The 119,515-nt window shown below is 35.9% G+C and overlaps 4 protein-coding genes across 4 annotated transcripts; 3 read left to right on the top strand and 1 right to left on the bottom strand.

Moving 5' to 3' along the window:
- The first annotated feature begins 18,691 nt into the window (after positions 1-18,691).
- Positions 18,692-65,496, top strand: LOC131935904 (uncharacterized). The gene is made up of 13 exons (XM_059292647.1): positions 18,692-19,020; positions 23,065-25,514; positions 33,071-36,757; positions 36,800-39,737; positions 40,151-40,373; positions 47,341-47,562; positions 48,109-48,304; positions 61,245-61,367; positions 61,633-61,835; positions 61,950-62,115; positions 62,930-63,058; positions 63,337-63,567; positions 63,925-65,496. The coding sequence occupies exons 2-13, from the start codon at positions 23,270-23,272 to the stop codon at positions 64,191-64,193; spliced, it is 10,632 nt and encodes a 3,543-aa protein (XP_059148630.1). The 5' UTR covers positions 18,692-19,020; positions 23,065-23,269; the 3' UTR covers positions 64,194-65,496.
- Positions 65,497-65,566: 70 nt separating this feature from the next.
- On the bottom strand, positions 65,567-70,424 carry LOC131936007 (V-type proton ATPase subunit e-like). The gene is made up of 4 exons (XM_059292798.1): positions 70,248-70,424; positions 67,259-67,306; positions 66,965-67,060; positions 65,567-66,759 (listed from the first exon to the last, which is right to left on the bottom strand). The coding sequence occupies exons 1-3, from the start codon at positions 70,355-70,357 to the stop codon at positions 66,970-66,972; spliced, it is 249 nt and encodes an 82-aa protein (XP_059148781.1). The 5' UTR covers positions 70,358-70,424; the 3' UTR covers positions 65,567-66,759; positions 66,965-66,969.
- A 275-nt stretch (positions 70,425-70,699) lies between these two features.
- On the top strand, positions 70,700-85,919 carry LOC131935987 (pyridine nucleotide-disulfide oxidoreductase domain-containing protein 2). Its single transcript, XM_059292768.1, has 16 exons — positions 70,700-70,905; positions 74,471-74,490; positions 74,866-74,959; positions 75,216-75,289; positions 75,529-75,684; positions 75,853-76,003; positions 76,127-76,188; positions 80,238-80,335; positions 80,662-80,803; positions 80,954-81,085; positions 81,367-81,439; positions 81,832-81,988; positions 84,006-84,157; positions 84,732-84,838; positions 85,380-85,500; positions 85,682-85,919. Exons 1-16 carry the CDS (start codon positions 70,800-70,802, stop codon positions 85,750-85,752), a joined length of 1,716 nt encoding a protein of 571 aa, XP_059148751.1. The 5' UTR covers positions 70,700-70,799; the 3' UTR covers positions 85,753-85,919.
- Positions 85,920-90,238: 4,319 nt separating this feature from the next.
- LOC131935939 (uncharacterized) lies at positions 90,239-109,127 on the top strand. The gene is made up of 17 exons (XM_059292693.1): positions 90,239-90,245; positions 90,861-90,914; positions 92,987-93,067; positions 94,060-94,134; positions 95,751-95,963; positions 96,216-96,259; positions 96,499-96,550; positions 99,441-99,459; positions 99,628-99,662; positions 100,538-100,556; positions 100,912-101,081; positions 102,352-102,376; positions 103,044-103,243; positions 105,021-105,098; positions 105,744-105,821; positions 106,060-106,203; positions 106,474-109,127. The coding sequence occupies exons 3-17, from the start codon at positions 92,990-92,992 to the stop codon at positions 106,576-106,578; spliced, it is 1,335 nt and encodes a 444-aa protein (XP_059148676.1). The 5' UTR covers positions 90,239-90,245; positions 90,861-90,914; positions 92,987-92,989; the 3' UTR covers positions 106,579-109,127.
- Positions 109,128-119,515: the final 10,388 nt, after the last annotated feature.

The raw sequence follows: 119,515 nt of genomic DNA, 5'->3' as shown, positions 1-119,515 counted from the left end.
TTTATAGTAATTTAAATAGTAGTCTTTAATTTATTTTCTACTTTTTAGTGCATTATTACATAAAAGCTTGTTATTAAAACGTTTTTTATGAATTTTTTTCTAATCTAATCAAGAACAAAATAATGTTTCTTAACAAATCGCTGAGTTACTGACCACCCATAATAGTAAAATAATCTAATATTTGCTTTAAGATAATGTATTCAATACAGCCATACAGCTAATGGTTTTCATATAAAAGTAGATAAAAATAATAACTTAGAAAATAACAGTGTAAAAAGATTAGATTATCATTGGGATACAATTAAAAAATTTCACACTCTGCGTATCGGAAGATGGTATTCTACTGTCATATTTTGCTGCTTTTTAATTTCGGTTTATTTTAAAATACTTTTGAGAACACATTAATAAGTTGTGTCCCTTGGTTGTTTTTAATGTTAAAATGGGAAGTAACACACTTTAATAGTTAAAGTAAAAATGTTCTAAATTGCTCAATGTCTAGACTTATTTTAAAATTTTTAAAGACATTGAAATTAGTATTATTAAATTAAAATTAGATCAAATAACAATTATATTTTAAGTTAAGTTCTTATGGCATTAGTCTGCGTTCCGGTGAAGCGACTACCAGTTTGGAAACTGATACTGTATAACGTCATGTGTCTAGATTGTAGGATGTCTATACTATGGTGTCATGTGTCTAGATTGTAGGGTGTCTACACTATGGTGTCATGTGTCTAGATTGTAGTGTGTCTACACTATGGTGTCATGTGTCTAGATTGTAGGGTGTCTACACTATGGTGTCATGTGTCTAGATTGTAGGGTGTCTACACTATGGTGTCATGTGTCTAGATTGTAGGGTGTCTACACTATGGTGTCAGGTGTCAATATTTGGGGTGTCTACACTATGGTGTCATGTGTCTAGATTGTAGGGTGTCTACACTATGGTGTCATGTGTCTAGATTGTAGGGTGTCTACACTATGGTGTCATGTGTCTAGATTGTAGGGTGTCTACACAATGGTGTCAAGTGTCTTGATTGTAGGGTGTCTACACTAGGGTGTCATGTGTCTAGATTGTAGGGTGCCTACACTATGGTGTCATGTGTCTAGATTGTATGGTGTCTACACTATGGTGTCATGTGTCTAGATTGTTGGGTGTCTACACTATGGTGTCATGTGTCTAGATTGTAGGGTGTCTACACTATGGTGTCATGTGTCTAGATTGTAGGGTGTCTACACTATGGTGTCATGTGTTAATGTGGGGTGTCTACACTATGGTGTCATGTGTCAATATTGTGGGGTGTCTACACTATGGTGTCATGTGTCAATATTGTGGGGTGTCTACACTATGGTGTCATGTGTCAATATTGTGGAGTGTCTACACTATGGTGTCATGTGTCAATATTGTGGGGTGTCTACACTATGGTGTCATGTGTCAATATTGTGGGGTGTCTACACTATGGTGTCATGTGTCAATATTGTGGGGTGTCTACACTATGGTGTCATGTGTCTAGATTGTAGCGTGTCCACACTATGGTGTCAAGTGTCTAGATTGTAATGTGTCTACACTATGGTGTCATGTGTCTAGATTGTAGTGTGTCTACACTATGGTGTCATGTGTCTAGATTGTAGGGTGTCTACACTATGGTGTCATGTGTCTAGATTGTAGTGTGTCTACACTATGGTGTCAAGTGTCTAGATTGTAGGGTGTCTACACTATGGTGTCAAGTGTCTAGATTGTAGGGTGTCTACACTATGGTGTCAAGTGTCTCGATTGTAGAGTGTCTACACTATTATGTCATGTGTCTACGTTTGGTGATGTCTTATTATGTAGTGGTATGTGTCTCAGTGTGTCTACAAATGACCTAATTGACGTGTGAGATACAGCAACCTAGTCACATATTTCTGCAATTTGGTGATGCAACTGACACCAACCTGTCCCATCACCAACACACAACAGTGCACAAATGCAACATTACACACAGAACAATTCCCTAACTAGCAATCGATCTTCCCTTAGAAGGCATGAGCTAGTACTAGAAACACGACCTGCTTATTTCTAGCTTATCCGCACCACAACTCACTAGAACAGTTGTGAGTCAATAACAATTGAGTGGGTATTCAAAAGGTGATATAGTGGCTAAAAGTGACCATATATATATATATAAATAAATAAATAAATATATATATATATATATATATATATATATATATATATATCAGTGGCGTAGAGAGGTCAGGTGTCACCCGGTGCGGCACTTAATGGTGTCACCCCCCAGAGGCGTAGCGACCCTTCCCGGGGACAAACTTTCAAGTTTTCGATTTGCACCACCCCCCCCCCCCCACCTCAAGCTTTCGATTTGCACCCCCCCCCCCCTCAAGTTTTTCTCTATATATTTTGCTATTTTTTGCCTTCGTGTCACCCCCCTAAATGGTGTCACCCGGTGCGGTCCGCACCCCCCGCCCCCCCCCCCCCCTCGCTACGCCCCTGATATATATATATATATATATATATATATATATATATATATATATATATATATATATATATATCCTGCTGTAAAGTTCAGTACTTAAGAAGTCGTAGTTCGCATTGTGAATGTAGATTTCTCCTAGTAAGCAGCACCCTATTTTGTGGTGCACATAATTAAAATTAGGACAGCTATAAATTTCAACACTTGGAAAAACAAACCGAGAATTTTTTTTTCTCATTCCAGATTTATATTTAGTTTCCCCCATTATCCTCCCTGCTTAGTTTAGTCAACCGTTAATTAATTAATTACCTCACTGAGCCCAGGAACTATTTCTCTGTCATTCTATATGGTGTGCAGTAATTTTATATTTAAATTTCTTTAACTAAGTTAATGTTGATAGCCTGGGTGATATAGTACTAACCCAAAAACTTTAAACGCCTATCATATGTCCTTACCATATCCATTTCCAGCCCAGTTTCGCCTCTTTTAAAGACTTCTGTATTAAAGACTTCTGTATTAAAGACTTATGTATTAAAGACTTCTGTATTAAAGACTTCTGTATTAAAGACGTCTGTATTAAAGACCTATGTATTAAAGACTTCTGTATTGCAATTGATGTGTATCTAGTCAGCAGTATAAGGTTTCAAGGCTAGAGTTGAATAAGTATTTTGTCAGTACATTGCTGTGTTGTCAACATTCGGCATGGGTTTCACAGAGAGGGGCACATATTGTAAATTTCTAGATGTTCAGTGCGTGTTATGTTAGGGGAACACGGTATGATGAGAATTGTGGGATTTAATCTTGCTAAGAATATATGGTTAGATATTGCTAGGATTGTATGGTTAGATATTGCTAGATTGTGTGGTTAGATCTTGCTAGGTTTGTGTGGTTAGATATTGCTAGATTGTGTGGTTAGATCTTGCTAGAATTGTGTGGTTAGATATTGTTAGATTGTGTGGTTTGATCTTGCTAGGATTGTGTGGTTAGATATTGCTAGGATTGTGTGGTTAAATATTGCAAGATTGTTTGGTTAGATCTTGCTAGATTGTGTGGTTAGATATTGTTAGATTGTGTGGTTAGATCTTACTAGGATTGTGTGGTTAGATATTGCTAGGATTGTGTAATTAAATATTGTTCGATTGTGTGGTTAGATCTTGCTAGATTGTGTGGTTAGATATTGCTAGGATTGTGTGGTTAGATCTTACTAGGATTGTGTGGTTAGATCTTGCTAGATTGTGTGGTTAGATATTGCTAGATTGTGTGGTTAGATATTGCTAGGATTGTGTGGTTAGGTATTGCTAGGATTGTGTGGTTAGATATTGTTAGGATTGTGTGGTTAGATCTTGCTAGGATTGTGTGGTTAAATATTGTTAGATTGTGTGGTTAGATATTGCTAGGATTGTGTGGTTAGGTATTGCTAGGATTGTGTGGTTAGATCTTACTAGGATTGTGTGGTTATATATTGCTAGATTGTGTGGTTAGATCTTGCTAGGTTTGTGTGGTTAGATATTGCTAGATTGTGTGGTTAGATCTTGCTAGAATTGTGTGGTTAGATATTGTTAGATTGTGTGGTTTGATCTTGCTAGGATTGTGTGGTTAGATATTGCTAGGATTGTATGGTTAGATATTGCTAGATTGTGTGGTTAGATCTTGCTAGGTTTGTGTGGTTAGATATTGCTAGATTTTGTGGTTAGATCTTGCTAGAATTGTGTGGTTAGATATTGTTAGATTGTGTGGTTTGATCTTGCTAGGATTGTGTGGTTAGATATTGCTAGGATTGTGTGGTTAAATATTGCAAGATTGTTTGGTTAGATCTTGCTAGATTGTGTGGTTAGATATTGTTAGATTGTGTGGTTAGATCTTACTAGGATTGTGTGGTTAGATATTGCTAGGATTGTGTAATTAAATATTGTTCGATTGTGTGGTTAGATCTTGCTAGATTGTGTGGTTAGATATTGCTAGGATTGTGTGGTTAGATCTTACTAGGATTGTGTGGTTAGATATTGCTAGATTGTGTGGTTAGATATTGCTAGATTGTGTGGTTAGATATTGCTAGGATTGTGTGGTTAGGTATTGCTAGGATTGTGTGGTTAGATCTTACTAGGATCGTGTGGTTAGATATTGCTAGATTGTGTGGTTAGATATTGCTAGATTGTGTGGTTAGATATTGCTAGGATTGTGTGGTTAGGTATTGCTAGGATTGTGTGGTTAGATATTGTTAGGATTGTGTGGTTAAATATTGTTAGATTGTGTGGTTAGATATTGCTAGGATTGTGTGGTTAGGTATTGCTAGGATTGTGTGGTTAGATCTTACTAGGATCGTGTGGTTAGATATTGCTAGATTGTGTGGTTAGATATTGCTAGATTGTGTGGTTAGATATTGTTAGATTGTGTGGTTAGATATTGCTAGGATTGTGTGGTTGCATCTTGTTAGGATTGTGTGGTTAGATATTGCTAGATTGTATGGTAAGATATTGCTAGGATTGTGTGGTTAGATATTGCTAGATTGTATGGTTAGATATTGCTAGGATTGTGTGGTTAGATATTGCTAGGATTGTATGGTTAGATATTGCTAGATTGTGTGGATAGATCTTGCTAGGTTTGTGTGGTTAGATATTACTAGGATTGTGTGGTTAAATATTGCTAGATTGTGTGGTTAGATATTGCTAGGATTGTGTGGTTAGATATTGCTAGATTGTGTGGTTGCATCTTGTTAGGATTGTGTGGTTAGATATTGTTAGATTTTGTGGTTAGATATTGCTAGGATTGTGTGGTTAGATCTTGCTAGATTGTGTGGTTAGATATTGTTAGATTGTGTGGTTAGATATTGTTAGATTGTGTGGTTAGATATTGCTAGATTGTGTGGTTGCATCTTGTTAGGATTGTGTGGTTAGATATTGTTAGATTTTGTGGTTTGATATTGCTAGGATTGTGTGGTTAGATCTTGCTAGATTGTGTGGTTAGTGTGACCTACTTAGGTCGAGTCATTTTTATTTTGACATTGTATAATTCCTTATATGGAATGATGGTGTAACACCTGGGGTTTTTCCACTGACTTATTAAGGTGTTTGAGACATAGAAATTTTCCATTAAAATCTGATTGAATGATTCTGATCAGATGATTATCCCAACCAATGGCGACATGAGTTGAGGATAACCTCCCCTGTCACAGAAGTCTTTAATTGCACTGCACACTCGCAACACGAGGCAGTTTATCTTGACCTGGCAGTCTACGAGGCAGTTTTACCTTGATCAGGCAGCCGTCCATATTGTCCGGCTATAGACTCTGACCATTTGAACGTGAGAGTACTTAAGACCTGTGTGTGCCTTGCTTTCTTGAGTTGATTTAGTCTTCTAGTTTAATATTACTTGTCGCTAAGTAATTCTAGAAACTACAGCAGTGTTGTGTGGCCTGTGGCTGTTCTTTAGACAGTGTAGAAATCTGTGATAGTGTTTTTTCCTACATTGTGTAAGTTGGGTTTTTGATATTTTATACATTAAATATTTTATCTAGTTCATCTTTGTGTTCTGCCACAACTGTGTTCGCTGATTAAGAGGTCGTATGTAGATTGGATGAGTGTTAATTACAATAGTATCACTAGCTTCCCTAGACATTAAATTCGAGCCCTAGTGGTCGTTGTGTTAAGTGTTCATCCACTTAGGCCGTAAGGCATTTGCATATGACCCCGAAAAAAGAATCCGGGGACGTTCTCCTTCTATTTGGCTGATAGATAGGTTAACGTTACAAAGTGGGGGCCCGTCCGGGATTTAATCTGTCGTTCCAGTTGTTGGTTATATCAGTTGAATACTAAGGTTAGTTGGATTTAGTTGTTTTTATATCCAGTAGCGCAGTGTTCTTACAACGCGCGCTCAGGCTAGAGTATCTAGGTCAAATAAGCAGACGTGTCACGTCCTACATTTAGAGGTCAAGTACACGGCCCAACGCTGTGTATTAATTCAAAGGATCTAGGCTTGTTGTGATTTGAAAGTTAGTGTTATGGAGTCTTTTTTGGCTAATCCTACTGTTGAAGATGTAGAAAAGTTGAGTAGAAAAGTTTTGGTTAGTGTTGTTAAGGAATTGAAATTGGATTATTCTGTTACGCAGAAGTCAGAGGTGTTGAGAGATAAAATTGTTGTTCATTTCATTAATGAAGGAGTATTTGATGAAAGTTTGTTGGCTGGTGTGTTGCTCCGCGAGGAGAAAACTCTAGAGAAGGTAGAATTAGAAGCTAGAATTGCTTTAGAGAAGGAGAAAGTTACTCTAGAGAAGGAGAAAGTTGCTTTAGAGAAACAGGAGTTAGAGGCTAAAATTGCTTTAGATAAGAGGAGGTTGGAATTAGAGTTTGGTCAAGTTAGTGATGTCACTTCTCTGGTAGATCCAAAAAAGTTGTCGGTAGGACAAGTGATTGCCAAATTTGGGAAATTAGTTCCTAAATTTGATGAAACAGATTTGGTCGTTTTCTTTAACTCGTTTGAGAGTTTAGCGAAGATATGTGAATGGCCCGAAACTTCCATTACTGCTTTATTGAGCTCTGTCCTTACTGGGAAAGCTGCAAAACCATACCAGGCACTCTCTCACGACGTTCAAAATAACTATAGTTTGGTCAAGACTGCCATTTTAAAGGCCTACGCACTGACGCCCGAGGCCTATCGGACAAAATTCCGAACACTCCGCAAGTTACCCACACAATCATATGTGGAATTTCTCTTTGAAAAGGAGAAAATATTCTCAAGGTGGCTACACTCTGAGGAAGTTTCTGAGTTTGAGAAACTCAGGTCACTTATCCTAAGGGAAGAATTCCTATCGTCCCTGCCTGAAGAGATACGACTACACATTCTGGATAACAAGATAACTGACATCCAGAAGGCTGCTGAGTCGGCTGACACATATATGTTGGTGCATAAGAAACCACCAGTGTCAGGAAACCGCCTCAACCCCGTGCTTCCCCTTTTTGGCAGCAATCCTCCTGTTGGCCAACATGTGAAGGCATTACAGTCCAGAGAGAAACCAAGATCAACTCTCAATCGTCGAGCAGTATGCCAGTTCTGCAAAAGGCCTGGTCATCTTGTCAAGGACTGTTACAAACGTCTTCAGAATAACAGAGAGGTGGTGCGTACTTCTGCGCACTATGCTCTATCCCCTCAAGCAGCCAGTTCAACTATGAACTCTAGAATTCAAAAGGACTCTAACCCTAAGTGTCCGCAAGAAGGTAGTCAAGTCTCCACACATTATGTGCAGTCACATTTTGACTGTTCTCGCCACCATCCAGTTTCTTCCGAGTCTACCGATCTCGAGAGATCGAGAAAAGTTGACTTTTCATCTTTTATTGCCGAAGCCATCATTAGCAAACCAGGTGATCCGTTGTCTCAGAAGAATATCACCGTTCTAAGAGACACAGGAGCGTCACAATCACTCCTTTTGAAAAGTTCAATGGGCATTTCACCAGAGACGAACACCGGAAGGATTTCCATTATCCAGGGAGTGGGGACAAAATCTACTGTCGTCCCTCTACACAAGTTTGCCCTGAAACATCATCTCGTCGAAGGTGAAGTCATTTTAGGTGTGATAGATAGTATTCCAGTCCCAGGAGTACACCTACTTCTAGGGAATGACCTTGCGGGAAGCAAAGTATACCCCTGTACGGTTTCAGACCCTTTCTCAACAGTTCCAGATAATGATAATGAACTGTATCCTGCATGTGCGGTGACAAGAAGCCAGACCAAACAATTGGCTGACACAACGTCTGAACCACACCTACCATCATCGTCAAGAAATTCGACTCCCAAACTGGAGTCTATGCTTCCCGAGAACACAAGCTTGGGCTTACCCCTGAGAATATCTCAGGAAGACATCGTTAAAGCTCAACAAGTCGACGCGGAGCTCAAAGCAACGGTCGAAAAATCTCTATCATCTGACGATGGAGAATATTTCGCCGAGAACGGCCTCTTCTTTCGTCGCGCTATACCAGTGATTGCCTCACCGGCCGAACCATGGTTGGGTAAAAACCAGCTGTGGATCCCTCCACCTTATCGGCATGAAATACTTAAGCTGGCACATGACCATCCAATGTCAGCGCACCCAGGTGTCACTAAAACGACGGCGAAGATCAAAGAACTGTTCTTTTGGCCCAAAATGAGAAAAGATGTGTCGCGTTACTGCAGAAGTTGCACGAACTGTCAGTTGGCCGGAAAGCCAAACCAGACAATTCCTAAGGCCCCTTTGAGTCCGATTCCTGTATTAGAAGAACCTTTTTCTAAAATCGTCATGGACTGTGTAGGTCCCTTGCCTAAAACCAAGGCGGGCAACGAGTACCTACTTACCTTTATGTGTTCAAGTACCCGTTTTCCCGAGGCGTTTCCCTTACGGAACATTAAGGCAAAGACTGTAGTCAGAGCCATGACCCGGTTCTTCACTACCTTTGGATTACCTAGAATCGTGCAAACAGATCAAGGCAGCAACTTCACCAGTCACCATTTTCAGGAAGCGCTAGCCAAGCTAGGCGTTACCCACATCACCAGCTCAGCCTACCACCCTCAGTCTCAAGGCGTACTTGAGAGGTTCCACCAAACCCTCAAAACCATGCTAAGGACATTCGCTAACAGTAACACCCAATGGGATGAGTCTGTTCCTTGGATTATTTTCGCCGCGAGGGACTGTGTCCAGGACTCTTTAGGCTACTCGCCTTTTCAACTTGTGTTTGGACATTCTGTCCGTGGCCCCCTGAAGCTGATACACGAACGTTGGACAGGTACCAGTGATCATCCAGTGGAAAACTTCGACGATTTTCACGTTCGACTGAAAGCCGTGTGCGAAATGGCTCACAAGAACTTAAGAAAGGCCCAAGTTAGAATGAAAGAACTGTATGATAAGAGTTCTTGTAAACGAACATTCAATCCAGGCGACAAAGTTCTTGTGCTAGTACCTAATCTGAACAATGCGTTATCCTTGAGATATTGTGGACCCTTTACGGTACATTCAAAATTAAGTGATTTGAACTATGTTGTCAATACGCCCGACAGAAGAAAGAAACAGACAGTGTATCATGTCAACTCACTGAAAAAATATTATGATAATTGTAACAATTTTCAATCCACAGCTAAAATTACTTTACCTGTATGTTCAAATGTTTCTGATGATGTGATACATGATAAATTGAAACCCCCTTTTTAGATAATTTGAATGTCCACCTTATGCATTTGTCCACAGAGGAAAGCCAGAGATTGTCCCAGTTATTTGAGACATTTCCCTCTATTTTTGGGGATATCCCCAAAGAAGCGAAGGTTCCACCTCATGATGTAGTCGTAGGTGACGCAAAACCCATTAAACAACACCCCTATAGAGTTAACCCGGAAAAAGCTGCTTTGATAAAAGATGAAATTGATTATATGCTCAAGAATGATATCATTGAGCCCAGTTTCAGCAACTGGAGTTCCCCATGTCTCCTAGTCCCGAAAGACGGTGGATCTTTCAGGTTTGTGACCGACTTTAGGAAGGTGAATGCGCTCACCAAAGCTGATTCCTATCCATTACCTCGGATAGAAAACGTTATTGATAAAGTTGGTCAGGCTAAGATAATTTCCAAAATTGATTTACTTTCAGGATACTGGCAAATCCCCTTATCTGACCGTGCAAAAGAAATATCTGCTTTTGTAACCCCTAATGGTTTTTATAGATACAAACGTATGCCCTTTGGTATGCGAAATGCTGGTCAAACTTTCCAGAGAGTCATTAACTCTGTCATTGCTGACATAGACCAATGTGAGGCATACATAGATGATATAGTTGTATTTTCTAATACTTTTGAAGAACATATTGTTCAATTGACTCACCTTTTTAGAAAATTGTCTGAAGTTAATTTTACTGTAAACTTACATAAAAGTGATTTCTGTAAAGCTTCAATTACCTATTTGGGTTATCAAGTGGGAACGAACCAAGTTCGGCCCATTGAAGCTAAAGTAGATGCTATTGTAAGGTTACCACCACCCAAAAATTGTAAAGAGATCAAAAAGTTCCTTGGGATGGCTGGTTACTATAGGCGGTTCTGTCAAAACTTTTCAGCTATTGCTGAACCTCTTACTGCATTATTGAAAAAGGGTGTTGAATTAGAATGGTCCAATAAATGTCAAGAAGCTTTTTTAACCATTAAGTCATTTTTATCAAATGCTCCTGTTATGGCTGCACCTAATTTTAGCAAGCCCTTTAAACTTGCCATTGATGCTAGCAACTTAGCCATTGGCTCAGTCCTATTTCAAGAAGACAACATGGGAATTGACCATCCCATTGCCTTTTTTTCCAGGAAGTTAAATGAGAACCAAAAGAATTATTCTACTATTGAAAAAGAAGCTTTAGCTTTGGTTTTATCATTACAACATTTTGAAGTCTATGTCTCTTCTTCAACCAATCCAGTCAGTGTTTTCTGACCATGATCCCCTGAAATTTACCTCTAAGTTAGGACAGACAAATCAAAGAATATTGAGATGGTGCTTATATTTCCAAAATTTTAATCTGGAAATTTCACACATTAAGGGTAGTGATAATGTTGTGGCTGATTGTTTGTCAAGGATGTAAAATCTTGTTACACACATTGATCATGTGACATGCTTTGTGGTTCATTAGGACCATAAACAGGTTTTGTTTGAGTGTCACTCATATGAAAATGAGTGGTGTGAGTTTTGAATTTTTTTCAAAATTCCAATCCTGTTGAATATTTTGTTTATTTTCAGGTGAACCTTAATTAAAGGTGGTTTTTGATTATATGTAATCTTTTATAATAATATGTCTCATATGACTCAATTGATTTGTAGCTAGTCATTGAAATAAAGGTCTTACCCTGGCGGGTTTACCACTTTTAATATTCTCATGGAAATATTGTAATACCCTTTTCTGAGGGATTTTGATGTATAATTACTTTTTGAAGGGTTACTCCCCTTTCACCAATTGTAAAAGTTGGAGTTACTTCCCTTTTATGTTCAGGGATATTTTCATCTGGTATTATGATTTTGATTGCCTACATTTGTAAAACATTTTTGTTATTTCATTGCCAGATTGGTCCCTTATGTATGTTTTTGTGGAACCTATCTGTCACTTCCAAAAAGGGAGGGGATGTGACCTACTTAGGTCGAGTCATTTTTATTTTGACATTGTATAATTCCTTATATGGAATGATGGTGTAACACCTGGGGTTTTTCCACTGACTTATTAAGGTGTTTGAGACATAGAAATTTTCCATTAAAATCTGATTGAATGATTCTGATCAGATGATTATCCCAACCAATGGCGACATGAGTTGAGGATAACCTCCCCTGTCACAGAAGTCTTTAATTGCACTGCACACTCGCAACACGAGGCAGTTTATCTTGACCTGGCAGTCTACGAGGCAGTTTTACCTTGATCAGGCAGCCGTCCATATTGTCCGGCTATAGACTCTGACCATTTGAACGTGAGAGTACTTAAGACCTGTGTGTGCCTTGCTTTCTTGAGTTGATTTAGTCTTCTAGTTTAATATTACTTGTCGCTAAGTAATTCTAGAAACTACAGCAGTGTTGTGTGGCCTGTGGCTGTTCTTTAGACAGTGTAGAAATCTGTGATAGTGTTTTTTCCTACATTGTGTAAGTTGGGTTTTTGATATTTTATACATTAAATATTTTATCTAGTTCATCTTTGTGTTCTGCCACAACTGTGTTCGCTGATTAAAAGGTCGTATGTAGATTGGATGAGTGTTAATTACAATAGTATCACTAGCTTCCCTAGACATTAAATTCGAGCCCTAGTGGTCGTTGTGTTAAGTGTTCATCCACTTAGGCCGTAAGGCATTTGCATATGACCCCGAAAAAAGAATCCGGGGACGTTCTCCTTCTATTTGGCTGATAGATAGGTTAACGTTACATTAGATATTGTTAGATTGTGTGGTTAGATATTGTTAGATTGTGTGGTTAGATATTGCTAGGATTGTGTGGTTAGATCTTGCTAGATTGTGTGGTTAGATATTGTTAGGTTGTGTGGTTAGATATTGTTAGATTGTGTGGTTAGATATTGCTAGATTGTGTGGTTGCATCTTGTTAGGATTGTGTGGTTAGATATTGTTAGATTGTGTGGTTAGATATTGTTAGATTGTGTGGTTAGATATTGTTAGATTGTGTGGTTAGATATTGTTAGATTGTGTGGTTAGATATTGCTAGATTGTGTGGTTAGATATTGCTAGATTGTGTGGTTAGATATAGCTAGATTGTGTGGTTAGATATTGCTAGATTGTGTGGTTAGATATTGCTAGATTGTTTTGTTAGATATTGTTAGATTGTGTGGTTAGATATTGTTAGATTGTGTGGTTAGATATTGTTAGATTGTGTGGTTGCATCTTGTTAGGATTGTGTGGTTAGATATTGTTAGATTTTGTGGTTAGATATTGTTAGATTGTGTGGTTAGATATTGTTAGATTGTGTGGTTAGATATTGCTAGGATTGTGTGGTTAGATCTTGCTAGATTGTGTGGTTAGATATTGTTAGATTGTGTGGTTAGATATTGTTAGATTGTGTGGTTAGATATTGCTAGATTGTGTGGTTGCATCTTGTTAGGATTGTGTGGTTAGATATTGTTAGATTGTGTGGTTAGATATTGTTAGATTGTGTGGTTAGATATTGCTAGATTGTGTGGTTAGATATTGCTAGATTGTGTGGTTAGATATAGCTAGATTGTGTGGTTAGATATTGCTAGATTGTGTGGTTAGATATTGCTAGATTGTTTTGTTAGATATTGTTAGATTGTGTGGTTAGATATTGTTAGATTGTGTGGTTAGATATTGTTAGATTGTGTGGTTAGATATTGTTAGATTGTGTGGTTATATTATGCTAGGATTGTGTGGATAGAACCAGGAAATCGTCTAATCGCTTTGTTTTCAACCCACCTGTCTAACATCAACATTGTACTCTAACCTTTACAAACACACAAACTCTAGCTATGAGCTGACAGTGCCATCACTGCTTCTTCACGGTGCTGTCACTACATGGTGTCCTTTGTACCACTCTCACCATACCAATGCGGACGTCATAAAAACCAACTTTGACGTCAGACGTACGTCACCAGGAGTCAAATAAACTAATGCTGTACTTTGAATGTCCAGACTGCTCAATTGTGTGTTGGTGGGGGGTGGGGGGTGTGATTCAGGGAAGATGGATCACTGCTCAATTGTGTGTTTGGGGGGGGGTGATGGAGGGAAGATGGACCACCCTCGTCTGTAGTGAGGCACGCGCGGCAGTAGCCACGATCGTTCGACCGTACAGGTTAATCCGACTCGTACAACGTCACTACTTCTTAAAATCTTGAAATATCTTTACACAATCAAGCATGTATGAGTTATGGTACAAACGCTCTACAGCCCACAGCTGTGACGTAGTACATAACAATAGACATTATCAAGCCTTACCTGTCACGAACGTAACAAAGCTCAGTAATGGATTATCGTTTTTTTTTTCTTCCGCCAGAACAAGTAGGTCAACAAATGATTTCAAATTATTAAACAACCTCAATAGAGTTTAATATGTTTAAGACAAAAACAATCGGTGTACTGTTAAATATATAACCAATGAGCTAAACACCTAGCCCCCCCCCCCCCCGCCCCCCTAAGGTGAGCAGGTATTAAATCTGAAACCACTCATCTGACAGGAGTTGATTGTAATTGAAAAAAAAAATTGCTTACTCCGTTTTTAGAACATAAAATAACGAATGTGTATGTCAGCTCAAATGAATTAATTGGTCCGACAATTGAAAATCGACACAAGCGTGATAAAAATGTACCATACGGCTTCGCAAATATAAGTATATAAGGTATTTTATGATACCATTCGAGAATAGTATTAGTTTGTAGGGCCTTGTGTCACCATTAGATAAAAGAAAACAAAGAAAACATCAAGCCACCTACCGTGGCATAGCGTGGCCTAGCGCTAGAGCGTTAGACTGCTATATGCTAACCCGACAGCCTCGAATTCGAATCGGGTGAAAGCCAGTAGAACGTCGCTGAGTCGACCCAGCTCTAATGGATACCTAACAAATGTTATGGAATGTAAATGCGGCTGGTCATAGTGCTGACCAAACTATCCCTTCATATGCTGAAGTCACACAGACAGGTTAACACTACATCACCTGCACCAAGGACTGTCAATTTTTTTTAAAAATGGGAACTTTTCTTTACCTAACATAGAGCAAACTGTAACCACATACAACATCTACAACTACTAGCAACAGAAAGCACTGGCCGGATTGTTAAAACAAGTTAATTAAAAAGTCTAGTGACAATTTAAGCGCAATTTCCTTATTTTTGTACCCTATTAATTTATTTATAATTTATATGAGAGTGATAGGGAGTTACAATTACTAGGTTTTGTTTCGCTAGGCCTAATCATTTTTTCACATTTTTTTAAAACAATAGAGTTATATGACTAAAAACCATTGCGCGCCTACTGAATGTGATGGCGCAGCCATTGAACGTGATGGCGCAGCTATTGAACGTGATGACGCGTGTGGTGTGGTTGGATAAACATGCCTACTAATTCGGTCCAAATTGCTATACAGTACTGTAGTGTATTATGTATAATGTAAGTTTAAATATTTTTTTTGTGACCGAACGAAAGAATATTTTTGAAAACTTTCTTCGGCAATATTGTTCTAAATTATGGCAGGAATCGATTGGTAAATTTTTCAAGTCGCTAAGTGGTCTGGTTGCCGAGATATGGGCCAAAAACTGCATTTTTTCGAGGTTTTTTGGCTTTTCCGTGAAATCCAGGAAGGAATTCCGGAATTTTTTTGGCCCACTATCATCCTCGTAACTTGCTTAACAAATTTGCTTTGGAACTAGTCCTCGATATTGCTTCGTTGAGGAGGAGATACGACTTAAAGCTGCGAACACACATCCATCCATTCATACATCCAGAAATGACGGGTTAATAAACGCAATTCCTCAGAATGGAAATTGCGCTAAAAACACAACACTCTTCTATCCTTTCTTTGTGTCTCTAACTGAAATGAAAGCAGTTACTAGAGGACGAACATACTGGCTTGTGATGTCTTAAACTTTCAATGTTATTTGTTACAGTGTATCCGGCTAGGTTACAAGTATTCTGTTGCACACTTTTAGATAAACAGTCGATTATATTAGACCCCACCCCACTGGTGAGCTATATAAGGTAAAGGACCCCACCCCACTTGTGAACAATATAACGTAGCATATCTCACCCCACTTGTGAACAATATAACGTAGCATATCCCACCCCACTTTTGAAGAATATAACGTAATGTACCCCACCCCACTTGTGAAGAATATAACGTAACGACCCCACCCCACTTGTGAACAATATAACGTAGCATATCCCACCCCACTTGTGAACAATATAACGTAACGTACCCCACCCTCTGTTGAACAGTATAACGTAACGTAACCCACCCCTCTGGTGAATAATATAACTTAATAGACCTTACCCGGTGTAAACAATATAACATAATTGAGCTCACCTCTCAATACACTATTTAATATAACGGAATCAACATCTCTGGTTAACTACGGAATATGTTAAACCACACCCCTATGATGAATAATACAACTTAAAGGATCCCATTTCACCGTAAACAATATAACATAACGGACCCCACCCCTCTGGTGAATAATATAACTTAATAGACCTTAGCCGGTGTAAACAATATAACATAACGGACCCCGCCCCTACGGTTTGTACATGCTGGTATTTCTGTCAATAGTTGCATCATGCTTGTCCCCTTATCCCTCCACCCTACCGCTCCCCCCATCACCCACTCACATGCCCATTCACTCTACCATTGTATCACTATAGTTGCATCATGCTCCCCCCCCCCCACACACACTTAGCCCCCCCCCCCCCATAAGTGTCAAACACGTTACCTCTTCAACGACAAATGCCAGTGAATACAATATATCAGTCTACAAAGAATAGTGTCAAATGTTTCTTGCACTGTAAGCGGGCATAGTGAGGAATAACATCACGATGTTGAGGTGGGGTTGGGGGGGGGGGGTGTTCTGTGCTTATGTCACGGTTGCCAGTTTTGTAAGTTATATATATATATATATATATATATATATATATATATATATATATATATATATATATATATATATATATATATATCCTTAAGAATTGCGGGCAAAATGTGTTGTAAACAAAATGAATTTGGGGTATTATATTACCGACATACTGCTAAGTAGCCATCTTAACTCCGCCCAGAGTACCTCCTCTCCTCTCCCCCTCCCTCCTCCCCCTCTTTAACGTAGTTTCAAAGCTCCCTCACTTATATTTTGTACTGGATGTTTACACAGAAGACTGAAATTAAACTAGGTAATGGCCCCTTTCGAACCTAACGGTCCATGTGGCAGGTGATGTAGAGTACAGCTGTTTGTGTGACCTCAGCATATTAAGGGTTGAGTGGTCAGCCATTCTTTCCCTTAACGTGAGTTAGGTATCCATTAGACTTGGGTGAACTCATAGACTTGAACCCGGATTCGAACTCGAGACTTTCCGATCAGCAGTCGTATGCTCTACCATTTGACCAACGCAGAAAAATTTGAAGATTTTTATTTAAACACCTAATAGGAAATAATGTTTATAAGCACAAGGTTAAACTTCATTTTCCCTGACCCCGACTTGTCGTATACGTTTTTGGGTTATAAATCAACAGATATTGTTTACGTTTGTGCCCTCGTTTTAAATTAGCTGACGTCATAGCCAAAACTTACAATGTATTTTTTATCTAACATACAGGCTACACACATACCTCCACATATTGGCACAAACTTTGAAATTATCTCTACTTCAAATAACAAAATTATGCAATTTAACCATACACAGCCTAACTTCCAATTCATCTGTAACATAAATACCTCCCCAAACATCACACACGTCAGTACCTCCTTAAAACACCACTGCATCTGTACCTCCACATGTAAACTAGACTATCTAGACCAGCTGTAACCGTAGACCCTTTACCATCTGTAACTAGACCATCTATACCTCCCCATATCAACTAGACCATCTATACCTTCCCATATCAACTAGACCATCTATACCTCCCCATATAAAGTAAACCATCTGAACCTCCCCATATCAACTAGACCATCTGTAACTCCCCATATCAACTAGACCAACTATAACCGTAGACCCTCTACCAACTGTACCTACCCATATCAACTAGACCAACTGTACCTCCCCATATAAACTAGACCAACTGTACCTCCCCATATCAACTAGACCAACTGTACCTCCCCATATCAACTAGACCAAATGTACCTCCTTATATCAACTAGACCAACTGTACCTCCCCATATCAACTAGACCAACTGTACCTCCCCATATCAACTAGACCATCTGTACCTCCCCATATCAACTAGACCAACTGTAACCGTAGACCCCTCTACCATATCAACTAGACCAACTGTACCTCCCCATATAAAATAGACCAACTGTACCTCCCCTATCAACTAGACCAACTGTACCTCCCCTATCAACTAGACCAACTGTACCTCCCCATATCAACTAGACCATCTGTACCTCCCCATATCAACTAGACCAACTGTACCTCCCCATATCAACTAGACCAACTGTAACCGTAGACCCTCAACCAACTGTACCTCCCAATATAAAATAGACCAACTGTACCTCCCCATATCAACTAGACCAACTGTACCTCCCCATATCAACTACACCAACTGTACCTCCCCATATCAACTAGACTAAATGTACCTCCCCATATCAACTAGACCAACTGTACCTCTACCATATCAACTAGACCAACTGTACCTCCCCATATAAACTAGACCAAATGTACCTCCCCATATCAACTAGACCAACTGTACCTTTACCATATCAACTAGACCAACTGTACCTCCCCATATCAACTAGACCAACTGTACCTCCCCATATCAACTAGACCAACTGTACCTCCCCATATCAACTAGACCAACTGTACCTCCCCATATCAACTAGACCAACTGTACCTCCCCATATCAACTAGACCAACTGTAACCGTAGACCCTCTCCCACAGAAGGCGAGCCTGAGGTTGCGGGCCACTTGAATCCTGTGGTCAGATGCGGGGAGAGAGGGGCACAGATTACGTTTCGCGCATGTCCCAAAATGTGGGGCGGGGCGTTTAGGGGGAGGGGAGGGGGGACTGCGCCTGCTCCACTATTTCGTTAATTTCGCCTGAGTTCAAGCATGAAACGTATAAGAGTGTCGGCGCGATGCGTATCCGTCTGTTTCATCCAATGGATTTCTTCTTACCTTTCGACCGTATCACAACTAACTCATAAACACGCGAGCTATAGTTCTACTACCTCATTTGTTTTCAACACCACAATGGGTTTATTTTAATTCGGATATATAAAAATCACACTTTTTTATATTTTTTTCTTTAAAAAAAACTTCAAATAAACAGTGATTACATTTTCTTTTCACTGGGACTTTTCGATGGATTTGTTGCATGTTTTTAATTCAAGAGAATCTCGCTGTTTACAGAGATAAGGGGGATAACCGAGCAAGGTAATGTTTGTTTTGTATTTCGAGATGAATGAAGTGTGGTAAGAATGAAGTTAAATGTACACAGTAGTTATTCTACCCGGTAATATCTTGTACAAGGACTGAACGTTCGTAGGTTTGCTGGTATGTGGGTAGTCGCACAGAGACTTGCTGTCCTGGGTTAGCGAAGCGTAGAAAAAGCACAATGAATACCAACAAACTCAACGTTAACCAGAGCGTGGCTGGGTCGCTCTTTAAACTCGTGGAATTAATCTGCTAGGTACAAATTTCCTGTATCATAGGCGTGCTTACATTTTTATGCGAAGACTTGGTATCCCATGGGCCATTTATCGTTACAATAAATCTTTCCCTACCTATACTTGTATAGCTGTAGACGTGGGAATGCGATGCGCCATCAGGGTCTATTACTTAACATCATACGATATGCGGGGTTTAGTTTAGTGGGGGTGGGGGTGGCTAAATCAAGTCACGCTTTTAAGTCGCTTCCCCCTCCCCACGACAATATTAGAAAACAACTGTTACCCCTCCCGAAAAATATGACATCACGTTTTACAACTCACTTCCAGACTTTATTCTCAGGGCGAAGGCTAACTTTTCCGGGGGGGGGGGGGGGAGGGGGGAGGTTTATTGGTAAAACTATATTTTCTATATAGACCTGCTTCGAAAGATGGGGGTAGGTCAGTTCCCCCACCGCATGAAGAGATGCCTGCAAGAAACTCTGCTCACTCCCCCCTCCCCCAACCCTAACGGAAAGTAGCACGTTTTATTAAGTGTTGTTCTCTATCAAATAGAACCACTTCCAACACCCATTCCATGTTGAATAAAATAAAAAAAACAAATTTTAACCTACTTTATACATTATACCTGAACACAATCTGTTTGAGAATCGACGCTAATGACTTCAATACTGAGAGTAGGTAAAGAAACACTCAGTTCAAATCATGACACTACTTTAGTTTTGTGTGTGTGGGGTGGGGGTGGTATATTTATTGCAGTCTGTAACAGGTGGCCGGGGAAGTGGTTCATGAACTGAACATTTGAAACCCGAATCAAATTCGGCAGTCTAGGAGCTAAATTTTGAGAAGCGAAGTTTGAAACGGAATTACGGAATAACAAAAATGTTTAACTGGAATCATCAAAAACAGACCCCACCCCCTCCCCTTTACTCCAATAAATAAACGTTAATGAGAAATGATCAGTTGTTTTTATGCAAATGTCAAGTTGGATGTTATAGATTTTGGAGCATGTCGTGAGGTAGAACGGTAGAGATTTCAGTTGTATCATATAGGACGTCATTGAGTCAACCCAGCTCTAATGAGTACCTTACTGGAATACAGAAATAAAGGCGGCTGGATTCTAATTCCTCTTACTATCCGTATATTCAGAAGTCACACAACAAAGTTGCGAACTCTACTTCATCTGCCCTATTGACTATACATTTTTCTTTTTTACTTTAAAGCATGTCACCGTTACACCCCTTCCCTCCCCACACCCCCACTAAACAATCATTAATTACAAATCATTAACTGTGGTACGTGAAGCTACAAAACAGCCGCGTTGACTAGTTTCACTGGTAAAGGACCTGGGAACTTTCAGCACTTAGCGGTGGAACAACGAACTCTTTCACTGAACTACGTTGACAGTCAGTGTTGACAGGGTCGCTCATTAGCGATAGCCAGTTACAGTTAGTAGTGTGTCGTGACAGGCCGGTGACACAGTGTGACACATTACGAAACTGTCAAAGTTCTTTTTATACTTGTTTCATCTTTTTTGATAACTGTTAATGTGTAATGACAACATTTTCCAACTCTACAACAATATTTTCTAGCTTTTTTAACAATATTTTCTTTACAGACAAATAACCAAACTGAATCTTTTTTCTATTCTATATTTTTATTGAATTGCTCTAAACTCTATTGACTAAGTACACATGCTATCATTCGGCTGTATTTCATAAGTAGTCCACACTATTCCCACTTCTATTCAGCACTATTTCAACATCTAGTCAGTACTATTCCCAAATCTAGTCAGCACTATTCCTACAATTAGTCAGAACTATTCCCACAACTAGTCAGCACTATTCCCACAACTAGTCAGCACTATTCCATCAACTAGTCAGCACTATTCCCACAACTAGTCAGCACTATTCCCACAACTAGTCAGCACTATTCCCTCAACTAGTCAGCACTATTCCCGCAACTAGTCAGCACTATTCCCACACCTAGTCAGCACTATTCCCACACCTAATCAGCACTATTTTCACAACTAGTCAGCATTATTCCCACATATTATCAGCACTATTCCCACATCTAGTCATCTAGTTAACACTATTCCCACAACTAGTCAGCACTATTCCCACAACTAGTCAATACTATTCCCTCAACTAGTCAGTACTATTCCCACATCTAGTCTTTACTATTCCCGCAACTAGTCAGCACCATTCCCACAACTAGTCAGCACTATTCCCACAACTAGTCAGCATTATTTCCACAACTCGTCAGCATTATTCCAACATCTTGTCAACAACGGACCACCAAAGAAAAAACACATCCTTTACTGCCGGCCCGCTGAAAACTTCAGCTGTTAATTGCCCTGTGTATGTGCTTGTTAAACCATAGAGCTGTTAATTATACACCGTATGCGTCTCTTGACATATGTTGTCTTATGTTTATTACCCCACGTGACCTTCATTAGCGTACATTGTAACGGCCAGAAAACATGACGTGAAGGCCCGCTGACCAGGTAAACCCGTGCACTCGTACAAATCACCCACTCGCTAGCCAGCATAGGCCGCTGGTAGCCTCGATACGACTTGTCGCCTGCTCGAGCTTGCTGGCAGGAATTTGAGATCCGCCGTGGCGACATTTACCATCCGGGAGATGAATACGTCCACGGCGAGTCACGTGGTTTTCACGTGAGAGTAGAAGTAGCTAGAGGTAGGAGACGGTTGAAAACGAGAAAAAAATATAATGAATATTTTTAAAAAATGTTAAAAATAAAATTTTATTAATTTCCGCCCCCTCGGAAAGTTTGAGTGTGCCCAATCGGAAATTTTAAGTGACCCCCCCCCCCCATCCGATGAAAAATTTCTGAGAAAAGTGGTAATTGAAGTATGTCTTGTCACAGCTAAAGCGAGGCTTTCTTTCAATGTCACCCCCCCCCCCCCTGGAAGAAATTGAATATTTATATAGAACATATATAATTTTATCAGTGTCCGCCTCCAACTCCCCCCCCCCCCCCCATGGGAAATTAAGTCCGCCCACCTCCCGACAGTTTCAACTGCCCCCCCCCCCCCTCACCGAGGAAGAAGTCTGAAAGAAACACTGCACCCCTAACAAACAAACAAGTATATTCATTCTTTTTATTTTTTAATTTAGAAATCAACTACAATAAAATTTAAATTGCGTTTATCTCAATCTCCGAATTTTTTTTTTACAGACGACAAAGTTAAATAGAAAACGTAATTAAGAATGACAATATTGTTACACGGGAAAAAAAAATAATTTTCCAATCATTTTTTGCTTGGTGAACGTACGTAGCGTACCTTGAGGCCTTGGGATATAAAATAAAGTCAAACAATAAATTAACGCCCCTGGCATTTCAATTGTATACGCTTTATCTACATCATAAAATATGCACTAAAATATAGCGAAAACAGTGCTTTTATTTAACGTGTGTTTGGGAATATTTCTTTCAGTTTAGCTAGGTTAAAAAATGCGTCTTCTGTTTGTTTAGCGAGGCAGAGATAGAGGTCACGAATACTGAGCCGTTGTAGTAAACTTTGAACTGGAGCACTAAAATAGAAATAACTCGACTCCATATTGTGTTGAAGAAGTCCTCAGTCACTGACTCGAATGGTGTGTTGTATAATTTTATTACAAGATCTGTGTCCCGAGTGTTTTATTTACTGTTTTATAGTCGCCTATACACACAACGTTTAGATTATTTTACTCGTGTGTTTACACATAAAACACTCAAACAATAATCCTTTAAGTTTTTTTTTAACTTGGCTTGCTATATATTTGTTTTTTTTTTCTTCATTTTCAGACATGAAAAACTAAACTTACTTTTCGTCATTGTTAACAATTCAAGTAGAGTTTCATGAATAAAATTATGAAATCTGTGCTTGAAGGTCAAGGCTACGATGTCCTCAACCCATAAGCATGAGTGTAGTCAAGTGAAGAACAACATGTGACGTAGAGACCTGAGACATTCAACTTACAACTGACGTCATAATATCCAAGAAATTAAAATGTCCGGATTTTACGATTTAGAAAGTCGAAGGTCGAAAGAATTCGCGCACTACAATCCAAGCAAAGGAACGTTTCGACGGCTGCAGTCGCGGGATCGAATCCAAGTTGACCGAGAGAACAATGCCGGTCTTCCATCAGACAAAGACACCACGACAGAGGGGGGTGTGGAGTTCTACAACGAGTCTGCTGTTGATGTGGAGTTTCCCGATACTCCAAAAATAAACAACGCCAAGTCATTGACCTTAAACACAAGTCCGTCACCAACAGTCGTGACGCCACCTGCGGTCAAGTCAGGCACCACACCGCGGGATTCCGGACAAGTTTTATCCGCTTCCGTTTCTCTGGACAGTTCGTCAAGCAGCAACCAAGTCACCCCCAACAAAAGATCCCACAAAAAATCAAAGTCCCTGGATATCAAGACGAAATCCGAATCAACAGAGAAAAGACACAGCGGACTTTTCGGACTACTTTCCAAAACATGGAGAAAGCGAGACAACGGAGAGGATGGTAAAGACGATAGCAAGAAGAAGAAGAAGAAGAAATCTTCAGAAAGCAGCGGTCATTACTCGGACAGCTCAAACAGTAGCTCGTCCGATGATCACGACCGTAAACATCGTCACAAGAAGACGAACAAAAACAACATCAGTCAAGAGATGTTTGAGATTCAACTACCCTCCAGCAACTCAAAGTCGTCGCTTGCTGACGTCACTAACCAAACGGTGACGTCATTGTCCGATAGTTTTGACACAGCCGTTGTTGGCGAGACGGTGGACACGATGAAAAATGGCGGGGGGAAATCTGGACCTCGCTTAGACCAGGAGCTGAACGTCGACGTGTCGGTGACGCTAAAACCTAATGGCGTTTTGGTAGAGACGTGCCGTGACGTCGCAGAACTGGACGACGGACGTAAGGCAACGGGCGATGACGTCATGGGGTTGGGTGTTGACCAAAAGATAAACGGACATTTTGATGACGCTACTGGGCTTAACACTGGGATAAAAACAAAAGAAAATGGATTTGAATATGATGTCACAGATGATGGTCAGAAAATGAATGGAATGGTGGATGACGGCATTGAGTTCGATGCTGGTCACACGGCCTATGATAGCGATAGCAGCGACAGCGATGATAGCGACATTGTTGTCGAGGTTGGGAAACACAGCAAAATGGATATTGAACACAAGATGGACATTGAACACGGCAAGGTGGAAATCGAACACAGCAAGGTGGACATTGAACACAAGATGGACATTGAACACGGCAAGATGGACATTGAACACGGCAAGATGGATATAGAACACAGCAAGATGGACATTGACCACAAGATGGACATTGAACACAAGATGGACATTGAACACAAGATGGACATTGAAAACAAGATGGACATTGAACACAAGATGGACATTGAACACAAGATGGACATTGACGAGAACATGAACTTACAAGCCGGAATTTCACCACATTTATATACAGAGGTGGGAATCTCTCCAAACATCGACACAGATAAGGTGGCAGTATCTTCCAATAAAGAGGTGGGAATCTCTCCCCAAACTGACGTGGGAATCTTTCCACATACAGGAAAAGTGGGAATCACTACACATACAGAAGTGGGAATCTCTCCCAACATTGACACAGAGAAGGTGGTAATACCTCTCCATACAGAAAAAGTTGGAATCTCTCCCAACATCGATACCGAGAAGGTGGTAATATCTCCCCTTACAGAAAAAGTGGGAATCACAACCCACTTCGATACAAACATGGTGGAAATCTCTCCCCATGTAGAAAAGGTGGAAATCTCTCTCCACACAGAAAATGTGAGAGTAATTCCCCACATGGACACGGAGAAGGTTGAAATATCTCTCCACGAAGCGAAAGTAGTAATCTCTCCCCACACAGACAAAGTGGGAAAATCCCCCCACATGGACCCAGAGGAGACGGAAGTCCATCAGCACAGTGCCCACAGACGTGAATCTACCTCAAGCTCCTCAAGCTCCTCAAGCTCTGGGTCATCGTGCCCTGAAGAGGAGCTCCACCCCGACCAATGCCACTCGGTGAAATCTGAGGGTCCAGTTGCCACTAGTCCAGGTCACGATGACCCGAGCCAGCAGAGCGTGACGTACTTTGGTCCAGTGGTCCTCGGCAAGAAGTCTCCCAAGGGAGGCGAATACGTGGACATCATCATCCCACCTAACAGATATCCTGAGTTATCCGCCCCTGCTGGTTACGTGGAGCAAGACAGAATTGGTGAGTTATCGTTTCTTACCCCTTGTCGCATTATCGTTTGTTTTCTAAAACATCGAAATTTCATGTTTTGAAATTTTAACAGAGTTATTAGGTATAAACTAAGTAAAATACCCTCTTAGAAATTAGGCAATTTTGGGCAGAAAAAGTAAAGTTTACTTTTTTTTATACCTAAGACCTATAATGGCATTACGGATTCAGCACTATGCCTCGCGGCCTTTACTAAAGATTTTTCCGACTGTTTCAGAACATCTAGTACATTTACAACATGTGGGGTATTGTCCCTTTACCAAGACTTATAAAACTAAACGCATCCTTCATACTAGTTTTTTCAATCTCTTGTAGTTAACCAGGATTGTAGACAAAATTTAAAGTCGTTATAAAAAATATATAATAAAAAAAACGGCAATTAAAAAAACATTTGAAGTAAGTGAAATAAAATCAAACTATAATTGTGTTTAGGTTAAAGAAATTTAGGAGATTACCTACACGCTGGATGTTGAACTGCTCAGATCCATCCAACTTGAGTTTTCAATCTTCGGTCCTGACAACCTTTATCTCTCTCATAACATTCGCGGCCGTAAAATATGTCCAGATTACCGATCGCTGCAGACATTATTTATTCGCGGCACGAAATTCTGCGCCTGAGGTTCCCTAAATTTGTTCACTGGGTCCCGAATCCGGTTCAATGGGTCCCTAAGTTGATTAACTATGTCCCTAAGTTGGTTGCCTGGGTCCCTAACTTGCTTCCTTTGGTCCCAAAACTGGGTCCATTGATCCCTAAGTTGCTTCTCTGGGTCCCGAATTTGGTTCCCTTGGTTCCTAAGTTGGTTCCCTTTCCCAAAACTGGTTCATTTGATCCCTAAGTTGGTTCTTTGGGTACCTAATTTGGTTTCTTTGATCCCCAAATTGGTTCCCTGTGTCCCTAAGTTGGTTCCATGGATCCCCAAGTTGGTTCCTTAGGTCCCTAAGTTGGTTTCCTGTGTCCTTCAGTTGCTTACTATGCCCTTAAGTTGGTTCCCTTAGTGATAAAACTGGATCCCCAAGTTGGTTTCCCTAGTTTGGTTCCCTGGGTCACAAATTTGGTTCCCTTGATCCCTACGTTTGTTCCCGGGGTCGCTAATGTCGTTCCCTGGGTCCTTACGTGTGTTCCTAAATTGGTTCCCTGTGTCCTGAGGCTGGTTCCCACACTTTCCTGCCCTCCCGGCTCACCCCACCTCCACGTACGGCCTATTGTTACGCCGCTAGCGCGCGATCGTTGGATCTACATGACAACCTGTTGTGACCTTTGACCTGAACTTTTTCAATGTTCGGTGCGTCATGGAGCGTGACAATCAACGGTTTAGTGCGTCTGGTTCCGCCATTTTAACACACTTATGTTAGATCAATTTAAAAAAAAAATTTCTCTAAAAAATTTGCCATAGGTAAAAATGCTCTAGGTTGTATTCCCAAACTCCTTACAGACATGCTTAGCTTAGGATAGACTTAGGATAGACCTGTTGAGTGTTGGTGTAGGGCCGTGTGAGTGTGTTAATCCACCTTAAGATAGGACTTTAACAAAGAGATCATAGAAACGCTTAGTGATAAGTCTTCAAGTGCTTTTAGGCTTTCATAGGCTAATGACCCGGTAGGGGGTCTAAATCATGTTCCATCTCTTCAAGATTTTATTGTTAGAAGTTTTTATGATTTGATGAATATTGTAGAGAAATTATTCTGTCGCGGTTAATTTCGAATACGTCCTGTTAAAGCTGTACATTTTTCTGTAGCTTTGTTAGTGTCAGGGTCACGTCACTAGGTCGGGTGACACCCAGTGCAGTAACCAGGTGTGTCACACACACCCCCTCCCCCAACCGTTCTAGATGGGCTTTTAAAAAAACTATATAATGTATTGTTGAGTTAGCTTAAAAAGGCGATAACTTTCACATGGAATTTAGAAATGTATAGTTATTAATATGGTCTCCTCGAATGGTGATATTCATTGTGATCCGAACACCACTCCCCCATTTTATGATGCTTAAGTCAAGGTACCCCCCCTACATTTTCACACACACACACACACAAACACGCATCCTTAGCAGCACCTCTCCCATGACAGATTTCGCCGATTATATATATATATATATATATATATATATATATATATATATATATATATATATATATATATATATATATATATATTGTATAAAAGGTCTGGTGCTACAAAACAGTTGGTATCTATATAACTAATGATGGAACAATTATTCGGTATCAACATCTAGTTGTATAACAATTTGTTATTTTGTTTTGACACATCTGTCCAGCCAATGTTGACACAACCGGTCCATCAGACTAGACCAAACATTGACAACTTAGACCACAAGAGCAAACAGTTTGACGTCAGCTCGCTAATAAACAGAGGGCGTTTTGACAGGATTCACATCGTTAGGTCACCAAAACTGATAACACTGTCCTAAAATATTTTACTAAATGTACCAAGTGACATTTTAAATTCATAATGGGAGTTGCGGACTTATAAGGCGGATTATAGTTGAAGATGTGTGGATAGAAGCCCTTGAATATTCTTTCTATTTATAAAGAAAAAAATTAATTTGAAGTAATAATGATTAGAGCGTAGGTTCTAATTGTAGGTAATTTTAATGAGGTGGCATATGTAGACTAAAATGATATGCGTAATCAAACAATTGTTATTCGGTCATGGTTGCTAAGGCGACATCCAAGTTCTAAGATAGTAATATCAGCATGTCTTTGATGAATAAAGAAGAAACATAACTTCTATCCATTGATTATTGAACGGAAATCAGTCTCAAACATTAATAAGGTGTAGGCCTGCTAATTATAATAGTTTTACTTATTATTTTTATAAGTCTTTTACAACGAGTTCAGATAGAGAACTAGACATATACTACAGGCCTAAATAGCTGCCTGTAACTTAGACAAATAAATAAACGGCCCTCGCCTACATCATGCTGTTACATTACCCCACATCAACATGCACATCACACAACAACTGTCCTCACATTCACTCCATCACTGTACATTCCACCAACATGTTTCTATCACTTAAGTCACAACACGAAATGTTATTTAGTAGTGATAATTACTTTCTCCATCCCAAACACTTAATTTTTCCCTTCACCCCTCCCCTCCCTACACCGTAACCCCGCAGCTAATGCACATACCCTGCCACCGTGCAACTCTAGCTTACCTATCATTAATTAACTGTTAAAAAAACAACACTGACAACAACCTTGAGCCACACAATCGTGACGACATTCCATTCTTTTCTCTCCCCTTTTACACACTGCTCTCCCTTGCTTGTCTCGCATTGTTACTCTCTCAAGTAAGAGATAAATAACTGCCGTGTTGTGATTTCAAATAGGTCTATTTACCAAATAAACCTGCGAATCTATTTCAGATTATTATTATATTAAAGTCGCACTTTTTGAAACGACTTAGGATAGATCTAGAGATCTATATAATAAACGTGGCAAAGTTCTTTTCTTCCCGTGAACGTGACAAATGGTCAGCGTTTTTGTCTGCTACCATTCTCTGCAGCAAACGCATTGCTTTTCTGTTGAAATTCGAGGCGCCTCTTACGTTTGTCACATGAGACATTCCGTTTATTAAAAAAAAAAGAATTCCCGATTCTAAATTTCTGCAACTCTTCTTCATTCCTGCTTACAATTTCATACAATTTCAATGACGTCACATAGTTCCACCCCCACCCCTTTACCATTTTCCTAATGCAAAAGACAATTAGCATAAATTTTTATTTGTTTCTAATTTTAAAATCTACGAAACGACACATAAAGCCTGCATATTTTCACCATTGTCAAAAGTCAGAACTCACCACCGTAATATCCACCACTCCACCTCTCCTCCCTAATATCCAACACCCCCCCCCCCCCCACACACACACTCACACACGCACCAAACCTGGCATTCATGAGCGATCCCTAAGGCAATTAATGTTTACTACAAATGGAGGTCATTCTGAAATAATTGAATTTACGTGTTTTGAGAAATGTTCAACTCCTTTCTTTGCTTGTCCACGCAACCTTGTAATATCTCCCCACCCCGCCCACTCTCCACCCCCGCCACCCCAAGTACATATCCCGCGGGAGTCTAGTCGGGAATATACGATAGATTACTAGGTTAGTTTCTGTACATTCGCCCATATGTCCATAAACGAATGAGGTCGACCCCAAGACTTGACCTTTACGTGACGTAGAAAGTATGCGGCCGTCTCTAACCATACACTGTATGCTATGTTGGTTTACCATACACTGTATGCTATGTTGGTTTACCATACACTGTATGCTATGTTGGTTTACCATACACTGTATGCTATGTTGGTTTACCATACACTGTATGCTATGTTGGTTTACCATACACTGTATGCTATGTTGGTTTACCATACACTGTATGCTATGTTGGTTTACCATACACTGTATGCTATGTTGGTTTACCATACACAGTATGCTATGTTGGTTTATGCGCCGAATTCTTTCTTGTGGAATCCGATATTTATAACACAGAACATTCTCTAGATTATTCAGTTTGAAGCCTGAAGTATTTCTTGTAGAATGCGGTGTTTATAGTACTGAACATTCTCTATATTACTTTATTTAAAGCCTGGAGTTTTTCTTGTAGAATCGTATGAGTTTGAACACCATCATGTAGAATCCTAACATCCAAGTCTGATATTTTTCTCTTTGCCTATATGGCCCTTATGGTTGGGTTTTTTTTTTTTTGCGTTTTCTCGTAAATAGTCTTGTTTTGGCATTATCGCGGCTCCTCATTCAGTCTTTTTGTGGTATTACTGTCATGTCAACTATATTGTACTTTGCTCCTGTTGAAATATGTTGTATTTGCTCTTTTTTTTTTTTTTTTTGAAGTCTTCTCCTATAGTTTGTGCCTGTGTGATATACGGTGTTTTTGTTTTTTTGTTTTTTTGTTTTTGTCTTTTTGTGTTTTTTTTTTTTTTTTAAAATCCGTGTTGTAGTGTAAGACAACATAGTTACATGAATGTGTAGCGAAGCGTGAAATACGTCAGCCACCCAAATAACTGAGATATTTTAAGTAACCCTCCCTGTAATACATTCACCGTTTGTGTCACGAGTCTTGCTAGTGTCCCACGACTATCTCACACAGATGTATATAATTCACACCTGACTTTAATTCAACCCTCCCACCCCCCACTGTTCCCAATTGTCAACACACCTTAACAAAATCTATTCAAATATCCCATCTCGGGTTACTAGATCTACCCCTTGTCGTCGTAATACTAGCATCACGTTTACTTAAAAAAAGAAAATCCGCGGAATAATATATAATTGAAAATACACTGAATTTTAATTTATTATAAGTCTTTACGCAACATAAAAGCAAATTCGAATGGGTTAAGTTCAAATGGTGGTACGGGGGTGGCTAAAATTATGGTGTTCAGTTCTCCAAGTTACCATTTCAACGCTAGACTGAACCACTTTCCTTGTTGATTCGCTGACCTGTGACGGCGAATCAATGCTAGCAGTTCAAAATAAGAATGCGAGGATAATTGCTGCTCATGCGCCTAGCCGTAAGGGGAGATAAAGCTAGGAAAGGTAACTCGTGGGTAATGGCGGTAGAGAGGGCTAAGGGCAAGGACATTTCTAGCCCAAAGTGAATAATTAAAATTGATAAGAGACGACGTGATAGGAATAAGACAAACATTAAGTGCGTGTTGGGGATTGTGAGAAATGGGGAAATATAGGGATTGGCTTGGCTGAAATCGTTAACTGGGGATTGGCCTGGATGAAATCCTTTATAGGAGATGAGCCTGGGTAAAATCCTGTATAGGGGGTTGGTCTGGAAGAAATCCTTTGAAGGGATTGGCTTGGTTGAAATCCTTAATAGTGGACTGCCTGGATGAAATCGTGTAGGCGACTATCGAATGAAATAATGAATAGGGAATTGACAGAAATCATGAACAGGGAAATGAAAGATATCTTGTAAAGTGTAAAAGTGAAATCCGAAACAAGGAATTTTCAGAAATCTTGTAAAAAGAAGAAAGTTAAATCCTTATCAGGGAGTTGACTTATACCGTATATGATGTGGAATAAAACCAAATACAGTTTTAAAAATACGTGCCTATTTTTTGTTTAATATACCTATAGTGCTTCAAGTTTAATTGATGTTTTAATTAGTTTTTCTTTACATTAAAACTCTGGTCTACTATACAACTCTCACAACGCTCATTAATTTAATCTGCCTACTAAATAAAGCCAACGGGCCACAACCCTCATGTAAATTGTGTACTAAACACAGCTAGGACCTATAACTCTACGAGCGTGGTTCTATTTCTACTCACGCCCGGCTGTTCCTTAACGTCTCATTAGCATGTGAGTACTGGCCAAAACACGCGCACAACCTGGCCTAGTGGTGAGCACTCAGACGACTCATATTTCTCTCTTAATTATCTCTTGTTTTTGTTGTCATGAGCTGATCGCTGAGGACGTGAGCGTTTAACACATGACCATCATGCCACGCCTACACATGAAACATAGCCACGCCCCTTGAACCATATTAGTAACACACTTGCTACAGTACGCGTTTTTTGTTGTTGTTTTTTCCTTTTTTTTAAAACAAGCTTTTACTTAATTCACAGCGTCTATTTGTATTTTGTGGGTTTGTCGCAAATCTTGTAACTCAATTTTGACCCCTTTTAAATGCAGCGATTTCGTTCAAACTTTCTAGATAAGTTCTTATTTAACGACAATGCAAGGATATCCGGTGTTTTTTTAAGAATAATTATACATTAGGTTATTCATTAAAGATTACTAGATCTATATACAATTATAATAGGGGAGATAACAAGACTAAATACTAGCAATACTCGCTTGATCAGAGGGCCGTTGAGTCAATTGTTTTCTCATTTTGCAAACCTTATGGTCGAACAGGAAAAAAACAAGGGCAGATAACTGAATCTATGTGATCACAGGCTACTGGTCGGTGTTTAAAAAAACAAGTTTTAGTGGCAGCCTAATTAGTGTCAACTTAATTTTCAACCAATGTCTAAAAAGTGGAATATAAAACATATAAAAACAACTGTTATAACAAGCTTTTAAATGGACTAAAAATAAGAAAGTAAAACCCATTAACAAAAGCGTTGATCTCTTAAATATGTAAGGGATCTTAGGAGCAACTAAATGTTATATTAAGAAAGCAAATTAGTTGTATTCTTAATTTCAGTGTATTTAAAGATTGTTAATATAATGGTTTTTTAATTGGTTTTATCAAAATTGCTAACAACGCATGTCACGAGATGTAAAAATTGAAAGAGATTTGTCACATTATTTTCATTACATTTTATTTTCTCACTTGAATCAACCCCGTGTTATCGTGTAACTTTGTTTGAATTAAAAATCCATGTTTAGTTTTACAGAAAATAAAACAAACATTTCTTTATTACTTGTTGCATTATAAAATGATAGCTATACGTATGTAATACCATCATTAGCAAGTCAATAATCAGTTCAATAATTAACACTTGCCATATGTTTCCCCCCTAATGGCAGATGTAAGCGCAGCTGGAATGTTCGAGACTAACTGGCCATCAGGACGTAGTGACGTCACTGAGCCCCCATCGACTACACACCAGACCTGCGTAGGCCGTGACCAGTCCCCAGATGTACCGATAGAGCAATTAGTCCCACCGGCTCTAATTACCGAGTGCAGGGATGTGCAAGGAGCAGGCCCACAGCGCGCGTCTGTGAAATCCGAAGACGCGGACACAACAGATAACACACTACAACTTTCACCAGATAGGAAAACAATAGACGTGCAGCGAGTGAACGACACGGACACACGTCAAGACTCGGTGCCAGAGAAATCATGGTGTGATATTCCTGAGCTGACAACTCGTGTTGAAATCGTCACCGAGGAAACAACTTTTCCAGTGGATAGCCGCAAGTATGAGTCAGCACGTACAGGAAGCGATGAAGTAGATGCATCATATAATAATACACTTGAGATCGAATGTGGGAAGATAACTCTCGACGCTAAAACACCATGGGAGACCACTTCCCCGAGTGATGGGACATCCGTGGACCAGCCTAATCCAAACATCTATATCAGGTCAGACGGGAAACGCGTGGAATACCTGGACCCCAAAACATTTTTGAACCGCTCAAATGGATCAGGAAAAAAATCCAAGGAGCTATTCCATGCCGTGACAGTATCCAATTTATCCACAGAGTACAAGGTCACAGAAACCAGAAGGTACGAGGTCATTGAAAGTTCTTACCGTGTGACGTTTGTTACGGAACCAGAACCGGAAGCGGAATCAATTGATATTATCAAAATCCCGAACCTCACCGTGCACGAGCATAACATCACGTGTCAGCACCCCATCGGTGAGGAAGTTTTGACAACCCAGCAGTTAAAACAAAAGGTTGAGAAACATGTGCCTCATACTGTAGAAAGTCAACCGGAACAAGTTCTGCAACACGCTGTGCAACTTGTTCCTATCCAGCACGATCGCCACGAACAAGCACAAGCAGTGCCTACAGAAACGGAACCCCAAAAAGAAAGTCAACACATTGAGAAACTTGTTCCAGTCAAACAGGTGCATCAGAAAGAAGATTTGCAAAACACTGTGCAACCTGTTCCAGCTAAAGAGGAACATTACGAAGAAGTTCTGCAACAGACACGATTTGTTCCCACTAAACAGGAGTATATCGATAAAACACAGCAACAAAGTGAGCAACTTGTTTTAAAAGAAAAGGAACACCCAGACGAAACTCAGCAACAAATCCTGCAACTTGTTCCATCTAAACAGGAACATCAAAAAGACGCTCGTTACACTGAGCAACAAGTCCCAACTAAGATGGATCACCAACCGCAAGAAACCAAAGAAACAACGATCCAGTGCGTCACAGTACAGCCAGACCAGACTTGTGTAGTTGTGGAATGTTCCAGCCCAGTCAGCTCGCCCAAACTTTTGTTCAAACAGATCCAGGCTCTCGACCTACCCGAGTCTAGTGTGGACAGGAAATCTAAGGGGGAGAAATCAAAACGTAAACTTTCCAGCAGCTCTTCTTCATCTAGCGATGACGAGCATGATGCAAGACACAAGAAGGTTCATGAACTACCTCAGTCAAAGGTCGACATCAAGTATGGGAAAAGCGAGACTAGAGTCTCACGTAGTTCTTCATCTTCGAGTGATGCAGGAGACGATGACAGATATAAAGAGTTACCTGAATTACCTGCACCAAAGATTGAAATTACTAAAAGTGGCAAAAAAAGCAAAGACAGATTCTCTCGTAGTTCCTCATCTTCTAGTGAATCTGAGCGCGAGTCTTTAGAAAAAGAGGCTGATGAGTTACCTGAATCAAAACCTGCTATCGATGAGGTGCTAGTGAAAGACGTAGGTAAAATGTCACGTAGCTCATCGTCTTCGAGCGATGCTGACCAACATGCTGACCATGATGCTGACCATGATGCTGATGCCAGTCATCACGAAGTACCCCAAGTAATGGTTGACCTCAGTGCTGTACACAAGGAAACCAAACTCTCACGTAGCTCATCGTCCTCAAGCGACACTGACCATTCAGCTGACCATTCAGCTGACCATTCTGCTGACCATGATGCCAGGCATCACGAGCTACAGCTAGGCATTGACGTCAGCAGTGAGCACGAGAAACCTAACCTTTCACGTAGCTCCTCATCTTCTAGTGAATCTGGCCATCACACTGGCCAGTACGTCATCAACGAGATACAAGAGAATGAGATGGATAAAATGTCAAGCAATTCATCGTCTGATACCGATCATGATGCTGACAATAATGCCAATTATCCCGAGGTACCTAAACTCACGTTTGACCTTAGTACTAAACAGGAGAAAACCAAACTGTCAAGTAAATCTTCGTCTTCAAGTGATACCGTCCACGGCCCCGGCCTAAACGAGACACCAGTTTTACCAGAGATAAGATTTGACCCCAGTGGAGATCAAGACCAGCATAAGGCGAGAGTGTCACGAAGCTCTTCTTCCTCCAGCGATTCCTCTGAACACGATTCTCATCATCAGGATCAAGAAGCCCCTGTTGAAATTGTAGAATACGCCAACACAATAGGACATTTAGATAACAAAGTTAACCATAAGGATATCACCAGTACTAAAGCTTCAGACAACCAGTTGCCTTATACAAACACAAGTGCAGAGAGAGAAGAGAAATACGTGTTTGTGGAGAAAGATGCTATCACAGTGGGTAAGACAAATCTAGAAAAACCAACAGAACAAAGTGTTTTTATCGATACACATGCAAGTCTAACATGTCCTGTTATTGGTAATGTAGCATCTGACGTCAAAACGTTACCAGACGACGTATTCACAAACGAGACAGATGGTGTTTATGTAAACATTGCTAGCGTAACACCGTTGAATGGACTTGAAGAGCAGTGTGAATATGACACACCTAGATTTGAACCAATCAAAGTCAATAACGAAACCGACACACAACACGATGATTGGAGCGAGGAGACTATCAATGCAGTCTGTGGTGTACAGGTCAAACCAGACGGGTCATCACTCTCTGATAAACTCTCAAATCACGTGGGCAACAAGCATGAACCAGACATGAATCTCTACGAAAACGTATCTTTTCAAAACAGCGAACCCAAAAAGAGAAGTTCTAAAAAACGTCATTCATCTTCATCATCTTCTTCTTCGTCGTCTTCGGATGATGAGAGTAAAACCAAGGACATTATTAAACCAAAAGAGACACTTGATGACAGTAAACCAGAAGATATCAAACTAAAGCCTACACTAGCAGTTCTAGTCGAGCAGACATTGCCACAGAAGAATGAAATAATTTCTCCAACTGAAATTCCCTTTGTAAACAAAGACGTTCAGATCCAGGTACAGAATGTACATGAGATTCCTTCTAAAACTTTACAGATCACAGCTAAAGAACCAGAAGGGCCTACACTTGCGGGCATTGATGATGGTAAAGTCGAGATAAGGATGTCTGGGAAAAAGGAAGATGGTGTGGATATTAAAGCTCAGGCTTCACCCGAATCCCCACCAGAACAATCACCGTCCAAAAGAAAAAGCAAGTTGTTTAGTTGGCCGTTTAAAAAGAAAAAGAAGCAAACTGAGCCAAAGCAAGATGAAAAAGCGACAAATGTAAAAGTTGAAACACCTTCTGTGAAGGTTGAAATACCTTCTGTTAAAGCTGATACTCCATCTGTTAAGGTTGATAAGCCTTCGCTGAAAGTTGAAGCACCATCTCTTAAAGTTGATACACCATCACTGAAAGTTGATACACCATCACTGAAAGTTGATACACCATCACTGAAAGCTGATACGCCCTCTCTGAATGTCGATACGCCATCTCTGAAAGTTGATACACCATCTTTGAAAGTTGATACACCATCTGTTAACTTTGACAAGCCATCTGGTAAAGTTGATACACCATCACTTAAAGTTGATACACCATCACTGAAAGTTGATACACCATTACTGAAAGTTGATACACCATCACTGAAAGTTGATACACCATCACTGAAAGTTGATACACCATCACTGAAAGTTGATACACCATCTCTGAAAGTTGATACACCATCACTGAAAGTTGATACACCATCACTGAAAGTTGATACACCATCACTGAAAGTTGATACACCATCCTTGAAAGTTGATAAGCCCTCTCTGAAGGTTGATACACCATCAGTTAAAGCTGATATGCCACCTGTTAACGTTAAAAACCCATCTGTTACAGTTGATGCACCAACTCTGAAAGCTGAAACCCCATCTGTTAGCGTTGATATACCATCACTAAAAGTTGATACCCCATCTGTTAAAGTTGATGTCAAACAGGACAAATCTCCTAAACGGACTGAAAGACCTCCGCCTAGAACATCAACTCCAGTTGGTAAATCAGACCCCGAAGAACATAAAACAGTTGCTAAATCAGTGTCCAACTCCTCGACAGACTCTTCTTCCAACACAGAACCCGGACCCAGCCAAACAGGAGCCTCAGAAAAGAAGGATTTAACCCTGAAAAGAGATTCGATAAAATCATCTTCTTCTTCATCTTCGGGTAAATCAACACCTCAAGCGGTTAAAGAAGAATCGTTCAGTTTCGATGTAAAGACACAAAAAGAATCACTGAGTGATTTATGGGACAAGCTTTGTCCAGATCTTAAAGATAAATCAGAAAATGATACAACTTTGACCAATGTTTCGACGATATCTTCAGCGTCATCTAAAGACAGAAAATCAAGCAAGTCTAGTTCTTCATCAAGTCAATCAGAATCAAAAGATAAATCCAAGAAGAAAACCAGCAAACAATCAAATAATGAACCCGCGGAAGTTAAAGGGGATAAACATCATGTAGTTCTACCAGACGTAAAACATGACGTAAAACCAGACAAAAAGAAAAAAGGAATCAATTTTAAATTCTGGAATCGAGAAGGTCCCAAAAATTCGATACCCGTAAACGGCGAGTTATCTATGGATGTTCCTGTCAAATCAGTGACTGTAGAACCAGCTGCAGATATTCCGAATATACAGAACACAGATCGTTCCATAAAGCCGAAAGAAATAGAGATGACCACGGGTGACATGAACGCTGTTATTTTCGCTGCTTCAGCCCCAAGTGATTGGTCTCTTAATTTCGAAACTGAACCCAGAGGAAAGGACGGCAGCGACAACATTTCCACAAGCTCGTCTTCAGATGACGATGTGAAGAAAGCACTCGAGACAATCAAGCTAAAGGATATCGACATGAATGTGGGCAAATCTTCTTCATCTTCGAGCTCTGGTAGATCTACGCCTTTAGAAATGCAAGAAGAATCTTTAATTGGACCAGATAATTCAGTGCCTGAAGAATCACTCAGTGAAATGTGGAACAGACTTTGTCCGGATCCTCGAGAAAAATCAGATTCTGGTTTTTATTTTCAAACAGACACGAGCTTGACCTTTGATTCAGATATTTCCTCGCACCCTCTGAAGAAGAGATCGTGGAGTCACTCGAGCTCCTCTTCAAGCCAATCAGACGGGGAGAAAGAGAAGCCATCCGTGGAGATTGGCCTAGTAGCACCAAACGATGAACATGTTTTCTCACTACCAGAAATTAAAACAGATTTTGAAGTTTCACGTCGCGATAGCAAGTCAGACAAATCCTCAGAAAGTGGAGACCATGAAAGCCCTTCAGTCAAGGTAGAGAAGGTCGAGGTCATTCATGTTACAGCTGATGCTGAGAAAAAACTAGAAATCGTAGAACCTAAAACTACAGACAACAGCAAGGATGCTAAAGACACCACTGCGGATTTGGGAAAGAAAAAGAAAGAGAAGAAAAGTGAGAAAGAAAAAGGAAACAAAAAACGAGGATCTTTTTTGAAGTTTTTCAGTCGTGATGACTCAAAACACACCAAAGCAGCGAGTACAGAAACAAGCAAAGGGCAAGAAATTGCCCAAGATTCGTCACAAGCCCAAAAAGACGGTAACGAAAAAGTCGCACCAAAGAAACCCGACAGTCACAAGAAAAAATCTCCCACCAGTAAATCCAAGCCAAAGAGAAAACTCAGCAAAAAGGGCGAGAAAGATTCTTCCTCTTCTAGCTCTTCCTCTGACGAGGAGAGCAAAGATAAACCTGGCAAAGAAACTGCCAAAGACTCCCACGCTGATGCTTCTGTACAAAGACAAGACTCGCAGGCTAAGGAGAAATTATCGCTTAAGATCGAGATAGATCAACAGAAGCAACAGACTGAGTCAGGCGACGCCATCCTAGTCAAATCACCAACATCCCCTAAGTCACAAAAAACAGGGAAATTCCCCAAATTTCTCCCTTTGCTCCGTTCACCTTCAAAGAAAGAAAACGACCTTCTAGAGAAGGAACTGGCCAATAACCAGTGTCGCTTTGACGGCCAGTACCATCGGGAAGACGACATCTCACAAGATGTTCCCGAGCCTAAGCAGGCAGCAATATCTGTCCCTAAACAAGACAGGCAAGACGTTCAAGCTCCTGACGACGGCGACAGCAAACATGGATCTCTTGAGATCCCTGACGCTAACGTCGACCTGGACGATAAAGAACAGGCTGCACGTGCGGCTTCCTCTTCTGAAACAGGAGTAGAGAAAGATGTTGACAGCAGAAGAGAGAGTGTCGTGTACAAACAACTTCGACATTTTGTCGTGGTGGCTGTTGATTTTGGAACAACACACAGTGGATACGCCTTCAGGTACTTTTACTTTACTGGAATAATTGACTATAATGTTAATTTGCTCGTGTCTAGGACACATGGATATGATGAAGTAGAGTTCATCTGTTTCAATGACATCTGTCTGTATACGGGGGGGGGGGGGGGGGTTAGTAAGGTCAGAACAATGCCCAGATGCCTTAGTTTCCATAATGTGAGTCAGGTACTCATCAGAGCTAGGTGTACGTAGGAACAACCTACAGACGTACGAACTCGAGACTATGAGGTTAGCAGTTGTTAGCTTGTCCATCTCACCATGCTGTCCACACTGAAATAACTGGGTTATTTTTTCCTGTACATTTCACGGCAAAAAATATTTCATTTATTCAGCAGTGGAAACACATTTTCCCCTTGTTTTTAACTACAGTTCTTTGTTATTTTTTCCAACTTTCCAGTTTCGTCCGTGACCCCAGCAGCGTGTACATGATGAGGAGGTGGGCAGGGGAGGAGCCAGGTGTGGTCAATCAAAAGACACTGACCTCCCTGCTGCTGACCCCCAAAGGCGAGTTCCACAGTTTCGGCTACAGCGCTCGCAGCAATTACCTCAACTTGGTGCCAGTCGAGGCCAAGCATTGGATGTACTTCAGCACTTTCAAGATGGAGCTGCACCACAACTCGGTAAGTCATGATGTTGTCTTCGATGCTGTTGTCGTGGTACGTCATTGATGTTGTTGTTTTGGTATATGAACCTAAATCATTGATGCAGTTGTCTTGGTACTGTACCACACGTCATTGATGTTGTCGTGGATTGTGTACCCTACGTCATTGATGTTATTATTTTGGTATATGTACCCTACGTCATTGGTGCTATTGTTTTGGTAAGTCCATAAAACGTTATTGAGGTAAGCGATCGGGCTATACTGCAGTGTGCACCATACGTTATAAATCTTTACTGCGTTGCTTATATCTTTCCATTTTTCCTCTCTAATTAGCCCCACTTTTGTGTGCATGTGTAATCAAGCATCAGTCCTGTTTCCCTTATAATTACTGTATCATTGTGTCGCAGTTTGCCTGATTCTATGTGTACTGTCTTGTGGCTACTTCTAATTTCGTCATAACAAATAACAGTCGTAGTAACCTTAGACTATGTTAATGTACTAATCAGCCACGCTAACCTTCTATATGCGTTGGTAAAAATACATTGAAATCTTAGTCCCCTTTAGACTGTGTTAGGGTAACTAAACTATAGCAGTCACGAGAGCATTCAGCGTTGTCTGAAGACTTTAATGCATTCAGCGTTGTCTGAAGACTTTAATGTATTTTTCTTGTCTCACTTGATCCCTGTCTATCAGTTCAGCGTAGAAAAAAAACCCAGACATAGTGACAAACCTGACATTCAGGGGGTTACACACCTTGCAATTAGAAAAACAAACATTCAAACATTGCATCACATGTTTTAGTAAGGCTAATCTTTTTTTCTGTTGTAAGGTGTCTCTACTACAATAATTCAGTGTTATAGTAAAATCGCAATATCCTATTACATAATTACAGTAACCTATCACTGAAAGGTTGTAATAATAAAACGGATGTGTTTCATACGTATTATAATATGAGGAAATACTTGTGTTTTCAAGGTCCCTTGTAGGCCTTGTAAATCTCGGCCTCTCTCACAAAAGTTTAAAATCTCCATATCAAGAGAGTGCTTTTTTCATCATACTTTATTTTTCCCATTTGTTAAAGTTGAATCTATTTAAGCTTTTATTACATGCATGTTTTTATCTCACCGTCACATAAACTATGCTTGGGTTCAATGTTAATGTCAACACTTACAGAATAAATGAGACTATCATTACAGCATTGAATTCTAATAGAAAAACAACTATAACATGAAGCCAAAAAAACAACTTTCAAGTAATTCCTTGAGGTTCACCATTTTTTGAAGCCAGACATAAGATTAAGCTATAGAATTTATATGATATTTTAAAAACCAGATTTTTTAATGTTTTTTTAAACAAATAAATAAAAGCTTCAAAATTTAAGAGAAAAAAAATAGAGTAACCTTTCAACTTGAAAAGAAAAGAAATCTACGACATTGTTAATCAAATAGGTAAAAGAAACGTAAATGGCATTTAAAGCTAAATCCTACAAGTCTGACCTACATTTTTGGCTAGACAGCAGTAAAAAAAAATCCATAAAGCCAGACGTACCCAGTAAAAAAAAATATATTCGTTGGATTAATTTTCAATTTTCTCGCTAGGTGATTGATCATATTTTATAGCACGTCTCGCTTTGGAAGATTTTTTTTATTATTGTTCCTTTTACATTTCCTATTTGTATTTTTGTAGACAAAGACTTTGAATATACTGCAATTTAAACATGACCTATATAACATCTGTATGAGAAATGCAAAAGGCGCAGACCGCGAACAATGCACAGCGTCGCAGGTGTACTTGCCGTGCAATGTTTGCTTTCATAAATGTCTCTTAAACTGTTGTCTTAGTTCAGGGGTCTCCAAACTACGGCCCGCGGGCCGGATGCGGCCCGCGAAGTCCTCTCATCCGGCCCGCGGAGATCTTTTTGTCTAAAGAAAAATCGTTTGTTTGTGATGGTTGAGGAACTTTGCCCAGAGAAATCAAAGGCATGCCTGGAAGAAACTGGCCCCCAAACTGAAATTTGATAGTTAATGTGGCCCTCGGTCTGAAAAGTTTGGAGACCCCTGTCTTAGTTGATTTTAAAACTCTTTGTTGAGAAAAGGTAAAATATAAGTACGGTTAGGCTATTTGGTTTCTTAAATATATACGACTGTCTGGATTGTTTTTAATCAGATTCATACATCTTATTGAAATCTATATTGGAATAGTTTTGTTTTTGTTTTGTTTTAATATACATAGAAATTGTAAAATTGAGAATAATGAAACGGCAGGGATTTTAAAAAATCATGGTTTAGTTGCACATTTTTGTTGGAGTTTTTCAACACTGAGTACAATTGTATGAATCAGGGTTAAATTTTGACAAATATTTGAATAACAGCAGACCGTGAAATTGGTAGCCCAACACATCTTTCCGGTTTCTGAACTTTGACATTAGTAGCCAAGAACATCCCTACTCGTGCTTTGATGTTGAAGAATAAATCATTTTGAATGTAAAGGTACGAAGCAGGTTGAAATACTCGTGGGAACATAGCCACCAGCCATGTCGAAGAATTGCCCACATGTAAAGACCTAAGCCCCGTGACGAGGGTACTTATAAAAGAAGTAAAGAACACGACATTCCATTGTAAAGTCCCATTGTGTTATTACTCACCATTGCTATTCGTGTTATCAGAAAGCACTTTAAAAAATAGAAAAATGTTCTTGCTAAGACAAACCAACCCCCTCCCACCCCCGTCCCCATTCACTAACTTTCTTTACCTTCATGACTATGATTTTATTTAGGTTATCTCCCCTACCCGCCAAAAAAAAAAATTAACCAGACGTTTTTTACTGACCATCTGAACTGATAAGGCCTCTACATCTTGTTAAACGCCTCAATAAATCGTCTACGGTGACTTTAGCCTGTAGCTGTACTGTTGACTTGTCCGTCTGAAATTGTTCAGCCTCACCTGAAGGGTGTTTTAATCACCGAAACATCGTCCCCTCACTCGACCCCGAGTGGTCCAGAGTGCTAGTCTAGTCTCCCCTTGACACGCCGTGGAAAGATTTCCATCAAAGATCATGCGATATTAGGTCAATTCTCGCGAGATTCATCAAAGATCATGCGATATTAAGTCAATTCTCGCGAGATCTGACAACAAATCAAATGTAGTGGGTAGCATTAAAAAAAATTGTGTAGTGTTCCTCTGTATGTTCCAAAACATATGTATATACATATTATACAATACCCTAAAATCTCCAACCCCGTCACGCCTTGAGTTTTTTTCCAAGATTTATAAAATTGGAACTAGTTTAATGATGTTATATAATTGTAAAAGTTGATGATATTGCTATGATAGGCCTACGTCTGCTAGTTTATTTAGTCAGCTGGACATCCGTCTGCTAATCTTACGTCTGCTTTTCTTACGTATGCTCGTTTTATGTCTACTAGAATTATCTGATAGACACGTCTGCTAAATTTACGTACGTCTCCTAAGCTTGTTTTACTTATGATAGGCTTACTCCTGATAGCATTACGTGAGCTTATTTTTCGTTTGATTGGTTTAAGATTACTAAGCCTACGTCTGCTAACTTAAGTCTGCGTGGCCTTGAATAAGAGACAATGAACGTGGATAAATTTTATATTTCTCGTAGCTCGCTCGTAGGGAGGTCGGATTTTTCTTACGACACCTGGATTCGTCTCACAGCTGGAGCTTAAGTCTGCTGTTCAAAAAAAAAATTGAGTTCTTTATCCAGATTTTTTTAAAGCACTAGAAAGTTAGGTTAATCTTAAAAATATTAAAACTCATATAAACGTAGCCGCCAAATCTGGGTCCTTGTCTGCATCGAAATCTGGATCTTATTCATAACTCGATTTACATTTCTTTTTACCATCAAATTAGTCTTTGTCTTCCTACAATCTTCATACTATCACTTTGTTTTGGTTTTTATTGCACTAACATGACACCACTAACTTAATATGTATATTAAAGTATTAGAAACATAGGGTCTATGTGCACATCCCTCATACTTATTTAAATTATATAAGATTAATATTCCAAGCTTGGTTTGATTAAAGATCACGTGACGACTACTTAGAAAACAAAACGAGGCGTATTTTAAGATAAAAGTTATGTAATCACTACTTAGAAAACAAATCGTATTTTAAGATAAACGTTCATTGCATTATGAACAAAACAAAAATAAATACTTCGGTAAATACGTTATGAATGTAATTTTTTTCTTCACATTATTTAGCTGGTATATCTCTGTCGTGTGAACGTGTCTTAGTGTGTAGGTTAAGACTGATAAAGATAGCAGCTCAAGTTTAGCCCCACCCTACAGCCTCAGTACTACAGTCTTAGTTCATCGTCATGTCGTTTGTCTTGAATTCTTCGCGTGGTTCAAATAACACAACAGTTATAGGTCAAAAACATGGGGATTGTCTCCCCCAACTTACTCAGATAGCCTCCCTTTACTTTTCGTTCGTACTCATATATCCCTGTTATACTCTTATACTACCTCCTCTCAGCCTCGTTAGATATTTCCCTCAGTCATCCCTATTTCTTTATTAAAGTTTTCTTTTCTCACTCCGATATCATCCCACCTCTCAAACCATCCTCTTTTATTTAGTTTTACTCCATTCTAGCCTCCCCTACTTTAGTCTCACCTCGGATATTCTCCCCTCATTAATACTCCACCTCTTCCCTCACACGTGTAGTCTCCCCTCAATCCCACCACGTCTACTCTTCACATTTACCCCCCCCCCCCCCCAACTAATGTAGTCTCCTGTGTTTGTCTCCTGTCTGTTAGTCTCCTGTTGTTTTTTATAGCCCGTCCCTTAGACGCTCTCCCCTAATTCATACGTCCTCCCCCCCCCTTCCACACACACACAAACACTTACATAGCCTCCCCTGGATATACTACTGTCAGATAGTCTCCCCTTATCCTTAACCCTTCCCCCCCCCCCTGTTTTTTTTACTTATCCTCCCCGGATAGTCTCCTGTCAGATAGTCTCCCTTCATCCTTAACTATCCCCCCCCCCTCCTTTTTTTTTACAAACCCCTCCCCCTTGCATGGCCTCTCCCCCGCCTGTCCCCTAAAGAATGTAGGAATGAGATTATTAGGGTCGGCATAACACGTTATCTTACCACAGGAACGACAACTCTAGACAATTTATGACACCATGCGAACACAATCCTTGCTTGTATTGTTTCGTTAGATGACCGTGTTTTTAGATCTGTATTTTAAATAGTCCATAAAAACAATGCGAATAAAAAGTAATATATAGTTAAGAAAATGTAACGATAAATTAAAAGGTGTGTCTAAATACCAAGCCAACTTCAAAGCTCGGTGTAAATTTATAAAGTGGGTGGTGGGTGTAGTGAAATGGAATGTGTGTCAGTATACCTAATGTAGTTTCACCTGGACTAATTAAAAAATGTACACTTAAAATGTTTTTTAAATGCTAGTATTTACCTGTAACAGCTGCTGTCCTTAACTAAGCAATTACTCAGTACGATTGTTATACATTACTGGTTATAGGGTTACATTAATGTGTTCACAATAGGCTATTCAAAAAAAAAAAAGAGGCTAACATAAACAGGCAAATATATAGACTAAATGTTGTCTCAAAAATATGCCCCAGAGCTATTAAAAAAACAAAAGATAAATGAATAAACTCGTGTTTAGTATATAATACTAAAACTGCACAGTTTATATTAGTACCTACTACCACCAAACATAATTGCTCTCCATATAAAAATGTATTTTAAAAATGTAGGCTTAAATAAATGGACTTGTTTTGTAGTAAACACTGAAATATTATTGTAACCTATTTCTGGGTTTTCTGGATATTTCAAAACTATACCAATATATATCTGACTGCATGAACAACACTCATATATATATATATATATATATATATATATATATATATATATATATATATATATATATATATATATATATGAAGTGCGTTCAGTGCTAATTGGCATGTGTTTATAGTTTATACAAATGAGATAACCAGCCCGTATCGAGACAACAGAGGTTGCTGAGGTCACAAGAGGTTACTTGAGGGTCTGGTTTGTGGAACCATTGTGAGTAGTCTGTAGTGGTCACGGGGAAGATAATGCCAGCGTCAAGACTGTTTTATGAACGTACCTGGATTTAATGGCGGACACCGGTTAATCTCACCAGATATCGCTGGACACTTTCTATTTCCGGATATTAATAGCTTTGTGTGCGTAGTTTGATGCTTTATCACTGACGTCTATTGTCTTGTTTTTTTCTGTACTTTGAGAAATATGTCTTGTTTTAATTCTTTTTAGTCTTTTAATATTTTTTTAGGGATTTATGATAACTATAGTCAGTTTTGCGTGTTTCAAAAATTGTGATGAAATGTCATCATTCTTTACTGTTTTGGCATACTGATGATTAATGTTCCCCATAAGCTGTGCAGTAGCGCGGCCGCGCAATAGTTTTGAATTTACCGCGCAGTCAATTTGTAAAATATAATATCATCATCATCTTTTCCCGTTTGTGCCCAAGACACATAGGCAGATGAAGTAGAGTTCATCCGTTTCAATGACCTCGGCATATGAAAAGATAGTGTGGTCATCACTAAACCCAGCCACCTTTGCTTCCCTAACGTGAGTTAGACACCTATCACAGCTGGGTGGACTAAAGGACGTTCTACTGATTTTAACCAGAATTCGATATTGAGACTTTCGGGTTAGAATTCTAGCTCTCTATCTCTAGGCCACACCGCCCCTAGGAAAATACGCACACAAAATACACGTTGCAGACTTTTTTCCTTGGAGCTAACGCTTCGCTGACCAGACTTTCCCTTTATAATCCGATGTTACTAAAACGGAATAACTCTATCAGCCCCATATATCGCGTGGTCCGAAAGATTAACTTAGCTTGTATTCTTATCTTAGTATCTTCCGTACACGCACCCAATAAACCACTATAAAATATGTTTAAACTGTTAACTATATTTTCCTTCTCAGGATTTGAACCGTGACACGAAGCTGGTGGCTGTGAATGGAGCCAGGTTCTCAGCGCTCAAGATTTTCTCTTTCGCTCTTGAGTTCTTCAAGAACCACGCCCTGCAGCAGCTGAGTGACCAGTCGGGGACGGAGCTGTTGAATGAGGACATCAGGTGGGTCATCACTGTCCCAGCCATATGGAAGGCTCCAGCCAAACAGTTTATGCGGCAAGCAGCCTACGAGGTACGTGGCACAAGGGGCCATTCGAATTTAATTAATAATTTTGTTCCATTTTTTTTAAATATATGAAGGTACTCAGTGAGGTGTACATTTTTTTACTAAGATTTTAAAATATTGTTTACGTACGTGTGTTATCTGTAAAAAGGCTTAGCCTTCTTGAGTAAATATGAAACTTAATATTTCTGTATGCACTTGAAAACGGTATGAATTCTAATTTATCAGAGAGGTCTGAACTCTTAAACTTCTGGTTTGGAATTGCTTGTTCAACAGCATACAATATAAAGAACAAATGTGATATATATATATATATATATATATATATATATATATATATATATATATATATATATATATATATATATATATATATATTCTTATTAAAATGTAACTCTACTTGCAGCCGGGATTCTAACGTTTAACTTTCAAGTTAGCACCAACACACTTGACCACCAGAACTAAATGATACATTATATGATAGCTGAGTGATATATAAGATACATTATACGCAATAAGAATGATATATACGATACATTCTACCCCATGTTTCAGGCGGGTATGGCCAGCCCTAACTTCCCCGAGCAGCTGCTCATCGCTCTAGAACCCGAGGCAGCCGCCATTTACTGCCGGAGACTGCGCATGCATCAGCTGGTGCCCGAGCATCCAATCAACAGGCCGCTCCAGTCGCCCACTCGTGAATCTATAGAAATCATCAACGCTGATCTGGCAGTCATTGAGCTCACCCTTGGTAAGTTGAATTTGTTAGGGTCTTTCACACAGAAACAGAGTTTCTTTCAGGCATCTCTTCGAAGTGTGTGGGGGTGGGGGGTGCTCCATCCCCCGAATGAAATAGAATAAATTTATAATTTATATACAAAATATATAGGCCCGGAAATTAACATCCGGCCCCCCCCCCAAAGTTTCAATTGCCCCCCCCCCCCTTTTCGGAGAAAATTGTCAGAAAGAAACACTGTACAGAAAATGATTTTATAGCCAGGCATGTGGTTGGTCAGGTATTAAAGCCAGAACATGGTAAGGTATTTAGGTCAGACTCTGTATTGCGGACTATTATGTTTTAAACTATTGAAATTATGTTAGAAATAACTGACTTAAAAACTGATTTTCCCCCCAAACTTTTCTCTTAAAACCCGTATTGATAATAAACACATTTTCAATCCATCTCACTTCAAGGGTAATAACACTGTGTTAAAAAGCACTCAACTGTCAAGCATATGTTTTATAATGAGAGAACACAGCGCCCTATTACGACAGTTTTCTCATAAAAAATGAAAACAATATGTTTGTCTGTTGACAAGTCAGGTACCTCTAACCTTTAACATCCTTACCTATATCTGCACGGTACCCATCTTTGGTCGAGCTGGCGATACACGTCTGATGCGCAGAGAAGTCAGCGCGCAGCGGGAGTAAACATCCTGTTGTCTCTGTTTACTTAGTCGTGAATTGTTATCTGATTGCTTAGTTACCCCCCCCCCCCATTTAGTGGATTTGTAGAGAGGTGAGGTGTAATGACAAATGTGACAAGCTTTCTTAATGCCTGTACTAATAGAAAATTATTTAGGTCCTTAAATCACACCCATGTAGATACGGTAGAGACCTCATGTTTTTAATGACCACAAGTCAGATAGTTATTTTATGGTTCCTATACAATACAGTGGCGTCACTAGGTTGAGTGTCACCCGATGCGATAACTCAAGGTGTGCGCACCCACCACCATCCCTTTTCCCATAAATTTACATTTTTGCTTTCGTGACACTCCGCCGACACCCCTCCCATTTTATTATTTGTAAAATTTGCTGTTTTCCTATTTGCTGTGAAAATCCAAATGGCGTCGCTTGGTGTGAACAGCCCCCCCCCCCCCCCCTCGGGTTTGTGACACTACTTGTTAATTTTTCGAAATACAGTAGTTACCCCTCTGCACGTAAAAACACAGTCTTCTAGTGGTCCATGGGGTCGCGTTACGTCCCCACACTTTAATAACACAAAAAATCTACTTAATTTTCAAAACAAATATATAATAGTAGTATATTAGGTCCCTTTTGGGTATCATGGGTGAGCAGGAGCAGGAGCAGGAGCAGGAACAAAGGTTATATAGGAAAATACTCCCTGCCTGGGTGAGCCGCAGGAACAATGACATATAGCAAAATACTCACCCACCAGGGTGAATGGGTGAGCCGCAGGGACAACGAGATATAGTAAAATACTCCCTGGGGGAGCAGGAGGTACACCGACATATAGTAAAATACTCACCCACCTGGGTGAGGGTGGGTGAGCCGCAGGGACAATGACATATAGTAAAATACTCACCCACCTGGGTGAAGGTGGGTGAGGGTGGGTGAGCCGCAGGGACAATGAGATATAGTAAAATACTCACCCACCCTAGGGTGGGTGATGCGGATGCGGAGTAGGTCAGTAGGTCACCACCGGTGACCTTGTGACGTAATCAGTGACCTAGTTACGTAATTTTAATGCGTTTTTTAATGAGTTTTAATGAGTTTGAATTTAATTAATTTGATTTTAATTAGTTTTTATTAACGAGTTACGTAATTGGATTTTAATTTTGTTAATTTTAAATTTTAATTTTGTAATTTTTATTAACTAGTTACGTAATTTGATTATTTGTTTGAGTTTTTAAATTTTTAATTAATTTTTTATTATCGAGTTACGTAATTTAATTACTTTGATTGTATTTTTATTTTGTTTAATTTGTTTGTTTACTTGTTGTTTAATTTAATTACTTTGTTTATATTGTGTAATTTTTATTAACGAGTTACGTAATTTGATTATTTGTTTACTTTTTAATTATTTTTATTTTGTTTATTTTTAATTTAATTTTATTTTATAATTAGTTAAATTATTATTAACTAGTTACGTAATTTGATTTTAATTACTTTGTTTAATTTATTTATTTGATATATTTCTTTTCTTTGTTGTTTAATTTGTTGGTTTGTTTATTTGCTTGTATATATGTTTTAAATAAAAGACTAACACTAGCGTGGACTTTGTATAGGGACCATTCAGCAACACAACGAACGTTACAAAAATAGAACATCCATTAAAGATAACGATCAGCCACATCTGTTACGTATCGACCCGCCCGCGAAGTTTTCTCACCGCTGCCCGTTTTAATGGGAATGTATTGATCGCAGCCGCTGGCCCATCACACCTAATTAAATTTTGTTATGCTTCACCGAGTTTCCCCGCTCGATTTGACGGGTCATGGTGATTTATGTGGGTTCGCGAAGCGATCCCACCGGGGGGTATGGTAATTAACGCAAAGCCAGCGTTAAGTGTGGGAACACCTGTTACCACGTTAATCGATTTTTCCCCCGGTTGGGTCCCGTGCTTTTCACTAACAGTTATACGGACAGTATCATAGGTTTTTTGTTTTCACCTAGGCAATGTTTTGTTGTTGGTTGGTGTAGAGTTTATACGAGGGTCGGTGAAGTTTTCAATGATGCAATATTATTTGTCTTTACAAGTTCGCTTTGTGCTTGTGTGTTTGTGTGTTTGAGTGTGAGTGTGTGTGTGAGTTCATACTCAGGTCGATGAAGTTTTCAACAAGACAGGTTTCAAATTCGGTCCATCCATGACTTAGAGTCGGTTGGTGGCTGGTTTATACTAGGGTCGGTGAAGTTTTCACCGAGGCAGATTTCAAAGTTGGATGTGGATGTTTTTATTTGTATATGGAAAGATTTAAAAGTTTGGATGGGAACATTGTCACTTTTGAGAGTAAATGTCAATGTGTTTAGGAAGGGGATATTCATTGGGGAGTGATGTCTACAAGTTATGTATCCCAGTCTGTTAGAGTGGTTTCTAGGGGGTTGTGACATTAATTGAATAAACACTTGTCTGTAAGATTGTCCTATATCCTTTGTCTGTCCAAGGAATAGTGTGGGTAGTGGTACGATCTGATTATCTATCGGTTGGTATTGAGCTTAGGGATGGGAGAAGGGGGAAGGGGTTGCTGACAAGGGGAAGGGCGAATTGTGATAATGGTTGGGGCACCGATCAGAGCGGTAAAGGGATATTTCCAACTCGGATCCAGTATTTTAAATGGTTCATTTTGATTCCAGTCATACATCTTATACAGGATACCGAGTTACCTAACTTTCAGGGACAAGTAACAAATCAATAATTCACATCAAAAATTTAAAAAAGACCGTTTATATAATAAGTTTTTTATTGAATAAAAACAACCCCATCAGCATACAGTCAAGGTTCTGTCTTATTTACATATTTACATTAAAGTCTCATTAAAGGCACGATTGGTAAACTAAAAGGTCTTATATGTCTAGGGGAGATGTTGTCACATTGTCTGCGTCTACTTGTCTTTTAATGTAAAAGTAAGAAAGTGAGTTTCTGTGTTGGGTGTAAGTATATATCCCCGTGTTGTATGCTCTGAACCCTGTGTTTGTCCCACCACTTGGTTCCTTTGTTGTGAGGACCTGCATGAAAGATTCTTTGCCTAGTGTGTTGTGATTTTTAGATAAGCCCTTGGTTGATGTTTTATTATACTCACCAAAACAGAGGTACGTCTTGCTACATAAAGATACCATCCCATCCCCTTCATATTCTAATTTAAACAACCCCGGTGTTCTCTTTTCATAAATTTTCCTAGCCCTACACTCTAGACAATGACTATCTGCCGTGCCTTTGCCGCTTATAAATTGTGGTCTATGTGAGTCGCATACTTCTGAGGGGAACCATTTGTCGTAAATGTCAAAAAACTCGTGTTCTAGTCCCGGTCTTACGGCTTTTAACAAGTCATCGGTACTTAAGGCTAAGTATAAACTGTCCGTGTCCATCTCACATAGCTGAAAGTCGGTTCTATCTAAATATTTGTCTATAAAGTCATAATAAAATTCTAACATTCTAAGTTTCGCGTACTGATAAACGAAAAAGCCTATCTGAAGAGGGAGATCCCAAACTATCTTCTTTTTTAACGTTTCTACTTCGTAAACATCGTCGGTAAGTTTTGTCATTTTTTTAAATCGCGGATTATTAATACAATCCCCTATATCCCTAGCCCTACAGTAGGTCATGTCCGCATGTCGTGTTTTATCCGTCAAAGTTTTACCGTATGCCGCGTTTCCTAACAATTTCATTGTTTCACTAGTTATCGCGTATTTGTCGTCTATGTCCCCCTTTCTTCGCGCGTCTGAAACTGTATCCCCAAATGTCTTAAAACAGGAAACCGGATTATATTCAACGACTTGATAAATTTTACTGACTACCAACCCATAATTTAAATACCACTTTAAAAGGGGGGTCGCTAATAAAATTTTCTCCCCTGTAAAGCTACCGATTAAAGTCCGTCTACCACTAGTTAATAAGTTGTTATCGATCGCGTATTGTCTCATAAAAGGTCCGATGTCATCGCGCGTAACGTCCGTATTTTTAAAAATAGGTGTCATCTCACTAAAATGTGGTCTTAAACTATCCGGTACTTTAATGTCGCATTCTATCAGTCCAAAACACGAGTCGTCTAAAACAGAATCGATGATCTGTTTTTCAGTCAGGGGCCATTTCTTACCATAGGTCGGTGTCGGTGTCTTTTGTGATTTGTCAATAGAGTTTAAATAGTCTTTAATAGTTGGGTTCATTTTTTTCTGGTTCCCCCACTCACATTCCCACATTTCTACGACTTTAACGTCAACAGTCTCGGTAAGGTACTTCGTAATTTCGTTTGTCTTTTTAAATAACTCAGTCAAGGGTCTGTTACTAATAGGATTTACTGTTCTGTCTTTAGTTAAAGGGCAGTCAGGATGTCCATGAAAGAGGCAGCCATGGAACTGATAAACGGTTCGAGTGTTCGCGTCCCACCCGTCTACTCTTATATGGCGGGATCCTAAGCTAACTTCACCCCCGTTAAACGCGGTTTTTAAAGTTACCCTTTGTGTTTTTGAAACCCACGATAACCACTGAAAAGCCTTTTCCCCGTAATGATTCGTTTTACGCGGTCTAAACCCCTCCTCACTATTTCTAATAATCGGAAATCCCGTCGGCATTTTTTGCATTAAAGACCATAAATAAAGCGCGTTCGCATCGTACCCCTTAATTGCCTGTACCACCTTTTTACTATTCCCCCTAATGAACGTTTCACCCTTTTCGTGATGTCTATGAAAAATAATGGAGGGGCCCCCTACGATATTATTTCGGATTGTTTTATGTAACTCTGATTCGCGCTCGGAACACAAAGAAAAAGAAACGTTTTCGGGAAGTGTTTTGAATAAGTATTTTAAGGTTACCCCCGGGACAGAAATCGCGTCTTTAAAAATATCAACCCCTAAATTTTTGTAAAAATTAGTTTGCTGCTCGAGCGCTTCGATAAACGGTTTTACATCGATATTGTTATACCAAATAAGATAATCTTTAAACGTTTGCATCCCCTTCTCTACCCAAATTTGGCTACACGTCGCGTACTCCTCGTCTGAAATGTTACAATTTTTTAATGATGAAAAAAAGGACGAATGCGGAGGTAAAGACGTTTCATCTAAGACGGCTAAATTTTTGACATATTCGTACGGAAAAAATCCCTTGGTCTCTTTAACATTATATGCGGCGAGGTATTTACTATAGCTAAACCCTGGTGCTAGATAATTAACTATATCTAAGAACTTTAATTTATTTGTTGATATACACATAAAATTATTATTTCTTTTAACTACATATTTAAACGGTGTTTGTTTATCCTCTACGTCGTCTTCGTCATCGTTACAACTAGCTCTATGTCCCTCCTCTAACCCCTCTTCTGTGTTTGAATAAGCTAAAAAGTACTGAATAAAATACGGCTTAACGAGATTTATATCATATTTTCCTGAATTAAACCCTATAACCGGCATTTGTCGCAAATACTCGTCTAATCTACCGCTAAGAAAGCTATCAAACCCTTTGTCGTTCGACTTATTATCACTACCCCTAGCTTTAGGTGGAAATAACTTCCTGATTTGCTTAAAAACAGGCTCGAACTGTTTTTTCAAAATGCCATAAGCTGCCTCGGCGATTATGTGGAGTCTGTCAATAACTCTAGTCACTAATTCTTGAGGGTCACCAGTCGAAATAAAACAGATGGGTTCGACGAACCCATCTACGTTTGAGGCGACAGAGCAAGACAAAGGCACGTGTTTGGCTACGCTTTTTGTAACTCTTCCTAACGTGGGTAACTCGGTATGGTCGAAATAGCATTCGAAATCGTAAGTTGCTCTGAAGGGATAAACAAAGTTACTATCTACAACTAACCCATAGGACGCTAAAAACTCCCAGATTGTTTGGTGTGTCTGATAAACCCCTCCCTTATACCTATCTACGGGTTTCCCCCCATTACACCCTTTCACGTGTCTGTTCAATTGTTTAACGGTGGGCCATAATTTGTTACACATAGAACACGCGAAAGAGTGACCCGCCCCACCTATATTATTAATGTACATAAACTGATTTTGAAAAAATAAAAGATACACAGTCTCCCTAAACCTATCACTACTTCTAAGTTTCGGAGAAAGGCTCTGGTTTTCATCAAATTCAAAAATCTCAATATTTACACTAAAACAGGACTCTAAGAGGGGAATTTCGACCAACCTAACCCCGCTAAAATTATCCAAGGTCCCGAGACCTTGGTGCGCTTGCCACTGTTTCGCGAGATTTAATGTTGGAATTCTAAGATTTTTTAAGGATGCTCCTAAATGTGTGGCTAAACATCTAAAAAAGGAGAAATTATCTGTGTAGGGTTTGGAATGGGAATCCTTTTGTAACATGTTAATGGCGTGATTATGTTTAATAAAGTCAGGAATGTCTGTAAAAAGGCATGTGTGTGAAGCTTTGTCTGTGGTCGTGTGTAAGTCTACTGCATCTCCCCTAAGGTCGTCTACAGTGGTGTGTGAATTAAGGTTACTGTCATTGCTAGTCTTTACGCGTTTGTTGTTTGCTATGTCGTCATACGTCGTATGTCGTTTTAAGGAGTTAGTGTTGGTCGCGGTACGAGCTGTTTGGGTCGCTGTTGGGAGTTGGACAGTATGTGTGTCGGTCACTAATGTGGGTTGGTGTGTTTGACTGTTGGTTACTGATGGGGTGTCGGTCGGTATAGTTTGGTTGTTGTGTGCTGTCTTATAGTGGGTTGTTAAATTGTCTCGGCGTGTAAATACTTTCCCGCATGTTGTGCAGGGATGTCTTCCTCGAGCATGTGCCGTCTCTTGGTGTCGTATGAAATGTTGATTACGGTTGAAGACCCGCTCGCAGATCTCGCATGTGAAACGGGTCATGGCTGGGTGGTTGGTAGGTTGGGCGGCTTCCATTATTGACGAAGTGTTGAGTGTGTGGAACTGTTGGATGCTTGGGTAGGTCGGTGGCTGTAGAATAAAAATAAAATAAATACATAAAATAAAATAAAAATTAAAAAAAAAAAAAAAAAAAAAAAACATACTTAAAACAAAACAAAATAAAATTAAAAAATGAAACGTACCTACGGGTTTGAACGTCTAAGCTGAACGTGTAGTTAACTGTATGTGGAGATCCGCAGTGGTGTAGTTGGTTGTAGTTGGAACGTTTGGTTCAGTGGATTCCGCAGGGATGGGTAGGTAGCTCAGTGGTTGCCTTGATGGGTCGGTTGTACCCTAAAAAAGGAATACAGTGACTACTTATTTAGATACATAATTATTTAAATGGTATTTTAATGGGGTTAGTTCCCTTAAAATAAACGTACTATTCACCTTACCTCGGTGTATGATACAAAATTAAAGTAAATACCTGTGACTACGTATTTAGAAAAAGGATTAATTAAAAGGGGTTAGCACCTTTTAAACAATACATACTATTAACCTTACCTTTAATAGAATAAACACCCACAAAAGATGTGGTCCGTATAGGGTTAGGTAGATGTGATGATTGGTAAAGCTGGTGTGGGTTAGTCTCAGGAGTCAACAGAGGTCTCAGGCTGGATAAGTCGCTGTGACGCTTGGTTTGAAGTCCGAAGTTGAAGTGTTTAGAACACAATTTTTGCGGTCATTTATACGGTTGGACAGCCTAATTACAGCACCAGCTGTCGCACAACAGCTGTTGCATAATGACCTAAGTGCTTCGCGGAGCTAACAAAGCGATCGGTAAAATCGATTAACGTGGTAACAGGTGTTCCCACACTTAACGCTGGCTTTGCGTTAATTACCATACCCCCCGGTGGGATCGCTTCGCGAACCCACATAAATCACCATGACCCGTCAAATCGAGCGGGGAAACTCGGTGAAGCATAACAAAATTTAATTAGGTGTGATGGGCCAGCGGCTGCGATCAATACATTCCCATTAAAACGGGCAGCGGTGAGAAAACTTCGCGGGCGGGTCGATACGTAACAGATGTGGCTGATCGTTATCTTTAATGGATGTTCTATTTTTGTAACGTTCGTTGTGTTGCTGAATGGTCCCTATACAAAGTCCACGCTAGTGTTAGTCTTTTATTTAAAACATATATACAAGCAAATAAACAAACCAACAAATTAAACAACAAAGAAAAGAAATATATCAAATAAATAAATTAAACAAAGTAATTAAAATCAAATTACGTAACTAGTTAATAATAATTTAACTAATTATAAAATAAAATTAAATTAAAAATAAACAAAATAAAAATAATTAAAAAGTAAACAAATAATCAAATTACGTAACTCGTTAATAAAAATTACACAATATAAACAAAGTAATTAAATTAAACAACAAGTAAACAAACAAATTAAACAAAATAAAAATACAATCAAAGTAATTAAATTACGTAACTCGATAATAAAAAATTAATTAAAAATTTAAAAACTCAAACAAATAATCAAATTACGTAACTAGTTAATAAAAATTACAAAATTAAAATTTAAAATTAACAAAATTAAAATCCAATTACGTAACTCGTTAATAAAAACTAATTAAAATCAAATTAATTAAATTCAAACTCATTAAAACTCATTAAAAAACGCATTAAAATTACGTAACTAGGTCACTGATTACGTCACAAGGTCACCGGTGGTGACCTACTGACCTACTCCGCATCCGCATCACCCACCCTAGGGTGGGTGAGTATTTTACTATATCTCATTGTCCCTGCGGCTCACCCACCCTCACCCACCTTCACCCAGGTGGGTGAGTATTTTACTATATGTCATTGTCCCTGCGGCTCACCCACCCTCACCCAGGTGGGTGAGTATTTTACTATATGTCGGTGTACCTCCTGCTCCCCCAGGGAGTATTTTACTATATCTCGTTGTCCCTGCGGCTCACCCATTCACCCTGGTGGGTGAGTATTTTGCTATATGTCATTGTTCCTGCGGCTCACCCAGGCAGGGAGTATTTTCCTATATAACCTTTGTTCCTGCTCCTGCTCCTGCTCCTGCTCACCCATGATACCCAAAAGGGACCTAATATACTACTTATAATCAACCAACTGAAAGCAAGTTTTTCGAAAGTTCCTGTGGGAGCACGAAAGTAGTGTTTTAGGAACCCCCCCCCCCCTCCAACCACCCCAGAAACAAAAAAAATAGTACCCCCCCCCCCCTGCAAATTTAAAAATTTTAATCCGCCCACCCCCTCCCGCAAAATGTCTGAAAGAAACACTTGGTGAAGTGTCATGGTGATTACTGACCAGTTTTTCTTTGCACTATTTTACTAGATGTAAAAACGAATATGACTGTTAAAGCTGTAACCACATTACATTTAGGTATATCAATGACCTATGTGGTAATTGCTTAATATAATTCATATTATAATAACCATAATCATAGAGCATGTAGAGACTTTAAGTGTTAACTGTGTCTAATTATTGAAACGGCGATTTCTCAATGGGCTAGTTTTCTCGCATCCCTGTTTAACATATTTCCAAAGTGTAAATAGCCTATGTATAAATAATAACACTAAGCTCGTCACATGAGTTAACAAGTAACACAAGAAAAACTATTCGCATTAAAATATAACCAAGCACAAAAGACAACACATAGCACGAAATAACCAACTACACACGATAACCAATCACACAAGTTAACAAATAGTATAAGATAATTAAACACTTAAGGCAACAAATCATATAAGGTAACCATTAACACACATTAGCAAGTCACACGAGAGACCCACGAGACTAACTGCCCGCGGTTACCCCATGTTTCAGATGTGAAATCTCGCTCGTCCTCTCGATCTCGTCTGGACGCCGAGGAGTTTGTTGACTCACAAATCCAAGGTTCATTAACATCACACCTTTATATTTGCCTAGTTCAATCTTTGAAGCGCACAATGTGCATGCCACACATAGTTCTGTTTTGCCTGCTATTTAGCCTACCCACATTTCACTTCTCGTTTTTCTTTTATTTAAAACCCAATGACCTTAACCCAGGAATTTATTTTTACGTTTTAATAGAGCATTTTGTTTATAAATAGTGAAGACTACATTTTCAAATATTTGTACTTGAGGCGTCTCTGAAACTGTAACTAAAGAAGTATTTACTTTTTGTAATAATAGCCCACAAGTAGGCCATTTATCTTAGATGAATTTAAAATATATTTCAGACTTGGTTTATAAGCAATTAAAGCAAAAAAAAAAAATTATCTTAGGGGTTATCCTAATTTGGACATTTTTTTACCCACCCACCCCCATCGTCACATTTTGTCGCAAATAGCCAGGCCCTTTCCTTTAAATGACGTCACACCTCAGCCTACAATCCCATCAAAATTGCAGTTTAATTTATTTATTTTTCAAATTATCAACTTTTTTTTTTCTAAATTATTGACTAAGCCCGGTCAATAGAGAGTATGTTAATCAATTTCTAATACAGTTTACGAAAAAAAATCTTTCCAAAACGCGTAACAACGGCTAAAATTCAGCGTTTAACATTACTTTTTTTAAACATGCAACAGTGTGACATCACACTTTCTAAACACATCGTCACTAAATCCCGAACCCTCCCCCTAAAGTCTGACGTCAGTTATGGACAACCTCCCCCCCCCCCCCTCTCCTATTCAAGAATACTAAAATGTTACATGTGAACACTTTGTTTAACGTTTTAAGAAAGTAGAACAGTTTAATAATTCAATATAGCATTTTTTTTAAATGCTGTAGTAAGGGGGGGGGGGGATGTTAAGAAAGTGTGCCGTTACATTTTGCATTTTAAAAAATATTGTAGGCTACTTAGTTTTTCTTATACTTTTTTTGTAAATTGTAATAACAATAGATCCCCTTACCTAATTCTGACAAGTCGGCCTACTTGCTGAAACTTTCAGAAATAGTAATTAGCAAAAACATCTTCCGTTGCGAACGGTTTTTAAATTTGTAAAAGGGAAACAACTCAGTCAAAAATTTAAAAAGAAAAAAAAAATGCTGTTCCGATGAACACAAAAAATTGCAGTTTTGGAGAGGAGAAGCAGAAGTAAAAAGATCAATGAAATGCCCGTAATGCTGAAGCTTATTAGACTCAGGGAAATCGTAGTCACTAAAATTAGCAACAAAACAATAATGTAGGCCTATATTTAGCAGTTGCAGATTAATATGCGAATGTATTTAAATTATGTAAGTTAGGGGTGGCCCATTATTACATTCAAGACGTCACACCCCAATAAAAGATGGTATAATTTTTGTGACCAGAAAAAATTGTTTTTTTTTAACAGTTGTCAATTTATTTCATTATTTAGATCTACTAGTTAATTTTTTTGGTAAAGGGAAACAACTCATTTAATGTAAAAAAGGAATATTTTTTTTTTTGTTTATTTATTTATTTGGGGGGGGGGGGGGTGTTGCATTCCGACAATGTTGTAGGTCTGGCCCTTTATAATTTGATATTAATGTGAAGATGAGTAGTGGAGTTTAAAATTGACGTAAATTATAACGGTAAAACTGCACACAAATATTTAGCTTTGCATTTCTTTTTCTTTGAACAAATCAGGATCAATATTTTCTGCTTTGTTATTTTGACATTTCTTGTTTTTGTTCTCTGTAAAAAAAAAAAGTAAACAGGGTTTCTTTTTCTTAGCCAATCTATCATCACACCCCTGCAACCCCTACCCCAACAAACACACACACAGTATTACCTCTCTTGCAATGGAATGACCAAGAATTAAGCTATATGCATACTATAATGACAATTTCTATTCTGGTTTTTTTATTTGTTTTCCTTATAACAAAATGTTATGTGGAGCTAATGGAAAACCAACTATGAACTAAGCACAACACATAAGCCCATCCACAATTACTTTTTATTTTTTTGCTTTGCTAAATTTTCTATTGAATGTGCACATTCATCAAATAATCCTGCTTATGTTTTTAATTTAATATTTTATTTCTAAATCACCTTTACTTTAACTTTTATTGCTAAGCTTTTTTGTAGTTTTTGCTCTCTTTTTACTTTTAGTAATTAATATTAAATTTGTATAATAATGTAGAAATTTTATGATAAATAATTGAGACCCACTGTAGATTACATTTTGCAGAATTTAAAAGTTTAAATGTGTATTTTAATATAATGATGCATTAAATCTAACTTAATCTAAACTAATGTATTTATTTTGTGATGGTTTTCTTAGTTTATTCCTATGACTAATACAACATTGTAATGTTAAACACAGCTGATACTCATTCTTAATCAAAGTTTTAGCTAGCCATTGTGTTGGTTTTTTTGCTATGATAAATAATTTGACTAAATGTTATGCCACCTACAGGATCAAGGTACATGATTGTTGATTGTGGGGGTGGCACCATAGACATCACAGTTCACGAGCTGGATTCTGTTGGGCACATCAAAGAACTGCTGAGAGCATCAGGAGGGCCTCATGGATCTATAGGTAGGACTTTGTGTTTTAGGTTATCACTGGTAGCACACTGTTCTCATGTTAGTTCTGATGGAAACATGGGTAGTACTTCTCTATGGTTTTAATGGTAGGAACCATATCATTTTACATTTCTTGACCATGTCATGTAGACATGCCCAGCAGGGCTAAATGTGTCAGTTTGAGGTTAGCCCTTAGAAACATAAAGCAAGCATTAATGTTATGACACTGTATCCAAACAATAAAGTGTAAGTTTTATTCTCTGTTTCTCTTTGCTAAGGTGTTGATGCAGAGTTTGAGAAGCTGTTGTGTGGAATCTTTGGAATAGAGTTTGTAGAGCAGTACAAGCGCAAGTTTCCCATGGGCTGGGTGCATCTGATGACAGACTTTGAGTCCAGGAAAAGGTCGGCCTCGCCTTACAAGAACACCTCGCTAAATGTGTCCCCGCCTTTTACTTTTATTAATGACTACAAGAAACACAAGGTTTGTTAAACAAAATTTTGTGATATCTATCTTCTCACGGTATCATTGTTAATGTGGTGTATATATATCTGTTTGCTTGATTGTATTACTTTAAAAAAAATGTAATGGTTTTAGAGTGATCCAGAGAATGCAGTGAAGAAATATGGTGACTCAGAAGTGGAGTGGTCACCACAAGGCATGCTAAGGCTGACACCAATTGCAATGAGAAGACTTTTCCTGCCCACCCTCACCCACATCAAGCAAGCCATTGGAGATGTCCTCAATCACCCTAATGCTAGAGGTACTTTATTTCATTAAAAAAATACAAAAAATGAAAAGCTACTTCCCTTGAAACACACCTAGATCTAAATGCTGGGGGTACTTGCTCTTTCTGTTTTTATTTAATGAAAATATTAGAAAAAAAATAATTACTTCCCTTGATCCTTACTAGATAAAGTTCTATGTGAAAGTGTGGTCATATGATAGATCATATGAACACTTTCCTACTTGTTCTGGATTTGAAACTGATAACAAATTAAATTTTGTACAACCTCAGCCCAGCCAGATAGAATATTTTAATATTTTGGAATGGGTAACCATTTCTGTAAGAGATAAAACTGAGCGATAACAAAAATACATGAAATACTTTTTTTCCCCTAAAGAATGCATTTTCCCTAGCTTGCTTGTAATTATATCAGTTCCAAAAAAAGCAGATATAAATATCATTTTACAACCTTCAAGAAGACATGTTTACTTTATTTATGTACATATATGAAAATGCCTTCATAAAATAACCAAAGTTGTTATGGTGCAAAACCCTTAATTAGAATCTTACCATTGACTGGCTGTGTTTTCCAACTAATTAGCTGCATGTGATTAGTCATCCAATTAGAAAGCTATCAAAGTGATAGCCCCTTTTGCAAAATGATTCATAATGCTAATTTCTTAGATCAAAATAATGTCTATATACTTTTTATCTTAATTTGCTAAATATTAAAACAATATTCTTGACTTTATTTCTTAATAGTAATTTAAATTTGTTAATGTTAAAAAAAAGTTATAGAATTTATTTAGTAAAATGTTGATTTTTTTTTTTTTTGTCTTCTATTTGACAGAAATCAAGTACATGTTTTTAGTGGGAGGTTTTGCAGAGTCCCCCATACTTCAACATGAGATGAGATCAGAGTTTGGGAATATCATGAAAATCCTCATCCCTCAAGAAGTCAGCTTAGCCATTCTCAAAGGTACACAAATAAACTTAACATGTAAAATATTAATTTAACAATTAATAAATCATATTTATCAGCATTTTAACCTATTGTGGTTAGCACCATGTCCAGTCACTTAGCTTTCACTGACTGGAGTCTGTTATCTATAATAATAATTGTTAAGTGGATTTCAGATCTTCAGACTTTGATACCGGAAATGACTTTAAGTTGATGCTTGCCAGTTAGCAGTGAAGAGTTATACTCTTCAATTTTAAAAATTCAAAAATACCTACAACATTCTCTTACCATATCAGGTGCTGTGCTGTTTGGCATAGATCCCTCTATTGTTAATGTGAGGAGATCCAGGCTAACCTATGGAGTTGGGATCTTAAATCGCTTTGACCCTGACCTTCATCCAGCCTCCAAACGAGTGAGAAGAGATGGTGTGGACTGGTGCACGGATATTTTTGACAAATATGTTGAGACTGACCAGCCCATCATGTTAGGCAATACAGTTGTGAGGAGTTATACACCAGCTAAAAAAGGTATGCTCTTTTGTCTGAGAGGGATTTTCATAGTGGGAATCGATGTAGCCTTCCCTATAGTAAACAGTTTTAACTTTCATTTATAGGTAGTTAGTTATTTTCAAGTGTATATTTTAAAGAGTATAACTATCTACCTATTTAACTATTTTTAATTAATTTTCATTTTTTTAAAAACTGTGAAAAAATACAAATATTTTAAGTTAACGCTTATAATACTTATATGGCTTTTCAACCAAGGAAAAATGTGATTAATATTTTATTCAACTAACAAATGTTTTTATTAGTTACACATTAAGAAATATGTAGCCCATTATTATTCTAAGAGTCCAATGTCTCCATTTTGTAATCTAATTTCAGGTCAGCTGAATATAGTCCTAAATATCTACAGCTGTGAGAATTCAAATGTCAAATTTATCACTGACCCCAGCGTCACACGATGCGGAACCCTGTGCCTTAACCTACCCGTGTTGGATGAAGATGTGGATGAGGAAGCAGCGAAGAAGAAAACAGGTCCGCGAGAGATCCAGGCAAGAATGTCTTTTGGTGACACTGAGATCAATGTTGTTGCCATTGATGTGAATTCAGGAAAAGGAGTCAAAGCTAGTGTCGATTTTCTTGGCAGATAATTTTTTTTATGCTAATGTACAGGGAGAATACTGTGCAATGTTTTTAAAATTGTATTATAAAATCTGTATTGATAAATATAGACAGTCTGTGTATTGATATTATTTTTTGTATGCAATAAACAATTACTAAATTCATGCATTTTATTATTGTTGCAATATGTCATATTTATACATATAATATATATATTATTCATTGTTCTTTAAAATATTTAATATTTCTTTTATCAAGACAAGAAATTTGACTTATTTTTGTCAAGATTTTGACTTGTTTTGAAAGTTTGTTTTAGTAAACAAACTACATTAGAAAAAGGATTGTCCTGATTAAGATAACTTAGAAGGCTAATGATGTATTATTTTATACAAAACTGACAATCCAAATGGTTTCATGATACTTGTATTAAGTTTTACATACAGTAATTATTGACATATCTATATATGCCAAAGCAATTAACTTTTAATGTTGCATCATATTATATATTTTTTCGGTTTCTATGATTAATGAGGTAATTAATCTTGGCCTAACAGCATACACTTTGTACTTAGTGCCTTGATGTCATTAAATTTACATAAGCTTTTTGGCTGCATGTTGAATTATTTTTTGCATACATTTTCCATTTTCTTGTTACATTGTATTGATTATAGCTATGTGATACACGCCAAGTTCATTTTGGAGTGTAGAAAATTATTGCAGTGAATTGTAACTTTATTTGCCCATTATTAATATTTGTAGTCACAAATGATATTACTTTATTGACAGAACATTGAAATTAGTTTCTGAGCCATAATATGAGCTGTAAATTCTTCAACCACAACTGCAGGCATTCATACCTTACCATTTGACACTTACTTCCTCATGACTTTTATTCCAATACATTATTTCCTTTAGCAAAGCATCACTTACATTACATCTCTCAATGTTGATTATATGATAGATATCCTTCCAAATATTTTCAGCAAATTTTGCTTTGTACTTACTTAGATGTTCCTTCACGATTGACTTGCTCCCAAAGTAATTTTTGCTCTCCAATGTTATCAATATATTTCATGTAACTTTTATAACTACCCTAACCTCCCCAGTAATTCTCCATTAAAGGCAACAGCAAAAAATCAATGCTCAGATGTGCACTATTTATTTCATTCCTTCAATGTACTCTCTCTATTGTTTTAAAGAGAACCCATTACAGGCTTTGCTAATCTATAACTATTTAGTCCCCACTAACTATACATGTATTGATCAATTGTAAAGTCACACTGAAGATGATGTGTGCATCCATTCAAATAAATTTTCTAAATGTATACACAATAGATTCAATGTGTTTTTATATTCCAATATGTTAAAGAGCAAGTAATTTAATCAACATGACCATAATGTGAACAGTTGACTAATGACAAACGTGGAAAAGATGTAAAACACAACCATAATGCGAAGAAGTGATAAGGGTATTGACATAGAATCACAATTCCAGTTGCTTCATTTGATTAATAAATTTAGTTAACTGAAGTAAAAAAATAAAGCAACAAATAATTTTAAGATTTATTATTTACTGGTCTGATAAATAAAAGTATATTACAGAATTTTCTATGAAGACAAAATTAGTAACATATGTACATGTTTGGAATGACAATAACTTTGCTAAATCTACAGAATGATAAAGATCCATTGATATAATGACAATGCTATCAGGGATCAAATATAAACCATAAGAACACCCTAAATCTGAGTAAAAGGAAAATATTTTTTAAAAAGTATATTTTTGTAGGAAAATACACAGCCTATAATATATTCAACTACATGAATCCTGTGAGTAAGTAACTAGATCGACCAAAAAAAAGCATGTCTTATTTAAAATTGAAGTACATTAGTCCTGCAACTTCATGAAGTAGATTTAAATTATAGTTCAAATCACATAGTAGGAAGCTTTCAAAGAATTATAAACTGACTGTATGCACAAGTGTCATGTTGCCTTTTTAAAAGATAATGTAATTTGTAATGATTGAGAGAGAGAGAGATAACATAGAACTAATAGTATATACAGTAGGTCTAAACAGTGATTTTTCTATTCTTTAGCAAATAATCAAAAACTTACAAATTTACACAATGATGAAATAAAAAGCCAGATTTTCAGCTAACAAAACATTTCAGAGAAATAACTCTTAACTTTAAGACAAAAAAAGTATGACAACCACAACAGCTAAAATCATTCGTTTTTTAAGTGTCAAAGTTTCATTCAGATCAGTTGAAACAATGGGAACTAAATGCAATCTGTTAACATACAGACTAACATTATATTAACAAATACATAATAAAAAACTATTACAACTTATTTAACCATTGCCCTCAAATTTGTGTAGGTAGGCCTATTTGCTTTATGAAAATTGAAGTAAGATACATGAATCAAATGCATCAGCAAAATTTCCATTGATGGTGCACAAGACTTTTTGGGCAGAAATTTACAACAAAAAAAAAGAGTTTAAAACTAAATTATATAACATGAAACATCTTGATTATTTTAAGCCAATCCTTTAAATTTATCACATTGATTGATTGAGGTGATTCTTTCAGTGCCTAATTAGGGAGAGAGAAAAAAGTTAAACATTTAGGTAACAGCAAGTTCACAAAAGAAGAAATACAGCATCAGTGATGATCAAGTATAAATATTTAGTTTAACTTACATTTTTAGTGCTTTAAGCCTTAAATAAAAAATATTTTGCTAATTAAGGAAGTGTGCAAAACCTTTATAGGCTCTATTAAAATTAAGAGTCTCATATACCTCAGTTACCACTCCAAAAGCATCATTTTTATCACCCCTAGTTTTAACTGTGGTCCAATCAGAGGGTTCAACTGTGCAATGTATGTCACAATCCAACTGGAAAATGTGGTAGCAAATTAAATATATTTAGACATACAGTGTACTTGTAAATAGTCCTCTAAGTTCTGTACTTCTTAAAACGTAAACAACAATGCAGCACACAAAAATATCAAGCTTTAGCCCACAAAAATAATCATTAAATACACATTAATTGAACAATAAATAATGTAGGATGAATTAAAATAAAATACTTACAAAATAAAACAGCATACTGCAGTCAGTATGAGACAGATCTGTACAATGCTGAAATAGTAATACACAAGAATCAATTTATGTTAGGGAAAATAAAGACAGCTGGGTATAGAATCAAACTTATTTATTTAATTGGTGTGGTCACTAATGAAGGTGAACTCTACTTCAATGTCAAGGAAATTTAATTATTTTAAAAATTGATTGCCACAAAATAATTAATAGTTAGAGCAGATCTCAGTATTACTATTGCACTATGCGCTAAAAGGCTTAAATAAATAGTAAATGCCCATATAAATACAGTCAAGTATTTAGAATTTAGAAGACTAAAATTTTTTTTTTAAAATGGTTAACTAAAAAGTAGCCTACTTACTATAGACTATTAACTACTCTTAACTTTAACTCAAAAATAGTATGCCCATCATTCACATATTTTTTTTACTGTCGTCACGGTAATGATGGCTGACGAAAATGACGATACCATGATTCGATTTTTAACAATGTTTCATGGTCATTTCAGAAATATATACTTTAAATTGTTATTTTTGCGTGTTATTCAACAATATTGGTCTAGTTTTAACAATGGATGATTGGTGTTTGATGCAACTTTGCCATTTGTACAATTTTTTTGTCTAATCGCTGAGAATATTGAGCACAACATAATAAAAATAAGTAAAACATGAATTGCTTTATTTAATATTGTTCTAAACATACTGAAAATATATTCTTAACTATAGAAAATTATAACTTGCTGTCTACTAAACTAATGTCATTATTATTTTAAAAATCATGAAGGGTAAAAATAAAACCTATAAAAAATAACTCGATGGAGACAACAGCTCGCCAGGTATTTGAATGGGGAGAAATCTACCACACAACACACTTCTACTGCAGTGAATGGTCAATAGCATCACAGCAACACTCCCTAAAAAATTAACCCACTGTATCTCTGAAACTCAGTCATATCATTGTAGCCATTTAAAAACAAACGCGTTTTTTCACAAATCATTTTCTAGGCTACGAATTAAATTTGATAAATAAAATTGGTATCAAATTAAAGGTAGCCCTTTTTCCACTTCCGGGGAGGAAAAAGTCTGAAAGAAACACTGGTGTCGCGCTTAGCCACTACCCGAAGAATTGCATGAAAGAAACTGCAAGCAAACCACTTTTAAGATTAGACACATTAATTAGGCGGTAATTTTTATTATAGAGTATCGATGAAGAAATTTCTTTCAAGTTGGGGGGGGGGGGGGGGGGGGCGGGGCGGCTTAAACGTTCTTTCGCGAGGGTGGGGCTTCGCCCCTACCCGAAGAATTGTATGAAAGAAACTCTTCACGCAAACCACTTAGATTAGACAAAGTTGCCTTTTTATTCAATGTTTACTCGAGAATCAATGACGTCATATTACTGTGTGCACTCTCCGGCTTGATATTATTTTCTACTATATGACGTCATATTTCGTTTTCGTTTCACTGTGTAAGTTTTTAAATTGCTTGTGTTTTCTCTAGAGCGTTCTTGTCAGATAGATACATAGATAGATAGATAGATACACAGACAGCGAAACTATTATATAGAATAAATGAATAATAAACCTAAATCAATGGCTAAATATATCAATATAGGCCAGAAATTAACTTTAAACAGTAGTGTCTGCAAGCAAGATTTGCTATATAAACAGCAGCCATTTGTAAAATAGAGTGACTTCCGCCTGAATCTCGCGCAATAAGTCTATAAAAATAAAACTTTAACAAGATGGCTGCTATAGTAAATGAGCATGGTTGCATCTGTTGGAAACATTGCTGGTGTTCATTTATTACTTAGGTTTTTCGATTCGTGAAATCTCGTTCTCGCGGTTTTGAAGCACCCGTGTTTTGGGCGGCCATATAAAATATCGAATCATTTCTTTCTCATGAAGTACATGATAGTTAAAACTAAGGATTGTATCGTAATCGGATAGATTTTCACTCGAAACTGCCCATGTATTTACGGGGCGAATAATTAACATTTTAATAATGGCAGCTTGACCTAATTTCTTTATTTGTATTTAACGAGGCAGTCGAGAGAAAGTCACGCTGACCTAGCTTGCGTTTCAAGTCGAATAAACTAAAAGCAGGTGCGTTCTACAATAACTTTATTGTAATATACAATTTGTATATCATCTTTACTATCAAATAAAAATAGAATTGTTTAATATAATTAGGGTGGAAACAATGCTTTTGAGGGTGTAAGTAATAATGCCATTTTATTATATTCTTGTTTGGTGAAAACGAGGCGCGGGAAAATGTGTGCCGCGCAAGAATCCAATCATTTGGCTAGATTTATGACTGTTTTTTATGTCATACCTAAAAATAGAATGTTTACGCTTTCTTCGTTGATGATCGTTTTTATTATTTTTTAAATTGAAAGTATGAATTATTAGTTAGATTGCGGATTTTGTAACTTGGTATACTTACCTTTTATCAATTTAAAAAACATAGCATGCTAATTGTGAACAAATAGGCCTATAGTCATAAAACACAGAAATATAAAGTTATAATTGCGATGTGCCACACCCGGGCCACACCCCCTCAAGAAAGCATGTGTTTATTAAGCTGTTTATCTCACTTTACAACAGTAATTAAAATTAATTTTCAAATTTTTATCACTTATTGGGTAAGATTAAGCACATGTTTACCAAAAATAAAAATAAAACAAAAGCAAATTCTGTTTTAATGAAGGTCACGGGTGAAGTTTTTTTTTCCTTCTGTCACGTTCAGTGGAGGGTGCCACAGGCTGACCTGACTTTGGAATTTTTTTCAGTAATAATGACTTTGCACAGAAAGTTAAAATATGCTAAATTAGCTTAGTTTACTAGTGTTCTAGCTATTATTGATACATTTTTAATAAAAAAATCATTCTGTAATTCTCATCAAACAGCCTAATCTAGATAGATTACCTAAGTTTTCTTTAGTTTTGCTATATTTCTGAGAAAATCATAAATTAATTGCTTTCTTACCCTCGATTTGGAGATTTAGCCATCACGAAATGAATTATTATTGGTAAAATAATACCAATAAAAGCCCAAATGGCACTAATTACACCCAAAGCTAAACCCGTATCAGACATTGTATTGTTTTTCTGAGTTTTCTTAGTCTTGTCATATGATGTTCAGTATACGTTTCCGGTCGCAAGACAGTAGAGTAGCACTAATTGTCGAGAGAGAAAACGTTTTAGAAAAATATTAGATTTTTGAATTCAGAAAAGAAATTAGGTCTATTTTATAATTTTTTTTATTATGTCTAAATATTGTTTGTAATATAGAAAACATTTACTGAATATAAAGCATAAATATTTGTAACTTAATAATTCTAAATTTGATGTCGATTATTTCCAATAAAGCTCTAGCCATTTTAATTAAATTAAAGAGATACGGGAAGTAGACGAACCGACATAACCTTTGACCCTTTTACCCTAAGTAACCAGCTGTTGGTGAAATGTGGATTGTAAACAACTGATGAGAACGTTGCAGCTGAATTATCCTGCTAATAATAAATAATAATTACTAATTATGTTTAATTCCAGGTTGATTAAAGTAGTGGAGACAAATTACGCCAAGCGATTTGTTGGCACATTACAGCTTAAATCACAATACGATGCTGTTATTATTGGAGCTGGCAAGATTTTTTTTATTAAGACTTTAGGCCAGTTTAGGGTAAAGGAGGGCGTTAAGAGCCACACTTTTTAGCACCTGTACATTTTTAAAGATTTCTACTAATCTAAGAATTTTTTAGTATTGAAAATATGGCAAAATTATTCTAACATATCTTACACAATATAAACATAATAACAAAGTGTATTAAATATACTTTAAATGGGTTTAATTGAACATTTATTGTCATACCCCCAAAATCAGCATTTGGGGTGAAAGGAGCCGGGCGATGGGGCAATAAGTATTATCTCCTAGTTTAGACTAACACCGCAATAAAAATAATTAATTTCTAACCCCAAAATAGTTAATGCTGTGTACACACACTTTAACTGATACCAGCTATCACTAGGCCCCAATGGGCCCAGTCTACAATTGATACAATTGCAGGTGTACATAGGGCCTAAGCCCTAAATTCTAGTAGTTTGCAGTAGGCACATTAGTACGCCTAGTGTGTAGCTAGTATACTAGTGTGTAGCTGTCCAGAGTTAACATTCTTGTATGTAAAAAGGGGTGGTACTAACTAATCTGCCTTAATGCTTTCCCCTGATAAGCCATGTGTGCTATACATTACATAACATGACATGGAGGTGAGAAATGTTGAGGGGAGAGCAGTTGTACTGGTTTCCCCTTTGTTCTCCTTGCTGGACCCTGAGGGCCATAAATTACATAAGGAGATGCTATCTCTGGTTGGCTGAGATCTAAGAACTAAGTCCATGTTACCTACAAAGAGATGAAGTTTTATGGTGGGTTAGATACAGGTGGGGGGCTGGGTATCATTGGGGTGAGAAATTGTGAGGGGAGAGCAGTGGTACTGGTTTCCCCTTTGTTCTCCTTGCTGGACCCTGAGGGCCATAAATTACATAAGGAGATGCTATCTCTGGTTGGCTGAGATCTAAGAACTAAGTCCATGTTACCTACAAAGAGATGAAGTTTTATGGTGGGTTAGATACAGGTGGGGGCTGGGTATCATTAGGGTGAGAAATTGTGATGGGAGAGCAGTGGTACTGATTCCTCTTTGGTCTCCACCCTGCTAGACCATGAAGGTCATATATTACATAACATGCCACCCCAGATTGTCTGAGATCTGTAACTGTAAACCATGTTACCTACAAAGAGATGAAGTTTTATGGTGGGCCAGAAACTGGTGGGGGCTGGGTATCATGGGGGTAAGAAATTGTAAGGTGGGAGCAGTGGTATTAATGTGTCTGTTTACTTTCCTGCTGGACCATGAGGGTCATAAATTACATAACATACCACCCCAGATTGGCTGAGACCTAAGAGCATTTATTCCTGTTACCTACAAAGAGATTAGAAGTTTTATGGTTGGTTAGAAACAGGTGGGGGCTGAGTCGGCTGTATTGCCCCTTAGGGGTAATAAGTACGTGTACCATTTTAAAAATTACCTTGCTAACATCAGATGGCTGAATTTTTACTTTTTAGCAGGTTAGAATAGTATTTCTATCATTTAGACACAAGTCTGTTTAACAATTAATACATTTTGTGTTAACTATTCCTATACCAGTGTCATATTCAGTGGTCTAATAAATGAGAAACTTGCACTTAGGGTTTCAAGAGCCACATAACAGTATCTGTTATAACTTTTCTAAACAGTCAAGCTAGTAGACAAAATTAATGTATTCATGTAGATTTAGTTATTATCTAACAAATAAAACCATTATGGTAATGATCAGTCAAGTTTTACTCTGATAATGATACAAACTTTATAGCATGGTAAAATGGGACAAATGTTGGCCATTTTGTTTTGGCACCAATAATCACTGTGCAAAAAAAATTCACCAAAATAAAACTATTCTAGCCATAGCTATAAAAATAGTGTTAAAATGTACAACAACCAATGCTCTAATACAGGAACAAAGAATGGGCTTGAAAAACTCATTTGGTTTATTACAAAGTAAAGTTTCCCAAGTTATGTCTATTTGGAAAAAAAGTTCACAAAATGGTTTTATGGAGATGAGAAATTTTAGGGAAAGAGCAGTGGGATTAAATCCTGTCACATCCACTCCCTATTGGACCAAGTGGGTCATAAATTACATAAAATGAATCCTCTGCTTCTCTGTTATCAAAGAACAGCAGTGGTTGTTACCTCAGAAGTAGATTAGCAGTGTTATTGGGGGTTTTGTGGGGGTGGGGTGTTGATTGGGGCTTAATACCACAGGGCTTTTAACGCCCTCCTTTACCCTAAACTTTAAATTTAAAACTTTGGTAATCTATCGTTTTGGGTACGTAAAATCGCCCGTGGCTATTAATGTACGAAAACGTTACCTCATTGTCAAGGCTGTAATAGAAGTGTATTGTGATATGTTTGTGTCAAATATTATAGATAAATGAATAATAAACCTAACCTAAATCAATGGCTAAATATATCAATATAGGCCAGAAATTAACTTTAAACAGCTGTGTCTGCAAGCAAGATTTGCTATATAAACAGCAGCCATTTGTAAAATAGAGTGACTTCCGCCTGAATCTTGCGCTATAGGCCTATGTCTATAAAAATAAAACTTTAACAAGATGGCTGCTATAGTAAATGAGCGTGGTTGCATCTGTTGGAAATATCGCTGGTGTTCATTTATTACTGAAAAGTTTTAATTCAATTGTTTAAAAACAGGTACATAAATGAAACAAGGAAACATTTTTGTATTTTTCAAAACATAAATCCTCCTCAAAATGTGAAATAATTATTAAAATGTAAGGAGTCACCTGTTTTTCACATTACTAGTCGCGGCCGATTTTACGTACCTAAAACGATAGATTACCAAAACTTTAAATTAGACTTTAATTATTAATTATAATAGTAATAATACTTTTTAAAAAAGTTTTTTTTACTTTACCATTTATTTCAAGGCTACTAAATTGTTAGTGCAGTTTCATTTTCTTAAGGCCAGTATTGGTTTACAATTCATTAACTCTGTGATCCATCTTCTGTTAAGTTGTTAACTCCACTAGTGAGTCATGTGTGCTCAAAACTTTACCAATAACTTTTTAAAAATAAAATTAAAGATTTTTAAGCAACACTGCTTAATTAAAAGTCATGCCATATTTATTTACATTTTCTGTGACAAAATTAAAACCAAATTGTTTTTGACTTTTAAAAAAAAATTGTTTAGATAATGAAAATGAAAATGTTATAAACATCAAATACAACAAATCTTTAGTAAAGTCCGACAATAACAAAACAGTCAGGTTTTTATAACCATATTTACTATTTACTTCAGTAGTATCATACATGCCACATGGTTTTATAAATATATATATTGGGCCCTACATATAATTTTGAGACTAGTCTCTGTTGGGTCCATTATTAATTATTATTGTTTTTTTTATTGTATGCCTAATAATAATATTATTTTAGTAATTTATTATTACTATTTTTAGTATAACTCACTCTCACTGTACACACATGTTATATCGACCCTGCATGACTCATTACTTGTTGATATACTCACCATAATTAGTCATACTATAGTCTTTGATTATTTAATTTTAAATGTTTTTTTTTAAATATATTTCAGGGCACAATGGACTTGTATCTGTAAGTTTAAAAACTGCTTTTAAATATATTTATATGTTTAGCAAGGTTGTATTAAATAAACTTGTTGGATGATAAAATGAAGAAAAAAAATTGTGGGGTCATAGATCAAGTCATAGAGTCATACATTTGATGTTCTTATAAATAAAATCAGTTGAGTCTGTTTTTTTTAACCTATAAAATATAAATAGTAAATTCTCCCTATTCTTCCATTGATAAATTTGTTACTAAATTATAATACATGTTTTAAATAAGTACCATACTTTGATGTATAATATTTAATGTATGAATACCTCGATTCTGTAACAAAACAGTAGCCGATTATAGTTTACTCACAATACATATCTTATTGATGGATTTTTTCATAATTTCTTTAAGGCTGCATATCTTCAAAAATCTGGATTGGATGTTTGTATATTAGAACGAAGACATGTTATAGGTGGTGCTGCTGTTACAGAGGAGATAATTCCAGGTACTTATATGTATACATACATACTCTATACTACAATAAATAAAGCTTAATATTCCCTTTATTCAAGTATACTAAAATAACTGCAACTTTACATTCCTTTTTACAGTTTAATAAGTACAGAATGTTCTTTTAAAGTTTATTTTATTTTAGAGTATTAAAGTATTTCTTTACACTGTTGGTTTTACTTTTCTAACAAATGTACACTTTTAAGCTATGCATCCATGTCTGACCATTCTTTTGTTTAATTTATATCTAGGTTTTAAGTTTTCAAGGGCCTCATATCTGCTCAGTCTCATAAGACCTCAAATAATGAAGGATTTGGAGTTGAAGGTGTTTGTTTTATTTCACTAGGTAGATTTCACTTGTAAGAGATCATTCTTTGAATGGTTTAGGTCAAAACATTATGTTGCTGTTGTTCTTGGTCTGACATTTTAGAAAGGATGTAAAATTTATTTGCAGTACTTATTATTTTGCTTAAAAGATAATCTTATTAGTAGCTTTGTGTATTAAAATTTATTCAGATGTAAATATATGTAAGCAATTATAGACATTGTTTGAAATTTCAACAGAAATATGGGCTTAAAATCTATTTACGTAATCCAAGCTCTTATACACCTTTACTGGAGCCTGCTGGCTTGAATGGAAAAGCTACATCTTTGACTATCAGTAGAGATTCTAAGAAAACTGCAGAAGAAATAGCTAAATTTTCTCTTAAAGATGCAAAGGTTAGCATCACAATTTAATTAAAAAATTGCATTTCAGATAGGTTCTCTGTTCACTTCTAAATATACAAATACTGTTTCTTAATAATTGTATAACGCTGTTCATTTTATACCAGTCCAGGTTTTAATGTAGGAAACATTATTTGCTGATTGATGGTATTTCCATTTAAGGCATTTGGTGATTATGAGAAGCAGCTGGACAGAATAGTGTCTGCCCTTGACCCACTATTAGATAACCCACCAGTGCCTATTTCAAACAAAGGATTATCGTTGAAAGAAAAGTGGACTGGATTTAAATCTGCCTTAGCTTTAGGATCTTCATGTGAATTTTTTTAACAGCTGTTTATATTTAGTTTGTGTAGGCCTAGCTTTTTTGTTTTTTAAATTGTATTGGTTAAATATTATTTTATTAACTACAACACACTCCCTCTTATCAAATTGACAGTAAAATCAATTGGCAGTGATTTACCAGCATTTTATGAGCTGATGACTGCGCCTGCTTCAAAGGTATGTTGCTATTGTTTCAGTTATATACATGCTTATTATCACTCTTTCATATCTGTATGTATATACCCATATAAAGTGGCTTATGAAAATGTTTATTAGGATTTTCCTTCAACCACTGTGTTCATAACTTAAGTTATTACAAAATGGTATGTCTGTATCTTTTATTTATGTTTATTATTTTTGGTGTTGTTTTTTTTTAAATACAATCCCTAATTCTTGCTCATGAACTACTATCTGACTTTTCAGTTATATCATTTTGGTTGTAAGTAAACAAAAATGTTGCATGCATTTGACTTTTTTATTTTTAAATCAATTTTTTAAAATTGAATAGCTTTTAATTTCAATGTGGTGCTAAATGAACTGTTAACTAAATAATTATATTACTAAAATAACAATGTGGTAAGTTGGTTGTTTTCATTTTTGTAGATATCATCAAATATTCTCATTAGCTTTACATGTCATTTACAACTCTATTATTCATTCTATAACCTAAAGCAGGGGTCTCCAAACTACGGCCCGCGGGCCGGATGCGGCCCGAGGGGTCATTTCATCCGGCCCGCGACGATCTTTTTGTCCACTAAATAAATGTTGTTAGAGGTGACTGAAGAACTTTGCACAGAAAATTCAAAACAATTTGAAAAATGTAGCTTTGGGTGCAAGTACCATTGCCCGCCGTGTTGCAGACATTGGTGAAAACATTGTGACTCAAATAGCAAAATATGCAAGCAAGCTTCGCCATTATTCAGTTGCAAAGGTTGAGTCGCTGGAGAGTTGTTCCACCTCTCAAGAGCTGGCTTCCCTACATAGAATGTATGCCAGTGTTACCGAAGAGGATATCTAACCATAGATAGTTCAGAGTTTAGTTCGCAAGATTTACCATATTTCAGTATCAGTAAGATTGATAATTTTGCGAGAAAATTCTGAGCAGAGTATCTAAGAAAAGAAATAGGGGAGTTCCTGATATTAAAGGCAAGCCAGAGCCATTATTGTCTGATGAAGAGTGGGTATAGAAATTGGCCTCTGCTGCAGACATAACTAGTCATTTAAATTTTCTGAACCTAAAACGGCAAGAGAGTGAAATCTAGTTTCTGATCTATACACCCACCTAAAGGCCTTCAGATTCAAATTTGTCATGTATTTGGAACAACTACAGGTCAACAACTTGACGTACTTTCATCAGTGCAAGTTCTTTACGGCTGAAGCAGCCAATGAATTCCCCACGTCATTTTCACATGATCATCAAAGACCTCCAGCTGCAGTTTCAGTAGGTTCTCTGACATGGATTCAAAGGCAGAAGTGAGACTGTTTCAAAGCCCATTTGAAGCAAAGATGAACTGCAGCTGGAGGTCATTGAATTGCAAGAAAATGACTTCCTTAGAGACACGTTCAAAGAAGGGCGGGTGGGTTCTAATAAGTTTTTGCACAAGGAAGACTTTCCTAACATTAAAACATTTGCATTAAGTATCTTTCAAATTTTGAAACAACATACCTGTGAGAACAAACTTTTTCAAGAATGAAATACGTGAAGAACAATTTGAGAGCAAACTTGGACCTCGAGTGTGTTGTCGACCCCCAAAAGTGTTTCTTCCAGACTTTTTTCTCCGTGGGGGGGAGGGGGGGAATGGACACTTGAAATTTGTAAATATTTCTATATAAATTATATTTCATTTGGGGAGGGAGGGCGGGCTGAAGACATTATTCGGGGACGGGCGGGCGGTAGACGTTCTTTGAGGGGGGGGGGGGGGGGCGGAAGAGAGATGCCTTAAATAAACTCTGGCCCCCCGAACTGATATTTCATAGTTAATGCGGCCCTCGGGCTGAAAAGTTTGGAGACCCCTGACCTAAAGTCACTAGAGTATTTGTAAATAATCTCTACATTATAATTACAATTGGAAACTATCTAGACCAGGGGTCTCCAAACTACGGCCTGTGTCTTCTCATCCGGTCCTTAGAAAAAAAATGTTGGAAAATTCAAAACAAATTGAAAATGTAGCATTGGGTGCAAATACCATTGAAGCAAATTTGGCCAGCTGCCCAGCAAATGACATCCTTAAAGACAAGTTCAAATAAGGGAGGGTGGGTTTTAAAATATTTGCCCAAGGAAGACTTTCCTAATATTAAAACTGTTGCATCAAAGTACCTTTCAAATTTTTGGAACAACATACAAACATTTTCAAGAATGAAGTACGTTAAGAACAAATTGAGAACAAACTTGGACGGGTTACCGACAGTGTTTCTTTCAGACTTTTTCCTGGGGGGGGGGGGGGGGGGGGGGTACTTGAAATTTGTGTGTGTGTGTGTATATATATATATATATATATATATATATATATATATATATATATATATATATATATATATATATATATATGTATGTATATTTCTATATAAATTCAATATTTTGAGGGGGGGGTAGACTTTTTTTAGGGGTGGGGGGCTCTGCCACAGGGGAGAGATGCCTTGAAGAAACTCTGGCCCCCGAACTTATGTTTGATAGTTAATGCGGCCCTCGGGCTGAAAAGTCTGGAGACCCCTAATCTAGACTATGAGCAGAAATTTAGATTTTATATCAACACAATTGTGTATGTCAGATAAACATATTGCTGGTTTATAGTTTAGGTAAGTTTACTAATTTTATAAAATTCAGAAAAATTAATACTACTGAAAATAATCTTAACAAAAATGTTTCAACCATAGGTTTTAAGTTGCAGACATTTTATCCTAAAAACAAATGGTATTTTAAAATCGTAATAGAAAACAACCTGGATAATTAAACAAAATATGTTTTTTAATTGTGTTCACTTAAAAAAAAACGTATTTGTTTTAATGTTCCTATTTGTTTTAAAATTTGCCAAGTCAGAAACAATTTTTTCAGTGTTGTGACATTCTGAATGTTGCTATGCAACTTTTGACAGATCGGTTGTACAAGAATAAATTTATGCACAATAATGCCATTCATAATGTAAATGAATATCAAGCAAGTAATGGTTAACTTTTATTGTTTTGTTACAAAAGTTTAAATAACAATAATTCATTGTCTATCTACAGAACCTAATCTAATGCGAACTGTTGTCAGCTTTTCTCCACTTTTCTCACCAAACCTTAATTATCAGGGTTTTAACAAACACATCTGCTAACATCTCTCTACCAACTCATTACATTTAGGTATGCCACTTTCTACATACATCACACTTTATTTATACTTTGTCTCTTGCCTATCAAACTACATTAGTGTAACCCATATTTTGTATACACACTACTGTGTAACACAATGCACACATCACACAGGTCCTTTGTCCAAAAATAACATAATAGCTCAACTTGTCTCTACAAAAAAGAAGACGAAAATTAGAAATCTAACAGCATTAATCAAGAACAAATTTAATATTTCATTAACAAATTCATTATTTCCTTTTAAGTATTATTAAATATCCATTACATTTGTAATTATTATGCCTTAATTGCTAGCCTATTGTATATTATACTTTTTCTAAGTACATAGATTATAATTCTAAAGTAAAAATCATTTTTCAAATGTGCAACCTTGTTATAGATTATTTAATACTGGCTTTTTAAAAAAGCTGAAAGATTTTTAAAATTTATTTTCTTTGTGTGCATTAGCTAAAGTAAAAAATACTTTAATTTGATACAATGTTTGTAATAGCTACTATTTATTGTTCCCTGTTTTTTCCAGTTGAGTTTTTTAGAACTTTTTATGTGCTCCCTCTTGTTGTTTGTTGCTTTAATTATCCCCAAGTAAATGTTTTTAAAATTTTAATAAACCTAACTCATTTTATAAAAGCATGTGTTTTATTAGTGTAGAAGCACTGTACATAGCACAGACATATTGTTTACAGTAGTTGGTAAAGGATAATGCTAGAGGTGGCTCCACAGTGTGACAGCATGCTATTACTCTTTTTATATCTACATCAGTTTATGTCATTAGTAAGTGATAATGTATGAGATTGCTCATGGCTTTGAATTTAGTGCTACATTATAGTCTCATTTATTTAATTTCTGTTCGTATTAAATGTATTCCTATTTTTAAGATATTGAATAAATGGTTTGAGTCTGAGCCACTGAAGGCAACACTGGCCACAGATAGTGTTATTGGTGCTATGATAAGTCCATTGCATCCTGGGAGTGGGTAAGCAACATATTTCTTTGCACCAATCATTGTATAATTTATTTACTGTACCAGTCTAATGCATAACATGAATTTTATTTTTTATTTTTTAGTTTTTCTAGACATTGTTCTTTTTATAATTTTTAATAAAAATTTCTTTTTATATATCTATTTTTTAAAGTTCTTGACAAAGTTATCCTAATTGGAGGTTGCTGAGAATGCTAATGTGTGTAAAGCTATTGTAAGATCAAGAACATATCATTGTTGTGTTCTGTGATTGGCTAATGTTTGTCATATGTTATTGATGTGTTCTATGATTGATTAATGTTTGAGATATATCATACCAGGTATGTTCTGTTGCACCATGTGATGGGTGAATTAGAGGGGATAAAGGGAGCATGGGCTTATGTTGAAGGTGGAATGGGAGGGGTGTCTCAAGCAATTGCTAATTGTGCTGTAGATCACGGAGCTTCAGTGTTTTGTAACAAGGTGATCTTATGTTTAATAATAAAAATAAGTATAACTGCTAAAATAATACTATTAATTAAATAACTGTAATAACTTAATGTTAAAATTTTCTTTTGCATTAGGTGTTGTACCATTTAAGTATGAAAATCTCATTAAAAATTTATGTTTTAGCAAGTGTCTTCTATTATTATGGAGAAAAATGTTGCTAAAGGGGTTGTATTATCCGATGGAACGGAAATTAAAGCTAAGATTGTTCTGTCCAATGCGACTTCAAAAGTTACATACTTGGATCTTCTGCCAAAGGTAGAGCACATGACAGTTAAAGCCTTTTAATTTATATCCATAATTTTCTTATAAACAAAAAAGTATTGTTTATAAAATCTTACATTAATACTAGATTAAAAATAATAAGGTCATCCTTTTTAAAGAGCTGTTATGCCAATGAAGGTTTACTTACTTTTGTGTATATCTTTTAATAGAGATGTAAAATGTGAATTGTTTTTTTGGGACACAACTGTTATCCGTTATATCAAGAGACAATTTTTATTTTAATTACATAAGCAAATATTTGTCTATCATCCCAGGAGTCATTACCAGAAGAAATTTTAAGAGATCTAAAAAATGTTGATTTCACATCTCCTGTCACAAAAATAAATGGTAATTTTTGTTTTATATTTGGCACTCTAACCATAGTTTGATGCAAAATAATATTATAAATGTATTGACCAATAACAGTATTGCTGATTGTTTGAAAAAATGTGTAAATAATATAAATCTGTTATACCAACAATATCAAATAAAATGCCTGAAAATAGTTAAATATTTCTGATTAGCTGTATAATTACAGGACTGTGTTAAGTTTTACCAACAGACTTAGAGATAGAAATAACTGCTGCTAAATGTAACATCTTTAAGCCTATACCATCCTTATCCTTTAAACATTTATTTTTTACTCTGGTACATTTTAATAAATTAAAATTTGTTTTGTTTTTCTGATTTTAATCAGCAGATTCGCCTAGTCAGTAATTATTAACTGTTTCCCACTGTAGTTGCTGTTGATAGAATCCCAAACTTCAGAGCAGATCCTAATCGGCGAGAAAATGAGCCAATGGTTCACCACAGATGCTCTATACATATTAACTGTGAGAACAGTCAGCTTATCCACGATTCTTATGTTGAAGCTCAGCAAGGCAAAATCACCAAACGGTTAGTAAACAAAGGCCCAAATTATTTTAAAAACAAATAAAAACACAAACGGCTTTGTCCTTAGTTATTTGTGCGATCGAATAGCAATTAAATTTTTTTTTTACTTTATTTGTAAATTTGTAAATTTTTCTGTTTTGTTGGAAAATTTAAAAAATTCAATTTCATCAAATTATCATTACACTGATTCCTAAATCTATCTATCTATATATATAAAAAGCAATGTATGTGTGTGTGTCTGTCTGTCTGTCTGTGTGTCTTTTATGCATTACCACACCTCTTATCACATCGCCGTGAAACTTTGGGAAGTTGTTGAGAATATTCCTGGGGAGGTTTCTGCGAAAAAAAAAATGTCAAATTCGCAGGGGTGGCGCCCCGGCAGGGCGCGATTTGTTTTTCTCTATATACGGTATATAAAAATAAAAATCTATTTTGATTTCACACTGTTCATCCGATAGGCATGAGACTTTGGGGAGTTCATTATACCACTCTAGGGAAGGGCTCTGTAAAAAAAATCATTTTTAATATCGCAAGGGCGGCGCCACGGGAGGGTCCGATTTTTCTCTATATACGGTATATAAAAATAATAAAAGTGAATTACAGTGACATCTTTCACACGATCGCCATCAAACTTTGGGAATATGTTGAGAATGTTCCTGGGGAGGTTTCTGCTTAAAATACATTTTCAAATTCGCAGCGGTGGCGCTCCGGTAGGGCGCGATTTGTTTTCTCTCTATAAACGGTATATAAAAAATAAGAGTCGATTGCAGATTCACACTGTTCATCCAATCACCGTCAAGCTTTGGGGAGTTGATTAGAGCATTTCAGGGAAGGGTTCTGTAAAAAAAAAATCCTTTTTAATTTCGCAAGGGCGGCGCCACGGTAGGTTGCGATTTTTCACCATATACGGTTTATAAAAATAAAACTTGAATGCGGTTCATCTGAGTGCCATAAAACTTTGGAAAGTAGATGAGAATACTCTCGAGAATATTTCTGTGAAAAAAAACACCTAAAATTTCTTATGGGCGGCGCCATGGAGGGTACAATTTTCGTCAACAACGGTTTGGCGCCCAGAGTTTTAGAGCGACTATGTTGGCACTTGGCATCCGTTAATCGAGCGTCCTGCATAGCGAGTAAGGTGTACTACTATATTCAGCGGTAAAACTACAACAGTCTTCTAAAAATAACTTTGTAACGCGAAGGAAATCCTTCTGTCCGGTTTCGTCACCTTGCGAATGATGCAATAAGCATCTACTATTAGACAATCCAGTCAGAAATTGAGATTGAGCATCTAATAATAGACCATTAGTAACGCTAGCATATTGCATCAGTCACACTGATGTTTAAAACACGTCAAATACTTTTTTACGTGTTAAAGAAAAAAATCCTGTTCATTTGTGGCACTTTAGCGAATGATGAAATCTGCATCATTATTAACAGGATGCTATTTGGCACGATGGCGCCTATTACTTTTAAGGAGCCAGGGGTCGTACGCCGCGCCAAGCGGTAGTGTAATCGGGGGGAGGGGGGTGGGGGCCCTGAGAACGCCCCTCTACGCTCTGACACAGAGGCGGTCACCGAAGTGTGTTACCAAATTATTTCAGTGAGTGATTAATGTACACTCAAGGTTTTCATGCCGTAGTGTAGGTAAACCCGAGTCCTGATATTTATGATCCAAGAACAGGCATTGTTTACATTTAAATTACTCATTTTTAGAAAAGAAGGTTACGCGTCTAAGAACATATAATTATAATTGATAACGCATTGGTGAAATCCTAATATATTTCGTCAAACTTTCTTCTATCCCCGCGGCAACGCGCGGGGGTCGGGTACGCTAGTTATGATATAAAAATTTTCTCGAAACAAAATTCATTTTTAGCCTTTAGGACTACTGATATGTGTTCATAAAGTCACAAAATAAATAAAGCAAAAAAAAGTAATGAAATATCCAAAATGTAAAATGTAATTTTATTGATAGCAATAACTGCATTAGTGTAAAATGTGTATGTACTATTAATAGCCCAATGGTAGAAATGGTGATACCTTCAAGCTTGGACCCAACACTGTGCCCCAGTGGTAAACATGTGGTCCTACTGTTCACACAGTTCACTCCCTACCATTTAGCTGATGGAGAATGGACTGAGGAAAAGAAAAACCAGTATGCTGATCTGGGTAATCTTGTTTTAGTTCTCTGATAATTGCTCAGATTCCTTTATTACTTTAACTAGCAAGTTTGGAATATTTATGTTGGTCCTACTTCTGTTTATAAAAATGCTACAGTTAATGTAAAGTCATAAAAACATTGGCTCATTGCTCATAGTGATTGTAATAACATAAGTAAGTTGATAAATATTTGTGAATATCCATAAATTAAACAAGCGACAACAAGGGCATTTACTCATTGATCAGAATGTGTAGAATAAAGTATATTGTACTGCAAGGTTCCCAGAAAAATGTGCAAACGGAAAACTGTGCAATTTTATTTTCATGGAAAAGGTGTTTTATTATGCTACAATTTACATGTGTTCATTCTGTGTTAATTTCTGTAAATGCTTATATTAAAAAAAAACAAAAATGCCCTTTCGCACTTTTTTGTGCGCATTTTCCATCTGCCCGGTCACCATACTGCATACATTAAAATACATCTACAAAAAAAGTTTTTTTGTAGATCAATCAGTTTTATCACCTACAAAATTGTTTCATCTGGCAAAGTACCTCATATAATTTCTTTTTACCTTTGCATCAGTATTCAGCAACATTGAAGAGTATGCTCCAGGCTTCATAAATTCTGTAGTAGGAAGAGATATCTTAACACCACCAGACCTAGAAAAGACCTTTGGTCTCACTGGAGGGGTAAATATCATTTATTGATTCTGTACTAAGTACTTAACCCTTCATATTACATGTTTTAACAATACCAGGCCAGTTTAATATTTATAAACTGGTGTGGCCTTTATCACATGCAGAATTTATATATTTGCAACAATATTTGAAATAAAATTTTATTAAAAAAATAAATGGGCTTACACCATCAAAACTACATTTAATGTTTTAAACAGTAGAATCTAATGTTGCTAGGAGTAAAAGTTTTGAAGAGTTGTACAAATCTACTTGTGATATAACCCCAACATTTTCAGTTTAGTGTATCAAAAACCAATTACCAGTTAAACATTTCCAGTATAGCAAAGATTGGCTATTTTTACCTTCCTTGAAATTAAGCTTTAATTGTGTAACTCTCAAAATAGTAGACATGATTGTCTTTTTTTCATTAAATCATATCCATATATTTGATATTATTGACTGGTCACTATTGATGTAACAAAATTATATTTCTTACCTCCTACTTTTTAAAATATTTTGTAAGCTTCTTTTATTCAAAACTTTTTTTTTTCAGAATATCTTTCATGGAGCATTGTCCCTGGATCAGTTGTACTTCTCTCGTCCTTCCATCAATTTATCTAATTATAAATGCCCAATTAATGGACTCTATCTCTGTGGAAGCAGCTCTCATCCAGGCAATTATCATTTTGATATTAGATTGAATAAAATGTATTGTGAAGTACTTGTATTTTAAATACCACTTCATTTGTTATAATTATAATTGTCATTTTAAAAATTTTCATAAATTATTTTCTTATTTTTAAAAATTAAAGATTGTTATCATGATTAACATTTTGAACTCTATGATTTTACCAGGTGGAGGTGTTATGGGAGCTCCTGGAAGATTGGCAGCTCTAGCAGCACTAAAAGAATTTAAAAGATCATAATTGTTTACTACCGGTCATTTATTTATAAACCACATTTAAGCAGCTTTTTCTTGTCAAACTATATTAATAATTACATATTTCTTTCACTAAAATAATTTCTGTTCTTTGTTTTGTTTAAATAACTAATTTTTGTAATAAAGATATATAATTTCAATTTATCTCAAAATAAACTTATAATCATGCTCTGCCCTCTCTTGAACTGGGTTGTGTCTTGTTTAAATCTTGTGTTCAACTAAAGGTGACAGACTCAATTATTTTTTTAGTAACAATTTTTTTCTTTAAAAAAATATATTCCTCTGAAAATGTCCTCTCTATCTGCCTAAATGTCTCAAAGACTCAGATTTGTTGTAAAAAATAAGTAATGACCAGTTTAATTTGCTGGACCAAACAATTACCTCACATACAGGCATATCTGGCTCAAGCACTGTTTATTACCCAGGATAAATAATCAAGCATATCTCACATCCAGATTCCCAGCATCTAGATGCCTGGGTTCCTGCAAGGCTTTAATTTCTTCTTCTGTGCTTGGCACCACCTGATTTGGATATTTTAGGGGCTGTTCTGTTGAGAAAAACTATGGCCTCAAGCCTGGTTCCAAACTCATGACAATTGAGTTGTATTGCACTTTACTGCTGGACCATGTCATTCCCAGATCAATAATTATTTGCTTCAAAGACTCAGTTGCTATAGCCTCCACTCCAGCCTCTGGTTGTATCAACTTCACTCAACAACAAAAAAACAAACCCATTACCAATAGTCAACTCCCCATCTGTAATAATTATGGAACTTAGGCTATCTGCCAGTGAGCAGTGTTTCTTCCAGACTTTTTTCTCCGGGGGGGGCACTTGAAATCTTCGGGGGGGGCGGTAAACTTTCTTCGGGGGGGCGGACACTGTTAAAAGTATATATTTTCTATATAAATTATATAAATTTCATTTCGTTCGGGGGGGGGGGCGGTAAAAAATTTTCGGGGGGGCTAAGCCCCCCCGAAGAGATGCCTGGAAGAAACTCTGCCAGTGAGACAATACATTGTTCTTTAATACAAAATAATAGCAAAATTTCTAAAACTCCTAATGTTGAAATGCTCTCAAATAAATGATATTTCAAATTCGCAAGTACAGACACATGAACAAATGGCTCTTAACATGATAAAATGTATAAAATTTCAAACTTAAAATTGTATTACACAATGCGTGGGACATACAGCAGAATTTTAGGCTCAAATGTTATTTTTGACTGTATGATAAAAGAAAACATGAGTTTTGAAGCTGCTGTTGTATCTGGATTCAGTATCTGGCTTTGAGAAAGAGAAATGGACAGATGTCATCTTCAACACTGCCAATCTTTTAACCTCAATATTATAATTTCTTAGACATTTTGCTTGGAAACTTTAGAGGGGGAAGGGGACACTTATAAGAATGGTTAAAGTATGTGTTTTCTTTTTAAATTTAATATTTCCTTTGCATGGATGGGGAGGTGGTAGTGAGCCTCCGAATTAGCAGTTGTTGCAAAGGCACAGAATTTCTTTTTTAAAAAATCACAATGGGTATCTTATTTTAAATGTAATCATCTAAACGTTTCATAGCATTTTGATGATAGGCTACTCATTTGAGAAGAAAATGTGGCATTTTTCTTAACATTTTTTTATTGAGACCTTTCTTGATAAAAGTTAATCAATTGTTTGATGGGTTATCTATTACTAAGGAATTTATTTAGCACATTGTTTGAGGTAAGGCAATTTAAAATACATCTAGGGCTATATAGTATATTAGATTAAGTCATTCATGTATATGGTGGGGTGGCCCTAGAAAATATTATGTAATATATACAATAGTAGTTTGTAGAAATGTTAAATAACTTTATATGTGGTAGGTTGGGTAAAAAATGTTATAATTTCCTGTTAGTGTAAGTAGTGTTAGGCTTAATATAACACGTATTTTAAATTTTAGTAATGATATTTTTAATATATAGGCATTATAGCATTATAGGTCTACCTAGATTATAGATCTAGATCTAGTAGATAATAAAAAAAATACCTAACAAAAAAAAATTAAAAACCTTTATTTTTAATTTATTTAGGTTCATCAAAAAGACAAGTTTTATAATATAAAAAAGAAAAGAAACTCCGGTTTTCAGAACAAAAGCAACTTAGTTTATTAACTTCATCATTTATAAATAAATGACCAACAACAACAACAAAAAAGCGAAATAAAAATAATACAGTTCATAAACAAGGAAGTAGTAATTAATCTACCAGGAAGAAAGTTGTAAAGATTGAAAGAGGTATTGACATTTCTTTTGTTGCTATAAGTTTAAGTTTAAATAAAGACTAAAGACTGCTCATAGACCAAGATCGAAACGAAATATCAGAAATTATCTCATAACCTTAGACTTTAGATCTCATTGTTTGTAGATCTAGGTCTAGCCAGAGTGGTGTAGAATTATTATTATAGAACTGTTACTGTAGAAAGTAGAATGACAATATGAATAGAGAGAATCGCTAGTCTTTTGACACTTTTGAGTGACTTTTACTTTTGTTGATGATCATGGTTGACGTTTGTTATAAATATTAAATAATAACTAAACTAATAGATCTAGACAGAATCTACTAAACTTTAAACCAAGTACTTTAAACTTTTTTACTTTATTTGGTGGGTTGTGGGGTAAAACTCCATTTTAGCGTATTTTATTCTCCGCTTCACGTTGACCTCCAGTTGAGCGTATTTTATTATAAACTAATATAAACACAACTGAAACACACTAAAACGTTAGGAAATCACTTGGCCTATTTCTTTATGAATTTTTTGTTTAGTTTTTTAAATTAATTTTGTCAAAACTTGAGAAAAATCCAAAATTTTGAATATGGAATCTAGATCTAGATTTAACTTTTTATTTCTTGAAAATATGTTCGTGTCAGTTAAGATTTTCATGGCTATGACTATGGGTAAAGTAGAAACACATAATTGCAAGGCATGATACTATAAATGAATAAAATAACTTACATGAACTCACAATGGCCCTATGCATGACGTATGCTGATAATTAAAGTCAATGTGAACTCAGGCTGAACCCTTGACCATATAGGGATTTTTCTCCCGCCGATGATCACACGCTATTCCTGTAATGCTTATTTATAATATTTTTACATGAAACGGCGAATAAAATACGCTAAAATGGAGTTTTACTGGGTTGTGGTCCCCAGCTTATGAGCCTCATCTAGTTCATCTACCACTGGACATTTTGTCAACTTTTTTAGTTTAGCATTCAATACCAACTGACCCACAAATATATAGATTATAGTCTGTAATATATAGATCTTGGGTTTTTGTGTGTTTCAGTTGTGTTTATAATAAAATATGCTCAACCTGAGGTGAACGTGAAGCGGTGAATAAAATACGCTAAAATTGAGTTTTACCTAGATCTAGTACTAATTAGTAATAAGAACATGTTACATAACCTGACCTAAAACATCTGTTTTATGTGCTACTTCTGCTTAGATAATCAATATAAAGTCAATGTTAATTAAATAAGAATGTGGACGGTAGGCACACATTTGAAAATGGTGTAGCCATTCAATAATGAATTATCTAAAGTTAGATAATATCTATAATCCTAGTCATAACCCTAATCCTAGACATGTGTCTAATTCTAGCCATGTCTCTAACCATTACACTACCTAACTATTAGACTACATTAAAATTTTTAATTATAATTAATTTTGGGTGGGAGGTGATATCATCACATACATATTGTATGTGTTAATGCTGTGTAAAAATATATATTTCCACCATAGGATCATTGTAAAATTTATTTTCTTTGATGAAATATCTGTAGTCCTCTTGGTACATATTTGTCTTTGTTTTCTAGTTTTCCAAGTAATACAATCGCTGGAATGATGACTTCAAGACGGCCACCTCCTCCACCTGTAAGTACTAAGTGTCTGCTTTTCTGTTTCTTTGTTTGGTATAGCTTTCTTTGTCTTATTTAGTCATTATGCTCTAAGATATCTTGTTCATTCAAGTATGATGTTTATTTCAATATTATATTCATTCCTGTAACTCACACTGTCACTAGCATTGATTTTTCAAACAAGACTTTAAAAAATTTTAAATTTTTTATACCTTTTTTTTTTTGTAATTATTTTCCTCTTTTTAACAACCTTTTCTTATTGTTTTAGCCTGGAATAGTGGTAAGTATACTCTTCTCAATAGATGTTAGGTCTTCAGTATATGTAGCATTAAATTAAAAAGATAAATAGCTTTTATTTTGATCAATATAATGAAAAAATAATAAGGAAGTTATTTGCAAATTTCATTTAGATAGTTTATTTTTTATTCAAGTATCATAATTGTAGTTGCATAGTTTTAAATTTTTTATTAAACAATTTTTGTTTTTTAAGTAAGGATAAATTATTTGTCATGTTTTAATGTTTTTTACTTATTGTAAATTGTCATTTTAAAATGTTATTTACTTTGTTTTAGCCCGGTGCAGGGGTAAGTGTAAAATTCTTTAGAAATGTTACACTCTTTGTTAAACAACTTTTATCTTATACTTTGAAAAGCTAAAATGCTTAATAATTAAGTGCAAGGAAGCTTATAGTAATATTTGTATACCAGTTTTGTAGGGTATTTATTGTTTTCCAGTTTTTAAAATAATTTATTTCAAAGTAGAATAAATCATAAGTACTCGTACATTTTAAAAATGTAGTCCTAAGCCCAATGTAATGCACCTGCTAAAACAGTTACAGAATAAGCTTTTAAACACTAATAATAACTATATTCATATATCAATAAAAATTTGCCAAAAAACAAAAGAAGTGATTTAAAAAATATATATTAATGCTCCATGCTTTCCATGTAAAAGAATAATTGTCCCAAGTCCTCAACACCAAGATTCAATTATCAGCTTCAATAAACATGTTAAATGTCTGACAGCCTTTTCAGATTAGCACCTCGAACATCTGCCTTAATTAGCCAATCTTTAATTAATTACTTCCAGCTGGGCTGATAAACAGCTAAGTTTGTGTAGAATGTGAGCTTTTACTAAATTTTTTGCTCTTTTTATTATTGATAATTGCTTCACTTACAACTAAACTGTACGTTTGACAGGAGTCTGCTCCACCTCCACTCCCAAACAGAAATCCTCCACCTCCTTCAACGGAAGTAAGTTTTTAATTGCATAATTAATTGTGTTTTTGTAATTACTCATTCATTAATTAATTTAGCAGGTTTACAATTTTTTCTTTAGTAATCAATCTTTGAAAAATGTAGTTTTTTTTTTTTATTATTTTCATGCACAAAGTATTTTTTTAAAGTTCATATTTTATCAATGTAATAAATATACAGCCTTAACTTTTCTGATGCAAAAAAAAAATTTAAATACACAATCAAACCTCTCCTGCCGGGCCACACTTTTGTTTGTATACCTCTCTATGCTTGCACCTGATAAAAGATAAATAAATCTTCAAATATTTCATGATTTTTAAAATTTAGAATCTGGATTTTGTAATACAGTTTGCATACAACGCTTACATTTTAACAACATTTGGAACTTAAGTTGCAGCTACATAGGATCCTTGCTAAGCTTCTTTAAATGCCTTTTACCTCAACATTAGAGAAAGGATCTCCACTAACAAGAACACATGTTCCCATTTCTTTGTTAGCTCCCATTGTCAGAATGATGCTTTATTTTTGAAGACTAGATTAGATACAACTATAGTTTGTCACAAGTAATTAAAAGGGAGACAAGAACTGTATATTGGGCAGTAGAGAGATTTAAATAAATTGTGCTAAGAATAAAACTAAATTATTTTTTTTTTAGATTTGTAAAAGTCTAAAGTTAATTCCTACAAGCATTAGTTCCTGAATTATTTATTATTACTATTCACAATCACTTATATTTCAGACATTCTATATGAATTAAAAAATTACAGCACTCTACTCTAATACAAAAGAAAAATATTTTTATCCTCTTATTAAAATTATATTTTAATAAGAACTTTAATTTTATTTTTTTCCTTTAAGTCACGGTGATGGTAATATAATATTTTAACTGTTTTCTAAGCATGTTGTTGTTAACTGGATTAACCTTATTCTGTAACTGTTACTAAATTATTTGTTGACATTTTGATTGAAAATTTCATTCATGTTGTGTAGTAATTATGTTTGAGTGTGTATATGTTGTCAATAGTTTTGTAAATAGAATGATCTCCCCTTAATAGATACCCACTAACTGACTGATTCATGCAATTGCACATAACAAAAAAGCATACGAGAGCATACCCTCTTACTGTAGTGAAAAGAAAAAACATGATCAAAATTTGTGTAGGAATGTAAAAAATCTGATTAGCTTTATATTCTATGGCCCATGTCCGATAACATTGATATAAAGCTCCCAGTCTGTAGGTGATTGATAAAGTATCAGTTGAAATTACTAGTCTAAAGTGGTAAATAACAACTAGATCTATACATTTAGTTCTGTGTGGTTTGTACTGCTAAATTGGTTTACACACAATGAAGCTAATTTTTTTTTAATTGTTAAGAATATTGTTACTGATTAGGCATGGTGGTTGTGTAGTAGAACTTGTGGCTCATGGTTCTATCATGTCAGCGTTATATCAGTCTAATGATTTTATTATAGGTGCCTCATGTCAGCTTTATATCATTCTATTGGCTCTATCATGTTGCTCTAATGATTTTATTATAGGTTTATATCATTCTAGTGGTTCTATCATAGGTGTTTCATGTTAGTTTTATATCATTCTAGTGGTGCTATCATAGGTGTTCCATGTCAGCTTTATATCTTTCTAGTGGTTCTATCTTAGGTACTTCATGTCAACTTTATATCATTCTAGTGGTTCTATCATAGGTATTCCATGTCAGCTTTATATCTTTCTAGTGGTTCTATCTTAGGTACGTCATGTCAACTTTATAAGATTCTCTTGATTTTGGTTATATTATTTAAGGTGTCAACTTGATATTTTTCTGCCTTAGTTGTGCAATATAATAAGTTGTATCTTTCTTGTGGTTTTCATATATGTGCTATATTGTCAAATCCATATCTACCTACTGGTCCTTATATAGATCCCTTTGCCTTTCACCTCTAAAAAAAAAAACCAATTAAAGTCATGTGCATTGATGTCTGATTTTTTTTTTTTGGCATTTCCCCTTATATAGAATTTTTTAATTCAATCAGTTTGAGAAAAATTACCTTTTTATCATAACTATCACCTTAGATAATGTTTAAACAACAGTCACAGAGTCATTGTGTAAGTCAAGACGATGAAGTTTATGAGCAGCCCCAGATTCCTGTGCAGGTACTAAAGGGAAATAATCTAATAAGTCTAGCAATTTATCCACACATAAAGCTTAAGCTTCTAATATTTTAATTTATTGTAGATTATGTTCTTTATTTCTAATAATTTAAAAATGTAAAGATAATAGTATTCTTTTATTACATTAATCTTTTTAAAAGTTCACTTTTGTTTGTTAACATTTTGCTTACATTATATCATAGCTTTCAAAGATTGAAAAGAATTGCCCTCTTAAAATTATTTTAAAGCTTCAGAGTATATATCTCAAATAATTTTTCTGTAGTTTTAAATATTTTTTTATTCCAATATAACTTCAAAGCCAGTAGATTTTTTTTCAACTTTTCAGTAACATACCTCTAAATCTCCTTAAATACAAGCCACTAAATTTGTATTTTTGCTTTTTCACCACAAAATTAACACAAGCTTTACTTCCAGCCAATACCATGCCTAAGCTTTTTTTTACCCTCTTAACTACAGACTATTTAAATTCACTAATTTTTTAGTGTGACTCACAAAGTAGATTTTAAGTTGATACATGCATTCTTTAGTTTAGGAGATAAATAAAGCTTCATTTACATCAGAGGGAGGTTTGTTTCTAAAAGTTACTTGTTTACTGCAATTCCTGATGTATGATTACATTTCAATAACATAACATTGGTGATAAAAAAAAAATCTTCTACATGCACTTATCTAATTCAATGTTGACAACAGTTGCTTTTTTAAAACTGTATTTGAATAAGATAATATCTTACAATTTAAAAAAAAAATGTCTGTCTTTATTTACCTAAAATCAAAACATACTTGTTTGTATTTAAGTGTTGAGTTATTTATTATTTTATTCTGTTGGTGTAAATTAAAACAAAGAATAGACGAAAGATGTGTTTCTTACTGTTGTGCCTGTGGCAGACTGTTAATGGAGCTATTGTAGATGTTGCATGAACTATTACTGTGTACAACTTGTGTAGTAAATGCAGAATGTTTTTTAAAATTTTAAGGATTATTATGAAGACATGTCAGCACCACAAAGTAAACCAGTTGTTACACGGCCACCTTTTATGGCAGAAGTAGAGGTATTTTCAACTCTCTTTAAAAGCTGTGAGACCCCAACAAAAAGTATCCATGCTGCATGTCTGGTAGTGGATTGTACATAGGGCATAGGGGGAACCTGAGTTGTTAGCTGCTGTCCCGGTAATCTATTGCATCTGATGTCATGTTAACTAATGTTAACAGATGTCCCATTTAACTGCCTTATTTATTAATGTTAGAGGCTGCTCCTATTCTTGATATTGTAGTTCCCCATTTACTAATATTATAGCCGTCTCATTTTTTAACATTATATTCGTCCCATTTTTTAATATTAAATTTGTTCCATTTATTAATATTATAGCTTTCCAATTCATTAATATTATGGCCGTCCCATTCATTAATATTATAGATGTCCTATCCTTAATATTATAGTGGTTCCATTTATTATAGCTGTCCCATTCATTAATATTACAGTGGTTCATTTTATTAATATTATAATTGTCCCATTTACAAAGGGTGGTGTCATTACAACCATATTAACTTAAAAAGTATGGAAAAATTAACTACTTCTCTTAAGTAAACATTGGTATCAGTAAATCCTTGTCTTGGTTATAACACTCAAGTTAACGATGGTCAGTTATGTCATTAAATAAAAAATAGTTTAGCAGCAGTTATTAATCCCATTTATTGCAAATTATGTGTACATTTAAACAGTAGAACAGACATTGCATGAATGAATAACGTGAATTTCAATGTGCTTAAAGTTTAAAGCATGAACAGCTTTCAGGCATTTCTCTAAATGTAAAAACAGCATTTTTTTTTTCAGATTTTCACATTCAACATATTATTAAGAGAATTACTATTGTTAATCTAAATATAAACAACTTGAACAGCATTTGTTGTTTTTTTTTAACTTTCACCAAATTTTGCACCTCCTGTGTTCTCTTTTAAATTTAAAAAAAAATGTTTTTGTTCAACATATACAACCTTGAGATTGGCACAATTTTTCCAGCTTTAATTAAGATGCATCCTGTGGCATATGTTCACCCACCACAACTATACTTCTTCCAAAACAGTTAAAGACCTTCACTGTCAATTGCCATTTTATATTTTATTACAAATGTATTAGTAAGGGCCTATATAAATTAATATATTATGCATATGCTTTCAACTATCTTATTCTGATAAATATTTTTTTTTACTTTAAGGGATATCCAAAAATTTGCTTTTTTTTTTTTAAATTGACTTAAACTGTCAAAATGTTTTAGAGATTGTAAGATTTAGAAAAAGTTCAGTGTGCAGTTTTTATCACTAAAAAAACCCTCAGCTTCTCATCACATATGGTCACCTATTAAATCTCAAGGGTACATCAAAACTTTTCATACTGCAAATAAAAGGCATGTTTGAAGTGCACTGCTTTCAATTCTGTGGTTTCTTATGAGACCATTTATACAAAATGGCTGCATTTTGAAAAAAAAAAAAATCAAGAAAACACTTTTTGTTGTAACCAGCACAAACAGTTTCTGTCAAGAATGTACTCAATCAAACCATGAATGCTGCTTAATTTCTGCTAGATGCAATCAAGACAGGAAGTTATTATCAAATGTAGACTAAAAGAAGTTTGAATCTGTATTATATCTTGAACCTTCCTATCACTTAGAGAACATATCCGTCCAACGCATCATTTGACCACAAGAAACCTCCAACATTGGAAGAAATACGGATACAGTTAAATAAAAAATTTGCAGCAGTGAAACCAGAGCCATCTAGTGCAATTGAAAGAAAGATCAGTGATCCCCATAAACCTGTTAAGAAATTTAACACCCCCGATAGGCTAAGAAGAAAAACTACTGGAGGCTCATATCCTTACATGGTGAAGTCTAGATTTTTATCTATGCATGAGCTGACCTACCTCAAAACAAAACTATTTTTTTTAAACTTATAATTATTTTTAATCACATAAGCACCATTATTACAATTTCCATTTCATTCATCTGTTTGTTAAAAATTGGAACTGATATTTTTGTTACAAAAACATTTTTCTTTTGATTTCTTGCTTTGTCTAATGAGTTCGCTAGTTCTTAATGTAATTAGTATTTAATCAACCCATGTTCAATGTTATCAGCCAGATGTACCGCCAAAACCGCCCAACCAAGGATTTAATCAAAGGTAGAAATTTATTGTCATTTGAAGAAATGTTTTGTCAAATTTTTGTGCTCTCTGAAATGTATTTATTTTAAAATTTCTCCCTCATTATGTCCAAACAGAAGTATAAATTAATAATTTAAACAACCTTTACATCAGAAATTTATTATATTTTTAAGAAGTAAGCTAGTAGCAATAGTATCTTATGTTACATAGGAAAATGCTAGCACAGATGTTTTAGTATTTTTATCTATTTAAAACAGTCCAGATCTTTCAGATGAAGAAGATGATTGGGCTGGTGAATTTTCCGACGAGGTGATGATCCTAAAGCACCATGTTCTTGCTTATTTTTTTTTTCTAACTTCACAGTATAATTCAGTAGCACCTAAATTTAACTCAAGAGTTTTTGAGTTTTTTCTTGCACAGCTTTTAAGCTTTAGGGACATGCTCTAATATATTTTAATAAAAATAAACTTGAGCATTTAGTCGATAATGATTTTAGATGCAGCAAACAAGAAACTTTTTACATAATCCTTTAGCTTGTGTTGATTTTAAAAATATTTGGTGTTTTCTTCACACTGAGGTTAGTGAATGAACCAGTAAGCTTCTTAAACATTTCCAGCTTGTATTTTAATGAATTTTTTGCAACTTTATGCCCATGAACTTTTGCAAATTAATACTGATATATGTTTGCAAAGTTATGCCCATCCTAATCCTTATAATTAATTTTAAAACAGTTATTTATGTTTTAAATCCTATAAAACTTTGCTTTATTACATTTTCTTAAATATATATATATATCTATATAGTAAGCTAGTTTATATATATTTCTGGAAATTGCTGGTATAGTGTCAATGGCAGACAAAGGGAGTCTGAGTAACCTGCTGGATCATACTGGAAGAAGCTTTAAAAAATTGAATAAAACTTTTTCTTGGCAGATTTCATTTTAATTACTTGCAGCTCTTAAGTTATTAAATATTAGAAAAACAAACCATTGATATTTTCAGTAATGTTAAAGATACAAGATTTTATGATTTTATACGTTTTGTTTTCCACTTAACTAAGTTAATCTTTCTTAAAATGTATAGCTGCAAATGGCAGAATAGCCTAAATTTTTAAAAACTGTTTGATTGAAGTGTATTTATGCTCTACTATTTTACAATACATTGCAGCTTTACTGCACAAAAAAAGGAAAAAAAATGTGTTTACAATATTTATTTACTGAAAAAAGATTTTGCAGTGAGTTTTAGTCACCTGCTTCATGCTTTACTGTGGATTGATATGGGCCACTTGCTGTCCACTGTTAAGATTCTGTGGCCTGCTTAATACTGTGCTCTGGTGTGATGTTGTTCAACTACTCTTTACTTTTTAATAACTTCTGTACCCTTGGTTGAAACTGTCCTCTGTTCAGGAGTGTCACTACTTTAGAAACACTGGTTTGACACTCTTTGTTTAATTGTCTTACATGATTCAAAACTGTCTCAGAGTTCAATACTGTCTCAGGGTTCAATACTGCCTCATAGTTCTGTACTGTCTTGTGGTTCAATATTGTCTCATGGTTGCACACTGTCATATGGTTCAGTACTGTCTCAGTGTTCAGTACTGTCTGTGAGCCAACACCCCCTGACTTGTGCTGTTGTATGGTGCCCAACGCCTTATGTTATCAACTAGCCAGTTGTAAGAAGCTTCCTTGACCACTGGTTAGATCTTTACTTAACCAAAGCATCATGGACAACATACAATATTCTACACGAGTAACAGCTTTTAAAATACATTTAACATCAACTGCCTAATTTAACACTCTCCAGATAAAACTATTAGACAATAATTGTTCATTAGTCATTGAAATTTTAATTTTAACAATAACAACATAACAGTTGCTAACCTAAGAAATTATGCCATTAAATTAAATGCATGCGTTATCAAATTCTTAATCACTAAGCATTTTTTTCTATTTTATTAAAAATAAATATTTTTGTGACATGTCAGAATCTTAAATGTCTGACTTGCTTCATTTGTGTTAATATGTTGATGTATTTTTTAATAGAAAATCAAACATGTTTGTTTCAACATAAATAATTTAATTGCATGCATAAATTATAGTGGTGGTAGTTCATTAATTATCATTACTAATTGGGACCATTTGTCTCAATAGGTAATACTTATTTCTAGTTACTGTATAGCTTAAAGTAGTTATAGATTAGTTTCTATCTAATAAGTGATGAGGTTTAAAAGATACTAAAAATATTGAAACTGCTTCAGATGCATGGTTTTTTTTTCCTGAATTTTTTAATATGATGCTGCTGTGTTCTTCTCACATGAAACAAATTCTTCAATTTATTTTTACAGTTCACGCTTACTTTGCATTTAACATCTTATAACTCTTGAAAACAAAAAAAAAGTTATTGAAATGAGATACTAGCATTTTATATTGGAAAAAATATTAAATATATATACATTTACATACATACTTCATATAAGTGTCATTTTATATTGTGTTTTAGTTATTTAAATAGTCTTTAAAATTGTTGTTTGATTAGAAAATAGCTATTGTATGGTTTGGGTGTCAGATTAAAAAGTAAAAGAGTTCATTTTTTAGGTAATCTATCGTTTTAGGTATGTAAAATCGCCTGCGACTAGTAGTGTGAAAAACAGGTGACTCCTTGAATTTTAATAATTATTTCACATTTTGAGGAGGATTTATGTTTTGAGAAGATTCAAAAAATTTTCCTAGTTTCATTTATGTAACTGTTTTAAAACAACTGAATTAAAACTTTTCAGTAATAAATGAAGACTAGCGATGGTTCCAACAGATGCAACCATGCTCATTTACGATAGCAGCCATCTTGTTTATTTTTTTTTTAATGTAAACTTAAAACGCAAGATTCAGGGGAAGCCACTCTAACTTACAGATGGCCGCTTTTTATATAGCAAATCCAGCTCGCAAACACTGCTGTTTAAAGTTAATTTCTTGCCTATATTGATATATTTAGCCATTGATTTAGGTTTATTATTCATTTATCTATAATATTGGACACAAATATATCACAATATACTTCTATTAAAGCCTTGACAATGAGGTCACTTTTTCGTACATTACTAGCCGCGGGCGATTTTAAGTACATAAAACGATAGATTACCCTTTTTTATTTGGTTTCACTGGACTAAGCTTAGTTTTTCTTTCTTTTTGAATTTCATTGAACAGGAAGCCGATGACAATTCAGGTAATAGATCCATACACCATTTGCTATAAACAAGTAGACTTTTTTCAATTTAAAAAAAATATTATTTGTAATTAGATTAATTTAAATTTGGAATGAATTAAGCTAGAAAATGTTTTATGTAGCCATTTTTAAATGAAGCTTACCTCACTCCAATCTTTGTGTCAATAGATAATGGTGATTATGTAGTTCCAGATGGAGGAATTGTAAGTGGTTGAAGAATTTATTCTTTTTTTTTAAGTTTCATCTGCTGTAAAATCTGTTTTTTTTTTCTTGAGTTTCATCTATTGTAAAATCTTTTTTTTTGAGTCACTGCTGTTGTAAAAGCCCTTTTTTTTTGTTTTTTAGTCATTGTTGTTGGAGAAAGTATGGAAATCATATAGTTCTCAACCTGTCTTTAAGTTACTTTTATCTACTTTTGTGTTCCTCATTATTTCCAAGTAGTATCTTAACTTTAGATAGCCACAATGATTGAAACCAGTTAAGTCTTTATAAAGCAGATTCAACATCAGTAAGAAAAGTATTTTGTAGAAACACATTTAAATAAAAGTGTTTGTTGGTTGTTAGTAATTAATTGATCAACAACATTTATAATATGTATAAAAAAATAACTTTAAAAATTGCAACATTTAAACCTTTTGATAGTATTAAAAATGATTGTATGAGACTCTCTTCGTCACCAGATTATAATTTACCAGATGATTTTTCTTTAGTGCTTTTTTTTAAATCATAGATGTACCTTAAGCTTCAATAGCAGTTTTTTATAAATGATTTAGTACTCATTAATATTTCATTAAAATAATAATTGATTAATTATTTTTAAAAATCTCGTTTTAAAAAATTTATTTTAAGCATTATTGTAATGTTACATAATTTATTTAAAAATTACAATTATAACTGTGCTAATATTTTACAAGTCCTAACATGTATATAGAAGTTTTCTTTCCCCCTATAATTGTTTCCCAAACAATAATCAGTCAAAAGAGTATAATTTGATCATAACCTTAGAAATACAAGCAATTGCATCAATAAGCTATTAATACTAAAATTGCTTTACTTTATGAGCATTTTTCTCATACAGGTAGATGACCATGCACCAGGTAAGTGGTGATATAATCTTGTACCATTATAAACTCTTAATGTGTTTCTGAATAACACGAGACTTTTTTTTTGTTAATATATAAATTATAATATTAGTTTCTATAAGATACTATTGCTGTAACAAAGTTATGGTTTATTGCATAAACTCTATTTGACATATTAACTATGGAACAGAATTTTTTTATTTCTTTACAATCACTTGATATTGTAAATCTGATAGTTCTCATTTCTGTTATAAAATTAAAAATTAAAAACTGTAGTAAAGCTAAAAACAAATGGTTAAAACAGCTCATTGTTTTAGTTTAAATTAATGATCATTAACAGTGAAATTTCATTGTGCTATTATTGTTACAGCACCCCCTCCCTCAGTGAAAGCACCACCTGTACCTCCTTCTAAAAGGACACTTCCTCCTTTACCACCTGAACCAGGTGTAACACCAGTCCCAACACCTGTTGTAACACAACCTGAAAAACCAGTGGAAAGAAAAACAGATTCACCGGTCAACAAATCACCCAATATTATAGTAAGATGCTTTGTCTTCTCTTCTGTTGACATTTTAAATAAGAAGGTGTAGGACAATTTGGTAGTTTTGTATTAATTCATAAAATATTGTACTTAAATTCACTGTGTGTTATACTAAAGTTCACTGTGTTGTAACCTACTTAAATTCACATAGTGTTGTAGTATACTACTGAGACTCATGTAGTGTTGTATTTAGAATAATATATTTTATTCATACTAAGTTATTATTGAGAGCAACCTAAAGAGCTGTTACTGTAATTTAATAATTCAGCAACCTCTTATCACAGTCAATGAGCCTTGTATGTCATATGCTGAGGCAGTTATTGATTTATTTATCATCAAGTTGTAAAACTGATGAACTAACTTATTCAAATTACAAATACAAAAAAATTAACTTTCTTTAACATTTTTAATGAGCAATGTCTGTACTTGTTGAAATAAAGATGAGTAGTTTTTTATTTTTATTTTACATTTAAATTCAAGTAATTGTAAATCTGTTGACTTAAATAGATTAGCTTGTCAGGATAGATAGCTATTTCTTTAGAACAAGCCGACCCGCGGCGTATCTGTGCCGCTATTTAGTTGTTTTATTTTCTACTTATCAGTTATTCATTCTAGGAGAGACAACTCCAAAATTAAACAACTGCTGCCTTGTAGTTTGTTCTTGGTTGGACAAAGGCCATGGAATCAAATCCAAAAAGAAAAGCAGGCTGAAATCGGAGTCAATGGCCTTAAACGGCGCATAACCAGTTGACATGTAACGCTTAATTGTGTTGGAGGCGTGGTTGAGTCGGCAAAAAGTTCATGGTTGATAAATTCGAACAAAGTCTCGAGTTCAAACCCACTGGCAGATAAATCTCGATCCCCTTCAACACTAATAATTAAGAACGAAGAAGAAGTTATTCATAATTTGTGAATTTGACAGTAACAACGCTGCCACTGAAAATATTTGCTTTAAAACACTATCAGTAGCTCGTTAAGGACGATAACCCCCCCTCCTTCCCCCCCACCCCCACTCCCCACCCGTGAAAGTAAACTCCTCTTAGTTACCTCTCCTAAGTTTAAAATCGTTTCAAACTAATTTATCTGCCCCTAATAGCCGTAAGTAAACCCGGCTCTACGATTGTAAACATTTAGCGTGAACCACAGCTCACCAAACCATGTGGGGGTGGTAGGGAGCGCGCTTACAGCTTGGTGTTTTCTATCGTCTCCAAGAAGTGAATTATATATATAGATAATTGCTTTAACTTCATTTTTGTTTTTATTTAAAGGAGATTCCGAACAGATTTAATCAAGGTATGTTTAGTGTAACTATCTTCAATTAACTTTTATATTTTACACTTGAAATCAAAGAGTGTTTTTAAAATAAAATTTAAAAAAAACATACAATGAAATAAATTAATACCATTTTAAAAATTATACCATTTTAAGGTACTTGAAGATTTTAACTTCAAAATGAAACATTTTGTGCTAGTTGACCCAGTTAGATATTTAGTTATACTAATAAAATAAACAGTAAGCATAACTCAGTTTTGGTAAAAATGTGGACATAGACCCTTTGTAAGAAAATGCTCTTTAATTACAAGGTAAAGGCACCAGTTCTCCATTAGTAATAGAATATTTACATTTTGTTAACACATAACCGTTTCACAAAATTTAATTATACAATATGCAAGTTTGTTTACTCAATTAAGTTATAAAAATCTGCTTTCTACCTTTTATAAATTATGATAAATTGGATCAGAATTATTTTTGTCATAGTATGTGTACAGTGACAAATGTTATACAGAATATCAACAGCCAGTGTGAACAATATTCTTTAAAGCATAAAGCAAACACTACAAGCTCTTCAGTTTTGTAATCAGGCACTATTTGCTGGTTTAGTTTATAGGTTTCTAATGACTATAATACAATACAACCAGTGTTTTTCTAAACCTTACACACATGAACTTTATTTTCAAAGGTAAGCAAATTCCTGCTGAAAGTAAAGCAAAACCAGCACCACCAAGCAAACCACCAAAACCAGCACCGTTCAACAACGGGTGTCACAGTGCATCGGATGAAAGCTCCAGTGGAGGCTCCATTACACAAGACGTTCGTCCCACTCCACCACAGAAATATCCAACCAAGGTTCTGGTATTACCACCGCATGCTCCTTCAAAGGTTCAGCTTCACTTTTGCACTGAATGAATGCTTTAAATCTTGTGACCAATCTCAAAATGCCTAAGTTTTTAATTGATAGTTAAATGACCACTTGTACAATTGAATTCTTTATTGTTTAATACACCTAACACTAAAAAGCTAATAAATTTTAAACTTCAATTTGAAATATACCTATGATTATTTTTAAGGATAGCTTATAAAAAATATAAACGTAAATAATACTGAAATGCCTTTCTAATTTAAAACAAAACTAGTTCTCTTTAGTTTAATATGATTTAGTTGCAGTTTTTGGGATTGGACAGTAGTAATTTATTATCACTCTTTGTTCTTGTTTTTTTTTTTTTTACAAACTTATTTTTAATGTCTTTCATAATGAATTTATTGAGATGGTTGAAAAATTATATTTTTTCACTCCATTACCCACAAAAAAAAAAACAATATTTAAATTTAAAATAAGGTAAGGATATTTTAAACTGTCAGCTATTTTTTAATTTGGATTAGTCTTGCCAGACAATGCCAATTTTCTTATCAAATATAAAAAATCTGACTTCTGCTATCCATAAAAATGTCAGGCTTTTATTTTATCAGCCCAGTTAATATTTCAGATTAGAAATATGAGGTATGAAGATATTAAAATAACTTTTTTTTAATTAATTCAATACTATTAAATTTTTAAAGCGTTAAACTATTTTATTATTAGATTTTGCAGCTGTTTTTTTTTTTCAATAAATCTTTTTTATCTTGCTGCAAATGCTTTATTTTTTTCTGGAGTTTTTATTTATTTTTGTCACTGTATCAATGTTTTTTTTAGCTGCATCAAATATATTTATTGCAAACTTAAAGCATATTTAGAAATAAGCTGAATTGTTGGCTGTCAGTTATAATAAAACTGAACTTTGTTTTGTGCTTGCAAAAGTCTTTTCAGTGCTTTTGCAGTTCATATGTTTATAATTAACATGTATAAATAACATGCTTCATTAGAAATAGAAACTTAAGCTGTGCTATATTTTACTATCAATCAAGGCTTCAAGTGGCTGATAACAAATTTTCATTATCAAAATTTTCTGTTATAAAACTGAGTTCTTAAACTTCATTCTTAACTTCAATATGAATGGACAAGCTTATTAAATAATATATATATATATATAAAATGAATAACAGATATATACACAAATATAATTATACCTCAGTTGTTCCATCATCGTAAATATTATCATCTCGCGACGAAGGAATTTGAGGAACAGGGGGTTTGACTTGTGGAAACTAACCAGCACTTGACAAAATCTCAATATCCTTTATGTGAATGAAAACATACCTATATTTATACATGTATATATAAATAGCCGATTCCCTACCCGGTAATGGAATTGTTATTTATGCCTTTGTAAAGCAGCCTGAAACATATACCTTATACATGCCGCATGATCTTTTTGACCAAATATACTTATATATTTATAAAAAATTATCATAATTTTTAAGACTAGACATTAGTTCAAGTAATCATTTCTTTATTAAATATTATATTTCATATAACATTACACATCTTTTAACATTGTTTTCAATGTTGATAACTAGTATTACAGGTTTAATGTTGATTTTGTTTTGTATTTTTAAAAAAACCCACAGTGCACAGTGATCTTATATTCAATTCAACTAACAATATTAACAATATGACAAGCCATAAAAAATTGATTTATCTGCAGATATCAAATCATAATATAATTGATTTCTATTGCCTCACATCTACTAACATGTAATTTATGTTTCCTCTGGTTAGTTTCCACAAGTCAAACCCCCTGTTCCTCAAATTCCTTCGTCGCGAGATGATAATATTTACGATGATGGAACAACTGAGGTATAATTATATTTGTGTATATATCTGTTATTCATTTTATATATATATATATATATATATATATATATATATATATATATATATATATATATATATATATATATATATATATATAAAGAATCATTCAAAAGACTGTAACATGTAGTTGGAACTGAATGGACTATTTAGAAATGCTTCATTGTATTATCTTTGTAATGGTAATTTACTCCCACCTACTATGTGGTACAAGCGAACAAATCAACTTATTGATTAAAGTCAACTTGCCACCATAAGGCTACCAAATTATATTCACTAAAATATGGAATTTATGACACTCCTTTATCTACTTTTCACACCATCCCCATCCCCTCTACTATGATGTCTGGATATCCTTAAAATGTAATATTTCACTTCTTATTACGAATGTACAAATTTATCAATTTATCTTGTGTATGTGTACATTGCAATGCTAATAATGTGTGTGTGTGTGTAATATACACATTACATATACATATATGTTAAATTCTCTTTACCGAAATACCTGGCTAATAATAGCAGTAAAATCAGAATTTAGAATATGTTGAAAAAATAAATAAATGATTTGATTTTTACGGATTATTATTTCCATAATTTTTAAGTTTATTTTTGAAAATGTTTGATTTGCAGGTTTTGTCTTCTCAGCCATGGTTTCATGACAGCCTTGACAGAACTGAAGTAGAAAGTAAACTTAAGAGACTTAACATGGTAAAAATTCAGAGATGTTGAAATTTAGAGATAGATATATTTTCTTTTTTAAAATACAAAATCCACTTGTGACCACCCCTGCATATTTAAAGGCTAATATATATGCAAGAGAAATGTTCTAGTCTTAAAGAGAAAAAAAAAGAAAATTAAAAAAACATTGAAAAGTTTTAGAAGAATAGGTTGTGCAGTACAAATAATAACAAATAACATTCGATATGTAAATGAATGCTTGTTACAGAATGGTGCATTCTTGGTTCGCCCCAGCAAAAAGGATCATCCTTATACATTAGTGGTAATAGCAGATGGTAAACCATACAACTTACCATTGAGGAAAAGGGATGATAATAAATTTGCAATCGGCAAGTATAAGCCAGATGAAGTTGTAAGTTTTGGTTTTTCATTTACTTTCTCCAAGTTTTTAAAGTATAATAATCACCTGTTATTTGGGAAATTGTTTTTCATTTATTTTTTACCAATTTTGTAAAGTATATAGTAATAACACTGTTGTGCCAAATCCTTTTTTTATTTATTTCTTACCAAATTTATAAAGCATAATAATCATGTTTTTTTAAAATCCTTTATATAAAAATTGATTATAAAGAACATTTTTCGTTTAAATTACAAATATTTTTTCTCTTGTGGTTATCTATAGGCGTTCTCATCTGTAGTAGACTTGATAGAGCATCACAAAAGTAATAACATAATACTAGCTAAAGGTGGAACAGTCAGGTTAACAAGAACCCCAGAGAAATCTTAACATGCCCAACAATTGCCTTGAATGATTCCACTTTCTCTGTGCATTACTTTTACATTTTGCCTTGTAATGCGTAAAATATTTATTGTTTTGTTTTAATATTAATGTGACAGCTATCAAAACATTCATCTAATTCATTGTTTTTGTGTCATAAAAAACAATTTTTAAAAATGCATTCAAAATCAAAATCTGTTACGGGTTAGTACTCCTCTTTAAATTTAAAAGTTAAGAAGAAATAGATCAATTAATTGAATAAAAAAAAAAGTAAAATTCTGTGTAAGTAAAAAAATAATAAGACTTCATATTTTGATTATTAATACTGATACACAAGTTATAATATTTTTGAAATTTAATTTTATATTTAAAGAAAATCTGTAATCATAAGAATAATCTACTTAGGTTGATAATAAAAAATTGCATGTCTATATTTATATTTTAGTTTTAAGATCATTTATCCAAAGGGGTTTCTAAAAAATATGGTATATAATTATTTCAGTTGAAAAATAATTTTAAAAAAAAAACATAATAATAAATAAAAATTAAATTAACTTGTTGATTTTAAGTAATATTTTTAAAACTTGTTTGTAAATGTGATTGTGTTTCTTAAAATTTCTATTACTTTCTTTGTTGCATGCATAATTTATTCTACAAGTTTTATTGAATCCACAGCATTCCTTTAAAAATTAGCTAGGCATTTAAATCTTACATTTTAAAGTAAGAGTGTTTGTATTTGTACAAAGTTGTAACAAATACTATGCTAACAGGTGGAAAGTAGTATTGGTCAATATTTGTTAATGCCTAAAAATAAATTAAAATATCTCATAAAATTGTACATACAATTTTTAACAACAATCAATGTTTTGTAAAAATATTTTATAAATTAAAAAATAATTGATATATTGGTTTTACATTTAAATTTTAAAAATATTTTAATTGTTATGCTATGCACACTAAAAAATCAAAACTTGAGTATTGTATTTAATTAATAATTCAGAAATAATGCTATATTAATTATGTAAGTTAAAAATATCAATCCAAATTCATTTATTTTTAATCTGACCACAGTTTAGGCTACAAAACTAGTGCCTTAACAAATCTATTAGATAATATTTTGTTTTTCAATACATAAGGAGCCATACGTAATATTTGTTTTTTTAACTTTAGAGTAATTAAAACTGTAAATAAAATAGGCCGACCATTTAAGTTATTTTTTAATTGTGGCAATGTTTAGAAAATCTAGTTCAAACATGTATTGCATCACATACTCCTACACTTGTCTAATGGCACTAATCTTTTAAATCTAAATACACTACTTACATCACCAAAATGTAAAATTGAAAGTCACAATGTATTGGTAAAATTTGGTTAAACCACATCAAATGCTATTAAAATATCAATTTAAAAAATTGAATGTTTTTTAATTTCAAAATAAAATGCATTTTTTAGAGAGACCAAAAGTAGTATGTGTGAGTATGTCAATATTGGAAGTTACAATTAAAATATTTTGTAAGAGTTAACAAAATTATTTTTTACCAACAATTTTTCAAAATGTTTTGTCTATGATTTACAAACTTAAATAATAATTAATAAAGTAATTACATTTTAGACTTCCAAATATTTAAATTATAATAAGACTTTATATTATAGATATCAAAGCCTGAAGAGTATAGTTCATTTTTTAATTACTAATTACAATAAAATCATTCTGGTTACTCTAAGTAATGTTATACCAAATTAATTAACCCACACACTTTTTAATTTAATTGTATGTTTTCATTAGGTTTTTTTTTAATCTGAGAACAGATTAAAGTGCCCTTAACCAATGATTTGTGGAATTTTTTATAAACATCTGAAACAGTCTTTCTCAAATGGAACTGGTACTTAACTTTACTAAATATATTACTTAAGTTCTTTTTTTGAATAGTGGCAACATTTAGAAAATCTTGTTCAAACATGTATTGCATTCAACATTCCTATACTAGTTTTTATTTGTATGGCACTAATTTTGTAAATTTATATCCACCACCCATATCCCTAAAAAATTATAAATTTTAATAAGTGTTGGTGAAGCCACGCCTAGTGCTACCAAAGTATTACTTGCATAATTTTTAACTAAAATAAATGTTATTTATTTTATGAATATAATAAAGTCTTTCTTGCCAGGCGACAGGGACTAATACTGTCCAGAACATCTGACTTAATCAATGTTTTTTTTTTGTTTGTATTTTTTGCCCAAAACATCAAATTTAGGTAGCTAGGTTACTGTTGTGTGAAAGAGGTAGGAATAAAATATACTGTAATTTGTCTTAAGAAATTATCCTATTTGCCAGTACATACTGTAATATAAACAGTTGTGATGTAAGGATTTGACTGTTAAAAATCAATATACCATTATACTTTTTTACTAGGGTAAAAGTATTTATGTTTATTAATTAACAAGAAGAAGTATTACAAAACTATCTTTTTTTCTTAAATATTTATTTAAACTTGATTTCTTTAAGGAAAATAAATTCCAAAAAAAAATAAAAACTTTTTTTTCTTGAATTTTTTTATTCTTATGTTACCAAGGCATTTGCAATAAATAAATTATTATATATATATATATATATATATATATATATATATATATATATATATATAATTATCCTGCTTTTACCTAGTTGAATAAAATTATTGAACTGTAAAAAAATTGATTTTTGTCCTACTTTACATGTAATTTGACATAGTCCTTACAAAAGTTTTTTTCTAACAAAATTTCCTTGAGTATCTTTTGGCATGTTTTTTACCTATTAGTTAAATATTTCAAGGGACTCAATTTTTTTCAGATAATTATTGTCAGTTGTGAGTTATGTAGTTAGTTCTTTCAAGTAAAAAAAAACAGTGTCTTACGAAAGATGGCCATAAAGTACATGGTAGCCACATCCTGTGCACAAAAATCAAAGAAAGCGAAAAACAGGATTGAGAAAAGACAAGGATACATTGACTTAATTACCATAATGAAACTGTTTTCAACATGAAAACACAGAAAGGTTAACTTTAAAAATCAATACTACAATGGGCAGAACTGGCTGTAGCCTAATACTAAAACATAACTAAAAACAAAACAACTGATGAAGTGTTTCACTTACTAGTAGAACATAATAGATTATGTAATGTTACAAGTTACAGACTATGACATAACCTATTATAGGCCTCTGACACAAAAATGCCACTATGAACCAGAGTTTCTTCCAGGCATCTCTTCGGGGGGGCGAAGCCCCCCCGAAAAATTTTTACCGCCCCCCCGAACGAAATGAAATTTATATAATTTATATAGAAAATATATACTTTTAACAGTGTCCGCCCCCCCGAAGAAAGTTTACCGCCCCCCCGAAGATTTCAAGTGCCCCCCCGGAGAAAAAAGTCTGGAAGAAACACTGCTATGAACCCAGTCGCTGAACAACAAAAATGACCTCCCTCCCACCGATGCTAAATGAATATCAGTAGTGTCAAAAGTTCACGGTAGGCCTACTTCTCTGTTTCCAGCAAGGATCGAGTCTAAATGCCCCCAAACCCGCTACCACAAAGGTCTATCAGTTTAACAGTTGACACTGATCTCTCGTGTAGTGTAGGCTAAGTCATTCAAATGTACCCCCCCCCCCCACACACACACACACACTGGTGTCGTATGCCAGTTATGTATGCCATAACATGTGACATCATTCTAATCTAAGATTGGACACGGCTTGTGATTTCTGCACTTAGTAGCTCTCCTCTTGGTAGGTTGTATAAGGATAGGTTCTAGTGCACCGCCGTAATGTGCCTTTTCGCTTTCCAGTGCAGTTTCTTCCAGGCATCTCTACGGGGGGGGGGGGGGGGGGGGGGGGGGGGGGGGGGCGAAGAAATATAATTTATATAGAAATATATACTTTTGCCAGTGCCCCCCCCCCCCCCCCCCCGTAAATTTCAAGTCCCCCTCCCGGAGAAAAAAGTCTGGAAGAAACTCTAGTCCAATGCCCATAGAACAAACCATTCATGGTGACGTGAAATACTAAACTGCTTGCTTGTTTCTATATCCATCGTGTGTTCAAGCTTTGGTCTGTCACATTTTAGCTCACAAGTTAAAGGTGAATCAACCGGTGGTTCCTAATCACAGGAACACCAGGGGGAGGATTTGATTGGGTTCACCTACTATTATTACACTCAGAGCGTAGCGAGGGGGGGGGGGTGCGGACCGCACCGGGTGACACCATTTAGGGGGGTGACACCAAGGCAAAAAATTGCAAAATATATAGAGAAAAACTTGAGGGGGGTGCAAATCGAAAGTTTGAGGGGGTGTGCAAATCGAAAATCGAAAACTTGAGGGGGTGCAAATCAAAAATTTGAAAGTTTGTCCCCGGGAAGGGTCGCAACGCCTCTAGGGGGTGACACCATTAAGTGCCGCACCGGGTGACACCCGACCTCGCTACGCCACTGATTACACTATTCTCGTTGTCGTCACTTTCTAGTTGAGGTCGCCTTGCTCAATTTCCTGGCATCACATTGCGGGGGTGAGGTCCGCATCAGGTGACACCCGACCTAGTGACGCCACTGTGAGAGCTCGTATGTTTCTCACGAAGGTGCAGATGTCACGCATGTAGTTCGGCCAACCGGTCGCTTGTCTTGCTGAAGGTTATGAGATACTCCGTTACGGGCCAACGGTGAAACATTCTTCAATGATATGCTCCACTGAATCGATAACACTGTGGCTGTGCCTGCATACGTCATAAGGGACTAGCTAGTTTGAGGCCATGATGAAGTAGCTGTTGATGTAAGTGATGAAAGTCTGGTGCTTACTGCTACTGTACGTGGTAGCTCCCCAATACTGCTACTGTATGTGGTAACTCCCCAATACTGCTACTGTATGTGGTAACTCCCCAATACTGCTACTGTATGTGGTAACTCCCGAATACTGCTACTGTATGTGGTAACTCCCGAATACTGCTACTGTATGTGGTAACTCCCCAATACTGCTACTGTATGTGGTAACTCCAATACTGCTACTGTATGTGGTAACTCCAATACTGCTACTGTATGTGGTAACTCCAATACTGCTACTGTATGTGGTAACTCCCCAATACTGCTACTGTATGTGGTAACTCCCCAATACTGCTACTGTATGTGGTAACTCCCGAATACTGCTACTGTATGTGGTAACTCCCCAATACTGCTACTGTATGTGGTAACTCCAATACTGCTACTGTATGTGGTAACTCCAATACTGCTACTGTATGTGGTAACTCCAATACTGCTACTGTATGTGGTAACTCCAATACTGCTACTGTACGTGGTAACTCCCCAATACTGCTACTGTACGTGGTAGCTCCCCAATACTGCTACTGTATGTGGTAACTCCCCAATACTGCTACTGTATGTGGTAACTCCCCAATACTGCTACTGTATGTGGTAACTCCCGAATACTGCTACTGTATGTGGTAACTCCCGAATACTGCTACTGTATGTGGTAACTCCCCAATACTGCTACTGTATGTGGTAACTCCAATACTGCTACTGTATGTGGTAACTCCAATACTGCTACTGTATGTGGTAACTCCCCAATACTGCTACTGTATGTGGTAACTCCCCAATACTGCTACTGTATGTGGTAACTCCCGAATACTGCTACTGTATGTGGTAACTCTCCAATACTGCTACTGTATGTGGTAACTCCAATACTGCTACTGTATGTGGTAACTCCCCAATACTGCTACTGTATGTGGTAACTCCCCAATACTGCTACTGTATGTGGTAACTCCAATACTGCTACTGTATGTGGTAACTCCAATACTGCTACTGTATGTGGTAACTCCCCAATACTGCTACTGTATGTGGTAACTCCCCAATACTGCTACTGTATGTGGTAACTCCCGAATACTGCTACTGTATGTGGTAACTCCCCAATACTGCTACTGTATGTGGTAACTCCAATACTGCTACTGTATGTGGTAACTCCAATACTGCTACTGTATGTGGTAACTCCCCAATACTGCTACTGTATGTGGTAACTCCCCAATACTGCTACTGTATGTGGTACTCCCCAATACGGCTACTGTATGTGGTAACTCCCCAATACTGCTACTGTATGTGGTAACTCCCCAATACGGCTACTGTATGTGGTAACTCCCGAATACTGTTACTGAGCCATGGAGTAAAACACCTATAAATATTATAATTTCAATCAAAGCTCAAATTGTGTTGTTGTGGTGGGCAGTGTTCTGTAGCTCCTGATAGTGCAAAGGGAGCACATTTGTCGTGAGTCATGTCGGGAGCCAATATGTTGGGATTCCATTTGTCGGGAGCCTAATTGTCAGGAGCCCAGTTGTCGCGAGTCAATATGACTTTATATGACGGGAGCCAATTTGTCGGGGCCCTTTTGCCAGGGGTATTTGACTGGGTCATTTTGTCGGGGGTGGATTTGACGGGGTCATATTGACGGGGCCGTTTTGTCCCGGGCCGTTTTGACGGTGCACCGCTTCTAACATCTTCATCCTCTCCGGGTCCCCATCTTAATTTGATATAACCCGATATTTCTTTCCCGCTATTACCATCAGAGTTTCCTGTATGTTGATGATTCTCGTCACCCTCTGATTTTTTCTATTTATTTTAGACCCGTCTTCTTTGGAATGTTTTGTTTGGGCCGGGCTTGTTGCTTGATGAGACTGCTATCAGCAGCTTAGTCGAGGTCAGGAGGTCATCTGCGCATGACCCAATATGGCCTATATCACAAGAATGAGATGCCCTACATGTTTGACCTGTAGTAGTGATCTTTGAAAAATGTAGAGCTTTGAGTTATCTTTATTCCCATTCACTTAACTACGTCGCTGTGTCAGAAAAAATAAAAATAAAATACGAAATATATAGTGCGAACGAATGCCAAACCTTCAGACTAGTTGTTTAGGATTTTAGTACTAGAGTACCCGCCGTGCGTTGTCGCGTTTAGTCCTACACACCAGACGTGACGAATTTTTTAATAAAAGTCCCATCCAGTGGCGTCGCTAGGTCGGGTAACACCCGGTGCCCTGCTCCACCACCCGGAAAAAATTATAGGATTATATATATATATATATATATATATATATATATATATATATATATATATATATATATATATATATATATATATATATATAAGGTCTACATAGGTCTACATATAGTTGCAATTGGTGTCACCCCTAAAGTGTGCGCACATTATATTAATCCACCAAAAGTATCGTTTTCATCGTAAATTATTAGATTTTGGTGTCGCCCCCTCCCCGTTCCCCTGTAAATTTTGTAGTTGGTGTTAAACTCTTCATCCCCCCCCCCACACACACACCTTCGGGTGAGAGTTTTAAGGTGTGCACAGTTAATAGTAAAGATGTTCATCTATTGTAAGTTATTAGTATAGGTGGATTAACTCTAATCATTAATTGAACTGGCAAAAAGCATATTTCTTCAATGTATTTTGCAACTTTACGCCATGGTGCTCCCCCCTCCCCTTAAATGGTGCACCCGGTGAGGTCCGCACCCCCACCTCAGACTCGCGACGCCTCTGATCCCATCAACTTGTTCACCAGAGTTTCTTCCGGGCATCCCCCCCCCCAAGAAAGTCTACCCCCCCCCCCCCGAAAATATCAACTGCACCCCCCCCCCCCCCCCCCGAAGAAAAAAGTCTGGAAGAAACACTGTTGTTCGCAATCAATCGTTTATTTTCCTAGATCGTATGCTTTAAGGCATATTCTCAACAACTTTCCAAAGTTTCGTGGCGATCGGATGATAGATGTAATGATGCATGTAGGATAGTAACACATAAAAGACCTGTTGTTGTTGTTGTTTTGGGGTTTAAAGTCCGCTTTCAAACTTACGTTTATATCGCAGACTATTTTTGGTGGTTAGTTCGTGGTTTTTGTGTATATACAGTTTGGTTTCATTTGTTTTCCTTTCATTTTTGGGTGTAGTTTTTTTATTGTGCGGGATTTGTATTTTGTTATTGGGTGAATATTATTTTTTCTTTACAGCTTATTAGACTGATTCTTCGGTTTTGTGCACATATTTTTTTACCAGGCTAAGCAGAGTGGATGGGGCGTCCATAGCCAGTAATGTTTCTGTTGTTAGTAATGTGTTTTTGTTTATCTGGAAGTAGTTGATGAGTTCTTTTCTTTGATTGTTGTATGCCTTACAGTGTATTAGGTAGTGGTCTATTGTGTTTATTTCATTGCAGGTGTGGCACCATTTCTTTGTGTGAATGAAGGAGGCTGAACCTAGACGCAGCCTTGTAATTTTTTTATTAATGGGTGGCCGTTGGTCTTCTGTAACTTGCAGTCTCCCGTCGGGTGGACGTAGTATGTTGTGGGCGTGCCTACCCTTGTCGCTTGCGTTCCATTTTTGAATCCATTCTTCTTTTATTTGTTTCTTTATAGTAGCCTTCATTTCGGAATAGCCTATTCCCGTTTTCACAATAGCTCTGGATTCCACTCCCTTTTTTGCAGCTTTGTCGGCATTCTCGTTACCTTGTATACCGATATGGGAGGGAATCCAGATCATTTGCACCGAGCGACCCCTTTGTTTCCACTCGGAACATTTGTGAAGAATTTCTTCTACAATGTCTTCCCTGCAGCATTCTCCCCCTTTAATGGCCTGTAATGCTGACAGGGAGTCTGATAAGATGCTGATGCTGGTGTGTGGGGTTGTTGGGGTGTACTCGAGGGCCATAAGGATGGCCGTTAGTTCGGCAGTGAAAATGGAGGCGCCGTCTGTCAGCCTAAAGCTTTTGGAGTGGTTGAGGTGGGGGATGTGGAACCCTGCTCCCACTTTCTCGTTTATTTTTGATCCGTCTGTGTAGATGGTTAGGCTATTGGCTGTTATCCTTTCTATTTCATTTGAAGCCTCAATACGGGCCATTACTGGGTCCTCTTTTTTATTTATCTGATTGTGCAGGTCTGTGTGTAATGATGGGGATGTCAGTTCCCAGGGGGGGACTACAGGTTTGTGGATGACTAAGTTTTGATCCGCGATTGAGGTTTGGTTGCAGGATTCCAGTTCCCCCGGTGTTTTCCAGCTGGCGGGGGGGGGGGGGGGGCTGAATTTCCCAATGGGGATTCCCCATGCCCTGGGTAGCACTGGTTGGAAGGCCGCTGAGGTTGGGTGGTTTTGATGTTTTACTTTGGCCCAGTAGTTTAGCCTGAGTTCCTTCCTGCGGAGTGAGAGGGGGATTACTCCCAGGAGGACCTCTAGGGCTTCTTTGGAGGTACTAGATAGTGAATTCACGGACGTAAAGAACTCCCTGTCCCAATATGCCGACGACTCCTCCACATGGCGGTCAGGCAAGTCCATCACAAAAATTAACAGGGAGTTACAGGCTCAGCTGGATAAAATGATGGAGTGGATGAACCAATGGGGTTTCAAGATAAACGCATCCAAAACGGTAGGAATGGTCTTCACTCACAAAAAATCACGCACCATCACCAAACAGGTCTCACTAAAAATTAACAATACAGTCATAAAAATAGCCCAGGCCACAAGGTTCCTAGGAGTCACTCTTGACCCCATGTTGACCTGGAACACACATATTGAAGGCATAGCACAAAGCTGCAAGGGTATGCTCAATATGATGAGATACCTAAAAGGTCACAGCTGGGGTGCCAGGACTGAGTGCCTGTTAACCTTCTACAAATCCTTTGTAAGGGGCAAAATAGACTATGCCAGCATAGTCTATGACTCGGCCTCAAACTACACAAAAAAAACCCTCGACAAAATACAGAACCAGGCCCTTAACATAATTGCCGGTTCCATAAAAGACCTACTTTTATTCTTTTATTTATATAGGCATGTAAATATATATACATTGTACTTATTTATATATCCGATGGGGGGGGGGGGCGGGGCGGCAAAACATGTTCATTTACTAGCGAAACTACAAACCGCGAAATAATGCGTGGGAAGAGGGGGCCAAGCCTGATCAATGATAGGTTCTTTAGTGGGCGCCTAGTTGGGACATGAGCTCCATTCAAAATTATAGGGGCCAATAAGTTTGTTTAATTTGTTTTATTTATAAACTATTAACTTTCCACTGATATATTGACGTAATTGTCTTCATAGTAACTAACCCATACTGTTGCTTTTGGAAACAAATACATATATGGCACCAAGGACGACCATAGCTGGGGCGACTAATTAAATATATTTTCTTTTGTTAGTGGTTCTGGAATCCGCTCGATGAATAATTCGTAGTAAATAGTTAGGCCTATACCTAATATGTAATGTAAAAAAATGTTTAATTGTTTGTCATTAAAAGCAGAACTACTTTAGTGTAAACTTGACAAACAGTTTGTACAAAAAGTTTGTACAAAAAGTAAAAGTATAGGCCTAATTTCCTATTTTATTGTTCGCGCTGTTTGCCTATTTAGTTTTTTTTTTTTTTTTTTTTTTACTATCAATGCTTTATTTTAAAAAGTGTAACTTAACATTTAACTCTCCATCTCACTCACTTGAAATAGTATTTCATACCGTACTAAATAATATAAGCAACGGTGTATACAAGAGATGATTTTACAATCAGTTTCAATCTATTTTACGGTGTTAATGTAGGCCTACCAAATATTTAACCGGTTGGTGAGTTTTCGATAGCCTCTCACAACCGGTAAACGGAAAAAAAGTCACAGGAAAAAAAAACACAGAAAAAAAGTCACAGTTTTTGCTAGGAAAAAAAGTCACAGAAAAGAAGTCACAGTGGAAAAATTTTATCGGAAAAAAAGTCACAGAAATAAAGTCACAGAAAAAAAGTCACAAAAATCTTTTTAGAAATATTTTTATTAATTTGTTAAGAATTGTAAAATTTTGTATGTTTATGGTTGTGGGTTGTATTTTTTGATAGCATAAATTATTTATAGACGTTAAAAGCATTATGATTTATAACAATTGTAAGTAAAAATACTCTAAGATAATTTACACAACAATCTCAACTTGTTACGTATTTATTTAAATACGCGGTAGAAAAGTTAATTATAAAAGAAATTTAGGCAAATTTTGCCGTAGGCTATTCTCTGGTCGGCCTCTCCTCAGTAGGCATTGTCCGAACATATTTTGTGTTGTTGACGTTACGCGTCAATGACAGCCTTTGAACCTTGTCGGCTTTCTGTTTTGATCCTAAGTTTTGTTATGTAATGAGCGTGATAAATGTGGGCAGTAAAGGTGGTTGAACTAAACATAACTATTGTTGCCATGAGTTGAGGGCAGCAAGTCAGATGAACTTACCATTTCACGGTAATTTAATATTGGTATTTAAAAAAAAAACACGATGAAAACCGTGGACTTTGGAGCATTCTATTAAATGCTACTAATCTTAAGTTTAAAATAATTACAATCTACATACTTCATAATAAATATTTTAAGATGAATTATAAAAATTCCTATGCGTATACAGCCTACACACATTACATTACATTTAATTAATCCTAAGTTAATTTGCACTCTCTAAATATTTATTACATAAAAATATTAACAAATATCATGCAAATATATATTTGTGACTTTTTTTCCTGTGACTTTTTTTCCTGTGACTTTTTTTCCTGTGACTTTTTTTCTGTGTTTTTTTTTCCTGTGTTTTTTTTTTCCTGTGACTTTTTTTCCTACAATCTCACAACCACCAACACTGTTCAGCGAGATGTGACGTAATTTTTAGAGGGTGGGTTCTGGCTTCAGTGTTTCTTCCAGACTTTTTTCTCCGGGGGGGGGGGGGGGGGCACTTGATATTTTCGGGGGGGGGGGGGGGGGCGGTCAACATTTTTCGGGAGGGGGCGGACACTAGTAAAAGTGTATGTTTACTATATAACTTCCATCTCGTTCGGGGGGGGCGGGGGGGGGGGGGCGGGGGGGGGGGGGGGGCGGGGCGGTAGACTCTCCCCCTTCCCCCCCCCCCCCCCCCCCCCGAAGAGATGCCTGGAAGAAACTCTGTCTGGCTTTGTTTGAGAATGGGCCTACGATGTTAGATTCAACACGAGGACGTTCACATGAACCCGAACCCCCTGTACACAAACTCGATTAATTTCCCCCCTCCCCCTCAGTGTAGACGTCAATGGTGGATGACCCCAAATAGGCCAACATACTTTATATACTGACTATATTCCGTATACGAAAAAGTAAAAATAATCGGAATAAACTTTTTATGGTTCATTGATTCGTATGCATTTGTGCGTGAAGGGTGGTGGAAATGGAGGTTGTCAGGCTTGCCTCTTGAAGTGTATTACTTTTACAATATGGGCAGGGGTGAGTCATTGTAATCGTTAGGGGTCACCCACACGGGGGGGGGAGGGGGGGGGTCCGAAAAAAATTGACTTTTTCGGACGCGTATGGACTTTTATAAGGGAAATAAGTGGATTTTTGTGGGGGTGGGGGGGGGGGGTCCAAAATTTTAAAAAGTGTGGACGTCATAAATGGATGACCCCTTAATAAAAAAAAAATGGTATGGAGGTGTTGGATAAAAAAAAACGTTATAATTTAGTGTACATTATAAAAAAAATGGTCTACCGCAGAGGCATTTGGAGCAATTAACAATAGAGTCCTTTCATATGACGTCACGTCCGTTCGTGATACCTACGCCCGCCGCCACAGTGGTGTACACAAGACGTAAACACAATCAGCTGTTCGCCAGCGCTGGACGTGTTCACCAGCGCTGGACGCGTTCACTGTATGTAAAGAACCGCACCCGCGGAAAAGGAAAAATACGTTAAAAAACTTGAACTCTTAGGAATTGAAGATCCTTATACTGTTATTGACAGTTTCGTATAAATAAATATGTGGACAAAATTTCTAAATAAAAATACTGTTAGTAATACTGTTTGCGTTTAGAGTTAAAGTAGCCGAATCTGATCAAATGCAGTTCTCGATACTTTGTTTCATGTAAGGACAGTAAAATAACAAACTTCATTTTAATTATAAAAGATAA

The sequence above is a fragment of the Physella acuta genome, unplaced genomic scaffold (genome assembly GCF_028476545.2).
Source record: "Physella acuta isolate Inbredline_101_S28 unplaced genomic scaffold, ASM2847654v3 ptg000164l, whole genome shotgun sequence".
NCBI lineage: Eukaryota > Metazoa > Mollusca > Gastropoda > Physidae > Physella > Physella acuta.
Note: the sequence above shows the minus strand (reverse complement) of the source record. Positions and strands in the feature narration are given on the sequence as shown.

What these genes read in the sequence shown, in the direction of transcription:
- LOC131935939 (XM_059292693.1), top strand. Translation starts at nt 92,990, where the DNA reads ATGTTTAAACAACAGTCACAGAGTCATTGTGTAAGTCAAGACGATGAA. An exon ending in GAGGCTCATATCCTTACATG is followed by an intron (nt 95,964 to 96,215) that starts GTGAAGTCTAGA and finishes CAATGTTATCAG; the next exon opens with CCAGATGTACCGCCAAAACC. An exon ending in AACTTAAGAGACTTAACATG is followed by an intron (nt 105,822 to 106,059) that starts GTAAAAATTCAG and finishes TGCTTGTTACAG; the next exon opens with AATGGTGCATTCTTGGTTCG.
- LOC131935904 (XM_059292647.1), top strand. Translation starts at nt 23,270, where the DNA reads ATGTCCGGATTTTACGATTTAGAAAGTCGAAGGTCGAAAGAATTCGCG. An exon ending in ATCTGTTAAGGTTGATAAGC is followed by an intron (nt 36,758 to 36,799) that starts CTTCGCTGAAAG and finishes AAGTTGATACAC; the next exon opens with CATCACTGAAAGTTGATACA. An exon ending in TGGAGCTGCACCACAACTCG is followed by an intron (nt 40,374 to 47,340) that starts GTAAGTCATGAT and finishes TTTCCTTCTCAG; the next exon opens with GATTTGAACCGTGACACGAA.
- LOC131936007 (XM_059292798.1), bottom strand. Translation starts at nt 70,357, where the DNA reads ATGTCTGATACGGGTTTAGCTTTGGGTGTAATTAGTGCCATTTGGGCT. An exon ending in GCTAAATCTCCAAATCGAGG is followed by an intron (nt 67,307 to 70,247) that starts GTAAGAAAGCAA and finishes TTACTATTTCAG; the next exon opens with CATTGTACAGATCTGTCTCA. An exon ending in GCAGTATGCTGTTTTATTTT is followed by an intron (nt 67,061 to 67,258) that starts GTAAGTATTTTA and finishes CACATTTTCCAG; the next exon opens with TTGGATTGTGACATACATTG.
- LOC131935987 (XM_059292768.1), top strand. Translation starts at nt 70,800, where the DNA reads ATGTTTAATTCCAGGTTGATTAAAGTAGTGGAGACAAATTACGCCAAG. An exon ending in TTTCTCTTAAAGATGCAAAG is followed by an intron (nt 75,685 to 75,852) that starts GTTAGCATCACA and finishes TTTCCATTTAAG; the next exon opens with GCATTTGGTGATTATGAGAA. An exon ending in TGACTGCGCCTGCTTCAAAG is followed by an intron (nt 76,189 to 80,237) that starts GTATGTTGCTAT and finishes CCTATTTTTAAG; the next exon opens with ATATTGAATAAATGGTTTGA.